The 114,042-nt window shown below is 40.5% G+C and overlaps 1 pseudogene; it reads right to left on the bottom strand.

Annotated features, from left to right (window-relative positions):
• Nucleotides 1-41,908: 41,908 nt before the first annotated feature.
• LOC130854912 (parafibromin-like) lies at nt 41,909-96,137 on the bottom strand (annotated as a pseudogene).
• Nucleotides 96,138-114,042: the final 17,905 nt, after the last annotated feature.

The following is a 114,042-nucleotide window of genomic DNA, read 5'->3' as shown; positions in this document are numbered from 1 at the left end:
TTAGTTACCATCTGTACCATACAAAGTCAATACAATGTAATTGGCTATATTCCCCAAGCTGTACATTACATCACTGTGGCTTGTCTATTTTATAACTAGAAGTTTGTACCTCTTAATCCCTTTTACCTTCCTCCCTTCTAGCAACCACTTATTTGTTCTCTGTATCTGTGGGTCTGGGTTTTGTTTTGTTTTGTTTTTTAGATTCTGCATATAAGTGAAATCATACAATATTTGTCTTTTTCTGTCTGACTTATTTCACTTAGGAAAATACCCTCGAGGGCTATTCATGTTATCACAAATGACAAGATTTACTTCTTTTTTATGGCCGAGTAGTAGTCCTGTGTGTGTGTGTGTGTGTGTGTGTGTGTGTGTGTGTGTGTGTGTGTGACAGAGACAGAGAGACAGAGAAATAAAGACAGAGATAGAGAGACAGACATCTTCTTGCATCAATGATCACTTAGATCGTTTCCATATTTTGCCTACTGTAAATAATGCTACAGTGAACATAGGGGTGCATATATCCTTTTGAATTATTGTTTTCATTTCCTTCAAATAGAAACCCAGAAGTAGAACTGCTGAATCATATGATAGTTCTATTTTTAATTTTTTTGAGGAACCTCTGTACTGTTTTCCATACTGGTTGTATCAATTTATATTCCCATCAACAGTGCACGAGTGTTCCCTTTTCTCCACATCCTCACTAATACTTGTTATTTTTTATCTTTTTGATAATAGCCATTCTGAAAGGTTAGGCAATTTCATCATGGTTTTGATTTGCATTTCCCTGGTGATTAGTGATCTTGGGCATCTTTTCATGTGCCTCTTGCCCATCTGTATGTCTTTGGTAAAATATGTATTCATATCCTCTGTCCAGTTTTAATTCATGAGTACAAAATATTTTTCCATTTGTGTCTTCTTCAATTTCTTTCACCAGTGTCTTATAGTTTTCCATGTACAGGTCTTTCACCTCCTAGGTTAAATTTACTCCTGGTTATTTTATTATTTTTGATGCAGTTGTAAATAGGATCTTTTTTCTTGATTTCCCTTTCTGATAGTTTATTAGTGAGAAGTGCAATAGATCTTTTATATTAATTTTATATCCTGTAACTTCACTGAATTAATTTATATCTCTAACAGTTTTTTGTTGTTGTTTGGTTGTGTCTTTAGGATTGTCTATATATAGTATCTTGTCATCTGTAAATAATGACAGTTTTAATTCTTCCTTTCCAATTTGGATTTCTTTTATTTCTTTCCCTTGCCTAATTGCTATGGCTAGGACTTCCAATACTGTGTGGAATAAAAATGGCAAGAGTGGGCATCCTTGTTTTCTTCCTGATCTTAGAAGAAAAGCTTTCAGTTAGGCATGAGATAAGCCCTGAATATGTCATATATGACCTTTATTATGCTGAGTTATGATCCCTCTATACCTACGTTGATGAGTTTTTATCATAAATGGATGCTGAATTTTGTCAAATGCTTTTTCTGCATCTACTGAGATCATCATATGATTTTTATCTTTCATTTTGTTAATATGGTATATCACATTGATTGACTGGCAGATGTTGAACCATCTTTGCATCCCTGGAATAAATCCCACTTGATCATAATGTATGATCCTTTTAATACAGTAAGTCTCCTACATATAAACCTTCAAGTTGCAAATTTTCAAAGATGCAAACATGGGTTCAAATGTCCAATCAAGTAACATAGTTCACACATCTGGCGTATATTGTCACATGCATGCATCCTCTACAAGTGGTTGTGGTTTTGTGTACAAGCTGGAGCTAGATTTTCAAGAGGATGACTTCATTGAACTCGTTGTTGTTTAACACGAGGAGCTCCGTAATGAAGACCTGATGGAATTGGAGGCACAGAGAAAGGACAAAGAGAGACAAGAAGAAGTAACTGAAGAACCAAAGAGATTCAGGAAACAGGAAATAGCAAGGGGATTTTCTTTGAGGAGGCACTGTTAGTTTTTGAGGTACAGGACCTGAGCACAGAATGGTACACCAAGGTTGTAGCAGCTGTTCAGAATGCAGTCCAGTACTACCATGTCATCTATGGTGAGAAAAAAAGAGCTACTACCCAGATATCACTGGATCATTTCTTCAAGAGGGTAGATAGAATTGAATCTAGCAAGGAACCAGAACCTGTGCCATCAATGTCAGGCATGAGTGAAATTGCATCTTGCCCTTCATCTCCTATTGCTGATGATCCTTCAGCTCTACCATCTCTTACCTCCTCTCCCTCCTCCAGTCATTAAATCTTCTTGCCTGTTCACTTGATGCCAGCCTCTGTATGCCAGCTGTTGTACTGTACTACTGTACTTTTCAAGGTACTATACTGTAAGATTAAAAATGTTTTCTTTATTTTTTGTGTTTGTTTTTTATGTATTATTTGTGTGAAAATTATCATAAATCTATTTCATTACAGTACTATATGGCCGATCATGTTAGTTGGACACCTAGGCTAGCTTTGTTGGACTTAAAAATTGGACTTATGAACACGCTCTTGGAACAGAACTCATTTGTATGTAGGGGACTTACTGTATATTGTTGAATTCAGTTTGCTAATATTTGTTGACAATTTTTGCAACTATGCTTATCAGGAATACTGGACTGTATTTTCTTTTTTTGTGGTGTCTTTGTCTGGCTTTAGTATCAGAGTAATGCTGACCTCATAAACTGAGTTTGGAAGTATTTCTTCCTCTTCAAATTTTTGTAAGAGTTTAAGAAGGATAAGTATTAAATCTTCTTTGAATGTTTGGTAGAATTCACCTTTGAAGCTGTCTGCCCTTGAACTTTTGTTTACTGGGAATTTTTGGATTAAAGATCCAATCATCTTTCTAGTAATTGATCTGTTGAGATTTCTGTTTCTTCATGACACAGTCTTGGAAAATGGTATATTCTAGCAATCTATTCATTTCTCCTAGGCTGTCCAATTAGTGGTGTATGATTGTTCATAGCAGTCTCTTTCAATCCTTTATATTTCTATGGTATCTGTTGTAATTTCTCCTCTTTTATTTCTGATTTTACTTATTTAAGCCACCCCCTCTTTTTGTCCTAGTGAGTTTCGCTAAAGCTTTATCAGTTTTGTTTATCTTTTCAAAGAAAAGAATTGACTTTTTCTATTTTTTACGTCACTATTTCATTGATTTTCACTCTGATCTTTATTTCCTTCCTTCTATCAACTTTGGGCTTCATTTGCTCTTCTCTTCTACTTCCTTTAGGTTTAAGTTAGATTGATTACTTGAAACTTTTTGTTTCATGAGGTAGTCTTGTGTTGCTATGCACTTCCCTCTTAGAATTTCTTTTACTGCATCCCACAAATTTTGGTATTTCTGTTTTCATTTGTCTCTAGGTATTTTTAAATTTCTCCTTTGATTTCTTTGATGATCCATCAATTGTTCAACAGCATGTTGTTTAGTCTCCACGTTTTCATGATTTTTCCAGTTTTTTTCTGGTAATTGATTTCTAGTTTCATACCATTGTGGTTGAAAAAGATGTTTAATATGATTTCAATCTTCTTGAATGTATTGAGATTTGTTTTGTGACCTAATGTGATCTATTCTGGGGAATATTCTACATACACTTGAGAAGAAAGTGTATTCTGCTGCTTTGAGGTGGAATGCTATGTATATGTTAAATCTATCCGATATAGTGTGTCATTTTAGTATATTATTGATTTTCTGTCTGGATGATCTATCCATTGGTGTAAGTGGGATGTTAAAGACCCCTACTATTATGGTATTGCTGCCTATTTCTCTAAGTCTGTTAACATTTGCTTTATATAATTTGGTGCTCCTATGTTGGGTACATATATATATTTATAAATGTTATATCGTCTTGTTGGATTGACCCCTTTATCACTATGTAATGCCCTTCTTTGTCTTTTATTACAGTCTTTATTTTAAAGTCTATTTTGTCTCATATGACTATAGCTATGTCAGCTTTCTTCTTGTTTTCATTTGCATGGAATATCTTTCTCCATCCCTTCACTTCCAGTCTGTGTGTGCTCTTACTTCTGAAGTGAATCTCTTGTAGGCAGGTTATAGTTGATTTTGTGACTTTTTTCCATTTGTTTGTTTTTGTTTTTAATCCATTCAGCTACTCTATATCTTTTGATTGGAGAATTCAGTCCACTTACATTTAAAGTAATTATTGATAGGTATGTACTTACTGCAATTTTGTTAACTGTTTTCTAGCTGTTTTTGTAGTTTCTCTCTGTTCCTTTCTTCTTCTCCTTCTCTCTTCCCTTGTGGTTTGATCACTTCCTTTAGTGTTGTGTTTAGATTCCTCTTTCTCATTTTCCTTTGTGTATTTATTAATTTTTATTAATAGTATTACTTTTTGTTTCACAGTTACCGTGAGGTTCACATATAACATTCTTTTTGTATGAGTCTATTTTAAGTTGATAGCGACTTAAATTTTAATGCATCCCCAAACTCTACACTTTTAGTCCCCTCCCCATAACATTTTATGTTTTTGATGTCACCTTTTACATTATTTTATGTATCCCTTAACTAGTTATTGTAGATTTAGTGAATTTTACTACTTTTGTCTCTTTTTTGACCTTTGTACCAGCTTTATTAGGTGAGTAATCCACTACCTTTACTATTTTTTAATTAATTAATTAATTAGTTTATTTATTTATTGGCTGTGCTGGGTCTTCATTGCAGTGAGCAGGCTTCTCAGTGCAGTGGCTTTTCTTGTTGTGGAGCATGGGCTCTAGGCATGTGGGCTTCAGTAGTTGTGGCATGTAGGCTCAGTAGTTGTGGCTTGTGGACTCTAGAGCACAGGCTCAGTAGTTGTGGTACACAAGTTTAGTTGCTCTGCAGTATGTGGGATCTTCCTGGGCTAGGACTTGAACCCATGTCCTGCATTGGCAGGCAGATTCTTAACCACCATGCCACCAGAGAAATCCTACCTTTACTATTTGTTTACCTTTTCCAGTGAGATTTTTACTTTTGTGTGTTTTCTTGTTATTAATTAACAGCATTTCTTTTCAGCTTAAAGAAGTCCCTTTAATAGTAATAAATAGTACAGCTGGTTTAGTGGTGATAAACTCCTTTAGCTTTTGCTTAGCTTGAAAACTCTTTAACTCTCCTTTAATTCTGTAGGATAATCTCACAGGTTATCATTACAGAATTGGTTGGGAATGTTTTCCTTTCAGCACTTTGACTACGTCATACCATTGTCTTTGGGCCTGCAAAGCTTCTGCTGAAAAAAATCTGCTGGTAGCCTTATGATGTTTCCCTTGTATGTAAACAAGTTGTTTTTCTCTTGCTGCTGTTAAGATTCTCTTTCTATCTTTAACTTTTGACATTTTAAATATAATATGTCTTGCTGTGGGTCTCTTTGGGTTCATCTTCTGTGGAACTCTCTGGACTTCCTGAATCTTGATGTCTGTTTCCTTCCCCATGTTAGGGAAGTTTTCAGTCATTATTTCTTCAAATAAGTTTCCTGTCCCCTTTCCTCTCTCTTCTCTTTATGGATCCCCTATAATGTGAAAGTTATTTTTCTTTATATTGTCCCAGTGGTCACTTACAGTATCTTCACCTTTTAAAGTTCCTTGTTTTTCCTGCTCTGTCTGGGTGAGTTCCATGGCTTTGTCTTCCAACTTGCTGATCCATCCTTCTGCTTTATCCAGTCTGTTACTGAACTCTTCTAGTGTATTTTTCAGCTAACTTATTGTATTTTCTAGCTCTGTGACTTCTATTTGGTACTTTCTAGCTTTTTATATTCAATACTTTATATTTTCTATCTTTTTATTGAAGTTTTCACTATATTTATCCATTCTTCTCCTGAGTTTGGTGAGCATCTTTATAATTATTAATTTGAACTCTTTATCCAGAAGATCACTTATCTCTATTTTATCAAGGTCTTTTTCTGAGGTTTTTGTCTTGTTCTTTTGTTTGGAACACATTCCTCAGTCTCCATATTTTGCCTGACTCTCTGAGTTTGTCTTTTATGTATTAGGTGAAATACCTACCTCTCCCAGTCTTGAAGCAGTAGTCTTGTGTAGGAGATGGCTCATGGCATGCCAGAAGTGCAATCCCTGCTGGCAACCAGAGTCAGGAGCTCAAGGTCATCCCCTGTGTGGGCGGCACATGCCCTCAGCTGCAGTCCAGGTGGATGAGCTGTGGACAGGCTCTGGCACAGGGCAAGTGGATCATATCCACTGGAGCTAGCAGGTTAGAAGAAGAGGGTCAAAATTATGCCTGCCAGCACCAGCATTAGCAAGGTAGAGTGAGACCACAAAATACCTGGAGAGTCTCAGCAGATTCCTGCCTTTCCAGCAGATGCTTTAAGATTAGCAAGTGGGTCTTCTTCACTTGTGGTCTAGGAGCTTTTCAACCTATTGTTTTACATTGGGTCTCTGGGTGAATGAATCTGCCTCTGAGACCTTTAAAACCAGGTTTTCCAGGACTTCCCTGGTGGTACAATGGGTGAGAATCCACCTGCCAATGCAGGGGTCATGGGTTCGATCCCTGGTCTGAGAAGATCCCACATGCCATGAAGCAGCTAAGTCTGTGCACCACAACTACTGAGCCTGTGCTCTAGAGCCTGAGAGCCACAACTACTGAGCCCAGGTGCCACAACTATTGAAGCCTGCATGCCTAGAGCCCATGCTCCACAACAAAAGAAACCACCACAATGAGCAGCCCATGCACCACGATGATGAGTAGCCCCCACTCACCGCAACTAGAGAAAGCCCACGTACAGCAAAAAAGACCCCACACAGCCAAATAAATAAATACTCAAAAAATACAAATAAAATCAGGTTTTCCATTCCCTACAGTTCTACGGTTCTCCTGAAAGTAATCCCACTGGTTTTCAAAGCTAGACATTTTGGAGGCTTGTCTTTCTGGTGATGTAACCAAGGGTTGGAGTGCCTGGTGTGGGGCATGAACCCTTCTCTCCTCAGAGAAAAGTTCCATATTTTTGAGATTCCTTTCCATTGGGGGTTACCTTGCTTGAATGAGGTTTTTGGAGAGAGTGTGTCTCTGCCTATCCTACCAGTCTTGCTGTGGCCCTTTAATCCTTTGTTATGGAGGTGCTGTTCATCTAGTTTTCAGATCTTTTTCTGAGGAAATCTTTCCGTGTGTAGTTGTAAATTTGTTGTGTCTGTGGGAGAGGGTGTGTTCAGAGTCTTCCTTTCCTGCCATCTTGAACTGCCTCCTAGAAACACTTGATATGCTATAAATGGACTATACCACTTCTTCATAAATCAGTTGACTAATTCATTGGCTGAAACATGTGCTCATGGAAACATGAATCTTGAAGGATGTTTAATTTAAAAATCATCTTATTTTGACTATGTATATAAAAAATAATCAGGACGTAAACTAGAAAGCTCTGACCAAGTTCTTACAGCCAGCCAGAGCCTGCACTAGAATCCATGTTTCCTCTTTCCTAGTCTGTACTGTCATTTTTAACATCAGAAGACATTAGTATATGTGAAAGAGGTAGATAAAATAATAAGCTCAAGGAACTAGGTAATTTGCCAGCTTGTTTCAGATCTACTGGAAATGATATAGTGATTTAATATAAGAACAAGGTACAATTTAAAAGAATATTTAAAACAAGCATAGTGGATTTTTATGAGTTACAAATTTTTAGAGTTAATGTTGCAGAAATAAGATTGTTGATATGCTACTGGAGAGTGTACTAAATTTTTATTAATTCCTTTAACACATAGTTGTGATAAAATGGCCAAATGCCAACATCACTACAAGAGAGTACATAATAAATGCTCACGAACATTAAGGAAAACTTTAAATATGCTAAAAATAAGAGCTAGTTGGGACTTCCCTGGTGGTGCAGTGGTTAAGAATCCACCTGCCAATGCAGGGGTCACAGGTTTGATCCCTGGCCCAGGAAGATCCCACATGCCACAGAGTAACTAAGCCCGTGTGCCACAACTGCTGAGCCTGTGCTCTAGAGCCTGCAAGCCACAGCTCCTGAGCCTGCATGCTGCAACTACTGAAGCCTGTACGCCTAGAGCCTGTGCTCTGCAACAAGAGAAACCACTGCAATGAGAAGCCTGTGCACTGCCACAAAGAGTAGCCTTGCTCTCTGCAAATAGAGAAAGACTGCTTGCAGCAATGAAGACCCAAGGCAGCCAAAAAATACATACATAAAAAATTAAAAAAAAAAACACATTAAAAAAAAAAAGAACTAGTTGAAACCAAGTTGAACCAAGTCATGTTTTAATTATTAATTTATGCAAGAGTACTTAACCAGGTGTTTACTATCCATAAAGGATGATGACAGAGTTTGCCTTGCTGAGCAAGTTTGGATTCATTGCTACTAGTTTAAATTGATACTATGAGAATGCTCCCTAGGTGGAGTGATATTACACAATGCACTAAACATTTAATCTACATCAGTAGTCTCCTAGTTATTGTTGGATTGTGTTTCAGAAATTTGTTGGTCATTCATTTATTTGGCCCTCTAGCTGAAACAATGTCATACATGGGTATTAAACTTCAGGCCTACTCCCAGGGTCTATTGAACTTAAAGTTCATCTGAAATTAAAAGTTGTACTTGAAACTGAACCACCAAGAAAATCAACAGCATTTATCTGGGAAAAGACTCTCAGGGTTCTAACTGGAGGGGCCTGTTCTACAGCTGACAGCCCCACCACAATGGAAACAGGAACCCACAGAGATTTAAATCATTGCTGGCAGGTCTAATAGCTTAGAGCAGGATGACCAAAGGTCAAGGTCTGGGTATGGGGAACAGTAAAGCATGGAGGAAATAGACCAATGAGAAATAGATGCCTCACTGGATTATAAACCTCCTATCAGATTGCAAGTTCTTTGAGCACTGAGAGAGTATCTTATTTGTCTTTGATAAGATGTTTCAAGCCTTAGGGTTTGGCAAAAGCAACCGTTTAAAAATGGCTTTTGTGATTTGTCTAGTAATAGCTAAAGTCATTAATATACAATTCAGCCCAGGAGTAAACTGAGAGCTTGGACTGCATCCATGGACCAAAAGAAAAATAGGTGTCCCGTCTTCAGAAAGCTTCAGGTCTTGGAAATAAAATCAACAGTCCCTGAAACATAATGATTATTATTACTACTATTATTAACTACTGTTATTACTTCTATTGATCGAATACCTATTATGGCCTTCTCAACACTGCCTCACTACTCTGTTTATCCCAGCAATTTCAAATTATCCACATGAGTTACTGGCATTTTATTTTATAAATATTCTCAAATAAAATAAAAATTTCTTTTAGATCAATAAACATTTATTGTGCATTTCCTTTGTATAAGATGCTATCCTAGGGAACTGGTATGTTCAGCCAGTGAAATTCAAAACTACTGATTCAGGAAGGAGCATGTTTGGCTGCAAGTAAGAAAAAACACAGTGAACAGCTGTTTAAATGAATAGCTTTATTATTTTTTTCTTACATCGTCAGAAGTTCAGAAGAGAGTACAGATTTGGAGCAGTAGCTGTTTTTAACAGGTTGAAGAATATAAATTCATGTAAATCTTCAAATTTTTATCTTTTTTCTCTACTGATCTCAAACATTTAAAATTTTGATATTTTGCTCAGCATGTATTTTTTGTACTGATTTTTTAAAATATTGCATTAAAATGTTAGTTCTGAGTACTTTTTTTTTTTAGCATCCCCTTAAATTTTGTGCCTAAAGCAAAGGCGGGAAGGACCTGCCTTACCTTATTCCTGGCACTGCCTGTCAATTCCTGTAACAATTTTTGTTAAACACATGGACCTTCATTATTTTTGAATCTACCCCTTGAGTTATTTTCAAATGTTCTGAAGAGTCAGAACAAGAGAAGATATTTCAGAAACAAAAAACAAATCAGAGTTTATGTTTTCAACTGTCAGAAATGGGAGTGAAAGGACCATACAATGTAGTGGCATGAAACAGGTCCTCTTTACTAAAAATGTGGCTCTTCGCCCTTTAGAAGCTGTGAGCCAGTGCACAAGTCAAAAATCCTCTACTGACCTCAGCTTCTTCACCCCTCAGATGAAGGTATTAAAATCTGCCTTGCCTGTCCCTCAGAGGTCTAATGAGATCAAGAGTGTGAAAAGATGTTTTTTAAATGTAAAGGTGTGAAAGACCTTTGTAAACTGTAAAGTACCCATGGAAGGAGTGAGCTGGGGACAGAGTGGAAAGCGAACTAAAGAATCAGAATCACAGCAGTTTGGCTATGATGCAGGCCAGCCCTCTCATTCCGATGATGGAGAAAGTGAGGCCAGTGCCTGCATACCTCTCCCCTACTTCCGGCCATAAGTAGGGGCAGAGACGCAGGAGGATGATGGCTTGCGGAGCCTGGTCTGGGTCCTGGGCTCTTTCTTTCCTTTTATTTATTTATTTTTTTATTTTTATTTTGTATACAATGTTTAAAGGTTATACTCCACTTACAGTTACTACAAAATCCTGGTTCCATTCCCTGGGTTGTACAATACATCCTTGTAACCTATCTTACACCCAATAGTTTGTACCTCCCATTCCCCAACCCTGTATTGCTGGACTCTTCCTCTTCCTCTAATTATGATCTCAGAGATATCAGATTTAGGGTAGAATCAGGCCAGATCCTTCTAGAAAAGGAGAGACAGATTCATGTCCTTAATGAGAAAGGAAAAATGAAAGGTCCACGTGGAGAGAGAAAAGAGATGGGAGATTGAGAGGCTCTGTTTCTGAGGCGTGGATAATCTCATCCGGGACTAGCAAAACTGGCGTTTCCAGGCTCCCATTATGAGGCGTGGCCACACAGGCAAATCACAACCATTTAGACGGACCAGGTTTTTCAGTTCCGGTTGGTTTTGCCTGTGGTACCTAGACACCGGCTTAACAGAAAGGCAAAGGTGAAAACAGGGAAACCATGATGTAAGAATTAGTCATTTATGTTTACAAGTAAACTATCTTTGAAAAAAAATTTATGTTACAGTGATACGGGCCTTATATAACAATTTACTTTAGAAACTAAACCAAAGCACCTGGAAAACGATTTTTTTTTTTTTTGGTAATGAACTAAATTCCTTCTCTAAATTTCTTCTTTTTCATGAAAATAAAAATTGTGCTAAGCTCCACCCAATTCCTTATTGCTACACCTGACTCATCAGCCTAATTATTAGCTTTTACATAATACACCCTGCATTCTAATAAGTGAGAGAGTTTTTATGGACATTAGTCTTAAATGGAAAAAAATTATGAAAGGTAAGAGTAAGAGAACTGAAATTTGGCTTAATATTCATGTCTCACGGCACACAAATCATGAACTATTTTAATTTTTTAAATAGTTCAAAAATCAAAGGCAAATGGCATATTTTATCTATTGTGAGCAATGATTTTTAAGGGAACAAAATTATCTGTACCTTCTCTAAGTCATTCCTAAAGTCTCATTGATCCTTGAAAGTATTTATAACATGCTGAGAAGCGCTCCAACTCTCTTCTGGTTTGTGTAAATACTTAGCCTGTTTCTGCTGGACTCCACCCAAAAGACAAATTAAATTCCACTGACCTATTGGAAATAATTATGCTAAGCCTCCAACAGAATTGCTACATCACCTTAGCAATGTCAGATTTCCTAAAGCTTGGCTACTCCTCATGAAAATATTAGGAATCCTACCTGAATTGTTGTGTCACAGATGAATAGCCACTATGCTTCATTCCTGAAAAGGGTGGATCTATCCCATTTGAAAGGAAGTGTTAGGATCTATACTCCTGCCTTGAATGACTCATTCTCTCCCCAGTTTATAAGAAGATATGGTGAGTCTTTTGCAGTCTTGAGACGGGCATTTTTAGAGGTTGTGTTATTGTAGGAAACACACTTACACAAGACTATTTTTTAAAATTTTATTGAAATATAGGTGATTTACAATGTTATGTTAGTTTCAGGTATATAGCAAAGTGATTCAGTTATATATATATATATATATATATATATATATATATATATATAAAATCTTAAAAAATATATATTCTTTTTAAGATGCTTTTCCATGATGGGTTATTACAAGATATTGAGTAGAATTCCCTGTGCTATACAGTAGGTCCTTGTTGGTTATCTATTTTATATATAGTAGTGTGTATATGTTCATCCCAAGCTCCTAATTCCCTCCCCCTGCCCAAGACTATTTTAATAGTATCTGCTTTCTGAGAAGGTGGGCTCACACGGCTGCTATGGTCCTGCAGGACGTATGGATAGATGGTCCCCAGTGTCATGGACAACCTTTTCTCTTCTGCAGAACTTGGAAATCTAATGCAAGAAAATTGTCACTCTGTGGAAGAAATATTTAAGTCATAATACATTGTCGTTAACAGTAGTAGTCTTCAGATGCCAGAATGAGGAAGAGAAGAGGAAAGGAAGTTCAAATAAACTAGGTGCAATCAGGAGATAACTACCTGAGATTCTGTCCTTTGCCTGGTTACCTGATTCAATGCTGGGTTTAAATTTTCTTTAAAAGAATTGTTTGGTTTCTCCACTCATATGAGACAGGAAGTATAAAATGTTATCCCTTAGAAGGAATATGGAATCATATCTCCTATGACCTCCACCTCCACCTTTCCCATTTCCTGTGCCAAACAGTCAAACCCCATACACCTGCTGATTATATAAAGAAAACATTGGCCCCACTAGTGGAAAACCAACTTGGATAAGTATTATACGAAGCTGAGTTGTAAAGGGGAGAATAGTTTAGAGCAGTGTTTCTATAACTTTAGCAGGTGTAACCATGACCTGGAGAGATCGTTGAACACAGATGCTGGGCTCTACCTCCAGAGATTGTTGATTCAGTAGGTCTGGGTGGGTCCCAGGAATTTGCATGTTTGACAAGATTCCAGATGATGTTAATGCTTCAGTCGGTGGTAGGTAAATTACACTTTAACTAGTAGATGTTTAGAGAGTCACCCCTATGATCAGGGGACTTTTCTGGAGTGCACACAGATTTGGCCACTATCATTTTTCATTGCCACCTTTCCATGATTACCTTTCAAATCTTTTAGGGGCAACTTAAGAGGATCAGGTATCCAGTAAAAAGTTCAGTGCTGCTACTGAGGATGTAGATCAAAAGGAGGAAAAAGGTCACTAGGCTAGGTTGAGTCTGACAAGGTATTCAGTGTAAGAGAGTCAAAGGGAAGCTGATTTAATTACTACGAGTTTATAATGTTCAGTGTCATGTAGTGCAAGTCCCTCACCAACTCTTTTTTCCTCTGTTTTATTTGTTTAATTTTTTTAGATTTTGCATATAAGTGATAAGATGCAATATCTGTCTTTCTCTGTCTGACTTATTTCACTAAGCATAATACCCTCCAGGTCTCTCCATCGTATTGCAAATGGCAATTTTTTTTATTCTTTTTTTTAATGGCCGAATAGCATTCCACTATATATATATATATATATATATATATACACACTGTATGTATGTGTATATATAGTTTTCTGCCATATATATACACACACACACCTCACATCTTCTTTATTCATTCATCTGTTGATGGACACTTGGGTTACTTCCATAACTTTGTTGTTGTAAATAATGCTGCTATGAACACTGGGATTCTTGTATCTTTTCACATTAGTGTTTTCATATTCTTTGGGTAAATACCCAGGCGTGGAATTGCTGGATCACCTGGTAGTTCTATTTTTAGTTTTTTGGGGATTATCCATACTGTTTTCCACAGTGGCTGCACCAATGTACATTCCCACCAACAGTATACAAGGGTTCCCTTTTCTCCACACCCTCTCCAGCATTTATTGTTTGTAGATTTTTTGATGATGGTCATTCTGACCAGTGTGAAGAGATATCTAATTGTGGTTTTGATTTGCATTTCTCTGATGATTAACGATGTTGAGCATCTTTTCATGCGCCTGTTGGCCATCAGTATGTCTTCTTTGGAAAAATGTTTATTCATGTCTTCTGCCCATTTTTTAATTGGATTGTTTGGATTTTTTCATATTGAGTGTGTCCCAGCAGTGCCCTCCCCTCTGGTCACCAGAGCTATGTGCTCTAGGGGCGCCCCTTACGTGGACTACAGTTGGGGAGACGTGGCTGGCCCCCAGTCTGGTTGGCTGCCAGGCCCTGCCTTGTGTGGAGGCTGCAGGCTGCTCGTTGGTGGGGCCAGGACATAAGGTGGTTGGCTGAGGAAACCTGGGGGTTCCCAGGGCTCACGCTGTCTCACTGTGGGGCAGAGCCAGTTTCTGGGGTGGGTGGTTGCAGGGCCAGGTTCCCGAATCTGGTTCCAACCTGTGGTGAGTGGGTTTGGTTCCTGCCATGGGTGGCTGTGGGTTCTGAGGTGACCTGCCGGCGCTGGCCCACTGGTGAGTGGGGTTGGATTCCGGGGTAGATTCCAGATATCTCAGAGCTGATATTGGCCTGCTGGTGGGCGAGCCAGGTCCAAAAGTGTCTGGCTGCAGGGCCCTGCTGTGAGTGGGGGGTGTGCCAAAGCTGGCGTTGGCCCATTGGTGGGTGGAGCTGCATCCTGGAGCTGCTGGCTGAGGGGTCCGAGCTGTCTCAGAGCTGGTATTGGCCTGCTGGAGGGCCAAGGGGGTCCTAAGGTTGGTGTCTGCCTGATGGAGAGTGTGGTCGGGGCCCACGGGGTCCTAGGGTTAGACTGTGGGGCCGGGTCCTGGGCCCCCTGGTGGACAGGGCTATGTCCCAAGACAGCTATGAGTTCATGGGGTCTTAAGGCAGCAGGTGAGTAGGGCTGTGACCCTACCCAGCTAGCTGCTTCCCCCGAGGTCCCAGTACCAGTGCCCATAGGCTGGTGGGCGGGGCCCGGCCCTGGTGTTGATAGGCTAGAGGGAGCCTTCCAAAACGGCCCTTGCCAGCACCGGTGTCCATGTGGCAGAATAAGCTCCCCCAAATGCCTTCCACCAGTGTGTGTGTCCCCAGGGTGTGCTCCGGTTGCCCCCTGCCTCCTTGGGAGACGCTCCAACATCATCTGGTAGATCTGACCCAGGTACCTATTCAATACTGATTCTTCCCTGGGTCCCAGAGCGTATGACATTTTGTGTTTGCCCTTCAGGAGTGGAGTCTCTATTTCCCACAGGCCTCTGGGTCTCCCCACTGGCCTTCAAAGCCAAACGTTCTCGGGGCTCGTCTTTCTGACACAGGACCTTTGGGCTGGGGAGCCTGACGTGGGGCTCAGACCCTGCACTGCTTGGGGAGAAGCTCTGCAATTGCAGTTATGCTCTGGCTTGTGGGTCACCCACTCAGGGGGTATGGTCTTGACTATACCATGACTCTGCCCTCCCTACCCATTTCGTTACAGTTCCTTCTAATCTTTAGTTGAGGAAGATCTTTTCTGCTAGATTACAGCCTTTCTCATCAATAGGTGCTCTGTAAGTAGTTGTAATTTTGCTGTGCCCAGGAGAGGTGAGCTCAGTGTCTTCCTACTCCTCCATCTTGGCCTGAACCTCTCATAATCCCCTCTTATTAACTCTTTAAAAAATGTATTGACTCCTCTTCACTCATTTATCATGTTATCTTATAAACTGCAGCATTCAGCACTTTAAAAATGATATCCATTTTCTAAACAGCATGCAATTGTAGCGACAATTTTTATTTTAACCCACAGTTTATTTGAGTGATTTTAGATTCCCACAAGTGGCTATTTTTCTACTGTTGTTAAATATTTTGTTATTAACTTCTGCATGTTTGAATTTTCATCAGAGAATTTTGAGCAATTTCTGTGCATTGGAATTTTTTTGTAAAATTGCCACGATGTTTCATAATGATATATTTTCTCTAGAGCATAAAATTATTTATTCAATCAGATTTTTTATTATATTATTCAAATTTTTAAAATCCTTACTCATCATTTATTTATTACCTCTAAATCCTGATTAGTGCTTGTAGTTATTGAATCCTATTTTATCTCCATCTGGTTTTGCTACCTCTTCTTTTCCTTTCTTGATTTTTCATTACACATCCTGCAATGTTTAAACATTATTTGTGTGTTTTATAGAAATGGCATGTACTTTGATTTGATATTCTGCTCCGACCTAAAAGCCTTTCATTTTTAATAAAATATTTAAATCCATTTGCATTCATTATCAATCATAAAAAATATCAAAACCGATATGTGACACACATTTTTATAATTTTGGCATTTTATGCTTTGTCTCTATTTTTATTTTCCAACTCAAATTGTTTTATGGTTTTAAAATTCTACTATTTTGAAAGGTGTGTAGCAAATTTTATTAGTGAGTAGCTTCCAATTTTAAAAATCTTACTTGCCTCTATTTTACTGACGTTTTTAATTTCAAGTATGAGACATAGTTAATTTGTCCTTTAGTTAAAAGAAGAACAACTTTAGGTTTAACATACTTTCACTCCCTCAAAACACTCTTACCATCACTCGCAGCTTTCCAGTATTTGTTACTATAGTCTTGGATTTTAGATCCTGGTTGCTGTTGCTAAGGTCCTCTTTTAAGGATTATTCTTATCGTTACCAATTAAGTCTAAGCTATATGACAACAATACTTACCCTTTACTCTGTGCTTAATGGGGTTTATTGACCACCTCGGTTCTTGTATACAACGAGTACCACATTCTTCAGTTTCTCATTTTAATTTATATCACAATGAACTGAACACATCTCTGAGTAATTTTTTTTCAATAAGTCTATAGGTGTTGGTAGACTTTAGTAGCCTCTGTATATCTGAAAATATCTTTCTGTTGGCCTCACCATATTTGTTTTTTTTAAGATTTTTTTTTTAATGTGGACCATTTTTAAAGTCTTTTTGAGTTTGTTACAATATTGCTTCTGTTTTGTGTTTTGGTTTTTTGGCTGCGAGGCATGTGGGATCTTAGCTCCCTGACCAGGGATTGAACCTGCACCACCTGCCTTGGAAGGCAAAGTCTTAACCACTGAACCACCAGGGAAGTCCTGCCTCACTGTATTGAGTATCAAATTCTTGGGTCATGCCTTTCCCCTTCAATAATGCATGCTGTTTCATTGTCAATGAGATACAAAAATCTCATTGTTACAGAGGAGAAACCTGAGAGCAAATGGATACATTTATGTTACTATCCCTGAAATTTAAAAATTTTACCAGATTATAGCAAGGAGTTGGCCATATAATATTTGTTTTATTTAAACAAAATAAATTTCTTTTATTTAAACATGCCAACTTGCAGTTTTAGTTCAGGAAAGTTTTCTTCTATTATTTCTTTGGCTTCATCTCTTCTTTTCTCCTTTTCTGGGTTTCCAAATAAATTAGGTTTCTAGGATCTGGTCTCTCTATCTTTTGTCCTTTTTAAAATAATTTTAATCCTTTTTTTCCTTATTAAGTTCTAGTTAAATATAGAATGAAAATCTCACCTTTATTGTCTCCACTGTGGTTTTTAAAAGAAATTTTCAACTTTATTGAGGCATGATTTCCATAAATAAATGCATCCCTTTAAAATGTGCAGTTTGATAATTTTTGACACTGTATTCACCTATACTACAATCAAGATATAAAAACATTTCATCACCTCAAAGAGTTCCTTTGAGCCCTTTTCCACCCCACATTGACCCTAAGTGAACACTGATTTGCTTTATCACTCACTATAGATTAGATTTTTTTCCCCTAGAGTTTCAGATAAATAAAATAATATATTCTGCACTCATTTGTGTCTACTTGCTTTTGCATAGCAGGTTTTTGGAATTATCCTTGTTGTGTATCAGTAGTTTGCTCTTTTCTGTTGCTGAGTAGCACTCTACTGAATGAATAGACCACAATTTGTCTATTCACTTGATGGACATTTGGATTGTTTCCAGTTTTTGACTATTATAAATAAAAATGTTATGAACATTCTTGTACAAGTCTATGTGGACCTATATTTTCACCTTTCTTGACTAAATACCTAAGAACAAAATTGCTAGGTTGTAGGATAATTGTATGTTTAATTTTTAAAGAGACTACTAAACCATTTTCCATATTCCATATCTTAACAGACACTTAGCATAGTCAGTTGTTTTGTTTTTGTCAGTTTTTGTTAATTTTAGTCATTCTAATGGGTATGTAGTGGTATCTCACGCTGATTTTAATTTGTATTTTCCTCATGCTGACAATGTTTCATATCTTTTATGGGTTTCATTTGTAAAGTGTCAGTTAAAATGTTTTGCCTATTTTTACATTGGGTTGTTTATCTTCCTTTTAATGAGTTGTAAGTTTTCACATTCTGAATACAAGTTTTTGTCAGATATGTGTTGCAAATATTTTCTTTCAGTTTGTGGCTTTTGAAGAGCGGACATTTTAAATTCTGATGAAGTTCATTCTATTGATTTTTTTCCCCTTTGCTTAATGCTTTTAGTGTCCTGTAGAGGATATCTTTCCATATCAAAAGGTCACAAAGATTTTTTCCTATATTTTCTTTTAAAAATTTTATAGTTTTAGATTTTACGTTAATTTCAGTTAAATTTTTTTGTATCGTATAAGGTAAGACTGCTCATTTTTTCCTCCAGATGAATATCTGATTGTCTCAGTATTTGTTGAAAAGACTCTCCATTCTCTATTTAATTACCTTGGCACCTATGGTACAAATTAATTAAATATATACATGTGGACTTATTACTGGTTTCTTTATTCTACTTTAATAATCTAAATGTTTATCTTTACACCAACACCCCACTGTCTTGATTACCGTATAAAGATACAGTAAGTCTTGAGGTCAGGTAGTATAAACCTCCAACTTTGTTCTTTTTCAAAATTCTTTTAGCTATTCTAGGCCCTTTGATTTTCCAAATAAATTTTAGAATTTTCTTGTCAGTTACTGCAAACAATCCTGCTAGGGTTTTAACTGGGAATGTGTTGAATCTATAGGTCAAATTTAGGAAAACAACAGTTGACATCTTAATAATATTGAATTATCTGATCTATGAACATTCTACATGTCTGCATACAAATCATTAAGTGGTTTTCAATTCTTCAAGTACCAAACATTCCTGATTCCAGATTTTTCTTTTCTTCATGACTGCTCACACTAATTTCATAGATGCAATTTTTTCTCAAATTAGAAAATTTCTGAAATTGCCTTTTTTTTCTTTGAGTAAATCTATTAAGAAGAGAGGAATTTCAGTTCTCTTCTTTGATAAATCTGTTTGGTCATTCAGAACAAAGCCTCAGTATGCTGACTTTCTGCCGGTTATAGCCACATGCCCCGGGGAAGGAAGGAGGAATTTCCTCCTTGGAGTTAGATTTGTGTTTGTTGTGTTTATCTGCTCCAGGAGGGAGTCCACGACACAAAATTTCTGTTCTTTCCACTGCCTACCTTTATACCATTGAGTCTCATACAAAAATATTTATGGGTGAAATAACCTGGTATCTAGTGGTTGCTTTGCAATAATCCAGCGTGTGTGTGGAGAAGTGGGTGGAGGTATGGATGAAACAAAATTGACCAGGAAGTGATAGTGGTTCAAGCTGGGTGCTGGGACATGGGGGTTCATTATACTTCTCTCTCTGCTTTGCATATGTTAAAAAAGCCTATAATTAAAAGTTTAAAAAGAATCGTCCTGTTTTCCTCCTATCATTGAGTTTTTTACTTCCACATTCTAAAAATGTGGGTATGTGGGGGAGACTTTTCTTCTACACAGTGCTCTATCACCCACATCCCAGACATCAGGACTTTGGATTATTGCCATACCAATCTTCCCAAACACATGGCTGAAATAAGTGAACTCTCATCCTACTCGATCTCTCAGATCATTTGCTATCACTGACCACCCACTTCCTCCTTTCTTTCCTGTCATGTTGGAAAACACTTGTTTCTCCTTCAGCCTCCCTGACTCTCTCTGTTTGCTGTAGTTGTACTTATAGGCTTAGTCCTAGGTCTCCTTCTTGTTCTCTACACACCTTTAATTGTTGACGATCCCAGTTCCATGGTTTCCACTGTCCTTTCATTCATTCACTTCATATTTTACCCTGTTTTGGCTGTTTGACTTGGAATCTGCTTTGATTTATTAGCTTTGCAGAGTATTAATGTTTGTTTGCCAAACATTTTTAAAGCTTCTACTATGCCATAGACACTAGGTTGAACACAGAAGAAAAGGAGCTCAAAAAAATATGATCCTCTTCTTAAAAATTTACAATAAAGTGCTAAAGATTCCTCAATTTGTCTCTCAAGCTCTGATCTCTTTCCTAAGATCCAGATAGATGAAATTGCTAAGTGGTTTTCTTAGCTGTTGAAAACTAGCACATGAAAAAAAAAATAGTCTAACTTTGCCTCTCTGGCACTCTTACTCATGTTTTCCCACCATTTCTGCTGGTGGTCTCAGCACTCCAGCACAGAATTATCTTCCATCTCTTCTCTACTTTCCCAGCCTTAATTTCTACCTCTTTTCTACACTTATCTTGTGCATTAGTCAATAGCTATGTCCTGAATACACCCCAACCTCTTCCCAGCCATCCAATGTTAAAATGCTTCCTGGCATTTATTCTGGTAAAGGTTAGGGTGTAATTCTTATTTGGCAACTTCTATTCCTTGCATTCCTATGAAATGTGTGCATTTTCATTATGAGTCTTCTATCTATGGCTATCTGAGAAGAATATGTTATTGTTTCATTGTTTATGTGGAGAAATTGAGTGATTTGGTCAGGATTACACTACTGGTAATGATCAGGGCCAGAAAACAGTTTCCCTGGTTCCCAAGTATGCATCCTTTTTACTATTTGATCATGAGGTAAATTCTTTTTAGCTTCTCTCAGCAGCATTTCCCGAAGGATGTTACTTGAGGTGCTAATTGATGCTATTTTAAAAAATGTGACAGAAACATGAATTTGGGAAATACAGGAAGTTTAAGTGGTTTCTTTTCTGCTAGTAGTCTCTGAACTTTTACTATGTTAATGTACATTGTGAATATACAGTGTGCAATATATCTTAGGTAACACTTTCCAGAGGTATTTGTCCAGAGAACCAGTGCTTCACAGCCCTTCTCAGGTCTTGTTTCCACCGGAATAAATCTGAGAAATGTCATCCTAGATAAAGGGAACTCTAAATCACAACATTAGTTCTTATTCTCTTCATTTCACTTGCCAAGAGAAATCTTAACTTTAACATCCCCCCGCTGGACTACGCAACAACAAGTTTGTTATGAGTTGAGACATACATCATTTTCAACCTGTGTCAAATTTTTTTCTTAAGTTCAACCCAGTTGATACCTCAAGGAGGCCCTCACATTCTGGCAGAGAACCAGTTGAATCTGTGTATATACATGCCTGGGAAAATCAAATTATTAATTAATAAGAGCTTCCAGTTTTTGAGCAGTTGCTAAATTCAAGGCAGTGGGGCAAGTACTTTTATAAGCACTATCTCATTTAATCCTCATGCCTACCATGGGGAGAGGGTATTAATGTGAGCTCTATTTTACAAACAGGAAAACAAAGACCCAGTAGTACATGCATGTTGTTAAAAAAAGAGACAACAGGCCCAAAATGGAGAGACTTATGCTAAGCCCACCTCACCAAACTGAGACATAATATCTAACCTAACTGCAGTTTCAACCTCCCCCAAGAATGTAATCACCCGTCAGTCTGGAATTTCCTAGTCAGCACTAATGAGGTAATCCATCTGAAAGACTCCTTTTGTCCCTTAAAGGAAGGTTCCGTTGGCTGAAATGATATGCTCTTTCCTTATCCCTCCCCCTTTCTGTCTATAAAGTCTTAGATTTTATTCAGCTCCTCAGATCTCTTTTCTACCTGCCAGATGAGATGCTGCCCAGTTCCTGAATCCTTGAATGAAGACAATTAGATCTTAAAATTTACTCAGTTGAATTTTGTATTTTAACAGATTTGATGGCAGTATCAGGATCGAAAGTGAACTTCTGATGGCTTCAGGAAAAATGAGAACCACAGGTATGGCACATGAGAACCCTTTAGAGTTCTCTGTTTTTCTTTTCCCATGGCTGTGGGTAAATTCCTCTCAATTCTGAGCTTCTTTCTCTTTGCATCGAGCTCTTGGTCGAATCGGCTTTCCAGTCAGTTCCCCATTTGATCGGAATCCCTAGTTCCACACTGGGAACTGCTTGTAGTTAGGGACATAATTCCCCACTTTATTAGAAAACCCCAACGGTCCTTAGTTCTGTCTCCACATTCCATCCTGGGACCTGCTAGTGGCAGCTACAGTTGCTGATTTGTATGGAATCAGTTCACAGTCCCTGTTCTCTGTGATTTGCCTTCTTGGGCTTCAGTCCTTTCCCCAGTTCCAAGTTCCACGTTGGGAATTAGTGGTGCTGTGCACTAGGGCTTCTCTTGTCCAGGCTGCAGTAATATCTCTTGGTTACTGCTGGTATGTTATGGTGTACATTTGTGTGTCTTGTTTTGTGTATATAAAGGCCATTGCGGATGGGAAACGTGAAAAAAAAAAGCTGCAAAATTGGTGGTCAAGCATTTAAAAGCTGTTAGAGTGTTTGCCACCTAACCCAAAGTCTCCTGTGTTAGGATAAGTGCATCACGAAATGGGCTAGATTGACACTAGGTCACACTCCAACCTCAAGAAAATTCCCACTCAATGAAGTATATTGTACAACACCACAAAATTGCCAACCCCACAGTACATCCCTCTTAGGTATTAATCTGGTTCCAAGAGACCCAAGAGGCTCAGCCAAAAAAAATGGAATTTTTAAATTCTAAAGAGTTAAGCGCGTCATTTTCCAGAACACCTGTTTATTTTATATTTAAAAACTGTAATTCCAGAAGCTCTAGATAGTTACAAAAATGGAAAAATCTTACTTGAAAAACCTAGAATTAGTCAATATTGTTGTTTTGTGTTCCGAGAAGTCAACTCGATAATTGTCAAGCTGGGGGCCCCAAAATATGGCTGGACATAAATGTGGGCTGGACTTGATTTGGGGCTAAGGATCCTCCCAAACATTGTCAGCCCTCAGGGGGATTACAGTGGCCATTATGAGGAATGTTCCAATTAAATAAGCTCATTTAAGAAGTGCACTTGAAAGTAAGGGTTCCCCAGTTAAACAAGTAGAATGGCATACCTACTTTAATTGGTATGAAGAAGCCCCCCAAAGGCTTTAAGATTCCAAAATAGCTTCATGGAAGATTCTCTGCAAAAGGCTAATGAAAAATTAAAGACACAAGAGGTAAGAAGCACCTAAAACAGAAGGTTGTAAGAATAATACAACTCCTACAGCTCCCTCCTATCTTCCTTTATTTGAGTACTCATTCTGCTAACCCTCAGTCTGAACTATCTTTGCACTCTGAAGAGATTACATGACTGTAAACAAAAATCCACCAAGTTAGTGATCTTGCAGACGCCTCCATGTCTACCCTTGAAGGAGGATCCCTGCATGGGCCGCTCCCAAAGATGACTGGACTTTGTGGGATTTTCTGGGTTAAAGTGCTGCACTATTCTGTTAAACAGCCAAGGAAAAACTAAAATTAAAATCAATGGAAAACTTTGCCCAATTGTGTTAGATACTGAAGCTACAGGAAAGGAGACCTGGGAAAAGTGGTAGAAACCAGCCAAAGGTGAAAATTCTTACCAGAGTCAGCTCTCCCAAATCTTTGTCTGTAGTATCCAACAGGAAGAAGAAAATAAAGTATCATTTGCACCCTCTATGGGGATGCCTCTTGAGTCCACCATGTTCAGTATCGCCAGAAATATTTACTGCTTGTCCTGGCTAAAATCTGACAAAATATTTAAAGGGATTTTTTTTTTTTAAGTAACGTTATGGTCAGATATTGGTCAGAAATTGGAAGCTGATCTTCAGAGTCTGATAGGAATTATTTTTAGTCTTTCTCCACTAACCTAAAATGAAACTATGTACCCAGAAGGAAAGAAAAACCTTCTAAAGCCTTTATGAAAGGATTTACTGAAACAACTCTAAATCCAGGACATAGAAATCATTTGATTTCCATCCTAGTTAGAAATCTCCCTGATATTAACAACAACAACTTAAGGGTAATGTACAGTAGTTGGGTGGGTGGATCAACCCATGATGTCATTTAGACTGAAGTCCAATTCATTAAGGAATTGAGAGTAACTGTTCATAGCACACAAATTTGCAAAACTAGAAATGCAGCTCTAGAGGCAATTCAAAATCTACCTATTCCTTTCTTACCAATCCCCAAACCACCCCTATTTATCTCAAAAGATTTGTAAGTATCGTGAAAATTCTGGCCTTAGGAAACCAAAGTCCTTATTGGAGGAAATTGCATGGTTTTTTTTTCCTGTACATTTGACATGTAAGTGTCTTACAAACTTCAGGGTGGTAGCTCTTATCAAAAGGAAAACTAGAAGGGAAAAGTCCATTTGAAACTTAGACAAATAAAAAATTTTATAAATGTCTCCTCCACAAATATTAGTAAAAATCTTTAGCTATCTGAGCAGGTTACCTTAACTTATTCCATCTACCAAAAACCAAAACCAAACAAACAAACCAAAAAACCCAACAACTTAGATCTAACTTCTTTTAAAACTAATGAGTTTTGTATTACTGTACTTGATTCATAGCAGTAATTTTTAAATGGAAGCTATATATATATATATGTATATATATATAGCTCTATATATTAAAAATAGATGTGTAATATGTGATATTTTCTACCTCTAGATGGTATTACCAAAATTAATTTGTAAAAGAGCTCTATTTAATTGCCCTAAAGAAAATTAAGCACTTATATGAATCACATATTTATTAAATTCTTAGAAATATAATAAAAAGCTAACAAATATTTTTCAAATTCATGTGATATGAGATAATCTTTAGTAATTAAGAGCTAGTTTAAGTTCATTGGTTTAATTAAAGTAGACATCACTTTAGAGTTATCAACTTTAAAAATAATGCAGACATATAACTTTTATTCTCCCTGAGTTTACTAGTCAAATACGTTCATGTTATCTCTGTTACAAAATTTGTGAGTAAGATAAATGATTTGGTAAGATAAAATTTTCATAAGTAATCTAAGCATAATTGTTGAAAACAAGTGAATTAAATAGATATAAGTGGGATAAAAGTTTTTAGGTGAAATTTTTAATAGTTTCCTCAAATCTTTTTGGAATCCTGAAACCTTAAAATTTTGCTAAGTTCAGTTAAATGATGGATAGTGGTTAAGTATCTAGATCATTTCCAAAAAAGATAAAGTATTGAAAAATTAATTACTGAACAAAAGTTTATCCACTTTTGACTTCCTTTTACAGAGGAACTAAGGTATTTGGGTCTATTGATAAACGTGTTTGTGCCAGGCTAAGAAATTTACTATGAGAAAGCGTACATTTCTAGAAATTATAAAAAGTATTTATAAGTCTGCCAATTCACAAAATGCTAGTGTGAGATAGTTCATAACTGTTTACTTCTTTATCTTCACTCAGATTAAGGTTTTAAAGGGTTAAAAATTCTAATAAACTAGGTTTGTAGAAAAGGAATCTTTGGTAAGGAATTTTATGCATGGTCATTACTGGCTAAGATTGGAATGAATTTAATTGAGTGAATGAGTTTTAACATGAAAAGTAAATTGGTGTAAAATGAGGATTTGGTTTTCTCTATGTTAAAGGGACAAAGTTTTCTCAGACTATTGGTTTGCTTTTGATAAGAGATGGTAAAATGTTTTCTTTACTGTTTAAAGTAATCTGCCTAGAAAACAAAGATTCTGTGTTTTGTCACAATAATTTCCTGTTGTCTTTATCAGGTCTTTGGTTACTTGAGAAAGTTGAATCTTCTCTATGGAAAGAGCTAAGTTTTGTTTTTAAACAATTCTTTAACTTTCCATTTTTGCCTGTGAAGTCTTTAATTGTCATAATGGTTAGATGGATAACTCAGTGTTTTTTCAGTGACCTATGACCCTATTTGACCAAGTGTTTTAAAACTCTTTTTTTTTTTTTGACAAACTTCCCCAAATCAAATTCTAAATGAAGTCTTTTTTGACTTTAACTTGGGGATTTTCCTGAGGGTCCCTGGAACTTTTTAAAATATTTGTTCTTCCTTGTTATAAAAAGGGAAGTGTTAAACGAATTAGATTTATTTGACATGTTAAATTACATGGAAAATAAGTCAAATAAGAAATAATACTGGGACTTCTCTGGTGGTGCAGTGGTTAAGAATCTTCCTGCCAATGCAGGGGACATGGGTTCAAGCCCTGGCCTGGGAAGATCCCACATGCCATGGAGCAACTAAGCCTGAGCGCCACAACTACTGAGCCTGCATGCTGCAACTACTGAAGCCCATGTGCCTAGATGCTGTGCTCTGCAACAAGAGAAGCTACCTTGACGAGAAACTCTAGCACTGCAACTAAGGGTAGCCCCTGCTCTTGCAACTAGAGAAAGCCCGTGAGCAGCAATGAAGACCCAATGCAGCCAAAAATAAATAAAATAAAATAAATAAATAAAATTTCTAAAAAGTAAGACTAAGCCTTCTTTATGTTGTATTTGTGTAAGTATATGTTATAGTGTTCCAGAAATTGTATAAAAACCCTAAAATCTGATATGTCCTCGTATGTTACCATCATAATTCCAATTATCATTTTAAAATGCTGTGTGTCACAGAAATAACCAAAATTTCCTCATTAGTTCCATTGTAATGAACTCCCATCAGGCATTTTTAAAAGCCTTTTGTAATTTACAGAGTTATGCTTTTTATGCAAATGCTTTTGCAAAAGTATTCCTATAAAAGTGGATCATCTTCAGAGAGATTCATAGAAAGGACTTTGACAAGTATACACTTCTAATAACTTTAAGTTTATAAAACTGAACCAGGCAAGAATTTCCAGAACTAATGGAAAAACTGGATTCAAGCAGAATAAATATTACCTATTTTGGGACTGAAGAACTGAGAAGGATGATTATAATTTTTATGACTTTTTGTTTGAAATATTGCTGGTTTCTTAATGTTTTGTTTTTCTAGACTTAAGGAAATCATTTTTTTTTGTCTTTAAAAAAATTTTTTGATTGAAGTATAGTTGATATACAATGTCGTGTTAGTTTCAGGTGTACAGCATAGTGATTCAGTTATATGTATCTACCTACCTATCTGTATATCTATCATCTATCTATATATCTATCATCTATCATCTATCTATTATTTTTCAGATTCTTTTCCCTTATAGATTATTACAAAATGTTGAGGAGAGGTCCCTGTGCTATACAGCAGGTCCTTGTTGGTTATCTATTTTATATATAGCAGTGTGTCTATGTCAATCCCATCCTCCTACTTTATCCCTCCCCTACACCTTACCTTTGGTAACCATAAGTTTGTTTTCTATGTCTGTGTGTCTATTTCCATTTTGTAAATGTGTTCATTTGTATCTTTTTCAGAAGAAATTTTTTTCTTCTAAGCTATCCATCACATGCAGGAATTTGGTAAAGTATACTTTTGTAAACAAAGAGAAAACATTTACTTTTTCTCCCTACCTGATCCCTCCAGAATTCAGCAACTCTTGAGTATTCTTTTCATGACAGTAGTTATTTATGTAAGTTCAATATGAATATGTTCTTGTAATAAGACACACTTGGAAATTTTGGCTTTGACCAAGGCTTTGCCTGAAATCTCATGTTTAAGAAAGATGTATACAGACTTAGATATGAACAGACAGGTTTAAGGAATCCCTCAGAAAAATCAACCTGGTACCTTGCTTACCAAAAAAAAAGCTTATATGGTTATTCACTATTCTCATTGTGCTTATGTAAATAATCAGACCAATTTTACTGTGAACAAATTAGTTTTACTGTGATTATCTTTTGTAAAAATAAAAAACGTAATTGCAGAGAGAAAAATTAGGTTTGCATCTTTGTTTATATTCAGTTTTAATCCTGTCAATTGTCTTTGAGTTTTTGTTATGTATCTGTAAATGGACTGAGCCCTGAATTCTTCTAGTTTCCTCAAATATCTTGCTGTAACTCTCTAAACTAACATTTCTAATTTTCTCCCACCCTTCTGATTTGGAATCACTAAGTACAAAGACAGCACTTGAATCTCCTTTGGAAGGGATTAAGCGAGGTCCTCTTCACTACCCAGATGGCAGTCAAACTTTGTGAACTTGAACCCTGGATATATATCTCACAGTCAAAGAAGTCTCCACCTGATATCTGGTCCTGTACATCAGTTGGAGAGCTCTAAATCAAATTGACTAGGAAGAGAAGTAGTCAACTTTGAGGCAGACTGTTTCCTCCAAAGATGCTGGATCGTGATCTAATACTTTAACTAAACTTACAACTCTCTCTTCTTCTCTTTCTTTCCTTTACTCTGGCATTGGCCTGGAAATGCCATCATTTGTATCTCTCAGGCCATTGCTAAGGGGGGTAACTTTCAGACTATTGGATTTGTCATCCAAAACCCTTATCTCTTTATGATGCTAGAGACCCCCGACCCATTTCCCTGTCTCTGATTAATAATCCCAACTTGAGAAATGTTGCATCCAAATTCTATACAAAAAAGGAACACAAAACAAGGGTAACTAGAATAAAACTGCCTGTATGGTCTACTGGCACTTAACATTTTACTGGCATCCATGGTTATCATCCTTCAAGTCCTGAGCCACACATTAAAATAGGAATTATTAGGAGGCATTTATAATTCAGGATTTTCTTCCTTTGGCAGGGCCCTACTTCTCTGGCCAACACCACCAGCTACACTTGGATTTATTCTTCTGGGGAAGTTGAAACTCAGTTATACAAGATCACTGAGCAAGCCACTTGGTTTAAAAAGGTGACTCCTTTAACAGGGTTTTCCTTTGACTTACTTGATTTTGATTAATTTGGATCTTGGGGACCATGGCTATAAAAAGCACTCCAGACATTGGGAATTACCCTGCTTATAATAGTCATAGTAATCTCCCTAATGTGCTGTATTCTCTCGAAGGCTTTAAGTGCATGTTCACAGCCAATAACCACCAAGAAAATGATATCCCTAAGACTGGAACATCAGAAAAGGAATGAAGAGAATGCCTGACTTAAAAATTGTGCACCTGAAGTCATGGACTGTGACTATCACAGAAATTAAGCAAAAAATATCATGACCTGTGAATGCAACAAAAAAGATAAACAAAGACTTTGAGAACTTCAGAGCAGTAGCTGAGCGCTAATGCCTTAAATTCTGATCACATCTGTCAGTTAAGCTGAGTCTGATCAAAGGGGGGAGTTGGTAAAAAAAGAGAAAACAGGCCCAAAATTGAGTCACTTGTGCTCAGCCTATATTACCAAACTGAGACAATACCTAACCTAATTGCAGTTCCAACCTTCCCCAAGAGTGTATCACCAGTCAGCCTAGAATTTCCTTGTCAGCACTAGTGAGAAAATCCACCCGATGGACCTCTTTTGTCCCCTAAAGGAAGGTGACCTTGGTTGAAATGATCTACTTCTTCCTTGGTTCTCCCCACTTTCTGCACAGAAAAGTCTTCCATTTTGTCCAGCTCCTTAGAACTCCTTTCTATTTGCTAGATGGGATGCTGCTCAATTCATGAATTGTTGGGAAAAGCCAAATAGATCTTTACATTTACCCAGATGAATTTTGTGCTTTAACAATATCCATGAACACACAAGTTGCAGTGATGAACTTGAGTCTCATACTCAAATCTGTCTGAACAGAGCCCATATTTTCAGCTTTATGCTTTTATGCTCTGATTCATTATCAAACTATCTTAAAGATAGATGAATTTGATTAAATGAATAGAAGAAGATAACAGAAGGGACTAGTGTCTCTGTCCACTTACTGATATTTATGGCTACATTCACATTAGCAATCACATTAGCAATTTGTCTCTCTTGTAATTGAATAAGCTACCTAGAAAATGATATTTACATCTTCTTTTTCTCTTTCCTTATAAAACCACTCTCTATACTGCTGACATGCTCCTAGCTCAGTGGCTAGCATGTACAAAGGGCTTAATTCGAAATCTTTGTTGAACAGAAATTGGATTGAACGATAGTGAAGAGTCTTGTAAGGCAAGTACAGAAACAATGGAGCAAACAAAGAAAAGCATCAAACAACATAGTCTCTTCACTGCAAGCAGGAGATGAAAAATCACATCACTCCTTGGAATTTCTGGAATGATTTTGAGAGCTGTTTGTTTTACCAAGTCACAATTTCTCTGTTGGGTCATGGAGTTAGAGCATCAGTCACCACGGCAGGGGCTGGGCTGTCATCATCGCCACTCTTTGTTGCCCCTCTGTTATTACACGATGCCTTGTAGCAGGTGTGAATCAGGCCATACTTACACAATCTTGAGTTTCCTGAAGGAGACGTACCTGTTAGTCATATATCAACTCCTCGCCTGTCCAACCAGTAGATTTAATCTTGGATATTTAAGCAGTTGATATGTCAGCAATATAGACAGAGGTTTTATAAGGAAAGAAAGAAAAAGAAGATAGAAAAATCATATTCTAGGTAGCTTATTCAATTACAAGACAGACAAATTGCTGATGTGATGATACCGTCTTCAAAGGGAAGTGCATTGGTGTATTAGATGAGTTTCTCACACCAAGATAAGATAATGAAATATACATATTGTGGGTCATGACTAATGAAGGAAATAGTAATTATTTAAGAATATGAATGGTGCAAATAGCCAAGGAGGAATAGAACTGAAGGGCTCAAGAATTAAATAATTAGAAAAGGAAAAAGATGGTAAGAGGAAAAGGAATATTTAGTCAAAGGACTTGAAACTATCCTTTTTTGGTTCTATTTTTTAATTTTATTTTTTATTTTATTTTATTTTTTTAAATTGAAATGTAGCTGATTTACAAGGTTGTGTTAATTTCTACTGTACAGCAAAGTGTTTCAGTTATACATTTACATATATATATTCATTTTTATGGTCTTTTCCATCATGGTTTATCACAGGATATTGAATATAGTTCCTTGTCCTATACAGTAGGCCCTTGCTGTCTATCCATTCTATATTTTTTCATTCTAATAGTAAGTCTAACCAAGTGACTATGTGATTAAACAAAATGGGGTTCAAAGACAGCCTCTTTATCTCCTTTCAAAAAATTCTGGACTTCTTGTAACTGATGGTATTCAAAAAGAGTGTTGCTCTCCCTAACACCATACACAAAAATAAACTCAAAATGGATAAAAGACCTAAATGTAAGGCCAGACACTATAAAACTCCTAGAGGAAAACATAGGAAGAACACTCTTCAACATAAATCACAGCAAGATCTTTTTTGACCCACCCCCTAGAGTAATGGAAATAAAAACAAAAATAAATTAGTGGGACCTAATGAAACTTCAAAGCTTCTGCATAGCAAAGGAAACTATAAACAAGATGAAAAGACAACCCTCAGAATGGGAGAAAATATTTGCAAATGAATCAACAGACAAAGGATTAATCTCTAAAATATATAAACAGTTCATGCAGCTCAATATAAAAAAAGCAAACAACCCAATCAAAAAATGGGCAGAAGACCTAAATAGGCATTTCTCCAAAGAAGACATATGGATGGCCAAGAGGCACATGAAAAGCTGCTCAACATCACTAATTATTAGAGAAATGCAAATCAAAACTGCAATGAGGTATCACCTCACACTGGTTGGAATGGGCATCATCAGAAAATTTACAAACAGTAAATGCTGGAGAGAGTGTGGAGAAAAGGGAACCTTCCTGCACTGTTTGTGGGAATGTAAATTGATGCAGCCACTATGGAGAACAGTATGAAGGTTCCTTGCAAAACTAAAAATAGAGTTACAATATGACCCAGCAATCCCACTACTGGGCATATACCCAGAGAACACCATCATTGAAAAAGACATATGCACTCCAATGTTCATTGCAGCGCTATTTACAATAGCCAGGACATGGAAGCAACCTAAATGTCCATCAATAGATGAATAGATAAAGAAGATGTGGTACATAAATACAATGGAATATTACTCAGCTGTCAAAAAGAACGGAACTGGGACATTTGTAGAGTCATGGATGGACCTAGAGACTGTCATACAGAATGAAGTGAGTCAGAAAGAGAAAAACAAATATCGTATATTAACACATATATATGCGGAATATAGAAAAATGGTACAAATCAGCCAGTTTGCAAGGCAGAAATAGAGACACAGATGTAGAGAACAAACACATGGACACCACGTGGGGAAAGCAGTGGTGGGGGGGGGGTTGGGGGAGAATGAATTGGGAGATTGGGATTGCCATATATACATTACTAATAGGGAAAGAAATATCCAATTGTACACTTTAAATATATGCAGTTTATTGTATGTCAACTGTATCTCAATAAAAGTTCTTAAAAAAAAAAGTGTTGCTGACACCATTTCCACTCATGTGTCCATTAACATAAACACCAGCATGCACAGTGATTGTTTTTATTGTGGGAACAGCTCTATAATCTGTTTCATTTTTACTTATCGATTTTTATGCAGACTCTTTCCGGACAGAATTTGAGGAGGTGTGATACATGCTAAGGTTAATGAAACCAAGCAATTCTTATTCATCACTCCTATTCATAACTCTTAGCATAGCCTGAAGCATGGTAAGCACTTGAAAAAAAAAATGCATGTTTAAGGAATGAATACAGGATCTAACTGACTAAAGGGAAATCTGGTTACAACAGGCATTACTATATTTTGGTTCCAAAATCATTCTTTTCGTGCGGTTAACTATTTCTTAGAAGGTATGCAGGTTCTACCCCTTTTATAATCTAGTATTGAGTGGAATTATTGGATTTCAGGGGCTTATACTTCCACTGGGGCTGTACATGGCCAAATGCCAGTGAAATGACATAGACTATGCCATCAGAAAATCCACTTATAAATACTGCTCTCTAGAAACACACCAGTTCAATCACCAAGTGCCTTAATTTTTCCTTTCCAAACATAGTTATATAAAAATAATAGCAATAATCTTTGCTACAAAATTCTCTTAAGAATGTAACCTAAGTGGTTGATTTACAGAATTTAGAAGAGGAATGAACATAAGAGAACATCACCTCCCCTGAGTTTCAAATGCGCTGTGCTTGCTAAAATTGCAGATTGCTGGGCCCCTCTTCAGACCTATGAGATCAGAATATTCAGGAGCTGAGGCATGAAAATGTATGCATTTTAAAATTTTTTAAAAATTTTTTAAAAAGCCAAGAAAGATTTCCAGAGCAAGATGATTGCTTTTCACAGTGCCTTGTTCACTACAATTTTCCATTAAATATTTTATTTGTTGAAAAAAAAAAAAAAAAGATGATTGCTTTTGCTTGGATTCTGTGCTCCTCAGTGGCTTGAGGGAGACTGATGACGACTAAAGGTCACTTTTGTCCCCAATCACCCCTTTAGTACTGCCACTGATGGTTGGGGCTCCTAACACCAGAATTCTGTCACTAAAGTCTCTATCTGCCTTGCCTTGACCCCACTAAAGCCAGTAAGCATGCACCATGGCAGGTAATCTTTGGTGTGGAGATGGTAGTGATAGATACAGTTTCATTCATTCATTCATTCAACAAGCAATCATGGGGCATCTAAATCGAAGAAACTGCCCTTCAAGGAACTCAGGGTGTAACCTGGGAATAACCTCTGGATTCTAGAACATGGGCTCTGATTCCATTCCACTACCCTTGACATTACCCTGTTTTATGAAACATTACGGCTGTGTCCTGTAAAACAGTCTCATATTTATCAATCCTTCAGTATTGGCCTGACTCCAGCCATCAATTTAATACGTTAAGAGTGGAAATGAAATTTAAGACCCAATTCCACAGTCACTGCTGAGGATGAGCACTGTGCCTTCTCCTCTCCTGATACAGCAGTCAATTCTCTGAGTGTAAGAGTGGGTTTCTTCTTTATTTTTAATTCAAAGCCACTAGGGGATTTCAACATCAGTTCATTTAAGCATATTTATTGAGTGCCAGGAACATTACAGATAATCATCTCCCAGAACTTGCTGTCTAAATGAACACACCTTGACAAATCACTTGGAGTCAGTGGGGAGAAGGGCTTAGATTTCTCCCCAGAAGGAGATGACACCATCTAACTCGCAGTCATCCAAGACAAAGTGAGTGCAGTCCAAGGTTAGATCATCACCGTCAGCTTAGGCTGTTCCAGATGGATGCTCTTCCAGGATTCTTTTAACTGAAAGAAGAGACTATCCCTTTCTGCTGCTAAGAACACGGCCACTTTCTTGTGCGAGGGCCCCGGTGGAAATATAACTTGGTTTAGGCAGCTATGAGCTTAGCGCACCCCTTCTCCAGTCCTCGAGGACCACCGTGAGGATGTGGGCTCTGAGCATCTTTCCCCGGGCTCGCTCCCGGCTCGGCGGGTGTGATGCCCATCTTGGCCGCTAGAGGGCGATCAGCTCCCGGATGGCCGCGGTGTTTGAAGGACCGCTGTGGTCACCTGAGCCCAGGGCCCACTTCCCCCGACTCGGCTCAGGAGTCATTCAAGTGTGTTTAGAATGCCCTGGAAAACAGAAAGCATGAAAACAGCTGAATCAAAGGTAGGATTTCCAGACAAAATAGAGGACCCCAGTTAAATCTGAATTTCAGACAAGCAATAAATACGAATATTAAATCATTTATTGTTAATCTAAAGTTCAGACTTAACCGGGTACCTTGTATTTTTCTTCGCTAAGTCTGGGAACTCTCACCAAAGATCAAAGGGACGTGGGAAGACTGAAAGCCTTTCTAGGGGATGGGGAAAAAAGACAGTTTTTACTATCTTCCTGTTACTTGAGTCTAGAGCAAAGCTTTGCATCATTTAAACTGGAAGGCCTTGTTCTCCCCACAGCTGGCAAAAAAGCAGAGATGCAGCCTGTGGCTGTGGCTAGGAGAAGCATGAGGAGTGGTTCTCTACCTCAAAACACCTCTGTTATCTTCTCCAAGGCCAAATAAAGTCCTTCCTATGTTCAGGATTTCTCCAAAGATGTAAATACCTTTTTAAGAGAATGCCTCAGTTCAAGCTGCCATGACAAAATACCACAGACTGAGTGGCTTAAACAACAGACATTTATTTCTCGCAGTTCTGGAGGCGGGAAGTCAGAGATCAGGGTGCCAGCAGGGCTGGGTTCTTGGTGAGGGCTCTCTTCCTGGTTTGCGATGGCCACCTTCTTACTGTGTCCTCATGTGGAGAGAGAGCTCTGTTCTCTATGCCCCCTTTTATAAGGGATGGTGCTAATCCCATGATGGGGGCTCCACCCTCATAATCTCATCAAACCCTACTCACCTCCCAAAGACCCAATTCCAAATACCATCACATTGGGGTTAGGGCCTCAATACATGGATTTGGGGAGAACACAAACACTCTGTCCACAGCAGAGGAAAAGAATATAAGCTTTTGCATTCCTATACACTAACAACGGAAGAGCAGAAAGAGAAATTAAGGAAACTCTCCCATTCACCATTGCAACAAAAAGAATAAAATACCTAGGAATAAACCTGCCTAAGGAGGCAAAAGATCTGTATGCAGAAAACTTTAAGACATTGATGAAAGAAATCAAAGACAATACAAACAGATGGAGAGACATACCATGTTCCTGGATTGGAAGAATCAACATCGTGAAAATGTCTGTACTACCCAAAGCAATTTACAGATTCAATGCAATCCCAATCAAATTACCAATGGCATTTTTCACAGAACTAGAACAAGAAATCTTACGATTTGTATGGAAACGCAAAAGACCCCGAATAGCCAAAGCAATCTTGAGAAGGAAACATGGAGTTGGTGGAATCAGGCTTCCTGACTTCAAACTATACTACAAGGCCATAGTGATCAAGACAGTATGGTACTGGCACAAAAATAGAAAGGAAGATCAATGGAATAGAATAGAGAACTCAGAAGTAAGCCCAAACACATATGGGCACCTTATCTTTGACAAAGGTGGCACGAGTATACAATGGAAAAAAGACAGCCTCTTCAATAAGTGGTGCTGGGAAAATTGGACAGCAACATGTGAAAGAATGAAATTAGAACACTTCCTAACACCATACACAAAAATCAACTCCAAATGGATTAAAGACCTACATGTAAGGCCAGACACTATAAAACTCCTCGAGGAAAACATAGGCAGCACACTCTATGATATCCATCAAAGCAACATCCTTTTTGACCCACCTCCTAGAATCATGGAAATAAAATCAAGAATAAACAAATGGGACCTCATGAAACTTAAAAGCTTTTGCACAGCAAAAGAAACCATAAACAAGACTAAAAGGCAACCCTCAGAATGGGAAAAAATAATTGCCTATGAAACAACGGACAAAGGATTAACCTCCAAAATATACAAGCAGCTCATGAAGCTTAATACCAAAAAAGCAAATAATCCAATCCACAAATGGGCAGAAGACCTAAATAGACATTTCTCCAAAGAAGACATACAGATGGCCAACAAACACATGAAAAAGATGCTCAACATCACTCATCATCAGAGAAATGCAAGTCAAAGCCACAATGAGGTATCACCTCACACCGATCAGAATGGCCATCATCAAAAAATCTGGAAACCACAAATGTTGGAGAGGGTGTGGAGAAAAGGGAACTCTCCTGCACTGTTGGTGGGACTGTAAGTTGGTATAGCCACTATGGAAAACAATTTGGAGGTTCCTTAAAAAACTACAAATAGAACTTCCATATGACCCAGTAATCCCACTACTGGGCATATACCCAAAGAATACCATAATCCTAAAAGAAACTTGTACCATAATGTTTATTGCAGCACTATTTACAATAGCCAGGACATGGAAGCAACCTAAATGCCCATCAACAGATGAATGGATACAGAAGATGTGGCATATATACACAATGGAATATTACTCAGCTATGAAAAGGGATGAGATGGAGCTATATGTAATGAGGTGGATAGAACTACAATCTGTCATACAGAGTGAAGTAAGTCAGAAAGAGAAGGACAAATATTGTATGCTAACTCACATATACGGAATCTAAAAATGGTACTGATGAACTCAGTGACAAGAACAAGGATGCAGATACAGAGAATGGACTGGAGAACTCGAGGTATGGGAGGGGGCGGGGGGTGAAGGGGAAACTGAGACGAAGCGAGAGAGTAGCACAGACATATATATACTACCAACTGTAAAATAGTCAGTGGGAAGTTGTTGTATAACAAAGGGAGTCCAACTCGAGGATGGAAGATACCTTAGAGGACTGGGGCAGGGAGGGTGGGGGGGACTCGAGGAAGAGGAGTCAAGGAAGGGAGGGAATACGGGGATATGTGTATAAAAACAGATGATTGAACCTGGTGTACCCCCCAAAAAATAAAAAAAAAAAAAAGAATATAAGCTTTGTTGATGAACTTCCCAAAAGAGTGCTTGGCAACCTGTGGGAAATCAGCACCAGACCAGAAAAAGATATAGATTTAAAAGCCCAGATTGAGAGGCATCAAGACAAAAATGAGGACCCCAAGAAGAGGGGGGCTGGGGTTACAATTGCTACATTTCCAGTTGATCATTTTGTCCAGGGCTGGAGCCCTTTTGGAGGGTGTGTTTAGGCTCTGAGTCTGTGGCTCATAGTAAGTTGACAAAGACTTCCAAGGCCTCAAATGCCTGGCCATGATTGCTATTCATCAGCGGTAATAGTCTTCTCAGGCTGAATAATCTGTCAGTCTCAAGGAGCATTTTCATTTCTCCGGGTCGTTGGAACAGAGTCTAATGTCCTTTGCGTCCCAATAAAGTCGGAAGTAATCACAAGGGACTTGTGCTCACCAAGACACGTCTGCACGTCTCTCCAAGCTTTTGTCTTGCTCATGTTACCTCTTCAGAGTCGACAGAGGCATGTGGAATACCCAGAAGGTTCTTAGGACAAATACCTTTACAGGAGTCACAAAAGGCAGCATGTCTGCTTTGCTTCCTTTTTCCCAAGGTCAATATCAAGCAGAGTTCGGAGGATTTTTCCAAAGAATTTAAGCTGATGATGTTAATATGAAGTTAAATCAGTAGGGGGCACAATTTCTTCACAATGTGCTAGGCTTTTTTTTTTCTTTATTTTTTTATTAGAAAGAAAGACACCTAAGCTGTTTCTTTGTGCTGTTTTGAATTGGCCCTACCCAATAAATAATCCAAATCTCAAAATGTCACGCATGTATTCATTTTCCACAAAAAAAAATGGCAAACTAAGCCCTCCAAAAGGGGTAGGCAAATTTACTGACAGTGCCCTGGTAATGATATCATTTCTGCACCAGTAATTCTTTATTTTTTAAAAATAAACATTCGTAGAGTGGGCGTGTTCAGAACTGTACATGCAAAGCCGTGCAGGGGAATCTGTTGCCCACATTTATTTCAAATTTCTCCCTATTTCAAAAACTCCCAGCTTGATGGTGACCTCCATTCTCTGGAGCACTAGAAAATTAGGAGGAAGATTTCAAACAATTGATTTCATCAAGATTTGGAGCCATTACTTGAAGAGGCTATGTTTTCCAGCTGTCCTGCACATTTTGAAACAGTTTGTGTATTTGTAATACCTCCAAATCAGATTTACTATATGCTCTTTTGGATTTGCTAAAAAGGAATAGGAATCAACACACTCGACTCGTAGCTGTTCTCATATGGTGGCGTGCAGTGTCCCACTGTCAGTTCCTGTACCTGTATAGTACTCGGTGCTATTTTGAATTAATCACCTTTTTTCTCTTGGCATTAATTTTATCATCTTTGAAAACAGAAACACTTTATATCTACCATACAAGAACATTGAAAAGATTCCAAAAATCTCATCACTAAAGGGTTATCACAAGTTCTTTAAAATTATTATTATTAAAAGCAGTACTAATAACAGTCCAAACTTGCACAGAACTTACTCTGTTTCAGGCTTGATTTCTTTACATTTATCAACTCATCAAATTCTTCTTCAGAGAGGTTAAGAAACTTGCCCAGATTCACTGATGTAGTAAAAGGTGCAGCAGAGATACAAAGACACACAATCTGGCGCTAAAACCTACAGGCAAGATGTAGGATTTTAAAATTTAAATTTTTGAATAAGTAATAATTCACAGGTTTTAAAATCAGAAATGGTACACAGTGAGAAGTTTTACTTCCATTCCATCCACCCTGTTCTGCCATCTGCTCTCTCCCTTGCAGTACACACATGCGGTATTTTCTGCAATTACAAACAAAAACAAATGCAAAATCTTATTCTCCCCTTCCTGAAACAAAAGGCATCACATTGTGGTCACTACGCTGAACTTTGCTTTTCAACTGAACCATCTATCCTGGGACCTTCCCAGAGCACCACAGTGAGGGCGTCCTCCTTCACGTTTGGCTGTATGGTATATTCCATTGTGAGGATGTACCGTAGTTTATTTAATCATCCTCCACCTACTGAAATGGCTTGCTTCTCATCTTACACTATTAGTCAATTCCACAACGGGTGCCTTGTGGGTATCATTTTGTAAGTGTGCAGAGATTTCTCTAAGATGAGCTTCCAGAAGGAGGAGAATTGGGTTAAAGGGTGAAAGGATTTGTAGTATGTACTGCATAGATATTGCCACATGGTCCCCTCTCAAGATGGTGCCATTTGCGCTGCCCCCAGAAACGTGGAGGTTGCTCGTTTCCCAACAGTCTCACTGGCAGAGTAAATTGTTGAGCTTTTGAATTTTTGCCAATATGAGACGTGAGAAGAGTATCTCAGCATAGTTTTAATTAGCATTTTTAAAATTTTGGGTAAAGTCGAGCATTTTCTCATTGGCTTAAGGGCCATTTATACTTCTTTTCATGTGATTTGTCCATCCATGTCCTTACCCGTTTGTCTTTTGGCTTGTTCATCTTTTTTATCTCAATGTCTGGAAGTTTATATGTATTAGAAAAATAAACCATTTTTATATTGCAAATATTTTTCTTGTTTTGCATTTGCTTTTTATTTTGAGATTCTAAGTGCATTTTTAATTTTTATGTGCTTGAATTAAGATACAGGATGTTATCAGACAAAGACAAATACTGTATGATATCACTTATATGTGGAATTTAAAAAATGCAACAGACTGGTGAATATAACAGAAAAGAAGCAGACTCACAGATATAGAGAGCAAACAGTGGTTACCAGTGGGGAGAGGGAAGGGGGAGGGGCAGTATAGGGGCAGGGGAGTAACAGGTACAAACTATTAGATGTAAAATAAGCTACAAGCATATGTTGTACAACACAGGGACTATAACCAATAGTTTATAATAACTATAAATGGAGTATAACCTTTAAAACTTGTGAATCACTATATTGTACACCTGTAACTTACATAATATTGCACAGCAGCTATACTTCAACTAAAAAGATGTACGACTTTAATGTTATAAGTTAATAATTATTCAAAGTCTAAATAGATTTTATTCAATAAAAATATATTAAGAACTTACTACTGTGTTTTCCACCTTGTGCTAAATGTTTGGGACAAAACTGCTCCTCTGGGAATGTTCCTACTCTGGTGGGTGAGACTGTTGGGTAAGTAAATTATTCCAGGTTGCCACTGGTAAGGGTGAGAAGAGAAATATGAAAAGGGGCTATAACATTGCAGATGGTTTGACTAACTTTGAGAATTTTGTGAAAGATTCCATAAAGAAAGTTATTTTTAAGCAGGGTCTTGAGGGATGTGTAGGAGTTTGGCAAATGAAAGGGAAGGTAAGGGTAGGTTAAGTCCTCATAGCCTGTCTTCTGAGGGATCATGTCCATTGGTAGCATTTGAACAACTCTCTCCCCTCCAGACCAGATAGGCTGATTTTCCTTGTATCAATCTGTGAAAACACAGGTAATAATCCCAACTATCTCTTAATTAAATAAGAGGGGATATAGCTCTCTTACCTGAAGGAAACTTACTATGGTTAGAATTCTGCGAAGGTGAGTAAGCTTGTGGTAGCTTCAGACTCTCAATGTCCACCTAACATCACTCTCTTCTAACCATTGATGTCAACTCTGGTATTTCACCTCTAGAACGAAGAAAAGAAAAAAGGCCTGAAAAGGCATTCAGGTCTGGTGCATCTATAGTCTTTGATCATGGCAATTCTAATAGTTTTTTTCTTTTAGGTGAGTCTCACAGTTTCTGCAGAACTGGAAATTGTCTTCACCCCAGTCACCTCTTCATTGGCCAGTTCAAGTATGAGCTACAGTTGAATCACAAGTAGGGAGAAAGAGTGGAGTCAGCTACTGACTGGTCTTGGGGTGTGGGGAAAGCCGGGACTTGCCACATTGGTTCAAGTGGCAGACATGGTTGTTGCCCACCCAACCCCTTCTCCCCTCTGCCTCACCATGGAGCTCCTGTCTGGTTCAGAGAGGCAAGGAGACCCACCCAGCAGTGTACTCTGACCAGTCTGGTCTAGTCTAGGCCAATCATGCCAATCTAGTTCCTCTCTTTCAAAACTCTGGCCTTCCTTGAAGCTCAGGGTGGTGTGACCCTGTTAGGGCCAATAGTGGGGAAGTCTGCTGGTACTTTTATGGGAAAGCTATTGCTTTCCTAAGAAAACAGATGGATAGCTGGTGCCTGCCTTCATTGCTTTATCCTGCCTTGAATGCAGATGTGATGCCTGCCACTGCAGCAGCCATCTTGTGACCAAGAAGCCTGCAGAATCTTTGCTGTGACATCAGCCATCATGTTGCTGACTTAATATAACAGTTGCCTATGTCCAGACTTCTTAGCATGTGAGGAAAATAAACATCCTCCCTCTCTTAAGCTACTGTTGCCCAGGTTTTGAACCAAGCAGTCAAGCATTCACTAGGCAGCAGCGTAGTGGCCGCTTAGAATGTGATGAGGCTGGCTTGCCACACTTTGAAGGAGACAACGAGCCCAGGTGGATTTAGACAATCTAAGATCAGCATGTGTCAGCTCCCTGTGTCCCTGTCCCATAGGACTACACTAAACCCAAAGGGCCCAACGATGACTGTGACGTGAGCAGTGGGACACTGTTCCTGAGGACACCAGCTAAGCAGTTTTAGGGTCTGCGTCTGTTTCTGAAGGCAGGGAACAAGTGAAAAGTCCCATGCCTCCTGGGAACCAAGGGAACAAATGAGAAATTGCCTTGTGGCATCTCCCACAGGTAGGGCAGTGGATGGGAAACCGCTTGCTGACACTTCCTCTCAAAGCTGCCACTCTTGCTGAGTTCCTGAGAGGATGGCAGATTCACGAAGACACGTCAGGCTGCGGTGCAGCTGGGCCTTGCCTCCAAGGCCTGTGTGGGGACCTGGAAGGAGGGGACCACAGCGGGGCTGGCCCCTACACATTGCAGATAAAAGCCTTTCTGATTGCGAGAGTCCTCATCCCAAGGTAGCACGAGGGGAAGGACTTAAGCTTGTTAAAGGACACACGTTTTTCAGAGGAATAATATTTTCTGCTGATAGTTTTATCTTTCGCTGAAATATTTCCTACCATCTTACAAGACAAATTACAAGGACATTTCCCTGCATACAAAGGTAGTGTCGAAGTACATCCCCAGGCATTTGCAAGGATTGATTCCAAGGTCTTGTGTGTGTGTGTGTGTATAAACATGGGTGTGCAGGCAAAACATTAGCAGCACCGCTCACAAACCCCCAGCACACTGTATCAACCTGCTTTCTGCAGCTGACCTTCGAAGTCGTGTGTCTAATGACAGGTTCGAATTCATCCCCAGCCACACAAACTGGCTGGTCTCACTCTCATTTCTTAAGTATATCATTGCAGATGCTGAAATGTGACATTCCAATCTTAGCAAGCCTTAAAAGAAACATTTTTACAGCCATCGCCTCTTCATGCCTGAAAGAAAAGCTCAAATCACTGCGAAAGCAGAGCACAGGTAACAAGGCTTGTTCATTTGTCACCCAAACTAGCACTGCTTATTCATCTGTCACACCTACCACATCAGGAGGAGATGTTACTGTTACTCATGATTCAAAGTCTTCATAGTCTATCACCTTAACGTCCCGAAGCAGAATTTATGTTGTCTGTATATGACTCATCCTAGAGAAAAACGAGATGGGCTTATTATTGCCGAGTGGAAGAGATGCTCTTAGAGTTGGAAGGGAACTAAAGATCTGAACCTCACCCCCACCATGGTACTGTTGAAGGCAAAATAACTAACCCAAGCTGTTACCGAACCAAACTTGGGTCCATTTGCCCGCGCACAGTGAAGCCAATCTACTGACAGGTTGTGGTGACGGAAAGTGCAGTGTTTATTGCAGGGCGCCAAGCAAGAAGTCCAGGGCAGCTAGAGCTTAAAAGACCCCAACTCCCTGAAGGCTTTCGGGGAAAGGGTTTTAAAGAGGGTGAGGGAGGGGGATTACGGGGGGTGTGACCATCTTGTGGACATCCTTCTGATTGGCTGGTGGTGAGGTAATCAGGAGTCAGAGATGACCCTGGGATAAAGCTGCCTGCTGGGCTGAACCCCTTTCATTTCACAACTGGGAAGCTGGGCCGCCCTTTCCCAGGCGGGCGCGGTGGCTGAGTTGCTTCCTGGTCCCCACCCTGCCCGTACTGGCGGCACCCCTGCTCCGCACGGGTCTGTGTGCCCCATGGCTCCGCTAGAGGGCTTACTTAAACCACAGCTCATGATCTTATAGTTTAAATACGTGCTGAGTAGTGTCAACAAAAGTAATCAGTAAACAATCAATCATAAGAATAGGAAAGAGTGTTATTTGAGCCAAACTGAGGACTACCCTGGAAGTCCGCTTCCCAGATAACTCTGAGAAACTGCTCCGGAGAAGCAGGGTTTTCAGCACAGTTTTATATCTTGTCAGAACAGAGAACATTAAACAAGTCAGGGTTACATTTCTCAAAAAAAAAAAAAAAAAAAGCCAGCATGTACAGCATAGCCTTGGCCCCTGGGAAGGGAGTCTTATCATCAAAGGAGGACTAGCATTGACGTCCCAAGAAGAGGGGCATTTAATCTTTATTTTTAACGTGGACATTCTTTACTTCTGGTCAGTGTGCTCCTTTTTTTATTTTATTTTTTTAAATAATTAAAGCAGATGTACAGCGTATGTTTGGTGGGCCACAAACAGGCTATTTCAGTTAGCATCAAATTCAATTTAACTCATGGATAAGCCAGAGTGACTTCCCTGTATCTCAGTGTGTAAAAATTGTTTTTATCAGTACTATTTCTGGACCATATATTTGGGCCAGGAGGAGCTCTAGGCCTTAAACTATCAATATAAGATCCCAATAAGCAAATACCTATGTTAACAAGATTGGATTCCCAGAGAATTTGTTGGCTTAAAACATTTCTCTGAGTCCATGATTAAACACATAAGCTAAGTCACCCAAATAAGGACATTGGACAAAGAAGGCAGTGAGACACTAGAGGGAAACCCAGGAGGACTGTGCAGAGGAAGCTCAGGGTGCCCCCAGCCATTGTCTTAGCACTGGGCATGGACAGGAGGAGGCAAAGCAGGAGGCTTTCCTTTTCCTCATCCAGCTTGTGTTCTAAGAGGAGAGACACTAGACAAACCCATGTTACTTACCTGGTTTATTTCACAAACACACAATATGACTGTGTGCCACGTTCTGCTCCAAGGATTTATTTTATTTATTTTTAATTAAAAAAAAATTTTTAAAGATTTATTTTATTTATTTTTGGCTGTGTTGGGTCTTCATTGCAGTGCATGGGCTTTCTCTATTTGTGGAGAGCGGGGGCTACTCTTCTTTGTGGTGCATGGGCTTACTCAGTGCGGTGGCTCCTCTTGTTGTGGAGCACGGGCTCTAGGCACTCGGCTTCAGTAGTTGTGGCTCTCGGGCTCTAGAACACAGGCTCAGAGCTGTGGCACATAGGCTTAGTTGCTTCATGGCATGTGGGATCTTCCCGGACCAGGGATTGAACCTGTGTCCCCTGTGTTGGCAGGCGGATTCTTAACCACTGCGCCACCAGGGAAGTCCCTCTGCTTCTTTCTAAGGTGTGACTGGTTTATCATGTGACTGTTTCTATGTTCATTATTTAAGCTCCCTATTTGGATTTTTTATAGTTGTTATTAAACATTATATCTGTAGGACCCCAGGAAAATATCGTAGGCATTATCTACCCAGATAGATTAAGCAAAGTTTTCAAGTTCCCTTTACTTTGGACTCTACATTTCATCTATCAGGGTTCTCACCATGTTTACTGGTGTCTATGTTTTTATTTATATGTCTCAGTAATAAAATTGCAGAACTAAAGTGCCCAACTTTTCTTCAGTCCTCCTGTGCTTTCTGCAATTAGGAGACTCATTTTAAAAAAAAATTTTTATTATAGTTGATTTACAATGTTGTGTTAGTTTCAGGTGTACAGAAAAGTGAATCTGTTATACATACACATATATCCCCTCTTTTTTAAATTCTGTTTCCATATAAGTCATTACAGCGTATTGAGTAGAGTTCCCTGTGCTATACAGTAGGTTCTTCTTAGTTATCTATTTTATATATAGTAGTGTGTATGTGTCAATCCCAATCTCCAAATTTATTCCTCCCCTTTCCCTTACCCCCGGGTAATAGGAGAATCTTAAAATTAAAATTAAAGGTATGGTGAAAGCCTTTCTTGGCAGTGGCCTGAGCACAGCTGCAGCGGCCGGCTGCCCCAGGTAAACTTATCTCTTCACTGTTAAATGCCATACATTTTCATTAGGTGATCAATAGAAATGACATGATTGCTCAGGAACTCAACCCTGATATTTAAATTTCCTCTCCTTGACCTTAAGAAGGGAACATATCAGAGCTGTGGAGGGGGGTGACATTCATGACACTGCCACTCGGCTCTGTGATTCGACACAGATCATTCAGAGGTTAGACTACGGGCTAGTGGTGATGCCAACATGTTCTAAATGGCTATCATGGTCATTACAAAACTTGCAATGAGAATAACAAATAACATCCCGTTTTTCAAGCTGCGCCTCCATTCACCGTAGCATCACATCGTTGGTAGCTTGGGAGGGGCACCTATTCTGTGCCAGGCCCCGAACCCAAGGGTGGGAGGAGGGGAGGGGCCTCTGGGAGGATGAAGAAATAAAGACACTCAGGCGTTGGGGGAGGTAACGGGAAAAAATAAAAGTCACAGAACCTAAGTGTGTTCGTCAGGGTTCTCCACAAAAGGTTAAGCTAGGTCTTGTAGGAGAGCAAGCTGTGAACTTCGTCTTTTTAACATTTCTAGTCAATTCATAAAACTTGACTCCTAGCCTTTAGATCAAGGTATATCCATGTTTCTTAACCCCAATTTCCAGACAAAGGGGAAACCAACCAATTCAGAATCTCAAGTGGGATGTGTGCTTTACCATGTAGCTGTAAAGGTTTCTCAGAACTGTAAGAAAAGTGATCTATCCAAAGGACATTTGTGATAGCTGAGTCCATCACATTTCTGAACGTTTGGATCCAGACAAACTTCGTCATCCTTGAGACAATCTAGAGTTTTAGCAAATAAATAGTGAACCATCAGGCAAAAGCCACAGCCAATCTTCTAACTGTCAGGAGGGTCCCTGAACCAAAACTGCTACAACCTGGTTCTCCTACTCTTAAGAAATTGGTGATGACCTAGAGGGGTGGGATAGGGAGGGTGGCAGGGAGGCTCAACAGGGAGGGGATATGGGGCTATATGTATACATATAGCTGATTCACTTTGTTGTACAGCAGAAACTGGTACAGCAGTGTAAAGCAATTATACTCCAATAAAGATCTAAAGAAAAAAAAAAGAAATGTACTTAGGGAATTCCCTGGAGGTCCAGTGGTTAGGACTCTGGGGTTCAATCCCTAATCGGAGAACTAAGATCCTACAAGCCATGTAGCATGGCCAAAAATTTTTTAAAAAGAAAAAATAAAAAAAAGAAATACACTTGGGCTTCCTAGGTGGTGCAGTGGTTAAGAATCCGCCTGCCAATGTAGGGGACATGGGATCGATCCCTGCTCCAGGAAGATCCCACATGCCGCGGAGCAACTAAGCCTGTGCGCCACAACTATTGAGCCCGTGTGCTGCAACTACTGAAGACCACGTGCCTACAGCCCATGTTCCGCAACAAGAGAAGCCATGGCAATGAGGAGCCTGCGCACCACAACGAAGAGCAGCCCCCACTCACCGCAACTAAAGAAAGCCCACGCACAGCAAAAAAGACCCAACACAGCCAATAAAATAAATAAATTAATTACTTAAAAAAAAAGAAATGCACTTAAGCGGTTGGTTACTACTCCATAAAGAACTTGGACAATAATTGCCTTGCTCTCTGGCTGTATCCGCTCTTTCCTTCTCTGAATTATAGTTTCATTTTCTCACTGGCAGCCTTGCTTTTTCTTTTCAACTAATGGGACAAATTTCAGATCCTGTAGGAAGTCTTTTGCATTAAGCATGGCTATCAATGAGGTGCAGCTGCCTGACGTAGGATGATGGATGCTGGAGATCCTTTCCTCTGGTTTGAGGAGAGCCTGGCTGGAGAAATTGGTCTCAGAACTGTCCATGTTCAGGAGTCTGAGTCTCACTGGCAGAGGCATCCTCCTCTGTTACAGGTTTCCGTGGTCTCCTGTGGGAAGTGGTATACTGTCAGTTCTGCAGCCTTCTTTTCCTTTTTTTCCTTTGACACTCTCCTGGTTGTGTATGTTGCAGGCAGCTAAGAAAGGGTACTTGGTAACATGGGACCCACAGGTGCTGTATCTGGGGCTGGTCCACTGTTCAGGTACATTCCATCCTTCTCTGGCCTTTACAGATTGAAGAATTGCAGAAATATTCTTGGAGACAGTTTACTATACTTCTGATCCTCCTCTCTCCACTGCTGACAATATCTTGAATCACCGTCATCTCAGTCTCCCCCAAACACCTCTGTTTTAGGACAGTTGCATCTTCCCCTAGGTCAGTCTTGATTGTAGATCTTTTCTTAGCCTCAGTTTTGACTTTGCAGTGATATCTTCTGCAGACATAGCTTCGGACAAAGACCTCATCTGTTCTGTTTGTACAGTCCCTCCTTTAGGCTGAACTCTCTCGCTCTCTTTTTTTTTAAAGGATGAGAAAAATGAGTGCTTGGATTAGGATTTTTTTTCTTATTTTTTTTGTAAATTGAAGTATAGTTGATTTACAATTTTGTGTTAGTTTCAGGTGTATAGCAAAGTGATTCATATATATATATGTATATACATATATATATATGTATATATTCTTTTTCAGATTCTTTTCCCTTACGGGTTGTTACAAGATATTGAGTATAGTTCCCTATGCTATACAGTAGGTCCTTGTTGGTTATCTATTTTATAAATAGTAGTGTGTATCTGTTAAACCCAAACTCCTAATTTATCCCTCTCCCACTCCTTTCCCCTTTGGTAACCATAAGTTTGTTTTCTATATCTGTGGGTCTGTTCTGTTTGGTAAATAAGTTCATTTGTACCATTTCTTTTTTAGATTCCACATATAAGTAATATCGTACGGTATTTGTCTTTCTATTTCTTACTTCACTTACTATGATAATCTCTAGGTCCATCCATGTTGTTGCAAATGGCATTATTTCATTCTTTTTTATGTGGTCCAATCTTTATCAAGGTTACACACTCTTCATCTTCATAGCTCCTCTGTTTCTACTGAAACCTTACCTGGGGCTTCCCTGGTGGCACAGTGGTTAAGAATCTGCCTGCCAACGCAGAGGACATGGGTTCAATCTCTGGTCCGGGAAGATACCACGTGCCATAGAGCAATTAAGCCCATGTGCCACAACTACTGAGCCTGTGCTCTGCAACTACTGAAGCCCGAGTGCCTAGAGCCCGTGCTCTGCAACAAGAGAAGCCACTGCAATGAGAAGCCCTTGCACCGCAACAAAGAGTAGCCCCTGCTCGCCACAACTAGAGAAGGCCAACACACAGCAACGAGGACCCAACTCAGCCAAATCATAAAAATTAAAAAAAAGATAATAAAACCTTATCTGCTGCTCATTTAAGTTGAGCAGATCCCTATTTCTAGGGGCACTTTTGTCTACACTCGCCAATGTTTCACCGTGAGATACCCAGTCAGGTCTTCTAACATGGGAATATTTTCAGTGGCTGCAGTGGGACATGGACAGCAGGATAAGGACAGTGCACATTATCAAGTGGAAATAAAATAGAATCTGATGTGTGGGGTTCTCGGGGTTGGTTTCTTTTCCATTCTCCCAGACCACATAGTTAGTCTCGTCTCGGCATTCTTGGGCTCCTAGAATGCTTGCCAATCACTTCATCAGCCTTCACCATCTTCATCAGCCTGGGTGTTGTCCTATCGCAGAAAGCTGAGCCCATGTGTCTTCCCCTGTCATCCACACCTCAAGGAACCAGTAGCGCTAACAGTTGTCCATACCTGTGATAGCAGCTGTGGCTCTGAGAACCCCACGCTGTGAGACCTCAGAAAGCCACACAAGATAACCTTACTCGTTCTTTTCCTTCTTGATGTCTTTTTTTATAGGAGCAGGGTCCAAAGCGCATATCTACAACAATCACCTCCATTAGAGGGATTCTCCTAAGATTTCACACTTCACCTGTCTAAAATTGGCCTCTGGATTACCCACACCCACCCACACCTACTCCTCTCACAGTCTTTCCCATCTTAATAAATACAGTTGGCCCTCTGGACCTGCAAGTTTGTATCTGTGGATTCATCCAACTGTGAATCGAAAATATTCGGGAAAAAAAAAAATCTCAGAAAGTTCCAAAATACAAAACTTGAGTTTGCCACACTCTGACAACTATTTGCATAGCATTTACATTATATTAGGTATTTTAAGTAATCTAGTGATGATTTAAAGTGTACAGGAGGATGTGTGTAGATTATATGCAAATATTATGCCATTTTATATAAGGCATTTGAACATCCTCGGGTTTTGGTATCTGCAGGGCGGGGGTTGGGGGGCTGGGACAGACCCTCCTCCAGATAATAGGGACCATTGTAGTCCTACTCAGTTGATGAGGCCTTTAACCAGGGTTATCCTTCATTTTTCTCTTGTTCCCACCCCACATCCAACCCAGCCAGAAATCCTGTCTCCGGTCCAAACCAGTCATCTCTGGGGAGGATTTCTGTAGTAACTCCCTAGTGGTTTTCCCATTTCTATTTTTAGCATCCCCCCACCCCCAACACACACATACATAGTTTAGGCTTTAAGCTATAATCAGAGGATCCTTTTAAAAGGCAATTTGGATGCTGTCAGTCTTTTGCGACAACCCTCTAAATGCACTGACCAGCCAAAGTCCTCCCAGGGGCCTCCATGCCCTGCACGACTGTGTCTCCAGGTGTCTCTCTGATATGATTCACATGCTCAATCCCTTGTTCACTCTACCTATCACACTGGCTGGTCCTCTCACGTCCCCTGCCTGTGTCTGCTCTTGTACAAGCCTGCCCCGGGTCCTTTGCACCGGCTGTTCCAGCAGCTTGGAGCTTCTTCCTCTAGGTAGCCCAAGGCTAGCTCCTCAATTCACCTGCCTCCCTGCTCAGAGATGCCTCTCCTCTAGAGAACTCTATAACATCTCAATCCCATCATCTCATCCTTTATTTTTTATCATAACACTTATGGTGACACACTATCATATTATGTATTTTTATTCATTTATTTATTGCATCTGCCTAATAAACTAAGACCCATGTGGGCAGGGGCTCTGTTTTGTTGTCTGCAAGGTCCTCATGCTTAGACAATGCTTGGCATCATATATGTGCTTCATACAGATTTGGTGAAGGAATGGCTAGATGGGAAAATTGGAACTTAAGACAAACTGTCCTTATTTCTCTGTTTTTTTTCCCAAGGACAATTCTGCCACAGGTAAGAATAATCCAGTGTACAAATAATGGGGACATCTGTGATCAGAAATTGACTGTAATTTGAACTCAGGTCCTGTTACATCCCTTTGTGGCTCCCTGCGGACTCTTGTAATAACATTTTATAATAGTCTGCCAGATGAAATTTAAAACTATACTCTATCTAAATTCTTTCTCCCTAGTTTCTGAGTAACAGTCCCAGCCCTGATGAGGCAGAGGGTCTGCAGGAGGTGATTTACTGGAATGGCGTATATGCCAACCCAGGATTGGTACAGAGGTGTCAGTATCGTATTTGCTAAATTATGTTGCGAATGAGGACATTTCCAGGGAGTTTCAATGACAGCCTCCTCATTTACTTCCAGAGCTGCACGTCCAGCTCCAACAGCCCCTGAAACAAGCTTGGTAATATCAGGGCATAAATCACTCTTCAAGTGAGCAAAGAAAATATGTCATGACTCACATTTACCCGATGTAATAGCAAATGAAGGAGGACATTTATTATTTACATACTTTGGTTCCTTCAGTTTTTTTAATTGTTCTAGTTAAACTACAGAACTCTACCAAATGTCTTAGACTGACCTACATAGCAGAGTAGAGGAATTTGTAGTGGCAGTTAGAAAACTTAGATTTGTTTCCAGCAATGAGTAAACTTGTGGAAGCAGCTTGCTGTCCTTCTGTCCTTTATTATAGCGGAGGATAATACAGTCAAAAATTTCCAAAAATCCCATTTTCAGGAAACAACAAGTCCCACAGGCTTCCCCTTTTACAGGAAAAGAAACAGACAACTTAAAATATAAATAGAAAATATATTTATGGAACAAGATTTGACTGTGTACAAATGCATATGTAAAGAGGAAGTTTCTCTAAAATTCTGTTTTCCTGTATTTCTAAGTTTCCTGTATTTTTCCCTGCATTTTGCCCATAAATACTTATTGAGCATCTACTATGTCCCACACACTTTGCTGAATAGAGCTAAGGCTAGGCAGTGCAGAAGGCAGATAGGGATGTACACCTGTGTTACTTTTATAATTAAGTTAAAACTATATTCTCTCTGATAAAAGTACTCTAGAGTTTCATAAAAGTTTGAGGGAAAAAAATAGAAGAAGGGATTGTCAACATTTCAAGAAAAATCTTGTAAACCAACAATTCAAACAAATTGAATAGTTGAGTTGCATCCACACGGCTATGGGAGAATCAGATGGCAGAAGTTCAGAAAATACTTGCAGCTTTTGAGACTGGCCTCTGATACCCCTATGATAGTATTTATTTTAGCTCTGTGGTTTTTTGTAAATCTCTTTCACGAGGTTCTATGAACCTCGTAACCTCCCCATTGCCAGCACCAGGGCCTCCAGTGCCAAGAGCAGGGCCCAGAAGTCCAGCAGTGGTAAGGCCAGAGCTCTCACGCCTTTTGGAGGAACTGTGCATTTTTGGAAAGCAATTTGCAAGAATGCACTCTCCATCTCACATGATCTTTGTGGAAAAATTTACTTTAGGTCTGGCCTTAAAAACAGTGAAGATATTATGGGAAAAGAATTTGGAAAAGAATAGATACATGTGTATGTACAACTGAATCCCCTTGCCGTTCATCTGACACTGACACAACATTGTCAATCAACTATACTCCAATATAAAATAAAAATAATAACAAAAAATTGAAGATATTGATCATGGAGTCTCCAATTACCCTATCTATACCTTTCTCCTTCTTAAAGATAACCTCCTCTTTTAGAGGAGGTGCTTAGTTCCTGGCGCTTAGTGTGCTTTGTCCACAGGCAAACCTGCTTCTAGGGAATGAATCTGACAGTCATTCACTCCAAAGTTCAAATGTCCGATGCGACTTTCTCCTTTTCCATAGCCATCTACACTGACTCATCACTTTGATCAAGGGGAATCACGTCTGAATTTCTTTCCCATCCGTTAACTGGAGGCATACAGTGACTTTTAGCTCTGACGTTCTGTGGTTCTAAATGCATAGCAACATTAAGGGCGCAAGGAGGAGGTAACATTGTGGGTAACATTCTTTGGGGAAAACCCTATTCTCAGTTACGGTGATTTTGCTCACAAGTAACCAAACACCTAGCAGTATTTTAACCAGTAAAGTCATTTAATTACTCAGGTAACAACACCTCTAGAGGTGGGAGTTTGAAGAGTGTGTCAGCAGCTCACCATGGCTCAGCCACTGCATCAGTCTCTCTAATTGGCTTGTCTTCCCATTGTCGCTCCAGACATCATATCTTCACGAAAGTGTTCGAAGAAGGAAGAGGAAGGGGAGGGCAGAGGGCTGGACTCATGGGCCTTTCTTTCCCCCTCTGTCAGGGAGGAAACTCTTTCCCGGAGGTCCCAGCAGATCCCCTGACATCACGTTGGCCAGGACTGGGTCATTCCGCCACTTCTAATAGTAAAACGTTGACAGAGACCGATCCTGAGTTATATCCTAGGGTTAGTCATATTGATGAACTGGGAAAACTGAGATTTTGCTAGCAAGGAAGCAAGGGAAAGTGCTGCTGGAAGGCAGTCCAGCTAGGGGGTGTCCACCACAACCTTGCATCCACATCGCCAAAGAGCTGCTCTGAGCAGCTCTATGACCAGGCTTGAAAATAGCCGAGTCAGACATCGGGGCTCTTTCCAATCCCCACACTTTCCAGTTTCTTTCTTGCAAATGTTCAGGTTAAGAGGGGAGGAGGTTGTGACAGAGGACAGATAGTGATGTTCTAAATTAAAAGAGAAATGAGATGTTGTAGCATGGTGTTCAACTTTCCTGTTCTTACATGGTCTCATATTTTTAATTCTTTAACTTGAATTTGTTCTGCTAACCATCTTCTTCAATCGGATCTGCAAACTTGCTAGAAAAAGCAATAGTTTTTTTTTTTTTTTTTTTTGGTGGGGTTACTCTCACCAAAATGTTCCAGAGATGATTATATTCAGTTTTATTTTCAAAATCTCCACTTATCAAAGGCTAGAAAGCTAAGAAAACAGATGATTTGATCTAAGGCTTCTTTTGTTGTAGGCAAGCTAATGTTTTAAACATCATGCCAAATTTGATTTGAAATTTTAAAATTGTTGTTTTCCCAGGCTGAGCTTGGGGTACTATCGAAATTCTCAGACAGTCTTCCCCAGGGGAAACTAAAATTTGTGCATGAGGGCTAATTCAAGAAAAATAAGAATGTTTAAAGGACACATTTTTCCCCAATAAAAATAAAAATAGTTTTATTGATCCCAACGGGAAAAAAAGCCTCTAATTTTAGGACATATGGTACCTATTGCATTCAATAGAAGAATATTAGTTTACAAGTTCTCTCTTCTTTTCTAGCTATTAAAGTACTGATATATTAATATCACTGTAAAAAAGCAAACAGATTCATCTTTCTAATTTTTCAGCTTTTGTAAATCAATAGAATTTGAGTTCATGAAATTTGTTTATATACATTATTTCATGTTATCTTTCAATTAACCTTCCAAAAATATTATTATTTTTCCCATTTAAAGAGGAGAAAACTGATTCAAAAAAATAACTTTCCTAAGGTCACAGAATATTGGCCATGGAGTTAAGGCTAAAATGAGATTGTTATACACATTGCAACTCTTTTTTTTTTAAGCTCTTTATTGGAGTATAATTGCTTCACACTGTTGTACCAGTTTCTGCTGTACAGCAAAGTGAATCAGCTGCATTTGTACATATATGCCCATATCCCCTCCCTGCCACCCTCCCTACCTCACCCCTCTAGGTCATCACCCATCATCGAGTTGTTCTCCCTGTGTTATGCAGCAGCCTCCCACTAGCTGTCTATTTTTCATTTGGTAGTGTATATATGTCAATGCCACTCTCTCACTACGTCCCTGCTTCCCCTTTGCTCTACTCCCCCCCATCCTGATGTCCCTTCTCTACATCTGCATCCCATTGCAACTCTTACCAGTGCCTATCCTATGTCAAGCACCATCTCACACTGGAAACAATAAAATAATAATAATCAGATCTCACATTTATTGAACACTAGGTGTCAGGCCCTGTCCTAAATATTTACATGCATTACTTCATTTAATCCTCTCAAAAAATCTGTGAAATAGGAATTATTAAAATTTCCATTTTGCATACATGGAAACAGAGGTCTAGAGGCTTGGATAGGGTCATACTGCTAGAATGGGGAGTTCTTGGCTCCTAATCATGTAACAAGCACAGACTTCTCTGTGCGCAGGTTGCAGGAGCTGGTCACGGGTGATCTGTGCAGGCCATACCTGGGAGCACTGGCTGCTGTGATACACGGCTGCTCTTTGAAGCGCTGCTGCATTTTTTTCATGACTCTCCAGTTGCCATGTTGCAAACTTCTCCAACTCAAAGAAGTTGAAGCAAAAAGGATGTCTTTGACTCGTGGACTCCAAGTGAGGACTGAACAACCAAACCACCTGTCACGAGAACAGGGATGCTGCAGGGCTCAGGCACCTCTGGAACCAGGAACTTCAGTGCTGACTGAGTGTTTGCCATCTCTTACCTTTCTTTCCTTGTGCATTGGCTTCATTCTTTTTCACTATCAATGGCTTTTTTCAAATGGTAGGAATCTCAGTCACCAATAGCTCACAAAATTCATCTTTTGACTTTCACCAACAGAGGAGGTGTTAACTCTCTTGGGCCTAGTTGGAAAAAATTCCACAGTAGAGCTCTGATTGGCCACCCTTATGTAAGAAGCCACCGCTGCACCAATCAAATGTAGTCAAGGAGACACATCCTGTAAGAACATGTAAGAACTGACATGTAGAGTTGTGCAGTTTGTGTATTTCACAAAGGTGCGTACCTGGGGGACATGTGGGGACTGAAATCAAGCCAATACTCTGCTCACCAAGCCATGCAGCCTGGAGTAGAAATCTTCCCAAAGGAAAGGATGCCCTCTGTTTCTTTGAGACGCTGGGGCTTGCCAAGCTGGGCATCCATGGGACTGAGTCTTTTTTATAAATTGAGGTATAATTGACATATTATATTAGTTTCAGGTACACAGCATAGGGATTTGATATTTACATATCTCATGAAATGATCATCTTAGTAAGTCTACTTACTATTTGTTATAGCTACAAATTTTTTTCTTGTGATGACAATTTTTAAGATCTACTCTCTTAGCAACTTTGATATACAAAACTGTATTAGTATTATAGTCCCCATGCTGTACACTGCATCCCCAGGACTTAATTATTCTATAACTGGAAGTTTGTACCTTAAAACCCCTTTACCCATTTCACCCATCCCCCACTCCCTCCTCTGGCAACCACCAATCTGATCCCTTTTTTTCACACCACAGCATTGATTAGGTTTATGGTTGCCTTGTGTAAAATATGATAGCTTCTGAGGAAATACTGTATTTGTAGATGGAAGAAGAAAAGAGAAGTATTAATTTCTGAAAAAGAGGAGATACTCAAGCAAACAATCAGGAGGCGTTTAAGCCATTGGCTGTACTCTAACATTTCTTGCTTAGAACAAGTGGAAATAGAAAGAGTTTCCTATTTCTATTTCATGTAAATTTTTAAAAAACAATTCCACAATTAAGTCATGAAAAAATGATAAATAGGGGCTGTGATGTGAGCAAAACCCAGCTGCCATTTCAAGGTCTAAGAGCCCCTTGAGGAGTGGCTTGTTACTTTCCCAGGCAAATATACATCCCCTCTTTGAGGATTCAGAACTTTTCTCACAGTGGATTTCAATTAAACAATTTCATGGTTTTTATGTGAAAAGACAGTCTGACATCTCATAGAGATGCCTGATAGTCTGATAGTCTCTGCTAGCAAAGTGCTACAGAAAGCAGCTCTGGTTACGTTAGAATGATATTTTTAGCACCAGGTTTGTGAAGCTGTAAAAGTTTTTTTTTTTTTTTAAACAAAAGTTAAGTGATTTCTCAAGGGTCAGAGCAAGGTTTTCTCAGGAATACAGTCATCCCACCTCTCCCCAGCAGGCCCAGCATGTTCTCTAAAGCCCTGGGCCATGTGGAGGTAGTAAGATTAGGCATGTGTCTAACAATGGGAAGAAAGAGCCTGAGCCCGGGAGTGTGACCAGCCTGCCTGGTTCAGGCAGGCCAATCCCCAAAGCACCACGCCAAGGGCCCATGTATTTATTCTGGGATGACCAATTCCCAGCCTATTCATAATCTTCTTCCCAGATACGATCTCAAGAGTGTGAGCTTTGCCATCATCACCAGGAAGAGTGCAGCAGGGGAAGAATCTGATATTTCAAGGCTGGAATAACAGACCAGCAATTTCATTTGCTGCAGTGTCTCCCTGCTAAGCAGATTCCGAATTTTAGACTCTCCATAGCTGCTTCCATTTTCCTTGGCCCCTTATTGTTCTTTGTTTTTTTTTTTTCTCCAGTTACTCTTCTTTGAGAGCCTAGACTCAGGTATCTTTTTGATGTCCCCACACCTTCCTGCTCTTCCCTCCTGCTTCCTCTTGCCTAGGGGTCTTTCTTTGTTGGATTAAGTAGCCAGGACCTAGAGAAATGAATATCCGTGGAGCATCAGAGGAGAACATTGTACCAAAGCCACTCAGGGCAAGGATGGGTGGTACCCACTGACATGATTCTCCTTCTTGCATTCCTTTCTCTTATGTCTCTATTTGCCTCTGAAACTTCACTCACCCTCTCTTCTCTGCTTATTCTTTTATCACTGTTTCTTCATCTTCTCTACCTACGACTAAAAAGTGCTTACAGAATTTCTTTTGTCAAGAAAGCTAACAGCCTGCTCAGTACATTTCAAATTTGCTTATCGTTTGCTCAGTTAAAACCATATACCCTTCAGCAAGGGACTCAAGAGATTTTCTGGGGAATGTGTGGGGTCCATGGCAACCTTCAGGCTGCACACGCACTCTCATTCTGCCACCTTTCTTGTGTGGAATCCTTTGGACCAGCAGAAGTCATGTATACCACTGCTGGTTGGGAAGGGGGTGGTTTTAAGTGTCTGGAAAGAGGACGACTTTACGCAGAGGCCACACAATGCACATGTATGCATTAAATATGTAGATAAATAAGAAATAAACATTTCCTGTTTTATGCCACTGAGGTTCTCGGGCTGTTTGTTACTGCAGTTAATGTTGCAGCCTAGCTGTTACAGAACAGACCTGATGACAACCAGGCAGACAGAATGATGTTTCCTACTGAGTAACCCTCATGCAAAATTTCCATTTGCAGCATGAAATTGCAGCTTGCAACTCAATGACGTCAGGAAAGTGGGCCAGTGACAGAGGCTACTTCTGGTGCTTATCGTCTTTAGTTTTACTTATGCTTCAGACAGGAAAGAACAACACCAAATCAAGGAAGAATTGCTCTGGGATATCTTGTCCCCATTTCCTGTTCTCCAGCCCTCAGCAGAGCCTGGTGTTCATTCCTGGTGTCCCCCGGGGACAGGGCACTGCTCTCTCCTTTATCAGTTCTGTGCCTGTTATGCTCACCCAATACACTCATCTCAATATCAGAAGGGCTCCAGGAATTCCCTACCTTAGACTCCCTAGCCCCAAGAGAGAAGGAAAAATTTCTCTCCTAAGTGGCTTACAAAATCCTTCTTTCTTTTTTTAAATTTTTATTAATTATTTATTTATTTATTTTTAGTTGCATTGGGTTTCTGTTGCTTCACACGGGCTTTCTCTAGTTGCGGAGAGCAGGGGCTACTCTTCGTTGCGGTGTGTGGGCTTCTTATTGCAGTGGCTTCTCTTGCTGTGGAACACAGGCTCTAGGCACTCCAGCTTTAGTAGTTGTAGCACTCGAGCTCAGTAGTTGTGGCACACAGGCTTAGTTGCACCGTGGCATGTGGGATCTTCCTTGACCAGGGCTCAAATCTGTGTCCCCTGCATTGGCAAGTGGATTTGTAACCGCTGCGCCACAAGGGAAGTCTCAAAAATCCTTATTTCTTATCCCAGGCCTGGTTATTTCCCAAGATGACTGATTCTGGGAGCTGCTTCTCCTTTTGAGGAAACCCCATGCTCACCTACACGTACCATGATCTGGTCTATGGCTCCAAAAAGACCATCATACAATCATTCTGGAAAGGATAAAACAGGCTCTGCTGTGGTAACAAACAACCCAAGACTTCAGAAGGATGGCTCAGCATTCTGAAAAGGTCTTTTGTGTGGTCTGTGTACTGGTATTCAGGAAAACTTTTGATTGTGTTTCTAAAGTGTGTATTTTTTAGAATTAATTGAAATTTAGCAATCCCAGATCTTTCCTATTTCTTGTCTGGAAACATTCTATTCCTTTAAGTGTCAATTTCTCTGTGAAGGCTTCACTGACGCTGGGCAGAGTGAATCTCTCCATTCTGCTAATTTCACAGCACAGTCCTCCATATCTTCATGACAAAATTACCATTTTATATTGTGATTTGTTATTTTTTATGTCTCTCTCCCGTTACTTGAAGATACCTTCCTGAGGACAAGAATTAGGTATATTATTCCTGTGTCTCTCCTAGTGCCCAGCATGGTGCTTGAGACATAGGAAGAATACCATACATGTCAACCATGTGGATGAGGGACATCGAAAGGCATCATCTTTTCTCCATTCGTTCTTTGGCTGTGCATGTGTGTTTCTGTGTTGTGGGGGTATGGAATACAGTTACGTCCATGCAGCATCATGTATAAAGGGATGTGTCCAAAAGGGTCTATAGTGAACCTGTGAAAATAGTCCATGGGTTGAAATATACAAAAGTCTTGAGAACTATTTATGCAGGCAATCACATCCTGAACAGGAAGCGTGAGATGATTTTTGCCAAACAAGGCTTCCCATACTCTGTAGTAATAACCCCATGTTTACCCCTGCACCATTGTTTTTATATTTATTTTTTTTAATATTTCTTTTGATGTGGACCATTTTTTAAGCATCTTTATTGAATTTGTTACAATACTGCTTCTGTTTTATATTTTGTTTTTTTTTTGACCACAAGGCATGTAGGATCCTAGCTCCCAACCAGGGACCGAACGCTCACTCCCTGCATTGGAAGGTGAAGTCTTAACCACTGGACTGCCAGGGACGTCCCTGCCTTTATATTTAAAATCAGAACTTTAAAATACATCTTCTTTTTTCCTTGAAGTCACGTAATACACTGGAGTATCCTTAAACTGGTAGCTTGCGATATTTTTAGTAGAAAATAAAGGAAATGGTCATTTTTTTTCCTGGTAGGGACTTTTAAGTCCACATAATAAATCAACACTTAAAACACATTTCTTCAACTGAGTTCTCCTTTTATGGTTTCACCTCTCTCTGTCTCTCTTTTTTTGTGAGATGAGCATGGTAACCGTTGAAAAACAACAAGAAAAAGAGGGAGTGGCAGATTATAGCTGAGTTATTACAGAATTGCATTGCTACATCTTTTCCCCTATTATAGACAATGATATTTTGTCATTTGTTAACTCCCTGCAAATATCCTTTTTTCCCCACAAGTCAAAAATGTCTTCTTTAGGGCATACAGGATAAGTTGTAATAACACATTTGATAGCTCTAAATAATTCTCTGCTATCAGTGTACACAGTGAATGTTATTAATGGGAGACTCTTTACATGGGCCCTGAAAATAGCCAATAACTCAACTTGGCAGCATTTTGATAACTACAGCCTTCAATTTAACATGAAGAAATATTGGATTCAGTTTAGAAGTTTCAAAAGCAATGAATACAGATGATGAAATCTCTTCTTTCAGGCAAAGAGACTGCAAATTATTATACACAGACACTTATTTCTAAGAATGTCATTTCAATTTACTTCTCTGTTGCCTGATGTTAGAAGTATTTGTCCAGGAATTGGATGAGAATTTAATCATCATTTCAGAGCTCCAGGCCCATCTCAGGGACAAACTGAACATCTTATCAGCAATTGAGCAGCAATGCTACTTAGCCCTTTCCTACACATTCTTATCTGCTTTTTCTTCTTACCTTCCAAGTTTATTTTTTTTTAATTTTTATTGGCGTATAGTTGATTTACCATGTTGTGTTAGTTTCTGTTGTACAGCAGAGTGAATTGGTTATACATATACATATATCTACTCTTTTTTAGATTCTTTTCCCATATAGGTCATTACAGAGTATTGAGTGGAGTTCCCTGTGCTATACAGTAGGTCCTTATTAGTTATATATTTTGTATATAGTAGTGTGTCCAAGTTTATTTCTAAACATCCCCAGAATTAGTTCCCTTTCAGGTGGGAATTAACTGTGATGTTGGGGTAGTTGTCACCTGGGGTGGCTTGTCTCTCCTCCCATCCTTATTCCCTTTAAGACTCAGATGAGGCCTCCTTCATCTAAAAACTCCTTTCTTCCCCTCCAGACACTCTCAGTCTGTGCAAACGAGAAGAAACAGATATCCTAAGGTAGCCTAGCATCGAGCTGCTGGCAGGAAGGACTGCAAGGCCATCTGTCACCTGGAATGGGCAAACTTCCATGACCAGGATGCTCTCCTTACCAGCAAGGCCATTCCTTAGACTAGAAGGCCATCCAGTTCCCATTGCCGTGCCATTGGTAGGTGCCACCTGCTCCCTCCCAACCTGATCAGATGCAGAGGATATGGGGTCTTGCTCCCAAAGTCCAACTGATGCTTCTCCAAGGCGTGGTCAAAGTTAAGGGACCACATGCATTTTAATGCTCCCTTCCCATAAGATTCCCCAATAACCTACAAGAGTGGGTACCAAGTATTGTTTTGTGTATGGGGTTCATCCCACATCTGCCTTAATACTCGGTTTCCCTTCTCCGTGCTCCCAAGCTCCTCCTACTTCTCTCCCATACCAGTCTCTAGTACCACCATCTATGTGCTCCTCTAGTGATGTATTAGGTCATGGGCTCCCTGAGGGCAGGTACTTCATCCTTTACTTCATTGTATCCAGAGAGCCTAGCATGGTGATAGAAAGTACTCAATAAATATCGTTAAATACAGGGCTCAATTGTCAAAAATTGTAAACAACAAGATCAGAGGAACATCGGCTTGGGTACTTCTTTTCTACATTTTATGGATTTCTTGCATCTACTTCTTTATTTTCAAAAATTTTATTGGTTTATAGTTGATTTACCATGTTGTGTTAGTTTCAGGCTTACAGTAAAATGAATCAGTTTTAGATATACATATACCCACTTTTTTTAAAGATTCTTTCCCATGTAGTAGAGTTACCTATGCTATACTTATTACTTATTTTATATATAGTAGTATGTATATGTCAATCCCAACCTTCCAATTTCTCTCTCCCCCTCTTCCCCCATGGTAACTATAAATTCGTTTTCTACCTCTGTGACTCTTTCTAATGGGATTTTATTTTGTCTCTAAGAGCTCTGTGGTAAAAAGCAGACTTGCTCTTGGAGATGATACATTGTAGCAAGGACCAGTGATATGGTAAATGTTTATCAATGTAGTTGATTTCAAGCCACCAGCATGTTAGCACTGAGGGCAGCCTTGGGAAGAGAGGCCCAGGAGCACAACCATTCTGTAGTACCATTATATAGCTACAATGTAAGAAAATGACCTCAAGAGCCTACATAACAGTAAAATGTAGCGAAATACTTAGGAAGTGGAGGGGTTTGAGTGTTTACTACCTTTGTTTTAATATAATTTATTTAATTGCATTTTAATATAATTTTTAATGACAACTGTAACAATTGACTGGCAAAATTCCTGATCATTTACTAATTTTTTCTCATGATACTATAGGAGCTGACTTCAGACACCACTGGATAGGACGATTTTCTCAACCTGCCCGCAGTACCCAAAGCTTCCCCATCCAGCCTTGAGCCTATGCAGGATCAGTTCAACCACTTCTTTCCTAGTATCTTCAACCAGGAACATCTGTTGCTCGTTTGGAACAACTAGCTGTTTTGGATAGTGGCAGAAAAGTACAAAGATTTGTCAGAAAGAGTAGATAGACCAGAAAGAAGATTGGTACATTGTTTAACTCCTCAAAACCTGAAACTTTTACTCAGTATCTTGATTTGCAGGTGAAGAGCTTGCTTCAATTTCATATTCTTGTATTTGGCTCCATCAGCCATTTCTGTGCCTCACTGCCTCCCAAGTCCAGCTTGATTTCTGTCACTCATTTTCTGGCCTATATTCTATGTCTCCTTCTTAATCTTCTTGATTGTGCAAAAAACCTTTGAAATCCCACTTTATACCAGAATTGTCTCTCTCTCTCTTTTTTGGCTGCATTGGTCCTCATTGCTGTGTGTGGGCTTTCTCTAGTTACAGAGAGCGGGCGCCACTCTTCCTTGCGGTGCATGAGCTTCTCAGTGCGGTGGCTTCTCTTGTTGCTGATCATGGGCTCTAGGTACACAGGCTTCAGTATTTGCAGCTCACAGGCTAGCAAACATAAACAGGCCAGTCTTGCCCCATCTATATTCCTAGCCCCAGTGTCATTAAGGATGGACCATCTTGTTACACTTACTCTTCAAAAGTAATCCAAAACAGCATGTGTGTTTCATTTGGCCCATCAACCAGATGAACCCGAAAAGAAAACAAAACTGTTATAAAATACCAAAGTAATTAATAACTTCTGGTGCTGAGAGGCAACTTTTTGTCTGATGGGATGAAGAGAAGGAGCAACACCTGTTACATATTCACACAGATCTTGATCCTCATCTCTCACAACTGCTATGTTGCCACACAACTGATGGCAAATGTTTTTCAATGACAGGTTGCAATTGTCCAGAACATATTTTACTGGTTGAAGGAACTCACAAATAGATGATTTTCATTTGGCAAAAAATACAATAATACAATAGTACAATACAATACAATAGCTCATACAATAAAACCGCTCATAGGATTTCCTTTCACAACACTTGTGCATTGTTATTACCAAGTGACCAGGGTAGAATCTACAGTAATGAAGTGGTAGGTGGTGTCTGGTCTACCACTTCATTTTGTACATGTTCTTCCATTATTTCAATTATTTTTTTGTAAAATGTTTGAATAAATAAGTCACGTTTGTTTTTTCACTTTGACATTTTTCCAAGTCCTGATGCAACAATGAATTAAATTCAATAATTAAATGATTTTCATTAAATGTCTATCATTTAAGAACTTCACTTTTCTTTATGACCCTTGAAGGATAAAACTCTTTCACTTAAAATTTAACAACTGTAACTACTTTTTAGCATTCCAGGAAAAATACTGAATTGTCTTTGTTCTTTAAGACCCTGGTCCAGGGTTTTGTTTTGGTTTCTTTGACTTGTATATAAAACAAGTAACCACAGCCTCCTTGTAGTCTGTGTCATCTCCAGGACTTGAGAATTCTCAATATGGTCATTCAGACTGAGTACTCGTCTTGTGTCAGTTGTGTCTGTCTCACTGAAAACAGTTACAAACAATTAATGCAATTTTAGTGCTGGGCTAGGCTAGCCTGCATCTCAAAATAACTTAATCCATTTTTTTCTTCTCAAAATATCTGTTTGAGACTCATTTTCTTTAATTTAATTAATTTATTTAGTTTATGTATTTGGCTACATTGGGTCTTCGTTGCTGCATGCAGGCTTTCTCTAGTTGCAAGAGCAGGGGCTACTCTTAAGGTGTGGTTCAAGGGCTTCTCATTGTGGTGGCTTCTCTTGTTGCAGAGCACGGGCTCTAGGGCACACGGGCTTCAGTAGTTGTGGCTCATGGGTTCTAAAAAACAGGCTTAGTAGTTGTGGGACACAGGCTTAGTTACTCCGTGGCATGTGGGATCTTCCTGGGCCAGGAATCGAACTTGTGTCCCCTTGCACTGGCAGGCAGATTCTTAACCACTGCACCACAGGGGAAGCCCCCAGATTTGCCTCTTGACTTCTGGATGAAGACGATGATTCCACCACCACTATTTCACTCCTTCCACCCCCACCGACCAAATAAAATTTGCTTTTTTGTTTAAGACAAACAAACAGAAAAACTCTTCTATGGGCCTTGATTTGGTGAATATCTTACGAATATGTATTGACTATTTGCATTGCCCTATTCTTTTACAAGTCCCTTTTAGACTGCCTATTCTTGATGAGAAGTGCTCAGAAATCATACCCATTTCGTTTTCTTTGCGTCTCACTTAGCAAGGAATCATGAACAGCTTTCTAAATGCCCTTTCATAGTTTCAAGATGGGGACATTAGTGATGAACGGATTGACAGGTGTAGAATCATGCTTGTGAGTGGTAGGCTATGAAACGATCAATCTATCCTAGGACAGGATCCCTCATTAAAGAGTAAGTCACGGTGATGACAAGAATGCTTTCACATTTCTGGCAGTCTCCATGTCTTAGCACATTATGCCTGGACCACAGCCTATGCAGAAACGGTGCCAAGACCTGCTCTCAAAAATCCGCAATCATTGTGTCTTTCTTTAAATGTCTTCTAAGTTATGAATATATAACGCATAAACAAATTCGCACTATTTTGTGCATTGAGTAATGAAACAATATTTCTGTTGCCTTATCCTCAAAAACAGAAACAACTGTTAGCTTTTATTTCTAAATGTTTAATTCATCACCACAACCATCATCATCTGGACTACAGATGGCAGACATACTTTCTGGAACTCTATTTCGAAGTAAACAGCACTTCCTTGAACAGTTCTGTAGAGAGAATATACAGTATTTATATTCCTCTCAGCTCTTCTCCGCATTTCGCCCAAGTTTACAAGCATATTTGGGATGTGAATGATCTCATTAAAGAAGAAGTGTATTCTGTCAAATTGGGTTAAGGAGAAAACCTAAACTGACGACTAAAGGAAAAATCCTTAAAGAGATTCTTTTGGTTGGGTTTGGGTTTTTTGTTTGTTTAATTTGCATATAGCTTACTCAGTCTTTTTGTAAGGGCACAGTTATCATTTCCAGTCTTATTTTCTTTGCTCATAAATACCTGACCAGACATAGTTCACTTAATTAGCAGCTCTCTAAGTCAATTGAGTTTGCTGCCTTAGAGGACAGACACCAGAGGCCAGAAACTCCAGAGCTGGCTGGCAAGTCTGCAGGAGTACGTAATCATGCATTTGGGCTAAAGAAATAGAACAGACCGAAATGCAAATAACAGCAGCAGAGACTGAGCCACTGGGGACAGGAGAGGGGGTGAACAGAAGGTGAGTATTCCTCTGTCTTCTGTATCGGAAAAGCCGGCTTTAGATATATTAATGAACCCCGGTGATATGCACAGATCCAGTGAGCTCAAAACTCAGAGCAGGCAGATGTTAGCAAAGCCAGCTTATTGGAATTTCTGGAACCAGTAATCTCAGCCATTTGACATGAGCCTCTGGTCACTGGAAGCATGAAACATATACACCAAAATTTTAAAGAAAAATAAAATAAATAAAATGAAATCGATGGAAACCACCAAATTACTGAGTTCACTGTGTTTCAGGAATTTACACCTCTCTGTATCATGAGTACTAAAGTTTTATTTCTGAGGTTTGCTGCTAACAAGGTTGATTTCTGGGCTGCAAGATAATTGGAGCAAAGGATGTCGGGGATCCTACTGAATGAGCTGGCTGTCTGCTTTTAGAAAGCAATTCCATATTTTGTACAGTGGAGATTAAAGTGAGACAGGTGCATTGGGGGCCTGAAATGCTTATGACTGCTAATTACAGATTTTGATCAGCATTTTATACCCTTCTCTATATTTCTTTACTCCTAGGTGGATCTGATACTTGACCAAAAGAGTAACCAGAGGGAAAATTAATATATTTTGAAAGATAGATAGCACCACCTTAATTACCACCTGCAGTAAACAGTCAAATGTTGCTGTATGTTACCCTTTCTCGTGTTGGCCCCCCAAAGCATCCTAATTAGACAGCTCAAGCTCTGCTTCTGACTCAGTGAATTTCACAAACCTGACTTCATTTATTTAAGCACCTGCTCTGGGAAAAGCACAAATCTAGGTAGCAAAAGCAACAAACTACAAAAGTTTGAGCAGAAAAAGGAAAAAGAAGTGTAGAAAAACAAATTATACTCTGTGATTTTGCAAAGAATTAAGTGTGGCTGTGTACTCCTGGCCTTGGAGCAAGGCTAGAACCACAAGTCCTTTTGTTTGGCCCACTTGTTTTTCTTTTTAAAAATTGATTCAGTATCTTACAATTAGGAGAATACATACACACACACAACACTCAAATTTTTATATTTTTATATTCTCTTGAAAAATCAGAAAGTCTGGGCCAGTATTACCAGAGGGCCTCAATCCCCTGGGTCTGAATAGTGATCCGTAGATGGCCTTGAACTCTCCAATTCAAGACAGTCTCCCCAGTCCCTAGGGAGTAAACGATGGGTCCCATTACAACCATGGCTCCCTCCATTTATTCTCCCTGCCTGGACAAGGAGATATTTGGGTCTCTGTCTTTGAATTCCTCATAGAAGTTGCCTTAGAGCCTCTACTAAAACTGTGTGACTCTGAGCAAATCATGTATCCTCTCTCTCCTCTGTTTCCTCATGTCTAAAACAGAAATGATAATGGTACACTTACCTCATAGTGTTGAAGTGAAGAGTATACAACCCTGGAAAAGTGCTATACATGTGTGAGCTACTGTTGTTAATGTATTATTAAATAAGTATATAATTATATAATTAATTAATTGTTAATTGATTGATCTATAACCATTGTCATATAATAAATAATTATTAATTCTACCTGATTTTTCTTCATTGTATAATATCATCAGGAATATGTCAAGAGTAATCAAGAAACTATAATTTACAGATGTACCTTGCTGGTGGGATCAGAAGCAGATTTCCTATGAAATTAACAAAATGTCAGAGCCCCTCACTTTTATGGACCATTTCCAAGGCCTGGGAGAGACCCTAAACATGAGTTCACATAGTCAGATGTTTTTCTAAATTTTGTCAAAGTAAGATATTTTCACCAGTTAAGACAATTGTCTCTTTCCACTCCAATTTTTCCTTTGTTATTCGTGCCCCAGGGTATCAGGGGTTTTAAAACGGCCTGGGTTTGGGGAGATTCAGAACAGGGAGTTGAGCTGAGGAAACATTTATTTGTGGCTTAATGGGGGCATATTTACGTAGCTTATGGTCACTTCTGGCATTATTATTTATTGCTAGGTGTCCAGGTATATGAATGGCTTCCAGGAACACCACCATTTTGCACGACGCTGGCTCACCCAACAGCAGCACGAAGTGTAGGGTCAGAGATGATGCTGCAACATGAAATTGCCCCATCCACTCAGCCCTAGATATGAGGGCCAAGCGGGAGAAACAAGGTTTGGAGCAAAACTGTGGCAGTACCACACGCATCTGGAATGTCTGTGTGCAACATTGCATGTTTCCTGCATCCCAATGATGGGATCATGCATTCGCTGCTCCAATGCGTCTTGTCCTGACAATAGGTCCAGATGAAACAACTTATAACATTGATACTGATATAGTGAGTCCACACACAAAACTGCCCAAATGCAGTTAAAGGACCTGAAGAAAAGAGTGCCCCAGTGACAAAAATTCCTACACATATCCATCAATAAGTCAATATCTGTAGAACACAAGTTATCTGATAGATAATCAACAAGGACCTACTGTATAGCACAGGGAACTATACTCAACATTTTGTAATAACCTATAAGGGAAAAGAGTCTGAAAAAGAATAGATTCAATGCATACATATAACTGAACCACTTGCTGTGTACCTGAAACTAACACAAGTGTAAATCAACTAAATTTCAATTTTTAAAAAAAGTTGTTTGATTACCAATTTATATAGTTCTATACAATCTAGGAACAATTTAAAATGTATTTGAATTGCACTTTGGCAAACCTTAAATTCAGATTAATTTTGTTCATTTTTATGAATTATTGACTAAATTGAAATTTAAATAAAATAGAAAGAAGTATCCTACTGTAAGCCAAAAACCTATTCTGGAAGAAACAAGACTTCAGGAGCTTCAAAATGTCCAAACTATCTTACTATGTCTCAAGGAAATGGAAATCTCTCGGGAGCAACGTCATGAAGGTAAGGAAAAGGACCAAAGTAGCCCAAACAAACAAGCAAACCAAAGTAGTAAAAATGACAACAGAAAGGATAAACATGTTTATGAGGATGAGAATGCTGTCAGAAGGGAAAACAATGAAGGAAAAGGAAAGTTAAGAGGAGAGAAATTGTAAGTCCACCAGAACACTCCAGATGGTTGGCAGCAGCTCATCTTAAGGAAGAAGCTGGTTTTGTTAGGAACCATGTCTTCTTTCCTCATGTTGTTGCAAAAGGCAGTAAAATGTTCAACATTGTTAAGTTAATGATAGTATATTTTCAAAACTGTGATCCTAATAATATGTATAGAGAACTGAACAAAACGTTAAAAAAAAAAAAAGAGTCTTGAGACTTCCCAGGTGGTGAAGTGGTTAAGAATCTGCCTGCCAATGCAGGGGACACGGGTTCAATCCCTGGTCGGGGAAGATCCCACATGCCATGGAGCAACTAAGCCTGTGTGCCACAACTACGGAGCCTGTGTGCTGCAACTACTGAAGCCCACAAGCCTAGAGCCCGTGCTCTGCAACAAGAGAAGCCACCACAATGAGAAGCCCTCGAACCACACCTTAAGTGTGGCCCCTTAAAAGTAGCCCCTGCTCTTGCAACTAGAGAAAGCCTGCATGCAGCAACGAAGACCCAGTGTAGCCAAATACATAAACTAAATAAATTAATTAAAGAAAATGAGTCTCAAACAGATATTTTGAGAAGAAAAAAACGGATTAAGTTATTTTGAGATGCAGGCTAGCCTAGCCCAGCACTAAAATTGCATTAATTGTTTGTAACTGTTTTCAGTGAGACAGACACAACTGACACAAGACGAGTACTCAGTCTGAATGACCATATTGAGAATTCTCAAGTCCTGGAGATGACACAGACTACAAGGAGGCTGTGGTTACTTGTTTTATATACAAGTCAAAGAAACCAAAACAAAACCCTGGACCAGGGTCTTAAAGAACAAAGACAATTCAGTATTTTTCCTGGAATGCTAAAAAGTAGTTACAGTTGTTAAATTTTAAGTGAAAGAGTTTTATCCTTCAAGGGTCATAAAGAAAAGTGAAGTTCTTAAATGATAGACATTTAATGAAAATCATTTAATTATTGAATTTAATTCATTGTTGTATCAGGACTTAAAAAAATGTCAAAGTGAAAAAACAAACGTGACTTATTTATTCAAACATTTTACAAAAAAATAATTGAAATAATGGAAGAACATGTACAAAATGAAGTGGTAGACCAGACACCACCTACCACTTCATTACTGTAGATTCTACCCTGGTCACTTGGTAATAACAATGCACAAGTGTTGTGAAAGGAAATCCTATGAGCAGTTTTATTGTATGAGCTATTGTATTGTATTGTATTGTATTGTATTGTATTGTATTGTATTGTATTATTGTATTATTGTATTTTTTGCCAAATGAAAATCATCTATTTGTGAGTTCCTTCAACCAGTAAAATATGTTCTGGACAATTGCAACCTGTCATTGAAAAACATTTGCCATCAGTTGTGTGGCAACATAGCAGTTATGAGAGATGAGGATCAAGATCTGTGTGAATATGTAACAGGTGTTGCTCCTTCTCTTCATCCCATCAGACAAAAAGTTGCCTCTCAGCACCAGAAGTTATTAATTACTTTGGTATTTTATAACAGTTTTCTTTTCTTTTCAGGTTCATCTGGTTGATGGGCCAAATGAAACACACATGCTGTTTTGGATTACTTTTGAAGAGTAAGTGTAACAAGATGGTCCATCCTTAATGACACTGGGGCTAGGAATACAGATGGGGCAAGACTGGCCTGTTTATGTTTGCTAGGACTGGGGAATGGGTTCACTATACTGGTCTATTTACTATTATATATTTACATTAAAAATTCTCCATTAAAAAAAGTTAATGTTTTTTGGTTTGGTGGTAAAAAAGAAAAAACTGATTTTCTGTTCATTCAAGTTATGTGCAGACTCAGATTTCTTTATTGACTCACTTCCACTAGCAGAAGCTACATCAAAATTTTGGGGAAAAACTAAAGTCATTTTGTGCTTTTCTATAGATTTTGTGCTCAAAAGTTGATGAGCTATAAGGAAAGCAATAAAGATAAACAATGAGGGCTTCCTAGGTGGCGCAGTGGTTAGGAATCCGCCTCTCAATGCCAGGGATACGGGTTTGATCCCTGCTCCAGGAAGATCCCACATGCCGAGGAGTAACTAAGCCCATGTACCACAACCATTGAGCCTGTACTTTAGAGCCCGAGAGCCACAACTACTGAAGCCAACATGCATAGAGCCCGTGCTCTGCAACAAGAGAAGCCACGGCAATGAGGAGACTGCACATCACAACAAAGAGTAGCCCCGCTTGCTGCAACTAGAGAAAGCCCGCGTGCAGCAACGAAGACTCAACACCGCCAATAAATAAGTAAATAAATAAGTAAATTAATTAACAAAACAAAGCAAAACAAAACAACGCAATAAATAGACATATTTGGGGGCACTGAGAAGCAAATTGTAGCAAAAAATTTTCAGAGCACAATAAAAGTAGTAATTCATTAACAAATAAACTTCTAACAGATGTAATAAATACGACATTTGATTGTTTGCTAATCCAATTAATGGAAAAATATGAATTACATGAACAATGAAGAAAGATTTATATGATTTGCTGATCGGTCAAGAAGTACTAACATCAATGAAGGTAACCTAAAATTCACAGCACAGTTCCGTCACTATAGAAATCTTGCTTGTCCAAATTTTCAGTCAACCTCCCCACCCCTAGCCCCATAACTAGAGGCAACCTGTGTTCTGATTTTTGACTCATAGCTTAGTTTTGACTGTTATAGGACTTAGTATAAATAGAATAATATACCATTTACTCTTTTGTGAATGTCTTCTTTCAGTCAAAGCATTATTTTTGAGATGAATCTATGTTGTGGTATGTACGAGGTGGGAGAGTGGTAAAAACAGCCTCCCAATGACTCCCACTTTCCTGTTACTTGTCCCTTTGTAATGTAAAATTGCTACCTCCTCCTGTCAAATGACAGGGTCTACATCCTACCCCATGATCTTGGGCTGCTTTTGTGATTTGGCTGACCAATAGAATGTGATGGAAGTGATATTCTTTGATTTCTGAATCCAAGCCTTAAGAGAGCTTATAGCTTCTGCTTTATGTCTTGGGAAGCAGCAGCTATATAAAGAAGTCGAAGCTGCCTGGCTGAAGAGACAGACCACATGTAGAGAGAGAGAAGCCCTAGGGAATGGGAAGACCACCTGGATAAGGAGGTCACGTGGAGGCAGGTGTCTAGCCCGCAGCCAGCATCAAGGTCCCAGGAGGCAGGTGAGGCTCTCTTGGCTCTTTCCAGCCCCGTCCAGTCAACAGCTGAATACAGATGCAGGAGTCAGCCTAGGCAAGACCAGCCGAAGTGCCACTTTCTCAACCCACAGAATTGTGAGAAATAATTAATCATTGTTGTTTTAAGTCACTATGTTTTGAGGTGATTTGTGACACAGCACCAGACAACTAATACCCAGTGGTTTGTTCCTTTTCATTGTTCTGTAGAATTTCATTGAATGGATGTGCCTAATATAATTTAGCAATGTGTTTCCTTAATTGGGTTTTTTTCCCCTGGTTTTGACAATTATGGAACAGTTGCTATGAAAATTCTTATACAGATTTTTTAAATGAATATATTTTTATTTCCCTAGGAGTTGAATTGCTAAGTTATATGCTAAGTATATGTTTAAACTACCAAATTGTTTCCCAAAGTACTCTTCTTTATACATTTCCAGCAGCAATGTCTGAGAGTTACATTTGTAACCCTCCCCAGTACTGAGTACTGTCATTTTTTTCAATGTTAGCTAATCCAGTTCGTGTAAATTATGCTTCTAATTTGCATTTCACTGATGTTTAGCATCTTTTCATGTGTGCATTGGCCACTTTTATAATTATAGAAATATAATCATTTATATTTATATTATAATTATATTATGAAGTGTCTGCTTCAGTTTTTGCAGTTTCATTTTTTAAATCAGCTCATTTTTCTATTATTCAGTAGTAGGAATTCTTATATACACTGGATATGAGCCTTTTAGGAGATATTTGTATTGCAAATATTTTCTCCCGGCGGTGGCTTGCCTTTTTAGCATCTTAATGATATCTTTTGATGCATGGAAATTTTGTATTTTGATGGACTATATTTTATAATTATTATTATTTTTTTGTCTGTCTACGAAATGTACCATCGCTAAGGTCACAAAGATCTGCTATGTTTTCTTCCAGAAGCTTTTGAGTTTTAACTTTTATATATATATATATATATATATATATATATATATATATATATAGCATTTACATCAAAAAAACATGAATGTATGTACATGCCTAGTGGTCATCTGATTCTCTGATTCAACCCTGACCAATACACAGCTCAAGCAGCATGGAAGCTTACACAGCAGCTTAGACCTGGAGCAGAACCTCCTTCTTTTCTCAGTTCCACTTACAGTTTCTAGTATGTTAGGTTGATTGGGTGGTAGTGGTACACCTTTTGGCTTCAGCCAGAGGGAAGTTTCCCACATGTCCTATGTTAGGTTGTTCTGTTCTCAGTGGATTCCCAGCCCCTCATCTCTCTTCACATGCTTAGAAATGGAAACACTGACTTCCTCTATAGTTTCTTTGGAGTGCAGCTGTCTTAGTCCATTCAGGATGCTGTAGCAAAGTATCATACACTGGTTAGCTCATAAACAACCAAAATTTATTTCTCACAGTTCTGGGGGCTGGAAGTCTTAGATTAGGGCGCCACCATGGTTGAGGGAGGGACTTCTTCTGGGATGCAGATGCTTCTTATTTCCTCCCACGGTGGAAGGAAGCAAGGAATCTCTCTGGAGCCCCTTTTACAAGGGCACTAATCCTATTCTTTGTTTTGTTTCTTTCTTTTAGCTTTCTTTTTTATAAACATTTATTTATTGGCTGCATTGGGTCTTCATTGCTGCACATGGGCTTTCTCTAGTTGTGGCGAGCAGGGGTTACTCTGCGCTGTGGTGTGTGGGCTTCTCACTGCAGTGGCTTCTCTTGTTGCAGAGCACGGGCTCTAGGTGTGCATGCTTCAGTAGTTGTGGCACATGGGCTCTAGAGCGCAGGTTCAGTAGTTGTGGTGCACGGGCTTAGTTGCTCCGTGGCATGTGGGATCTTCCTGGACCAAGGATTGAACCCGTGTCCCCTGCATTGGCAGGCGAATTCTTAACCACTGTGCCACCAGGGAAGTCCCACAAATCCCATTCTTGACGGTAGAACTCTTATGACCTAATAATGACCTAATCACCTCCCAAAGGCCCGACCCCTAATACCATCACCTTAGGGGTTAGGATTCCTATGTATAAATTTGGAAGGACACACGTATTCAAACCATAGCAGTGGCCCTTCACATATCAGTAGCTATTTGAAGAGCAATCAGGTGTTACGAGCTCAAGAAACTGAGTTTTAAATTATGAATTTTATGTGTTTTAAACACAAAGTTTTGGAGAAATAAAGGAAATGAAAGATAATCCTTCTTTTCCCCAATCCCAAATCAATCTGTCCTCACTATATATGGGAACTTTTTATAGCATATTAGCCTTGGGGTTTAGTATAATGGTTTAGTTTGATTAATGAATGGAATTAGTCTGGAAAAAATATCAAGGTTGAAGGCATTCTTTATTGCCAGATATATTCTGTTTTACAAACAGAAATGCAAGCGAACTTCATGTTCCACAGGCCCGGTGTGCTGGGGTATCATTCATCACAGCGTCTTCCCTACAGCTACGGGTTCACAGCAAATGCTGGCATTCCAGGTCTGGTCGTCCAAAAGCCCAGCCCTCAGATAATATGAACATGGCTCACGCTGATTACAAAACCCAACACATTTTTATGTAGCTTGTCTCCTGGGAAAGAATTTTTTCTAATTGTTTAGTACAATTCTCTTTATTGCCAGCCACTAGGCTTCTGTCTTAGCTTAACAAAAGACAGAAACAGGAGTTAGAAGATAAGTCATTTTTCACATAAAGAACAGCCTAGAAGCATTTAGGAATGGGACCCATTTAGACCATATCCCTTCCCCTGATTTACAGCAAAGATATGGAAGGCCTGGGTTACTGCCTCTACAGCTGCTCCCTGCTTCTTTTTGATATGTTTATTTCCAGATGAAGGAATCAATAAACTCAAACGCAGTTCAAATGGAACAAATATCCTTGCCTGAATCACTCAATTCTGCATAGCTTCCTGAAGATTACATTGTAAATGGTAGCCTTTTGTCCTAGAAAAGAAAGTTAATCAAACTGTTTTGCAGCTCCTCAGTAAACTGTCTAATTTGTTCCTAGAGCATGTGTTACACAGAAGTAAAAATGGTTTGCCAATTCCCAAGCTCGTGGCATTGTGTAAAACTCTCCAGTCACCCCACATTTTAAAATATATGTCTTTCCTTGAGCAGTCTTTTAAACCATTATTTCGTTCCTTCAGAAGTAACCATAACTTTTCCCCTTTTCATTCTTCCCAGGCCTGGCATGATCAATGACTTTTCAAATATAAAAGGGTGTTGTTTATCATCTCAACAGAGACCACAGCTCACTGTAGAGAATCTGTTGCTTCTTCGCCAGTTATACTGTGAGGTTAAAATGCCCAAGACTTAATGAAGTAAGTGGCATTATTGTACTAGTATTTGAAGTCTGAACAGAGATATTTTCTTTCTAGGGTAATTTTAACAACTCATAATTAAATGTCAGAGGACTAAAAAAACACCAGAAAATTTAAAAACAAAATGAAAAGAGAGGAAAAACATTTAAAGGTCAACCTTTAGCTTGCAAGAAACTTTGGTCCATGTAGATATTTGTAAAGGTTTATAAAAGTTTTTCCAAACATAGCTGAACAATGCAGCACCTACACTACCTTACTGAGCACTTGTCTTCTGCCTAGTTGAGATCTTAAGTATGACTTCTCTTGGTTGAGATCTTAAGTATGACTAAGGTAAGGGAAATCACTTACTTTAGTTCCTGACAGTTCGGTCACTGTAGGCTGAGTTTAGGTGAGACAAGCTGGGACCTGAGACCTGGGACCCTTTGTTGCAATGTTTGCACCTGGACACGCGTCTGCTTGAGCAACAGCGTACAAAGAAACTATAAGGGACTAAAAATAACTGCATGCAGGCACCGCTAGAGCAAATTATGGACAACAACATGCAAAAAGACAAAAAAAAAAAAGAGAAAACAAACCAACTGCCCCTTCTGCAGAGCCAGGAGCAAAAACAGGGTACTGTTCCTGCGCCCTGCACTCAACACCACCAAAGGGGTGGGCAAATCACCTAACCCACCCCTCCCCCCGGACACACCCCTACCCTCACCCCATGTAAGGAACCAGCTCGCAGCGCTCCCACCCCCACCTCGGGCAGCGAACAAGAGAAGTTGTTTTTCCCCCCCACCCGCTGCAATGCAGCAGGGGCCCCAATAATGCCTTGCCTGAATTTCCTGTCTGGCCTATAATCAATTTCTATTGAGTGGGGAAGGCCAAGAGCCCTGGTGGGTATCGTAGGGGGGCACTGGGCCTGTTAATGAATCTGTGTGTCTTCTCTCCTCCGTGTAGCAGCAGTAGAAGTCAGGACAGATGCTGCTGTCTATCACCCAACCAGCAGATACCCCAGGGTCAGCACAGACACTGCAATGGGAGACTTATTTCAGAGGCTACACAGTCATGGAGAGGGCGCTGTAAGAGGATTACCTTTTCTGAAAAAGTCAGAAAATGAGTTTGAGAGGAAAGAACGGATCCTGTCTAGCACAAACTGCTCTTTCACCCTTGATCCTGGATCTCAGCTCAAGCCTGTGGATGGAAGAAAGAGCAGTGTCAGGGATCTTTCAGGTTTCTGGTCACCACCTGAAGCTGTGGAACCACTTCTGTGTTCTCTGGCTCAATGATCTCATTTCATGTTGGTGCCGGGTCCTGCCAAGTAGCATCTCAAAGCCTCACATAATATCTGTACTCAAAGTCTGTCTGAGTAGCCTTCACTTACCTTCTGCAACCCCTTGCAATAGAAGAGGTCTGTTGAGTCAGAATTTTCTCTGGGGTGTCCATCGGACTAAACCAGCTCTGAAGAGAAAAATAAATACAACACAGGGAGACCATCAAAGAGAACAAGCAGAGGGCACGTATAGGAATGCAAGGTAGTAGAGAAATAAAAATCAGTGGCCCAAAATTGATAGACTACATGTCTCCGCTGAGCTGTTTATAAATAAAGAGTGAGAGAAAAATTAGCCCATGCTTATTTTTAAAAATTCAAAATGAACCCAGAGCATCTTAAAGTATACAGTTTAAGGGATTAATACTACAGCTACATTACAAATTCATGGGTTTATAATTAGTGTAAAAACAAAGGCTTAGTATTCACTATGAAATCTTCTATTTCTCCATGGGAGGCTCAACTCTGAGTTCCAAACAGATGCCAAAATATGTCCTATTTTGTTATTAAAAACAGCACTGTTCAGCCTGCTTATATGATTCATACAACTGCTGAAGGCCATTTGCTGCTGGGTGTGCTCTGGGTACTGAGATATTATGTGTTTGTCTTCACGCTATGCAGGTCTAGACCATTTTCTCTAGAGAGATCTGCCTAGTTTTTATTCCTTTCAGTTTATACCACAATTTATGACTTAGGCTGAGAAGGTTATCTACTTTACAAGTTCTCGCCAGCATTCACCTGCCACCTGGCAGCTTGACGCTCTCCTGCCAGAGGGAAGGTACACCATGAAGGCAGGCTCATGTTGACGTCCAGCATTGGAAAGATACATTTTCTGCATGAAAATTGCATTACAGCTTCCAAACCCAAAAAAGTTTTTCTATTATTTGCACAGCCTTGGTCTTGGTGTCATTCATTATTAGAAAAATGGAGACTTGATCATGTAACTTGCTGCACTTCACTCAGATGAAATGTTAATTATTTGAGATGTTAAATGATAAAAATGTAGCCTTTATATATCTTTCTTGTGTGTGTGTTTGTTTAAAGACAAGCTATTTAATATACATTGTTGATTCATTGACATTGAACTCACCGTGGACAGCACTTTAACTCATGCATGATGGAAGCTTGTCTAGCACACATATATTGTCTGTAAGGCTCAGAACAGCCTTCTGGTGTTTAGGTACACTAGCCAGTACTTTAGCACTATACTTAAGGGCATTTAAAATTGTCAACAAAAAGGGAAATCAACAAAACGCACAAAAATGCAAAAAATGTGGGACCAGGGACTTCCCTAGTGGCACAGTGGTTAAGAATCTGCCTGCCAATACAGGGCACACAGGTTCGAGCCCTGGTCCAGAAAGATCCCATGTGCCTTGGAGCAACTAAGCCCATGCACCACAACTACTGAGCCCACGTGCTTCAACTACTGAAGGCTGTGTGCCTAGAGCCTGTGCTCCACAAGAGAAGCCACTACACTGAGCAGCCTGCGCACTGCAAAGAAGAGTAGCCCCCACTCTCCACAACCAGAGAAAGCCCGTGTGCAGCAACGAGCACCCAACACAGGCAAAAATAAAAAATAAATTAATTAATTTTAAAAAAGTGTGGGACCAAATAGACCACAAAAAGGCGATTTCAGTAAAAGCGCTGAAAGAAGAAAGGAAAATAGGTATTAGGAAAAATGTTTTCCACTAACGTAAGGAAAGTGTGTAATAAAATCCTCTGTGGCCAGACCAAACCTGGCCACAAATCTGGTATTATTTCTATTGTTAGAAATAATACCTTTTAGGATATAGATCTAGTGTCTGGAGAAATTTTGCATATTTGCAAATTTCTTTCATCAAAAGAACTTTCTGGGAACAAAAGAATGGCGAAGTCTATTCTTTCCCTCTGTGGTCCAATATTATTAAACTTTACCTTGTGGATGGCCAATGATGCCAGTTGAGTTTCTCTGCCAGGAAAGCTGGGAAGGACTCTTGAAGGGAAACTAACCATAGGGTCTCCTGGACTGGAAGTCTGTGCTCAATACAGAAACCCTAGTTTGGCATGGAAGAGGAGTTGATCTGAAAAGAGTAGCAGAGACTACCACCTTCTGACCTCAGCCACCCTGGTATTGGGGCATTCTTTGGGAACAATGACTATGTGAATATAAATAACAGGGCCATAGCTGTGACACCCAAGATTAGGGCATTTTTTCCCCAAAGTATGGCACTTAAGGAATGGTATTATAAATTACTTATTATAATCTTTGTAGGCTTTTTAAAAGCAGCAGAATTCATTGAATTCTCCTGGTTTCCTTCCCGAATTTCTGGCCAACATTTCCTGCTCTCCTCAACCAGGGATTTTGGATTTTGGAGAATTCTTAGGGCTTGGTCCTAGGAATATCCACTGCAATTGCTGCAGATTTCTCTTCTCCTTTGGGAAGGGGGTAGTTTGTTTTACAGAAGAATCCATCACCTTTTCTTTCTTGCCTTTCTTTCCTCTGCCAAATTTAATTCCTTGAGTTCCTGGAACATGGGCTTTGGTTTACTTCCCGGTGATCCCTCTTACATCATCCATTACTCTCAAAATTAGATCTTTAGAGCCTGACCTCTTCTCTGAGCCCCTGATTCCACAGAAAACCACTGACTTGGCATCTCAACCTGAATAATTAAGATGTTTTGAATCAGGACTATCCAAAATAAAACTTTATTTCTATAGTCTCCACTCACACTTGTTTCTCCTCCTATCTTTCGTATCTTAGTAAAAGGCATTGCCATTCACCCAACTACTCAAAACCAAAAAACTCAGAGTCATCCTTGATTCCTTCCTTCACTTGGTCTGTCATATCCAAATACACCAATGTATTCTGTCAAGCTCTGAAATATGCTCCAATATGTCCATTTTTCTCCATCTCCAGTGCTATCTTAACCCTTAACCATCATGATTTCTTGCTGGGATGATTCCAATTGCTTCCCAATGATGCTTTTGCCTTTACACTATCTCTGTCTCCTTCCACCAAACACAAAATATTGGTTTTTTAAAAATTGGGTTATATCACACTGTTTAAAACCTTCTAATGGCTCAAATATGTCACCCAAAGATCACTGTCTCTGCAAGGTATTTCCTCACCACCTTTTCTAAGGTGCCCGACCCCTCCTGCCACTCTCCGTCACATGATCACATTATTTTCTTTATCATACTCCAGTCAGGATTATTTTGTTTATTGTCTTGTTTATTTGTGTGTTATCTGCACTCTCCCGCCCCTCCCCCTGAACATAAACATAGGGTAGTTTGACTTTCTTGTCCTGGTACATCACAATGCCGCAACATGATGCTTGGAAGACAGCTGGTTTTCAAGGGACAGTTGTTGAATGAGGGAAAGAAACTCTTTCAAGGAAGTCCAATACATAAAAACAGAGTTCAGAGCAAAGTTGCTCCGGATGATTGGGAGGAGCTGGGGGTGGGAATGAGTGGTGGTGATGGTAGAGGGACCCCTCCTTGGCCCTATTCCAGCTGCACCTGGGGATCCTTGAAGAACAGAGTGAAAATCTCGGGCAGTGTGGGGAGGGGAGGAGCTAGCAAGCTGGAACTGTCTTGGTCAACGATTTTTAAAAGTGTTTTAAAACATTGCTGAAATCAATTGATAAAAATAATAGCACTTAAATCCAATGTTTACTCATGGCTCCAAACGTTACTGGCAAAATGTCTTTCTCTCATTGATATAGTGGTGTCAAATAATAAAAAGCAAAACCACAAAGCTCCCTATGCTGTCGCCAAAACATCTTTGGTAGATAGTTCTATGATAAGCAGAATTGCTTGGGGCAGACATCGGCCGGTCAGTAATCCTTAACCAATCAGAGGACAGTCTCCAAAAGTTGTTAGTCAGTCAATAACACTGGGAAAGCAAATTATGAGCATGGTACTAACCATGGGATCAAGTTATTTATTTTCTCACTGACACTGTCAACAATTCACCATCCAAGAAGTTCTCTGGTTTAGAAAATTGCATGCAACACATTTCTTATCTGAACATTAACAAAGAGATTATATAATAAATTAAGAATGAGATGATAATTTTAGGAAGTTAGTTTCTTCTATCATCCAAAAATAAATAACAAACATTTAAAAAATATTGATTAGTTGACCTTACCTTAAATAATTGTATGATATTCCGATATTCTCAAGGGAATATATCTCCTTTGAGAAAGACCACTACACTCCTCTAAGCCATGATGACACGCATCCTGGACAGATGGCTAGTCTCCCTCACAAGCCCCAAAGCTCTATTCCATTCTTGCCTTAATGAAAGAACGAATTGCTTTAGATTGCAGACTTCCTGATTGCTCTTGAGACGTAGGTATTTAGGATGAGAAATAAAAGATTTTTTAAGGTATTTCACATCTTTTAATTTATGTAAAAAGTTCACTTAAAAATTATGTTCTCAGAGACAGACTCACAGATATAGAGGAAAAAATTAGTGGTTACCTTGGGGCGAGGGAAGCGGGGAGGGGGCAAGACGGGGTGGGGGATTAAGGGGTACGAACCACTCTGCATCAAATAAATAAGCTATGTCAGCTACACATTGGCACTTGCCATGGGCACTAGCCAGCTACCTCGACAAGGATTAAGTCTCACGTGCTGCTGGAGCTGCTGGCCTTCAACATGCCCTGAAGAGAGCTCAGGGTGCAGACCAGGAATGAGGCACTCTGTGCTTAGGAAAAACTGGGCGGGACAAGTCTTCAGAGAGTTAGATGTTTTCAGGAGCTGATTTTATGAGCCAATCCTTGCATCTCCTCACATCTAGAAAAGCACTGAATCCCTTCATGGTGATGTCTGCTCCTCGTGACTAGCCGAAACCCTCTACAGAAATACGTGTTTGATTGCATTGTACTCCTTCTTCACCAGAATCACCTATATACTGACCTTCCCCCTACCTCTCCGGGGCAGTTTCCCGGAGCTATCTGAAATGCTGTCTCCTGGGCCACAGTCCTCATTCTACCCCAAATAAAACTTACCTCTCAATTCTCACCTTGTGCATTTTTTTTAGGTCAACAGCTACAGAATGTACTGTATTGTACAGCTCAGGGAATATAGCCAGTATTTTGTAACAACTTTAAGTGGAGTACAATCTATAAAAATTTTGAATCACTATGTTATACACCTGAAACTAACATAACATTGTCAATCTGAGGCAGGAGATAGGTGGCCCCCAGGCTGAGCAGCTGAAGTCCATCCCCTGTGGACAGGTAGATACTCCAAGAGAAAGATAATGGCAGGAGTAGGGAGGAGCTGAGTCCCGCCCAGAGAAGCGATAAAGAGACCACGTGTTCCTCATTCTTGAGGTTAAGGAGAACTCCCAACGACACATGCACAGAAAGGCTCCTCAGGGGCCAAAAGGGGAGGGGGCGCCACCCCATAATAGATGCTGTCAACCTTCCCATAGGCCTCTGTGCTGGAATCCATCTTGGGTAAGAGATGGGCGTGTGCACGGGGGGACCCCGAGATATACCAGACATGGACTCAGAGCCAGGCAAAGCAAGATGATTGGCCAGAGGAAACCTGGAAGAAACGCCCCATGTAAGTGGTTTAGACCAGTGGACCCCAACCTTTCTGGCACTAGGGACGGGTCTTGTGGAAGATAGTTTTCCCCCCGGACCAGGCATAGGGGAGATGGTTCAGGTGGTGATGCGAGAGACGGGGGGCAGCAGATGAAGCCTTGCTCATTCGCCCGCTGCTCACCTCCTACTGTGCAGCCCAGTTCCTAACAGGCCCAGGGGTTGGGGACCCCAGATTTAGACGGCCACGAAGGTGCGACTCTCTCTCTGAGCCCGCCCGTGTGTGCCTTTCACATGTACTCTTTTTTTTCCTCCCAATAAACACTGTACTTGTTTCACTACTTTCTATCTCTTTGTTGAAATTCATTCTACAAAAACAGACAAACCAGGGCATCGTCTCTAGCCTCTGGCCCTCATGGTCTAGTGGTTAGGATTCAGTGCTCTCACTGCCGTGGCCTGGCTTCAATCTCTGGTCAGGGAACTGAGATCCTGCTTCAAGCCACTGCTGGCTGAGGCCACCTGAGTTCAAATCAACTATATTTCAATTTTCAAAATTATATTTATTTCCAAATGGCATTGTTACTTAAGTACTGTAACTGCAAGAATAGATTGATAGGTACTGGAAAATGGACCCGTGCCTTGTAAGCACAGGCATAATACAAATATTGATTTGCTGACAGCTGAAAGTAGGAAAAGAGAAGGAAGGGAGAAAGGACAAACCCTTGGTATTAGGACTTTTCAGCACTAGATTCAGAAAGTCCATCTCAAACTGGCTTAATCCTTAAAGAGGCATTTATTGGCTCTCCGAACTGAAACACCCAAGAGCAGAGCTGGTTTCAAGCACAGCTGGAATTGGGGGCACGAGGGGTGTCGCTGCTTCAGTTCCTCGACGTCTCTCAGCTTTTCCTGCACTGTGGCGACCTGACGAAGCTCCACTCCACCTGCACTGTCCACACCACTAGCTGCGTGAGAGGAGAGGAGCATCTGCCTCTCCCCTACCCGGGCTGGCAAAAGTGTCAGTGGGTCTTATTGGCTCTCCCTAAGCCCATCACTGCAGCCCCAGGAGTAGCACGAATCAGAGAGGACTGGGAAGAGCTGGGGGAACCCAGCCATGCACAGGTCAAAATTACAGGACGGGGACTCAGCCGGTGGGGTGCGGGCGTGCAGAAGCCTGTGACGTAGCCACTGCCGAGAGGAGCAAGGCTGTGTTGTGAACTTGCTTCTTCTGTGGGTAAGTTTCTTCACCTGAGCCTTGTTTCCTCATGGAGAAAAATGCCGAGTTCATAGTGCTGAAAAGATTAAATACGTAAAGCACCTAAAAGAACACCAGACTCAATACATTCTGAAGATGAAATAATTCTTTACTTTTTCTTCATAAAGTCTTTTAATTTTTTATTTAAATTTTTAATGCAATTTGAGAGGTTACTTTCCATTTACAGTTGTTACAAAATATTGGCTATATTCCTCGTGTGCTGCAAAACATCCTTGTAGCCTATCTTACCCCCAATAATTTGTACCTCCCACCCCTCTCCCCACACCCATATTACCCCTTCCCCCTCTCCCCAGCGATAACCACTAGTTTGTTCTCTGTATCTGTGAGCCTGGGTCTTTTTTGTTACAGTAACTATTTTGCTATATTTTTTAGATTCCACATATAAGTGATCTCAGAAGATGAATTAATTCTTATTCTGTTTCCTTTCCAGCCTTTCAGAGTCCAGGCTTTGCACAAGCAGCAATGACCACTGTCACCGTTAGGTGGCGGTCGTGTGCTGGAAGGTAATGAACAGGGTTTTTGGTCAGTGGAAATTAAGAATTGGCTGAAATGATGAATGACAGTGGGAGGAAAGCTGTCCAGTTGCTGCTGCCCTGAAACCAGCCGTTGTGACCTTGATCAAGGTCTGAATTGATCTCTGGCCTGGATCTCCTCGAGTAAAACTTGGAGGCCGATTCTCCATTTGGATTTAAACATTTTTTTGTTTCTGTAAAAAGTGGATCTTGTATTTCATAGTAATAATTTCGGAAGCCAAAAACTGCTCAATAGTCTTGGTTGTTAATATATACTGTCTAAAAATACGACTCTGTGAAGCATAATCCATTCATTTATTGCTAAGTTGTTGCTACCCTGGGAAGTCTGAAAGAGTTCATGTAATTCTGCAAGGTGACTAATGGGCCCACAGAGATGTTCTCGAGTTATACACAGCTCGGAAAATCCTCCTCAGAGGCCTGCAATTCGGAAACCTCACTATTAAAAAAAAAAGTCACACTGAGCGGCCTTCAAAAGTATTTTCCAGTCATGTAATTATGTTTTAATGGTAGGTTCTTAAAATGACTTGGGAAAGAAAAAGGAGTTCAGAAAATTTCAGGTCTGAAATATGTGGGACTTATCTGGGGCAGTAGGAGAAATCAGGAAATGGTGACATTTAATTAGGCTTAAGAACGAAAATGATGACTCTCCACTTTTGCCTGAATCAAGCCTTGTAACAAAGTTGAAGTAAGATGATGTGATAAAAATGAGTATTCATCTGGTATAATATATTGGGGGAGGATGTTGCATTTTTCAACACAGATTTCTTTACTACAGGAAATTATGTGCTGGGTCCATGTTAGTACAGAAGTCCTTGCAAAGGGGAGACCCAATTGAAATTCTAAGGGTGTTCACACATTTCTGCATTCCATGGAGATGTGGAACGGCCTCATCTGAACACTTGACCTTTATTTCTCAGCATGCATCTTCTCCAGGTTAAAGCCTCTTGAATTCTTAAACCTGGCAGGTGGGGGTGAGGACTTGGGTGAGGTGTGGATCAGGCATGTTCTCAGGTTTCCTTCATTTTTTATAAATCCAGACTGCGCTTTGCACAGTGCCTTATAAAAGGGGAAAGAGAATTAGCTAAGGTATCGTTAACCAAAATTTCAGAAATGGAGACCTGATTGAAATGAAAAGGTGTTTATCTGGGGTTTGTTAGGACTGTAGCCCAGGAGACATGGATTCAAGAAGCACTTGAATTGCATTCCACTGGAGTACACGATGGGGGGACAAACCACATATAAAGGCCAAACCACAAGGTTACAATTAGTTACATGAGTTGTTTATCAAGAATTATCATTGGACGGACTTCCCTGGTGGCACAGAGGTTAAGAATCCGCCTGCCAAGTCAGGGGACACAGGTTCGACCCCTGGTCGATTGAACATGCCGAGGAGCAGCTAAGCCTGTGCGCCACAACTACTGAGCCTGTGTGCCACAACTACTGAAGCCCACAAGCCTAGAGCCTGTGCTCTGCAACAAGAGAAGCCACCGCACTGAGAAGCCCATGCACTGCAAGGAAGAGAAGCCTCGCAGCAATGAAGACCCAACACAGCCAATAAATAAATAAATAAATTTAAAAATTTTAAAAAGAAAAGAATTATCATTGGAGCTGGCAAGAAGTAAGAGTGCTTGTTAAGTAAGGATTTGTTGGGGTCTGAAATTGTTGCATATTTACCAGAGGAAACCTTGAGACCCTAAGGTTTCAGCTGGTAGTTTTTGTTCTGAATACAGCTGGTGGTGTCCTTGGGTCTGGTACAGCTTAAAGAAAATTCAAGTTCTCAGTGGGGCAGAGACCTGTCATACCAGATCCTCAATGGCCACCCAGCGCCATTTTTGTCTGCCCAAAGTGTGATCATTCTGTTATCATTGTGGTTTGTCATCAGTATTTATTTTATTTTGTTGCTATAGAAGGATCTGAAAGAATGAGAGCTGTTTTTGTGTTTACCCCTCCATTCTTCCTCCCCTGTTTAAAGAAGGGGGCCTGGAGCTGAAGATCTCTTGCTTCCGGATTGGGGTAGGAACAGAAAGCCCAAGTTACTGTCAGGCCCCGTGAGGGCTTAAGACACAGCATGCTGGGCCCCTTCCCAGGGTTTCTGATTCAGCAAGTCTGGGGTGGAGTCCAGGAATTGACGTTTCTAATGGTGAGCCTCCCTCGAATACTAGGTGCTGCAGGCCAGGACCATGGGTTGAGAGCTCCTGTGTTAAGGTAATCTCTCTCCCTGTCACGTAGAAACATCCCTTTTATTTCTGAAGCCTGGAACCTGAGCTTCTTCCAAGCGTTGTACTGGGGCGTGTGTATGTACGTGAGGAAGGGATGGTTGAAGGTGTATTTTGAGGACCATGGAAGCTCTCAAAATTGAGCGACAGGACATTTCCAAAGCTCAGGAAAAACATGGAGGTCTGTAGACCCGGAAGCTCTTGGTAATACGTGCCCGCTCCTTAGCCTTGCCCCAGGGCTGCGCTGAGCTCAGGTGAGAATGGGGCTTGATGGGAAGCTGCTTTGCCCAGAATCAGGTGAGCCAACTGCCTGGATGAACCTGGGACAGTGACGAGTCAGAGCACCTGTGACACACTGAAAAGGTTGCTTATTGTTCTGGGCACGAAATAAGCCTTCCAGATTTTGATGTAAACCCTGGGAGGAGGAGGACACATAACTAAATTTCTTGCCAACTTGTTGACGCTCCCACTCTCCCCACATGACTGGTCAATAAATCGAGAGGCGAGGTGTTAGGGCCAGGAATAGCAACTTTATTGGGAAAGCCAGCAGGCAGAGAAGATGGTGGACTAGTGTCCCAAAGAACCATCTCACCTGAGTTAGAATTCAAGCTTCCATTATACTAAAAGGGGAGGGATGTGGCTTGTTGTTGCAAACTTCTTTGGTGCTGGAACCCTTTGTTCTTGCAGCTGTCCAAGTAGGTCTTGTCACAATGTTCCTATAAATCTCCAACAAGACACATGTTATTCTCTGTTCTGCAACTTTTCATCTCTATATGAATGTAAAATTGTTATATCTTTCTATCATGTATTTATATATCAGACTGTAAGCAACATTCTTTTCCAAAATATGCAGAGCCAGCATGGCTAAGCACAGGCAACAGAACACAAGAGCTAAAGGAATAGATCCAATATGGAGTCAGGTTTGTTCTCTGTTACAAATTCAATGGCATAGGGAATGGCAGTCAGATTTAATTTGATTTGAAGAAAACAATTAGATATTTCTTACCTGCCCAACTTTGAGTCAATGCCACACCCACTACACAAGTTTCTGACTTATAACACATAATCCACATGCATTAGTATCTGTGGCCTCAAACTAAGTTCTGCCCCTGCAAAGCTCTGGGTCCACATGGGAGGGAGGAGCTGGGCTTCTTCCAACCACTGGGCAAATCTCGCCCTGCCCAGTGCGAGGAGCTGCAATCCAGTCAGCTGTGAAAAAAGGTGACTTTTTCTAATTCTCTAATGTGCACACACAACTCCTGCATAATATTACATCACGAATATATTACACTGTAGGCACTTTCCTGTTGACTTTCACGTGAGTTCTACCTTCCGCTGCCTGAACAAATATCCTTGTGCCTTTCTCCTGCCGATGTAGATACGTTCATGTTAGTTACTTAGAAGTCGAATTACTCAACTACCTGACATTTTCACTTGACTTTTCTCACAGAAATTCTGCCAATTAGAGATGCATGTGATATTAGAAGCAGTTTGGTTTTAAAAAAACATGGAAAGACTTCTGAGAGTGTTCAGGCCATCATCCATGGGTGTCAATTAGCCCATGCGGGTTACTTTCCTTTAATTTCTAGTTGAGATATACTGTCCTGAGCACAGGAAAGAAAAAAATAGAGGAGAATGAGTGGAGAATTACTAAAATAGGTATATTTGGAGTAGGGATTAGGGTGCAATGCCTAGCGACTTAAATTATATAAAGGTACTGATTTCCTGAGGGTTGAACACAGGGGCATTAGAAGACAGAAAATTGTCAAGGATTAGCTCGTGTCTCAAAATTACAGGTCAGTCCATTGCTATTTCCCACTAAGAAAGTGGAAAAAAACACCCACTTTCTTTTCCTTGGAACCCAGGTCTTGGGTGATGTGTGTCAAGCCTCATTATGAGTTAAATGGGCTCCGGAGGAATCACATGGAAATTTAAATACCATTGCAGTACTTTTTCTACAGGGAGTGGTTTTCTCTTTCCAAACAATTGATCGCAGTATATGCTTTTGGTACCTGGTCACTTATCAGGAGGATACGTTATGTGGTTATAAAGCTCAGACTTGAAGGACCCTGGCTTTTGGACTTAAGTAAGTTCAACTAAAATGGCTGAACTGGGAAGAAGCCATGCTCCGAAATCTCTAAGAGAGGTTTCAAATGTATTTACTACAGTTCTTGTACTGGGGTGGTTTGCAGTCATTTTAAAAGCTAGGCTTTTACACAGATGTAGAGAACAAACATATGGACACCAAGTGGGGAAAGCGGGGAGGGTTGCGGGGGGTGGGGAATGAATTGGGAGATTGGGATTGCCATATATACGTTACTAATAAGAAAACAAATACCAAATTGTATACTGTAAATATATGCAGTTTATTGTATGTTAACTGTATCTCAATAAAAGTCCTAAAAAAAAGAAAAAAAGAAAAAGCTAGGCTTTTAATGAACTTATTTGCAAAACAGAAATAGACTCATAGATATAGAAAACAAGCTTATGGTTACTGAAGGGTATGTGGAGGGTGGGGGTAGATATATTAGGAGTTTGTGGTTAACATATACACACTACTATGTATAAAACAGGTAAACAACAAGGACCTGCTATTGCTGTTGTAATAACCTAAAATGGAAAGAATCTGAAATCACTTTTGCTGTGCACCTGAAACTAATACAACATTGTATTAACTATACTTCAATAAAAAATAAAATAAAATAAAATAAAATAAAATAAAATAAAATAAAATAAAAGCTAGGTTGTAACACCATGATGTATCCTATCTTCTTTCCCCTGTAAAACAAGGTGAACCCCCAGGGCAGCTCTGTGGAAAATGGCTTAAGAAACACAGCCAGCCCGGGCCCCTCTGCACATTGGGATTGCGGGAGGGGGCTTGCATTGCCAGCTGCAGGAAACTGTTAAATTCCTGACCTGGTTTTTGAAAATATTCAAGGAGAAAGCAGGGACACTCATGCCCGCTCTAGCCCAGCTACATAAGACCCCATTCCTTTTATCATTTCACGTTAGCAGCATTTGTTTGAGCAGCAGGTAAAGCATCTTTCAAAAGGCTGTCCTCTCCAAGGGAAGTCATCTGTTTTACATTAATTGTCCATTAGTCCCCAAGCCTCCATCCATTAAAATCCTCAGCCGCTCACTGTGGATATTGTGTCCGAGTCCTGCTGTCAGCTTTCAATGCAGAGCTGTTTTTCCACATCTGACTTAATTGCTCTAAGTGCCTTTTCCTTTGAGAGAGCTTTGAGCTTACCAATTAATGCTAACTTTCCTTCCTTGCTAGGTTGAACAGATAAGCCTCAGTGAGGACAATTCGGTTGCTATTTACTCTAATTTATTAGATACCTTGCTGCCTTAAGCTCACACAGTGAGTATTTTTACATCTATACTGCTCTGTGTGCCTGATTACTTGTGAATATGTTTTGAATGGACCTGGTTTTCTAGTGAAAATACTCCATGCATTTAGAGTCCATCCATGCTATTGTGATGAGCGGTTGAAATTCCGGTTTCTCCTGATTAGTTTAAACATGTAATTTTTTGAATGCACTCTGAAGAACAGCTTGGATGAAACTCACTTTGTTGATGGAAAAATTAAGCTTTCATCCTTTCAAATTACAGCTCAAGCGGCAGCAGCATAATAACTTGATTACCGTAGCTGCCTTATTATAACTGATTCACCTACCTTTAGCCCCATGGCTACTGTTTTGAAAAAATACATTTAAATGGAGGAAGAGCAGAAATCATTGAGATGACCAATCTTAGAGCAGCTTTTAGACATTTTTCATAGGTATGGAGGAAAATGAAAGTGTGTGAGACAGTAACACATTAACAGATTAGCTTTCTATATAGAAGTATTAGAAAAACAACCGTTTTGATTCGTTTTTAAAAAATTGTACTGAATTACCACTTATCATTGCATGTTATAAATACATTTAATTAACATTTAAAATAGCCAATCAATTAATATAAATTCATTTCACGGTATCATGGTTATATACCTAGGAATTCAGATTTTAAATCATGATAGTTGTCATTAATTGATTTTATTATAGGTTTTTTAAAACTTTACCAGGATTTAGTTTCATCTTGTAACTGTTTGTTAATAAACGGCCCTGTTAATATTTGGTAAGTAGTTGTGTATTGATTTGCTTGATTATATTTAAGCAATATCAGAAAGAAGAAAGAAGAGGAGGAGGGGGAGGGGGAGGGGGAGAAAGAGATAAATGCATCCAGACTGATGTAAATTACGGAATATAATGAAAATCAAAGATGGAATTTTTTGTTTTCTACTTCTTGAAGATTGTTGGGAAGGTGTTCACTTTTACCCTCAGCAAACTATATATTTAGAGCAAAAATAAGCACCCACCCTGGGAAACATTTAAAATGAGTGACGTCTGACTCTGAGACCCTCCATCTTCCTTGCAAGGGGTCCCTAACCTGGCAGTACCCTCTCCTACATGGTATCCTCTCCCCTTATCCATCTAGGGGGGGCCAAGCCTGTGTCACATCTCAAATGGCCTTGGTTGCTTCAAAGGTATTAGCAAAGCCAGCTACTAATGTTTAGGATTTGGAAAATTTCACAGGGTTCTCATCATCTTCATCTTCATCTTCATCATCTTCAGTCAACATTTTTGAGAGCAGACTGTGTACAGAGCCTGGTGAGCCCATCAGAGTTACATCTTCCTAAATCAAGACTTTTGTTTTCTTCCTGGATTACCTCCCCTGGTTAATTCTATCGGTTCTGTTTCATCATGGGTACCAAGGGTGGCCCCATCCATCTTTACAGAGGGAAATCTTTATCACCCCCAAGTTCCAGCCTAGTCTATTTCTAGGAAATTCCTTCAATACTTCCTCCCCTCTGTAGGATATCTGAAAAATCCTATCAGCTCTTCTCTCAACAGTTTTCAGGAAGAAAGTTGAGGAAAATGCCAAAACACAGTCTAACAGATTCAGAGATAGGTCTCAGGGATTGAAAAACCTCATACACATCCCCTTGCCCTTCAGGATAATGCTTCTTAATGCTAGTTGGCTTTTACAGTCTGATTTGTATTAGCCAATGGTGATTAGATTAGAGGAGCCAAATCCACCAACCCAACTAGTAATACTGTACATCCTACAATTCTGTGTCATCATCTTTTACATCATGTTCTTTGTTAGTTTCATTTGCCCGGGAAGGTGATGCTCCTATATTTCCGTGTTTCTGAACTTTCACCCTAGTGTTTTGATTGAAAGACTGGAATGTTGTTCACCCACAAGGATCCTGCTGGAAAGGATACTCTTTCCAAGTTCTTTTCTTGGGGGTTCAGTCATGCTCTTGTGCTAACTCTCAGGTGTCTTTGTGTCAAAACCCTTCTTATTATGGTTGAATCTGTTCCTCACCTATGGCAGACACACCAAAGGGTGATCCCTGAGTTACATCCTTAATTCCCTCACCATGAGTGTGGGTGATCTGCTTCTACCCAATAGAATATGGCAAAGATGCAGGATATCACTCTGTGATTATATTATTTTATATGTTAAAGGTGACGGGATTTGATAGGTACAATTAAGGTGCCTAATCAGTTGACTTTAAGTTAAACAAAAAAAAGAGTTTATCTAGGGTGGGCCTGATCTAATTAGGTGAGCCCTTTACAACAGGCTCCATGACTTCCCTGAAGTTACAGACTTGAAGTAGCAGAGACTGTCTTCTGTCCATTGCATGCTCTGAAGAAGCAAGTTGCCATACATTCTACAGCCACAAGGAAATGAATTTTGCCCATAACCTGAAGGAGCTTTGAAGAGGATCCTTCTCTAGGTGAGTATCCAGATGATAATGCAGTCCAGCCAACACCCTGATTTTATCGCTGAGAGGCCCTGAGCACAGAATCCAGTTACACCATACCCAGATTCCTAACCCATGTGAGATAATAAATGAGTGTTGTTTTAGGCTGCTAAGTGGGAGGTGATTTGTTGTGCAGCATTAGGAAACTAATATCCACCCTTGCAATAAAGATGTTGTATTGTTTTTGTTACCCAGCATCCCTTGTATCATAACTTACACAGATAAACCTTAACCCATGGACTACATACAAGCTCTTTTTGCACTTTGTACCCAAGTCACACCCCACATTCCAAAGATGACTTATAAGTAACCCTCATATTTCCTATATGCTCTGTGGCTAGATAACTGAAAATCAGATTTGGTCCCCAGCATTGGAATAGTTCCTTCAAGTACCTGGACACATCCGGTCCCTCTGCTCCCTTTATACCAGCAGTTCTCGAACATTGTGGTCTCAGGGCTCCTTTTTATCCAAAATTATTTAAGACCCCAAAGAGATTTTGCTTATGTGGTACTGTTTATCATCTACTGTATTTGAAATTAAAACAAAGTGATTTTTAAACATGAGAACACACAAGCACACATTGTATTAGCCATCAGAACAATGGCACTGTCACTCACCATAAAGTTTCTGGAGAACCCCACTGTTCTCTTGTGAAAGAGCGAAAGTAAAAAGCTAAATAACATCACAATGTTGCTGTAAATGGACTTGCAGACCTGAAAGGGTCTTGAGGACCCCAGAGATCTCTAGACCACACTTTGAGAACTGCTGCTTTATATTTTCAGTTTTATCTTTGTTCTGTTCCACCATGTATTAATTTTTTCCCAGATTTATTGATATAGAGTTGACATATCACATCAGATTATATTGTATTAAGCAAACTCAAATAAGCTTATGAAATAGATGAAGTAAACATTTTTAAAAATGAAAACCACAAAAACCCAGCTATGTGATGGTGCCAGTTATTCCTTCCTTGCTCCGTGGACACACCATCAAGTGTTTCTTTGCTCAGTCCTGGGCCCCAGAGGCTGACCTGTACAGGCAGCATCACCAGCTGCCAGATCCCTGGCATCCAGGTTTGGCCAGTGGAAGACCGCAGGGAGAAATGGGAGGACTGTGGAGAGCTAGGCTGAGGTCATGCAGTTACCCCCCCTCTCTGCCACATTACAGGTCACCAGCGGCCCCTCGCCCCTGGCTCCAGCCCTTACCTGGGCTCCAGCAACAAAGTTCCTTCTCTTTCCCCTTCAGGGCTGGGGAGGCAATGGCTTCTTGCCACTGTTCATCCCTGGGGGGTCTCACCAGTCCTGTTGGTCTCCCTAATCCTGCCCACATTCTATTCATTGTTAAACTCTTTTGATTATTCTGTTTCCTGAGGGATCCTGGCTCATAAGGTGATTTCACACAATTCTTTTAAGGTAGCACATTCCCAGTTTATTTAGCTGTAAAATGAAGGGACAGCCTTTCCCAAAGCGGTTTCTGCACATCTGTCTTACCATATTCTGGTTTGTATTCTGTGATCAAATACATTTGGGAAAAACAGAATACAACGTCCCCTCTCAAAGAACCACAGTTTATGTCACCACATCAAAAGCCCTGAGAGGTCATGAAGTCATAAGACTGCTTGGCCCAGGATTTCTCCGACATCACTAGGGAGCCACGGCTTTTGCAGAACACCTAGTAATGTCTAGTGGCCTCGGGACTAGGTCTTCTCCGGGTCTGCCTCATTTTATGGAAAGGTCTCTGAATGCACATTAGTAATGTCATGAATATTTGCCGGTTGTCTCTCCCGAAACCAGAAACACTCCCCTCCATGGTGCTCATCTTACTCCAAGGATCTTTCACTCCAGTGGTGAAAACCTAGCCCCAGCCTCGCTCTCAAAGGCTCAAGGAAAAGCCCCCAGTGATAGGTTCCCTCCCTTTCCACTCCTTCTTATCCTCCCCCCCACCCCAACCTCCACACCGTGTGTCCTGGAGTGGGTGATGCAAGTGGAAAACAGGAGACCAAAGCCAGTTTGTGGAGGTTACTGAAGATGAACTTCTATTTCTGTGACCTCAGTCCAAGGCTGAGCTGCTCTTCTGACTGTGACTTTGACATGGTAAAGAAGCACACCTCTCATTAAAGTCAGGATTGAAAGTAGGATTCCAGAAACAGCTGAATGCAAATTTAGATGGAGTACAATGACGTCCAAGCACAGTTGAGTGTGGTGATGCAAAATAAGGTGTGAACCCTACAGAAACTCCCTAGAGGTCAATAGTTGATGGCAAGTTTTAGGATCCCTCTTGGCTTCTCTTTACAATTAGCAGTTACCCTGTTGATCAGTTTCCAGAAAAGCCGACATACATCCTCTCCTTCTTCTTGTTGCCAAAGGCCCACTATAGCCCATTCCACTCCAGTGGCACAAACATGGGGACCTATCCCCAGTTCCAGGATTAAATCCTGACTGAACAAAGCCAATTTGTATCGTCCCATTATCTTTCCAAGGACGGGTTTCAGGGTGGGTGTATGACCCTCTTCTGGCCAGTGGGACATGTGAGAGGAGTGGGGTATTGGAGAGACTTTGGGGAACATGTCCTCACTTGTGAGAAAATGAACCTCAGACACTATGCTCCCTTTCGGCCACTCGATGTTGTTTCATTTCTGGGTGTCTCACTTGGCCAGGCTGCAGCCATCTTGCTTTTGCAAGAAGAGCCTGAAAATACAACTGATGCTGAAGACAGCAGGGTAGGGGGTGGGAGGAACTGGGCAGATGCATCCCTGAGCCTCTGACTGTGCCTAGTTCCCTTCCATGAAGTTTAGGCCAGTTTGAGCCCATGTTTTCTATCTCTTGAAGCTCAAATGTTTCTGACAGATGCCTCTTTTAATGGAACTACTCATGGCCATTATTTTCATCCTCAAATTCTTCCCAGGAAGCCCCTGCAGGAAATAGCAGAAAACGAGACCCTGCATTTCTGTGTTCACAGGCCTGCCTCCTCCTGTGCCCTGGCTGTGCAACGACGGTGGCGGTGCTGCCCCTGCAGGATGGCAGGTCTGAGCAGCTCAGGAATGCAGTCCTGGAGGACAGCACTTGTCTGGGAAGGCCATCCATGGAGCATTTCCCTGCAGAAGGTTTTGGAAAGAGAGATACTTGTGTGAATTTCTTGCTTCCAACAGATTCTCAGATGGAGTCTTCCCTTGATGCATGCTTTCAGTTATTGTGTTTACATGCACAGTTTCATGTACGCATGGCCATCATGTGTGTCTATTTTATTTGGAACTATTGGGAGGTGGGACTTTATCTTTGACATGTGACCCTGGTATGTAAGACACTGCAGTGTAAGTTATGTGTATTCAAGAAATACTTTCTCATTAATATTCCTCCCCATTTGTCGTATATGGAAAGAGCAGCAGGAGAAAATGAATCCTTTGCCCCTGCACCAGTCAGGATTCAGTCAGAAAACAGAAACCATTCTAGGTTTTTCAGTTAGAGTTGCTAGAGGAACTGAGCCTTACGGCTGGGTAAGTAAAGGTCAGAAGGTTGCTTTGGACACATCTGTGAAGGCAGGGCAGGGTCTCAAGGGAAACTGGGGCTGTCCATGGTGGGTGTTCCCCAGGATCTGAGCAACTGCCTGCAACTGGTACCAAGGAACACAGGCTTCAACTTCTTTATTGCCTTGGACATCACATGCAGCAGCCTCTCACTGGCCAGATCTAACCTGGAGAGAGACCTTCTGGGGAAGAAGGTTCCTGGTTTTCCTCTGAGACACAGGGAAGAATGGACATGAGATGGGAGGTAGATGGGCTCCTGGGCTGAGCAGCTGAAGTTTGTCAAGCGAAGTAAATTGGAGTTTGTTTTCCCTTGACACTTCGAGGAAAAAGTTAATGGCAAGAGCAGAGAGGAGTTGAGCTCTGCTGGAGAAGATAAGATGACCGCATCTTTCATTCTTGAGGTCAAGGAGACCTCCCCAACTACACACGCGCAAAAAGTCTCCTTGGGGGTCAAAAAGGGAGGGGGCACTAACCCGTAATAAGTTCTGTCAATCTCCCAGGGACCCCCTCAGTGGAATCCATCTTGGCTAAAAGATGCACATGAATATCTGGGAGGCCCCTGGGTCAGGACAGATGTGGGAAAAAAAGAAAGATGATCGGCCAGAGGAAAACAAAGACCCGGAAAAACTGCCCCCATGTGAGTGATTTAAATCACCCCTCTGGCACAGTCCTCATTAGGGAGGACACCCACACTCTTCTCTGGGTGTGTATTTCTGCTTTGCTTCAGCACTAAATAAACTGCACATACTGTGCAGTTCTCTTTGCACATACTGTGCTTCCAATAAAATCTGTGCTTGCTTTACAATGTCTCTTTGTGGAATTCTTTCTCCAAAGAAGACAAGGACCGAGGTCCTCTCACCTGCCGACATCAGGCGTACATATGTAAGTATCATAATGAAGCCGAATTGTCCACAGACCACCCAGCAGCCCTCCCCCCACACTGCAGATGAATAGAAAAGAAAAATCAAAACAAAAGCAAAGAAAAATTGAGAAACAACTGTCTTTAAAGTATGCCAAGGACAAGAGATCACTCTGGCAAAAAAGCATTTGCTATGCAGTGAATTGGTAAGTGTCTGCCGTGCAGAAGTGGAGGCATTTTTTTCCCTATTAAATTATTTCTTGCTCAAAACTCACGCAGGTGCCTAGGATATGACGCTGGAGCCAGATATAGCAGCACCGATCTCACTGGCGCTTTCTTTAGAAGCTTGAGATGTGGAGCAGCTTTCTAAAATCTGCAGTTCTAAAAACCTGTACAGTTCACAAGGAAGTTCCTCATTGGTTCAGGGCAGCCTCAAGTCCAGAGTAAAGTGACAGAAACAATTTCCACCAAGAAATTAGCAAACATTCTCCTCTTGTTTCAAGAGGAAAGAAATAGCATTGGAGGAAAGTGGCGATGTTTCTAAATTTCCACACGCATCCACCCCTACCATTTTCTCCTGATGATCTTCGTGTTTAGAGCTGACTGGGTTTTCTAAGAGAAGACTGTGGTGAAGGGAGAAAGAACAGCTAATTGACCGGAAGCTGAACGTACCAAAATAAAAGCCTTTGTACACATGGACCAAAGACGCTGGTGTTTCTAGGGGAAGCCCGATGCTTTGGGTAAGAAGAGAGGCCCAGTTACAGACCCAGCATCTCAGAGAGAAATCTGCAGTCCCTTTAGCGTAGGGGTTCTGGAAGTTTCCTAGGTTTTGCATTTCCTGGAGCAAACACACCAACGCAAAAAAGCACCAGGAAGTCAGAGGCCCAGAGAAGCAGATTAGGGTATGTCCTCTGGTAAAATAATTGGGTGGGAGGAGGACAGGCAGAGTGTTCGTGGAAATGAAGTTTGGGGTCAATTATTCACCCTTTCCCTACCCCTCCCACACATGAGCATAGAGCATTGAACAAGGACCATCTGTATATGTATGTGGTCCAGGCAGTGGTAGGCTGAGAGGTGGCTAATGGCATCCCAATACCTGATCCTGCAGGCAAACAACCTTCACTGCCCAGCAGCGGGTCCCCCTCAGACCTAGGGCCCTGGTTCTCCAGGCCCGGTATTTACAGCTCATGCCTCAGACTTCGAGCAAGACTTCTGCTCAAACCAGCACCTTCCATCAGGTCTGTGTTGCTGTGGTCCTGGTATTCTCTGCTGGCCTCCCCCAGGGTGGAGCAAGCTACTTCCTGGAGGTGAGGCTGGGGCCTGCCTTTCCCCCACCCGTGCTCCCTGAGAGGCACAGTCCCTCTAGTAGCTCACACAAAGGACCTCGGCATCCTATAGTCCCACTCTCCCCCCCATCCTGCCCCTGTCCCTGTATCTGGCCCAGTGGAGCTGAGTGCATACACTCAGGGCTTAATAGGGGGAAATCTGAATAAGGTAAGTAGATGCCCTATAAGGAGAAATTACTACATTGACAAGCATGACTGTGCGGTATATTGAGTTTTGATGTGTGATAAATCATGTGTGTCTTTCTATGCCACATCAAATGTTAGGGCTTCTTATGCTAAAACAGGGCACAGCACCCTATCCAAATCATCCTCTAGGCTCTCAGCGCACCAATAAACATGTTCATCTGGGGGGAATTAAGATATTTGTCCTCCCAGGATTGGGGGGGGAATGAATTGGGAGATTGGGATACCAAATTGTATGCTCTAAATATGTGCAGTTTATTGTATGTTAACTGTATCTCAATAAAAGTTCTTAAAAATAAATAAATAAATAAATAAATAAATAAATAAAGATATTTGCCTTCCCAAATTTTGCTTTGGAGCCAAAGAATAGCAATACAATAACTGCTATATTGTAGCATTTGCAAAGCGAATATTTTCATAGCAATTATCAACTCTTTGTATTGCCATTGTTGGTTAATTTTAAAGATAGTACTATGAAAATGGACATGAATATGTATCTTTGCCTTATATTTTTTCTCATTTCATATCTGGCGACTGGTACGTGTTGCATGCCCTGCTGTGCTATGTCCAGAGTTATTAAGGGGCCAAATGAGTGGCAAATCTTATAGCATAAAGACTTGGGAACAGAGATGCCCTTACAACTCTGTCCCAGCCGTTCAGATATGGGCCATGATCCATGGAAATAATTATAGGTGTATGTGCAGTCCAGTGCAAAGACAATCGAGCTATTTGTAAAACAGCTCTGGGAGACTCGTCTATACCCATATCTCTGTGCCCAGGGCAGTGTGGAAGGCATTGCCCGCAGAGGAAATGCCAGGCTCTGTGTCTGCTCAGGCCCCTCTAACCAGCCCCACCCCCTGGGGTCAGGCTGTCACTCACAGAGAGCTCAGGTGCCAGCTGAGTGCTTTCCGTGAAGTGCCCGGGGCCCCCCACAGCAAATTGGCAGTGAGGTGGCCAGGGCTTGAATCTGACCCCATCAGATACTCGCTGTATGTGTGACTTGATTAAAGAAGTTGTGCACACTCTCTGCTCTTTGGTTTTCCTCACATATGAAAGAAGGCGATCATAGAAACTTGTGGGTTAATACAGGTAAAATGCTTAGCACGATGCCTTACGTATGGTAAACATTCAGTACATTTAAATAGGCCCTGCCTGCAAGCAGCTTACAATCTAACTGAATTATTTTGAGGATGATTGTTTTGTGCTGCAGACCCCAAAAAGCAGAATTAAAGAAACGGAGAGAAAATGAGGGCTTGAGCTGATTAGAACAGTCCTTGTGGGGAGAGTGGGACTTGATATGAGCCTTAGAGAATAAGGAAGATGAAGAGACAGAAAGAGAAGGAAGGGTGCTGTTACAGGGACAGGAAGAAGCCAAGGCCTAGACATGACAACGATGGTGTTGAGGGCAGGAGCTGGTGAGAAAATCAGCCCATGAGGAGTAGAAAGTAGAGTAACTGATACCCATGGTGATGGAGAAACAGAAACCAGGCTGCTAGAGCTGGCCACCAGCCTCCTCCTGAGAGGATCTGGAAGGATGCTGCAGGGCTGTGGTTCTTTACATGTGGTCCCACACCAGCAGCAGCAGCATCACCTGAAAATCTGTTGGACAGCAAGCTTCTCAGACCCCACCCCAGACACACTGGTCCAGAAACTCTGGGGGTGGAGCCTTCCAGGTGATTCCAATACACGATAACATGTGAGGACCACTAGGCAGCAGATGGCAAGAAGGTCCCTGTTCCCACCCATTCATCCCATTCAGGCAGGTGCCCCCTCCCACCGGCAGCCCCAGCACAGGCTGGTTGGGGTCCACACCTCAAACATTTTTCCTTCGGGCTGAAAGAAACATTCCAAAGAATGAGTAATGCACACGGAAAGCAGTCCCCTCACATCAAGGGTGTGACTTGCCACCATTCCATCCTTGCATCTTCAGTGTCTCGTGGAGTGGATCTTGGGCAGTGAAGAGCTGGATGAAGAATTTTGGCTGATGGCTGGTACAGGGTGGTTAGTAAGTGCTTCATTTTCTTTCCAGGGTCTATTTAGGAAATTTTATCATAGGAAACAGTGCAATGACTTAGATTGTTCCAGAACAGGAAGAGGCTGTAATACAGCCTCCAGTCCAATCTAATCCATTTAAGAAATTGATACTTCAGTGATGATGATTCTGAAACAATCCAGTCCCATCAGCCTCATGAGCACTCTTACATTATCACCGGCTGATACAGCTTTTTAGTCTAAATGCTGGACTTGTGCAGGTAGACATTTGGAGGATGGAGTGTGCTATTTGCTGTTCAGAGCAAATGGCTTCTAGATATAAAAAGCCATTTCTACATTTGTGGGAGGTAGAGAGGGTCATGTGACTTCCTTTAGAAAGGAGTCTAACACTTCTAATCACTTTTGCACAGTTATTTTCAAAATGTAGGAGATAAAACAGATCAATTGCATTCACTGGCTTCCTTAATTTACCTTATTGGGTTATTTGCTTGGTGCTTAAAACTTAGAGACAAGTCTAAAGTCATTCAAGGGTCTACTGCTTCCGAAATAATTTCAGCGCATTTTAAATTACATGTTTTTTTTTTTTTATTCTGACACATAAAATATTTTTTTACCTTAGACATAGTTGCCTTTTCAGAGAAGTATACAGATTTTGCAGACAGGGGTGGGGTGGGGGAACCAGAAGACAGAGAATCGGGCAACAATATTTAAATCTTAAATCCCCATCTCCATCCATTGGGTAGGCAAAGAAGATTAGTTCATTCTGTGTTGCTGCAAAACATTCATCTAACAGCCTGGAGGGAGTCACAGGTGTCCCTGTGTTCCTTAGTCCAGTAGCCATCCCTTGCTGAGGCTTTGGAAATCTATACAAACAAGAAATTAAAGCAGTGATGTGAACTGGTCCCTGAAACTTCTTTTTTCAATGTAAAAGTCATTGTCCAATGGATGGGGTAGAATGGGAAGTTGTCAGTGGTTGATTAATAAAAATTCCAACTGATGTCATGTAAACTGAAGCTCTGGAGCCAGGATGTACTATTCTTTTCAGAGCTGGGAGGATGAGGAAGAGAAGACAAAACCCTCTGAATGGGGCATTGTTCACTTCTGCTTGTCAGATCCAATCAATCTCTCAGTCCCAGCTTGTCTACCTTGGCACTTATACCATGGTGATTTTTGTTTCCTTCTCTTACCATATCCTTGTCCAGAGCCTCATCATCCACTCAGCTATCACGTCTTCCTGCTGCTTGTGTCACCTTGTGTCCACTTTGCTTTGTGCAGCCTACCCTCACAGGCTCAGTTTTCAAAAAAGTTGCCTACCCTATTATAAACAAAAGATATTGCAGCCATCAGGCCATCAGCTTCTGCAGCCACGCATCACGGTGCACCCTGAGAGGTTTCAGGATGGAGAAAAACAGGATACTGGCCCTAGATAGTTAAGGTGCATAACAAAGGAATGATTTCATTAAGCCCAGACTCTTGCGTCTTCCCATACATAGAAAAGCACTAAATTCATTAACTTGAGATGTCTGTTTTTTTCTTTAATTAGCAGTAATCTTTTGATGTTCAACTACCTGGGGTTATTTTCCTCCCCCAAATTCCTTTATATCCTTGCTCCTCTCTTACCTCTTTGGAACAGTCTCTCAGAGTGATCTGAGAGCCTGGGCTTAAGTCCTCAGTATGTCTGCCAAATTAAAACACAGTTCTCCGGAACTTCCCTGGTGGTGCAGTAATTAAGAATCTGTCTGCCAATGAAGGGCACACAGGTTCAATCCCTGGCCAGGAAGATCCCACATGCCACAGAGCAACTAAGCCTGTGTGCCACAACTACTGAGCATTCACTCTGGAGCCCACAAGCCACAACTATTGAAGCCTGCGTGCCTAGAGCCAGTGATCCGCAACAAGAGAAGCCACTGAAATGAGAAGCCCACGCACCGCAACAAAGAGTATCCCTGCTCTCTGCAACTAGAGAAAGCCCGCGTGCAGCAAAAAAGACCCAACACAGCCAATAAATAAATAAATAATAAATAAAAACTTAAAAAAATAAAATAAAACACAGTTCTCTGAAACTGTTGTTTGTAGTGAGGTGGATGGACCTAGAGTCTGTCATACAGCGTGAGGAGTGAGGTAAGTCATAAAGAGAAAAACAAATACCATGTGCTAACACATATATACGGGAAAATGGTACTGATGAACCTAGTGGCAGGATAGGAATGCAGACACAGAGAACAGACTTGAGGACGCAGCAGGGTGGGCGGGGAAGGCAGGCTGGGAGAGAGTAGCATGGACATGTATACATTACAAAATGCAAAATATATAGCTAATGGGAAGCTGGTGCACAACACTGGGAGATCAACTCGGTGCTTGGTGAGGACATAGAGGGGTGGGATAGGGAGGGTCCGAGGGAGACTCAAGAGGGAGGGAATATGGGGATATATGTATAAATATAGCTGATTCACTTTGTTGTACAGAAGAAACTAACACAACATTGTAAAGCAATTACACTCCAATAAAGATGTATAAAAAATAATAATTTAACAAAAAAACCAAAAAACCACAGTTATCAACTTTTTAGGTTGTGCATTTTTTTCAGTGGGCACTAGCAATTTCAGTGGCTCTATACTGCCTTGTATACCTTGTATGATTGTATACATATATATGTATGTAATACTTATATTGATATAACCTTTGATATATATCAAGTATGATTTATGAATATGATATTTAACTTCTCCATAGTAACTTTGAAGACCTCCATGAGGAGACCTCATTCTATCCTGCTAACCACATCTCTACTGCTCTTCAACTTCGCTGTGTACTGTTTTTCAGGATTAAACCATGCTTATCTCCAGTCACATCTCTTATGTGCCTCTTTTACTCCACTTCAAAGACTGTGAATAGTCAGATCAGAAGACTTGAGGTCCAAATAGGCCTTTTGGTCCTGGTGTATAATTTTGCCCTTGCTGTCACCTCTGACTGGTGTATGTCATCATCAAGCTGAAAAATACCCTCTTTTCTTTCACAGAAGAGCTCAGGTAGCCCCTCTTTTACGTGTTTTTCCAAGTCTTCCAGCTTCAGGAGCTGCTTAGCATTTCTTCCCATGGACCTTCAGCTCTGAAGGCACCTGGCACACATTTTTGCACAGATTTGTTTGTATGTGTATTATCCCAACAGATCCTGAAGCTCACCCAGGGTTGCAGCCATGCCTAACTCATCTTGGTCTGCATTTCCAAGGCCTGGCCAGTTCTTAGGATGTAGTGAGTTCTCACAAATAATTTAAACAAATGAATGAATACAGTGTCCTGCCTTATCTGATGGAAGACATTTAGGAAAAGACATGACTTTCAGGTCCTGGCAGTCTAGGTCATCATCACGACATTGAAAATGGGCTGGGTCAAGAAGTAAAATGACTATGGGAAAGAGAGTTCAGGGGAGTCCGGAAAATGGCTTCCAGACCAAATCAGCTTGTAATCGTAGAAGCTGCAAGTCTGACATACAAAGGACAAAACAGGCTTCTGCTCAGAAGTCAGCTCCTCTGAGAGATATTCTCTGGACTTTCTGAAATGTTCGCCCCTCCCCATCCCTCAAGCCCCCACCTTGCTTTAATTGTCTTCATTATTCTCATCACAAACTTACAGTGTATTATACATCCATCTACTATTGTCCAGTCCCCATTAGAATGTAAGACCCACAAGGGCGAGAACTTTGTTGAATTCACAAGACCTATAACAGCACCAGCCACATGCTAGACCCTCAATAAATATTGGGTGAAAAATAAAGGAACAGATCATTTTTTCCCCTAGGAATCAATGAATCCTGTTGCCACTTGTTCCAAATATTATGATTAGTAATTTGATAAGCTTGATTTCCTGGGAGTTTGAGCTGAGAGTATTATGAGATGGAATCAGAAGCACCAGGAAAATCTCAGGAGACTTGTAGCAGGAATCAGCAGCAGCAGACAGGACACCGAGGCTATAAGCAGAAAGCAGTGTTTATTGTACCGGCACAGGCTCAGCGGATTCCTAGCCAAAGGCTGAGCTCCAAACACAGCGGGGCACCCCCTTATACACCTTCATTAAACTCCTATACTTTGGAATTTTTTGTCTCCCAAATAAGATAACAAGCAAAGAGTGTATAACCTGATTGGGTACTTCCCCTTCTATGGCCTCTGGGCCGTTGCTAAGTTACAGAGTCAGGCGGGAGTTACATAGCAACAGATTTATGCAGGAACCATGCAAGAGGGACTTCAGAGTTAATGGGCACATAAAGATAACAGCAGGATCCAACTGCATTCCTTTCCAGTTGAGTTATGGCCTCTGGGCCCTAGTGTTACTTTGTTCTGGGGCAGCTCCCACCACAGCCTGAGTGGCAAAGGAAAGAGGCTACCGTGAGGGCTGACCCATTCATGGCTGGTTACAGTGGTTCATAACATGACCCTAAATCATGACACAGTGTGTGTTCATTGTTTCTGGGTTTATCTTTCATTCATGGACTTATTGAACTATCCAATCAATAGATCTTTTGCACCTACCATATGTCAGTTGATGCTGGGTGTGCTGAGGACACAATACTTAGTTCAACAATGCTTCTTCCTTTGGGTTACACACATAAAGTACAAAGTGCTATGATAAACCTTACATGAAGGGCCAAGAGAATATAACTGTGGGACAATTACTTCTTCTTAGAAAGGAAGGAGGTTCTAGGAACTATTTCACAGAGAGGCGACATGGAAACAGACACGTGAAGGATAAGCAGAATTTCTCCCAATAAATGCCTTATTTTCAAACTCCACTTCCACCACACTCCCTTGGCTCTTGATGGTACCACCCAGTGCCCCCTGTTGGGGAGGCTAGTAAAGTAGGCTTGTTCAGGCTTCAGACGCGGAAGCAGGCCTCTGACCAACCTGTGACCCTGTCTGGACTGCGCGCCTGCTTACACACCTAACAATTGCTGCTTGCAAGTCAGGCAGTGCTTACAATAAGAAAGGGAGTGGGTCTTGGAATTTCTTGAGCCCTGGGGCCTGGCCATTCCCTGGGGTCTGGAAAATCTTGTGACTCACATGATGAAACCAACAGCATCGATAAAGTTCATCCAGAGCTGCCTTTTTGTACGCAAACTGACAATATCAGTTGCGACCTGGAATTACAAGCAGAAACCCCCCTGAACGCCAATTGGAAATCTCACCGGTGAAGTGGACGCACTGCCTGGGACCTTCCCAGGTTGCTGTCACTCGGGACTTCCCAGAGCTGCTTGGATCTGGATCTGGATATAGGTGCTTTCCCAATTCGGTGATGTATAAATCTCAGTCTTTACTATTCTTTCTTAGTACACTGTAATCTTTGTTCATTTAATAAACTCTCTCTGGACTTCCCTGGTGGCGCAGTGGTTAAGAGTCCGTCTGCCAATGCAGAGGACATGGGCTCAATCCCTGGTTGGGGAAGATCCCACATGCCACAGAGCAACAAAGCCCGTGAGCCACAACTATTGAGCCTGCATTTTAGAGCCCACAAGCCACAACTATTGAGCACATGTGCCACAATTACTGAAGCCTGTGCACGTAAAGCCCATGCTCCATAACAATAGAAGCCACCGCACTGAGAAGCCTGAGCACCACAACAAAGAGTAGCTGCCGCTCTCCACAACTACAGAAAGCCCACACGCATCAACAAAAACCCAACACAGCCAATAAATAAATAAATAAATAAATAAATAATTTGTTTAAAAAAAAAAAAGAACTGTCTCTAAATTCCTTGTTTGAGTGTAGAGTGGTTATTTTGTCAGCAAATCCTACAAACCTTTAAACTTTAAGTAAGGCTTTTGGCAAAACACTCCCTTCTGTAATTAATCTCAGTGACCTCTACCTCCTGCATCCTGGTGGATGAAGCTGTAACCTACTTGGTGGCTGCTAGTGACCGTCCTACCCAGTTTGCTCCAGACAGGATGCTGTAGGACCTTGGGCATCTTTCTTAACTTCATTTGAAAAATAAGAACTTTAAACATGGCAAGTTTTATGCTACTTTCCAGCTCTAGAATTTTCTGAGTGAAGACATAGAAAAAATATGTCAACTCAAAAAAATGCACAACCTAGAAGTTGAGAGTTATGGTTTATTCGGAAGACAAAACTGAGGACTTAGGCCTGGACACAGCATCTCAGATAACTCTAAGATACTGCTCCGAAGAGGTAAGTATATACAGGAGTTTTTGCAAAAAGATCAGGTAGTCAGAACTTCAAAAGATTACTGTTAATTAAAGAGAACCAGATATCTCAAGGAATTTAGTGCTTTTCTATGTATGGGAAGATGCAAGAGTCTAGGCTCACTGAAATCATTCCTCTGATATGTACCTCAGCTGTCTGGGGCCTGTATCCTGTGTTTTTGTATCCTGAGTTTCCTCGGGGTGCACAGTGGGAGTGGGGCTGAAATGTCTGATGATTTGATGGTGGGCATTCTGTTTCCATCCTGAGTTCCCTCAGGGCTCACGTTTGGGTGGTCGTAGTGGCTGATGGCTGCAACATCCTTTGTTTACTGATATGACAGGCAGCATTCTTAGTCCACAAATATTAGCAAAAATATCAAAAACAAAAGCATCTCAGTTATTCTGAAAGCTGTGTTATTCTGAAAATTTATTTACACAGAAAACCTTGTTCTACCCAATAATGCTGGAGAAATGAGACACTACTGGGATAACGGTCCTGTCTCATGAGTGTAGCTGGCAACATTAACCTTTGAATGCCTTCCTCCCATGAATGGATCAGGTGAACTTTTACAAAGGCTCAGAATATCTTCTGGCACACACTATGAGTCTGAGATACAGGGCTGTGACTGGAGAACATCCTCTTGTTCCCCAAATGCACAACCCTGGGCAATCTCTGGATACCTCATGAAATGTAGGAAGTTATACAAAACTTAAGTTATCATTAAGGTTTTCTTTCTCCCTTAAGAGTCTGCTAATTATAAATGTAAGTGGCATAATTCCTTGGACTATATTACATTTCATTTCTAGAGGTTGTTAAAATTCACATGCCCATCTCTGCTATACCCTGGAAGAGGAGAATAGTGGCCTGGTAAGTGCATCAAATGGCTCTGAGCCGGCTGTGGGTCTCTACGGGGAAATCTGAGGAGATGTTTCAGTGGTGCTCACAGGGTAGGGGTCAATGCAACACAGCTTCTAGTAGGTGCTTCCGGCACCCAGGGCTTCTGAGTGAAAGACGCTTCTCCTGATGAACTGCTAATCCTCCACAAAGATGACCACAGGTATCATGAAATGTCCCCTGGGAGCAGCCCTGAGGTCAAGGGCAAGCGGTGACACTCAGACCTCCTCCAAAACCTTAGGACACAAGGTCAAAGGACCTAGACCTTCCATTATTATCATGCAATGGGGATTTTTTTCTTCTAATTCAATGCTTTTCTCAGATAAAGTGACAATTAATTATTGCTTTGACATCTGTTCTCAACAAAACAGACTGTTCATGTGTTATTTTTCTTGTCCCACTAGAAATTAAATTTTGCTATCACTTTCAATTATATCTGGGACCAAAAATATGTTTTCTAGAACTCAGATTAGTTATTAAATAGGGGAAAATATGCTATGAGGGTCAGTCAAAAATTATCCACACTCTGGTTGTAGAAATTATTTTAACTTTTAGAAAAGACAGATACATTTTTCAATATAACTTCCTTGTTTTTCAATACACTTTGTCCATCTGTCAACAAGCTTTTGTATTCCCTCATTAAAAAATGTTTTAGGCTGAGCTGTGAGCCATGAATGCACCGCTATCTTCACTTCTTCATCAGAAGTGAATCTTCATCTTCGTAGGGCTGCTTTCAGGGGCCCAAACAGGTGAAAGTTCGATGGAGCAAGATCAGGACTACAGAGAGGATGCTTTAACACATCAAAAGGAAGTTTTGGCAGAGTGTCGACAGTGTGGGCAGAAGTGTGCAAACTGCACACCTTCAGACCACAAAAACAAATCACTGCACGCTGCTCTTCTTTTGTGCAAAGCACACGTGGGGCATCCATTTTTGCTCGCACTGCAGTTACAAATGAACTGATGTAGCACGTTCACACCTGCACAGCAGTGACTGTGGAGACAGTAGCCTTGAATGGAAAGCACTATAAGACAGTGTGTCCAACAGAAGTTTTAATATAACCGCAGTGCAGGTAATTTTTGACTCACCCTCGTATTATGTAAGTGAGGAAATTTCATCCTTTTACAAAGTTTGGGGTTTACTATTAAAGATTGAGAGCACTAGTGGAATCATACTTTGGAGTTTTAATGAGAGTGTGAGTTCTAATTGTTTTGTAGAAATGCTTTGCTTTTCCTTAAATACAGTTTAAGTTACAATAAAATAAACTTTTCACTTCTCAAATTAGCAAAGATCTAAAAGTACATCAATACACTCCGTTGCTGAGTGTTAGGGAGACAGGCTCTCTTACATTAATGGTAGGATATGAATTGAAGGAATCTCTCTGGGTGGAAATTTGGCAAATCCCTTCAAAGTCAAAAATTAGTATTGCATCAGGTGGTGCTGAGGAAAGTAAGCCTCAGTACACAGGGGAGGGGGTGAGGTAGCTGGAGCAGCCTGAGCAGGCTAAGGAAGAGGTCCATACAAGAGAGTGACCAGACCCTGGTGTCAGGACACAGCAGGGTGAGAAGGATGTCCAAGTGGATGTATGGTGGTAACAACAACCCAAGAGGGATGAGGAAGATACCTGCATGGTGTGGGGCAGCTTGGTACAGGGTTTCAGAGCCCAAGTAGGGTGAGGGGATGTACTGTGGGGGAGGAGTAACTCAGAACAAGGCAATAAAACCCAGTGGAGATCCAATACCGAGTGGCAGCATCTTAATGGAGTGAGGAGGGAGTCTGTACGTGGGGGGTTGGGAGAGGGTAATGGCAGACTATCAAATTAGTAAATATATTGTGTATGACATGAGGCAGGATCCTCACTGTTGGAGAATGGAGTTACAGACATAGGAAGGAAGAAGACTTAGAGTGAACCCGGTGGTGCTGGATTATAATTGAGGATATTGGTGTGAACACATGGTTTTTTATTTGTAAACATAGTTACAGAAATAAGTATGACATAAATATGTGTGTGTGTGTGTGTGTGTGTGTACACACAGATTTCAATTCTGTCCAGCGAGAAGGTCTGGGATCTGCGACACCTCAATAGCAATGAATACACCTGGTGCCTAGATATTGGTTTCTAAACACCAATCTGTATTCAAAGGAACCAAAGATTCTTGAACAAATGGTTGATACCAGGGTTGGGGCAGAGAAAATAAAAGCTGATCCTGAACATCTTGTTATGCAAACAAACAAGGAAGTGCTCAAATAATAATGGGTTATGTATGAAATAGAAAGCCAGCTTAAATGGTTTCCCATTGACCAAATATGGATTATTTGAACATCAAAATAAGTATTGATACTAATGGATCATAAGCTATTGAATAAACTAGGAATCTATGAGTCCATAATGATATGAATGAATAAATGATTGAATTGAATTGAAAGTTTGAAGGGGAATGGGATACATACATGGTTTCAAAACACCTCCCACAGGGACTTCCCTGGTGGTGCAGTGGTTCAGAATCCACCTGCCAATGCAGGGGACATGGGTTCAATTTCTGGTCTGGGAAGATCCCACATGCTACAGAGCAAATAAGCCCATGAGCCACAACTACTGAAGCCCATGTGCCTAGAGCCCATGCTCTGCAAAAAGACAACCCACCACAATGAGAAGGCTGCACATTGCAGCAAAAAGTAGCCCCCCTCTCTGCAACTAGAGAAAGCCTTCACGCAGCAACAAAATCCCAACACAGCCAATTAATTAATTAATTAATTAAGAAAAGATTGTTTCCAAATAAAAAGCTAAAGAATGCACATAGGAATCCCAGTTTTGTAAGTTACATATGTAGATTTTTGTCCTATAGACATATACTTTCATATGTGAAGAATGTGTGTATAATAATATTAATTGATGCATTGCAACAAAAGATAGTATATAGTAAGAACACAATAAACAGAACCTTGTTCTTATTGCTGCCACTGTTCACCATTCCAGCCTCCAGTGCGATCACAGAGCTTGAGTGGGATGAGGAGGACATCTTTGTGGGGAGGGGACAGCTGAACCTGAGCAGGTTGTCAGTGTGGGGGCTGGGGTGGCCCAGAACAAGGAGTCAAAATTGAGTATGGCCCTCAAAATCAAATGCACAGAAACTGAATTCACTCTTCATCTGGCCTAGCAGCTAAGTGGTACACTTGACTTAGAATGTACATTTCAAAAGTTCATCAAAAGTTCATCTTGGAACTCACTGTGAAGAGAAGCAGGAGATCTTGTATCAGAGATTCCTAGCTCTGGCTGCACCTTGGAAAGAGAACTTTAAGAATATCCATCCCTGGGACTTCCCTGGTGGTCCAGTGGCTAAGACTCTGTGCTCCCAATGCAGGGGGCCTGGATTTGATCCCTGGCCAGGGAACTATATCCTGCATGCTGAAGCTAAGACCTGGCACAGCAAAGGAAATAAATAAAATAAATTTTTAAAAAATCCATTCCTGGGTCCCACCCTTAGAGATGCTGATTTTAATCGGTCTAAGTGGAGTCTAGGCATCATTGTTTTTTGGACGTTCCCGGGCAGTCCTAATGTATAGCCATGGTTGAGAACCATCTTCTGTGAGTGAAAAGTACATCCAGCTCTGAGGACCCTAAAAATTGGCTTTTAGGGTGTTAAATCAGTGTTTCTCAACAACGCTCAAACTCCAACTTCATGAATTTTCACCTCTACACTGTTATTAAATATTTTTCTTCTAATTGACCCTGTTTTACTCAATTTTAATGTAAAAAGAATTTTTAAAAGCATACATCACTGTTCTGCGTGGAAAATCAAGACTATTTGCCATAGAGAGAAGGTAAAGGTAAAAATAAATACTTACATTCCCCTCAAATATTATTACATTCTTCATATTCAATATAAATGAAACAATAAATAAAATAAGAATGATAAATTGAATCCATTTGTACAAAAAAATGAACACCTGAAATATAGTTTCCCCCATTGGATTAAAATTATTTGAGCAGTCATTCATAAAAGGCATCATTTGGTGGGATTTTAAAGTGGAATTTCAAGGTTAAAGTGGAAATGAGTTTCTAGGCCAGTGAGGTGATTGGATTTTTAGTTTTACTGTTAGTAAATTCAGAGATAGCCTACCAACATGTCATACAAAACTGAAAAGGGCGTAAAGGATTATCGGAGCATCGATTTCTAATCCAAATGTTGTAAGAGACTTTTGTTCAATGAAATATGGTTTTAGGCAGCAATTATAAATGAGTTCCAGATGCCACTAATGAACTAGGGGCCAGAATCATACAACCTTTGCTCCCCTCCCACCCCGACCCCCAAGTCTCAGCCACCTCCACCTAAAATCAGCAGGGCAGGCCACCAGTCTGGGAAACTCTCACCACACAGTTATCTGCTAACCAGTTTTAACATGAGAATTTACATTTCAAACACTCCTCTCTTCCTTTCCTCTTCCTCCTTGGCTTTTAAGAAAATACTGTCTCCCGGAATGCCAGACACTCCCTGAACCCAACTTCTAAGGAGACAGCTGTACCCAAGCAGTATTTTTAAACAGGTTGGGCTTTCTTCTCCTGTTTCTATCGTTTTTTTTTTTTTTTTTTCTCCAACCGTGACTCTGTCCCTAAGGGCCAAGGGTCAGTCTCTCTCTCTCTCTCTCTCTCTCTAACCAAGGTGATTCTCACCTCTCGGGCACACAGGGAAGAACCCGAGGAACCCACTGGCCCAGGACAAGCTGCTATGCATTGTGAGATACTCGCCAAACTAGGAGCCAGAAAACTGGGTTCAGACCTCAGCACTTACAGGAGCAGAGAGAAATTCTTCAACCACTCTAATTCCTAGTATTCTCAGGCCAAAGTGGTGCTAACCAAAGACTATTTTCTCTGGCCCACCTTTGAGGCTTTGGGAAGGAGAAAAACAAGATGAAAGCCATTTGTAAACTGTAAAGCACTGTGAAAATGCTGTGTTACTACTATGAAGAGATAGAAAATATATACACCCTACAAAGTCTTGTGTCATTCATACAGGGACATGTTTGTAGTTTAAAACAAGGTTTTTCGACCTCAAGCATGTTGATGTTTGGGCTGGTAATTATTCACCATGAGGGACTATCCTGTGCATTGTAAGATGTTTATCAGCATCTCTGGCCTCTACTCACTGGATGCCAGTAGCACCTACCCTACCCACCCCACCTGCTCTGTTGTGACAACCAAAGATGTTTCCATTCATTTCCAAATATCCCCCAGGTGGGGTGGGGGGGTGCAAAATCACCCCCTGGTTGAGAATTACTACTGTCAAAGTCAGAAAATCTCCTTTTGGAAAGGTAATTTTTTTCTAGCAAATTATCCTGAAATAAGCAGCAATGTGCATAAATTATTGGTTTTTTTCCTCTTAAACACATTTATGATATGCAAAAATTGAAAACGACCATCATGTCCAATAGCAATGAGTGAAAGTAATCTGGCAGAGCCAGATGACTGAGTTCTGCACAGAAACGACGTTGCAGTGGCACATTCACTGTCAGATTATTCTGCACTGCCTGCCTGCATTTCCCACCTCTCTGACAGTCAGGGGTTGTGGATGGGGAGCATATGGTCATTCAGGCCACTGATGATGGAATGGGAGGGAGTGTGTTCTTCCTTCTCCATCTCCCTCAACTCTTTGGCAGCAACATGGAAGTCACATGCAGAAGCAACAGAGCACAGGATGGAAGTGTGACCAAACCAAACTTGGGTCCGCTCACCCAGCGCACAGCAAAGCCAATCTACTGACATGGGGTTGTGGTGAAGGGAAGTATAGCATTTATGGGTGGCACCAAGCAAGGAGTATAGGCAGCTCATGTTCAAAAGATCCTTTCAAGGAAGAGTTTTTAAAGGCAAAACTAGGGGTAGGAGTTGTAGGATGCCTAATCAGCTCTGGACATTTTTCTGATTGGTTGGTGGTGAGGTAACAGGGTAACACTTTGGGAATTTTTTTTTTTAATTTATTAGTTTTTGGGGGGTACACAAAGTTCAATCATCTGTTTTTATATACATATCCCCATATTCCCTCCCTCCCTCAACTCCCCCCCCACCTTCCCTCGAGTCCCCCCACCCTCCCTGTCCCAGTCCTCGAAGGCATCTTCTATCCTCGAGTTGGACTCCCTTTGTTATACAACAACTTCCCACTGGCTATCTATTTAACAGTTGGTACTATATATATGTCTGTGCTACTCTCTCGCTTCGTCTCTGCTTCCCCTTCACCCCCTGCACTTTGGGAATCTTAACCATCAACCTTCTGGTTCTAATGGGTCTGGAATCTACACGCACTGGTGATCAGCATGCAGTTTACTTCTTCCACCTGGTGGGGGTTTCAGTATCTGCAAAATGACTCAAGGATATGGATTAGGATATTATCTATGGCCCTTGAGAAGGAACTAAATGTCCTTGAGTTTGTTTTATGGCTAAACTGTTATTATTTTGTCTTGCTTGACTATTTTCTTTTGTTTCTGTATTGTTTTACTTCTCTGATAAAAATTTTCTTTTTGGAATTCAGGAAAGACCTAGAAGGCTAAAGCTTTTCTACAAACAAGAGACACAGACACATGTTGGGGAGGGGGGGCAGGGTCTGTCCTCGGAAAGGCCCCACATGGTCCTGCTTGGTTTTAGAAGCATATTGGGTCCCTGAGTCACTGCTTGGAGGAGAGTTTCCCTGGAGAGCCACTAGGCCCACCATTGCACTTTTATTTATCAAGAAAAAAATTTTGAGCTACTAAGATGCCAGGGTTTGTTTGTTCCTCTTGAATGGCCTCCCCCAAGTACAAATATTCATCCTTATAAAAGGTTGGAAAGCTAGAAAGCAAAATGTAGACAGTGGCTACATTTCAGTGGTGGGCTCATCAGTGATTTATTCACTCATTCATTTCAACAAAGGTTTCCTGAGCCCGAGTGCACCAGTGCTGTTAGAAGTGCAGCAGTTCAGTGACAAGCATGGTGCTGTCTCCAGCTTAGGAAGCTCACAGTCCTTTCATATATCAGAAGAAAGGGCAGGTAAGACAGTCTTCGAACAAAGTTGAAAAATTTGTAAAAAGGAGGTCCTAAACACCTAAAGGAGAAAACTCTACACCCATAACCTGATGAGATAGAAATAACCGGGCATACTCTCCATGTACTTTTGATTGAGCGTACTTTGTATAACTTGGTACAAACTAAGATGAAAAACAGAGAGCCCCAGGATGTTCTGTCACGCTTGAGCAGACCCAGTTGTGAACACGGATTGTCGAAGGAGATTTCATTAGATTGTATAAAAGTGCCACCTCTGTTTAGGACTAGATGTTTGTAATCTTT

This window comes from Hippopotamus amphibius, chromosome 6, assembly GCF_030028045.1.
Source record: "Hippopotamus amphibius kiboko isolate mHipAmp2 chromosome 6, mHipAmp2.hap2, whole genome shotgun sequence".
In the NCBI taxonomy this organism is placed as follows: Eukaryota; Metazoa; Chordata; class Mammalia; order Artiodactyla; family Hippopotamidae; genus Hippopotamus; species Hippopotamus amphibius.
Note: the sequence above shows the minus strand (reverse complement) of the source record. Positions and strands in the feature narration are given on the sequence as shown.